Here is a 127,423-nt window from a genome sequence, read left to right on the forward strand (position 1 = left end):
ACAAATGCCCCCCCCAGAGCCGTGGAAAGCCGCAAATGTGCTTTAAATGGCTTTATTTGGCCGAATTTATTCGGGAATGCCGAATTTCATGCCGAATTCCACGAATCCGAATAGGGGGAGTTTGGACTTCAGCATTTCCTGAATAAAAACAGGCCGAATTTTACCGAATTTTTTTTCAACAGCCCTAATAAAAACGGAATAAATTGAAATTCAGAAAACATGAAACTATACTTAGATACTGACTGGATATTTCAGCAAACATGGAATATAACATACTACCTCTTAAGTATGGTTGGTCACCAGAAGCACATTATGCCAGTGTTCTCTTATATACCCTGACTTCCTATTTTATTCTGGGAGCAATTCAAGGCAATAGATTTAACCTATAAAACACTAAAAAAAGTGTTTTCCCATATTCAGCTCAGCTAAATGCCCAGTCCTGTTCATTTGTTAAGCTTTACACAGAGGTGAAGATCTGAAATTTAATTTCATTTAAGAGAGGTTTTCCACAGCTGTCCGGATGTTTTAATTACTTCTCAGAAACAGATGTGGAGAAGAATACTATAAAAACCTAATTGTGCAAGATGTCATTTGTTTTGTTGACTGTTAGATTCTCCAATTATATCTCTAGCAATATAGCATGAATCAATACAACAAAACATCCAGAACTTTATCCAAAATGTTTTATTTTTCTTTCAAATCCATTGATACTCATTTTTCCAGACAAACATATCACGTCAAATAAATCATGACAAATCACTGTGATGAAAGTGGATAGTAGAGCAACACATTTTAAATACCAGATATAAAATACTTTAGACTGTTAATACAATACGAAAAGGTGTTTGCAGTATAAACTACCTACATATGAGATAGAGACTAGATTAAAAATGCAGCTGGCATTCGTTTCAAAAGGAATGATAGCATGGCCAAACTGCAGTCCATCTATCTACACTATAGATCATTACAAGTATTGGACTAGCATAGTCTATACAGTCCACATAGCTTCAATACTTTTCTAATGGTGCAGAAAAAGTTATTTACACTGGGCAAATGCCTGCTTTGGTTTCTTCTCAGACTTCTTCTTTAGCCCACAATTACCATGATGTGCAGGCCGGTGTCACCTGGAAACTTCTTATTTTGTCCTTCCCTAATTTCAAGTAGTGTATCAGGAAGCTTCCAATCATCAAGAAGCAACATCTTACATTGGGCCATCTGTATTGCTCCAGTGCAGCAAAGGACATGTTCTTTCTACAGATTGTTTATTGTAGCAAACATTCAGAGAAAAGACTGCATTTCTCTGAACAGCCACCTCTGATGTCTACAATGAAAATACATGGACAATGTAAGGTCTATCATATTTAGTGTTAGCTTGCTAAGATTCAGGAGATGTACTCTTTATCCAGTATTACAGGTAAGTGCTGGATGTTTCTATAGTAGACACTTGCAGATATTCGAGAGCATCTTTGTAATAACTAGGCACGCGTGAAAGCTTTCGCATCTGGAATTCTTCTGTTTGTCTTTTCTGCAGAGAGTCTGAAATCATCTTAGCAAAATCAGCCTGCAAGCGCTGCTGATTCTCTCTGAAAATTACAGGAGATAAAAGGTTTCAATAACTCACTGAGATAGAACAACTATGAGTCTTACTAATAAACCCTTTACCTATTGTTCCATTTATCCATCCTTACTGTTATAAATTAACATTAGGGTACTGTATATTACTAGCATATAAAATTAGAATACTGTATGGTGAAATTGCAGATGGCAGATCTAAAGTTTTTTTTCTCACAAGCAGAATACTTTCATTTGTGCAAAGGATGAGAGCAATTTCACCAATCACCTCCTCTTACTGCAGACCCCCAGATTGCATTCCATTCTGTTTCTGGGATTCCCTCAACCCTCAGGAATATTTTAGGAGCACAGTGTGTTACAGTGGGAAGCGGGAGAAAAAAATCCATTGACTCCAACCCTGTCTTGATGATAGGAGTTATTTTCAATACACGGGAGATAACAGTTTTACTTCAGAATCTTTTTTATGCATAAAGCTTATGAATAAATTGGAATAATTCAATACCTGGATTCAATAATGAATGGAGTGAACTATAAATGAATCATGGTTTAATTCTAGAAACATAACAAAATCTAGACAATGTTGAGCAGTTTTAAATTCAATTGATTTCAATGAAAGAGAGCCCTGTTAAATCTCTACCATTGCCATTAACAGGACTTTCAACATGTACATGAAACTGCTGCATAAGGTTGTCTGGAGATTTGGAGTGAAATGCAATTGATATGCTGATGGCACCCAACTCTATTTCTCTTTTTAATCAGAATCAGGAGATAATCTGGACCAGTGTCTGGAGGCATAGGTAAGGTCTAATGAATGGGTAACCTAACCCTAAGAACCCACCACTGGCATATTACAGGCTCAGCTAGTTGATATCTTATGCTTGCTTAGCAAAGGACACAAAAGTATAGAAAAGCACTCATGCCAGGCTGCAGAGAGCATAGCAATTGCTGCACCAGTGTCCACAGTAATCCTGTAGACAGCCACCGATCACAGTACAGCATGTCCCTGATGATGCCCCTGTCCCAGGCTGCTACAGAAGCAGCTAACTAGTGTATGCTGATATGGTCATGCCCAAACATTAGCCCATCACTGTCCACATGCATAATTCTACAAAGGAGGGAACAAAGTGAACATGGGGACACTTCCCTGCAAGGAATGGGAGGTGCCCTGGAACAAACACATCATAGAGCCTCACGGATGTTCATTTGGGACCCCTCCTACAATGGTGGCAGGGGCTTCAACTTGGAGGGGCAAGAGGGATCATACCTTGTTGGGATATCCCAGCAGGGCAATGCCCCCTGGGCTGCCTGGCCTTCCAGTGTTTCCAGTGGGGACAATGCCCCACCAGGCTGCCAGGTAGCATCATGAAGCTGCTCAGGCTGTCAAGTTCTCAAGTTTAGTCAGTCCTATTTGTGTTCATAGCAACTTAGCAAGTTCATAGGAGGCACAGGACTGGTTTTATTTGTTTTTGTAAAGATAAGAGGGGGAACCTTTAGTGGATAATACTGCTGGGGGGGACATTGTAGGAGCCATGCTGTGAGTTCAAGGTTCTCCTTGGGCTATGCTAATGAGTGGCCAAAACCTTGGTTGGGAGACTGATTCACTGATGGGACATATGCATGCCTACCCATTGCCACAGGGACTTGCAAAGCCATGCACCAATGTAGTTTCATCAGCAAGTGCAAGTCTTCCTGAATGCAAAATCTAATTACTATCAAACAGCCAGGTGAGCCTAAATACCTTTCACTAGCCTTGCTATTTTAGGCCACAGAAATAGCATCAAAATCTTAACAAGAATATGCCAATAAATATGGAAAACAAAACAATGGCCCACAGACTGGAAGCACTCAATCTATGTTCAAATGAGAAAAAAGATGTCGAAGATTGCTGCAACTATTGGACCATCACGTTAATTTTTCATGTGAGTAAAGTGATGCTCACAGTCTTACAATAAACACTGTTACCATATATGGAAGAAGAAATGCCAGATATTCAAGTTGGGTTCCAAAAAGGAAGAGGCACTAGAGATCATATTGCAAATTTACATTGGTTACTGGACCCTATGAGATATTTTCAGAAGAAAATCAGTTTGTGTTTCATAGATTACAGCAAAACTTTGGACTGTATGGATCATGAAAAGTTATGGTTGGTTTTAAAAGAAATGGGTGTGCCAAAACATCTGATTGTTTTGATGCGCAACCTATCCTCTGAACAAGAGGCTATGGAGAAACAGAAGGGTTTCCAATTGGCAATGGTGTCAGACAAAGATGTATTTTATCTTCCTATCTCTTCAATCTGTATTGCGAACACATCGTAAGGAAAACTGGATTAGATTTAGATGAAGGTGTAAAGAAAATTGCTGGAAGGAACATTCACAATTTGAGATATGTAGATTATACCACATTACTGGCAGGACTTGTAAGGACTAAAAAGGTAAAGGTCCCCTGTGCAAGCACCGGGACATTCCTGACCTATGGGGTGATGTCACATCCTGACGTTTACGAGGCAGACTTTGTTTACATGGTGGTTTGCCAGTGCCTTCCCCAGTCATCTTCCCTTTACCCCCAGCGAGCTGGGTACTCATTTTACCGACCTCGGAAGGATGGAAGGCTGAGTCAACCTTGAGCCGGCTACCTGAAACCAACTTCCGTTGGGATAGAACTCAGGTTGTGAGCAGAGCTTGGACTGCAGTACTGCAGCTTTAACCACTACTACTGATGGTTAAAGCAGAAAGTACCAAAGCAGGATTACAGCTGACCATCAAGAAGAAAAAAGTAATGACTACTGAGGAATTACACAATGTTAAAGAGGGCAATGAAGACATTGAAATTGTTAAAGATTTTCTATTCCTTGGCTCAATCATAAACCAAAAATAAGACTGCAACCAAGAACTCAGAATTGAATCTGGGAAGGGCAGTTAGAAGGAGCTACAAAAGATCCTTAAGTGTAAGGATGTGTCGCAGGTGACCATGATCAAGATAATTCATACCATAGTATTCCCCATTACGATGTGTGAAAGTTGGACAATGAAGAAAGCTGGCAGGAAGAAAGTTGATTCATTGAAATGTGGTGTTGAAGGAGAGTTTTGCACATAACCGTCAAAAAGACAAATAAGTGAGTTCTAGATCAAATCAAGCCTGAACTCTCCCTAGAATATAACTGAATCTTGCATTAGCTTACTTGGAAAAGGCGTCCATATAGCAACTAGCAGGCATGGACTTGGATCCCACTAAGGGGAGAGTTGGCAAGAAGACAAAGTTTACCAGTCTGGACAGAGTCCCTGGGGCAGCTGAGGGATAATATATAGCAGAATAGTTCTTTCTTTCCTCACCCTTGCCACTGCAGCCTACTGATCTCCATGAAATGATGCTGCTAGGAGATAGGGGACCCAGAGGAATTATATGAGAGGGGTCTTCAGCAGGAAGGGGGACTCAGTGGAAATTGCCTGTTTAGTCTAGATCCAACCCATTGGCTGGTAAATTCCAACACATACACGGAACTCTTCTTGACACATGAGCAGCTTGTGGTGAGGCTTCACCATGATAAGCACAATAAAATAAAAGATACAATATTGAATAGTAGCAATAACCTTTGTAGAGAATATATGTAATTTTGTTTTTACCATGCTTAGGATTCATTAGGCCATATATATGAGTATGTATGCACTGATGCCGTCTTGACCTTTGCCAGGAGTATGCGTAAATGATATATTAACAGAAAGAGAATAGATAGGTAAGTACTATTACTATTACAAAGAATGTAACTCAAAGAACCACTTACACAGAAGGTGGAGTTGGAAGGTTATATTGTTTGTCCTTCACTCCTGTGAGCCAATAGGTAATCTCAGTTCCTTTGCCCTAATATAAAATGAGATTAAATCAGAGATTAGATTTCTATAGAATAGATTCATCTTCTATGTGATTTCTAAAAAATACCCTCCATGATAACTTATCAGAACTATTTGTCCTGGCATCACTATGCAACTGTGGGTAACTATTATTTTCCTTTTACTGAGGCTGAACTGTAATTTGTGTGAAAGTCGGTCAGCCTGTAAGCGAGCAAGGCTTGACTCATCCACGCCCATAATGAAGATAATCTAATATGGTCTGATTCAGTGGGGCTGCACTTAAGTTCTTTCTAGATGGCTTAAAGGGGAGGGTCAGTTTCATGGAGGAGAGGTCCATCAATGGCTACTAACTGTAGTGAGTAAAGGGAACCTCCATATTCAGAGGCAATAAACAACTGAAACCTAGTGCTAGGAGGCAACATCAGGTGAAGGCCTTGGCATTTGTGCCCTATTTGTTTGGTCTTCCAGGGAAACTGGTTGGCCACTGTGTGAAATAGGATGCGGGACTAGATAGACCACTGGTCTGATCCAGCAGGGCTCTTCTTATGTTCCTTATACATTGCAACATTGCTTTTACTTGATTTAATTTAAGCAATGGGCATATGCTGCATAGGATGCATACCTAGGATTTTTAAATTAATACATATATAAATGTATGTCTCAGAAATTAACATAAGCAAACTATGACTACCATCCAGTTCACAGTTATGCATAGGGAAGTCCTGATAAAATTAACAAGGTTTACCACTGAGATTAGATACGACAGCCAGTGCAATGCAGTGGTTAGGCTGTGTGGGTTTGATGAGGAAAACCCAAATCAAATCCCTCTTTATCTATGAAGCTTACAGGGCAGGTTCCTTTGTCCCCAACTAGTAATTTAAAATGTATAAACCTTTCAGGGATGTGATATCTATGGCCGACCTTTTTGACATTTTTGTTACCTTCAGATAAGTCTCTCCTCGCTCTTCGTACTGGAATGGGCAGTCTGTCCTCTTGAGGATAGCAATAGTGGAACCACTTACATGAATCCGTAGAGCTGTAAATATACAAAGAACAAACAGAATTTTCACAGATTCAAATTTAGTTTTTGGTTTTGAGTTGTGCTAGTTTAAAGCTAAGGAGTTTCGTTTAATGAAAAGATGAATTAAGGAAGATGTGATAGAGGTTTATAAAAGTCTGTATGGAGTGGAAAAGGTAGATAAGAGTAATGTTGTTCTCCCTCTTCCATAATGCTAGAACTTGTAGGCATCCAATGAAGTTAATGGCAGTAGAAGAAAGGTCCAAAGGCTATTACCCACATGTCAAGAGGCAGCAATCCTCTGAGTACCAATACTGGGGGGCTACAACAAGGATAGGTCTGCTTGTAGACCTTCTGGGGGCAACTGGTTGGCAACTATGTGAAACCAGTCACTGGATTTAATGGACGATCGGTCTGATCCAACAGAGATACTTTTATGTTCTTATCTTATTTTAGCTGATGTTTAACCAATGATATTCTGAGTTTGCACTAGTGGAAAGTATGAGATTAAAAACTGCAAGTAGGGGACTCACAAGAATTTAAGGGGAGGTATCTCATTTTTCCCTCCCCCATTATTTCCTCTTTCATTCCCTGAAAGCCCCCATAACCTTTTCCTTCTCTCCTTCTACCACCAGCCAATTTACGTTATCCACAAAAGCTTGTGGGGAGGGCACTTCACTTTCTCCAGTATTCCTCTCCCCACACTATTTTCTCTTTCTCTCCTCCGGGCAATCCCCATTTCCTCAGTTTCCCTGCTTCCTTCTCTCTTTCCCACCCACCAACCAATCTACCTTTTATCTGCCCCCCATCTTTGGCTACATTCATTCATTCATTCATTCATTTGTTTATTTGTTTATATCTTGCCTTCCTGCCAGTGGGGACCCAAAGCAGCTTACATCAGTCGCCTCCATTTTAATATCAAAACAACCCTGTGAGGTAGATTTGGCTGAGAATGTATAAATGGCCCAAGGTCACCCAGCTAGCTTCCACTGCAAAGTGGGGATTCTAGCCTAGGTCTCCCAGATCCTAGTCTGAAACTCTAACCACTACACCTAGGGTTGCTAGACCCCCACTGGGGGTGGAGGATCCCCTGCTTTGAACTTCCTCCCCCTGGAACCAGCCAGTTAGCCAATGGGGGACTTACCAGGCATAAAATGAGTCCTAGGCCTCAACGTCACAAGTGCAATGACGTTACTTCCAGAAGTGTTGTCATCACATTGCTGAAGACAAGGGAGATGCTCTGGTATTTGGGCAAAACTCTATGATAAAAACAGTTTATGTGTGTGTGTGTAAAGTGCCGTCAAGTCGCAGCCGACTTATGGCAACCCCTTTTTGGGGGGGTTTTCAAGGCAAGAGACTAACAGAGGTGGCTTGCCAGTGCCTTCCTCTGCACAGAATCCCTGGACTTCCTTGGTGGTCTCCCATCAAAATACTAACCAGGGCTGACCCTGCTTAGCTTCTGAGATCTGACGAGATCAGGCTAGCCTGGGCCATCCAGGTCAGGGCAAAAACAGCTTATACCATAGAGTTTTTTCCCAAATACCAGAGAGTCTACCTCATCATCTGACATGATGACGTCACTTTTGGAAGTGATGTCATCACACCAACGACATAGAAGCCGAGGCCTCATTTCATGCCTGGTAAGACCCCCACCCCATCCCCTGCCAGTTGCCAGGAAGTACCTGGCAACCCTAACTTCACCACACTTTCTTTCATGGGCCGGTTGCTGTTGACCAGAAGTAAGCAGCTGGCTCTGGGTCAGTGATACAAGTCGCGTGGTATCAAGTCACCCAGTGATTGCTGCCAGGCCTGGCCCTGATGCATCCTCCATCAAACGCCAAAACAGCCCTGGAAAGGGCCTGCCCTCTCCCTCTCCACTCCCCCTGCCTTTAATGGCAGAAACTAAGGCTTGAAGGCTGGAAACACTGTTTTGGTTTCCTAGCAACCCCCATAATGGCCACTAAGAGGACATTAATCTCTTAAAGATACAGGCACTGTTTCTGTTACTGGAGGGCAATCCTCAAAAGTCTCACCTCTCTAGCAGGGTTGCCAACCTCCAGGTACTAGCTGGAGATCTGCTGCTATTACAACTGATCTCCAGCTGATATAGATCAGTTCCCCTGGAGAAAACGGCCTCTTTGGCAATTGGACTCTATGGCATTGAAGTCCCTCCCCTCCCCAAACCCCACCCTCCTCAGGCTCTGCCCCAAAAACCTCCTGCCAGTTGCAAAAGAGGGACCTGGCAACCCTATCTTCTAGGGCTTTGAACCAATCCTTGTGTTTTAGGCTTCAAGCAAATTCCAGTGATTGTCATGGATGGGAGGGGATGAGCCAGTTTTAGCTTAAGAATGATGAAGAAAAAAACTTTTTCTTTTGGATAGGGATTTTGTGGTTCTAGAAAGGAACATCAGTGTAGCCAGGCTTTTATTTGGCTTTTAGTTAGGGTTTGGGAGTCGGCTTAGGAAAGAAAGCTTATATTTATGTGACAGTCATCCTGTTAAAGGCCTATCATTCCTATGCTGTGTGTGTTCTGTGGTAAGGTGCTCTGTGAGAGAAAAGAGCAGTCTTGACCCTACTGAGGTAACCTGTCAAGGGAAAGGGAGCTTAAATCTCCCCACAGGGGTAATTTACTTTATGTGAGAGCCAGCTTTACTTTATATATTTAAATTATTCATACATCATATTTACCTTATTCAATACTTTATTTTCTGTTAAAAAAAACCTTTGTTGTTTATCTCCACCAGTGTCTTGTCAAGTCAAAAATCTAAGAAACAGATTTACCTCATAGCCAGCATGGTGTAGTGGCTAGAGTGTTGAACTAGTATCTGGGAGACCCAGGTTAGAATTCCCACTCTGCTATGGAAGCTTGCTGGGTGAACTTGGGCCAACCACATGCTCTCAGCCTAACCTACATCACAGGGTTGTTGTGAGGATAAAATGGAGGAGAGTGATGGGTCACCATTGGGGACACATGAATTAAATAAACAAACGCATTAAGTACAGCCTTGGTCTAGCAGGTTTCCAGACAAGAGACCTTTAGGAGCACACAGCTTACATGCTACCATCTTTAATTAAAAGCTTGTCCCCCTTTTATTTGATTGTGTACAGTTGGGATATAAAGAATCTATAGGAGAGGCCAGAGTGGAGGATTGGATATTCTTCTGTCCAGAAGGCAGCTGCCTTATAGAAATGGGCTTCCCCCTCCCTCCTTTCCATTTGGTCTGGCTGCTAACAGGTCAGGCTAGATCCTTTGATATACATAAGGCTCTCACAGGCTTTTGATGTAAGGGCTCTGTGACACTTTCTCATCCGGCAGGACGTTGTCTCAAGTTTTATGGTTTGACCAAATGCAGATCAAATGCTAGGCGTAATTGCTTGATCTGTTAAATTGATTCATACAAGGATGTCAATCTCTTGACAGCTTGAGAACTGGATACATGGAAAGGATAACTTTTATTGCGGAGAATGATCAATATACTTGAGTAGACAAAATTTTATGAAGCAAACAAAATAGCATCAAATACTAGAATGTCTACATGGAGACAAGTATTCTAATAATCCACACAGTTGTGTGATGTGTGTCACTGACAAAGAGGATGTGGAGGTTAAAAAAAGAGAGCAGAAGAAGAAGAAGTTATTTATATGACCTATCCTGATAAGATCCTGCATGGGGATTTGTCCAGAATGATTCCAAGTATTTAGGCAGCCTATTGGAGTCTTTAGAAGCGTACAAAGCAGGAGAGTTTGGTTCCAATCATAGAGGTGCTGATTGTGGTCAGAGGCAGATGCTCAAGCAAACAAATTCAGATAGAGCAACAGAGAGAAAGAAGACAAGGAATCTGCAAGCAAGGCATGCAAGTATAGCAAGGGACTCAAAACTCAGGCTACTTTCTGTTCACATCCTGTTGCTGAACTAAATGAAAGATATTCAGATATATGTTACAAGCAGAGGCCATCTCTTTAACTAATGTGGAATCCAATTTGGATCAAAGGCAATCAGTTTAAATATAAAATGAATAACAAGATAGTCACAATAATTGACAAAGATATGCTATTTTCTCTTCGGGAATCTATCCTCTGGGGATTGGCTATTTTAAATAGTCGCTCACCCCCCTGCAGGCATTTGCTGCTGCAACACAATATCCATCTTAGAAAAGGAAATTAATGAGGCTGAGACAAGTGATTTACTGAATAAAAACTGAGAAAAAGGCAGAATGGTGTCTAATCACAAACACCAAATGCTTCCCAATCATTTTTCTTTCAATAATTGTAACTCCTGATCCAGTGCCATGGTATCCAAGCTCTAAACTGCTCCTCTCCCCATCCATCAGACTTCAAATGTTTGCAAGGACAAGAAACCCACAAAACATTAAGTCTTACACAGTAATACCGCACACACTATTTGTGTGCTCTAAAGGTATCCAGCCAGGCCAGACTCTCACAATCCAGACCTCTCCTCTGCTGTCCACCCCCAAAAAAACCCTAAGGAATTTTAAACAATGCAGTTCATGTGAATGCGTATCAAGCTTTACAAATTTGTTGCCCTTTTCCAAAGTGGCAGAAAGGTCTGCATGCTGGGTCCACTGAATAAGAAGCCACTATTGCAAGCTTCTTTAAAAGACAGGCTGCCATCATGTCCAACTTTCTGCTGCAGTGCTCAGATGCAGAAGAATTTTGGTTAGGTTTTGGACCATGTGCTCAGTTCCTATGAATCAACACTCATGATCAACAGCTATGGCCAGTGTCCTGTAGGAACTTTGTGCATGCTAGAATCCTTTGCGGGGATTCCATAACAGATACTCAGGGGTTTCACGGCAGAGAAATTACTGGAGAAAGGTGTCTCTGAAGCAGAATGGTGGAAAAACTATGTTATGAGAAAATAGTTATTTTGTGGAGAAGGCGCACCGTATGTAGTCATAACAAAGTATTGGGCAGTCTAGGACTGAATCACCATCCTTACGTAAGCCTGTAGATTCCATCCTTGAAGTCGTGTTCACTGTGTCTCCAAACAAACAGTAGCGAGGCATCTTGATCCCAACAACACCAGCAGCACAAGGACCTGAAGATGCAGAGTAAGTATTGAGTCCATGCTGTCTCAAGCACACTTTAAAAGCTGACCTCAAGAATTAAATAAAGTCATTAATTACTCATTTAATTTCATTGATTAAATTAATACCCTGCCCTCCCCCAGTAACTAGGCCTCAGGGTTGGAAGTCTGTCTTATTTTCCCGTGTGAAATTCTGTAGACCTGAGACTACTGAGAGAGCTGGAGTCCAACAGCAATTTTTATGGATATCAGATTTCCACCAATTGGAATAAACAACATAAGGAATAGAAAAAGGAAGTCAGTTTCTACAGGGAAAAACAACTAAGCAAACCGAATTAGGTAGGCATATGTGTGCTACCTCTTTCTACAAATGCTGTTTCCTTGTTTTATCCCCTCAAGCTTGTTTCCTGATTCTTCTTTAACTCTTCCCTTCCTGTTAGCCATGTAGCAAGAAGCTTAAAACTTCTCTCTCTTTATCCAGTAATGTTACTTTCTAAATAAATGTTTTCTGTTCTCTTTAACTGGACACACATCCCAATGTGGTTGTTTATGAACAAAAAACTCACTCTTCCAAAACCCACCAGCGTCTAAACTATAGCTTACTGTGCCTGATCAGAAAGGTTCTATTCTGATTAACAAGCAAGTAAGGACACAGATTGCATGAAAGTATATTTGGCCCCCTATGTTATCCCAGACCAAGCTTCATGCTCTTAACTCCCAAATGTTATAAATGAAAGTACTGAAGGAGTTTCCAGTAGAGTTTCCCTTCCAGTAGAGTTTCCAGACTTAGGCTGCCTTATCACTTGTGCCATCCCTGGTGCTCAGGTGCCTATTGCTTAGATTTCATTCCTGTACTTATTCCCTGTATTATGTACATCCTTCCATTCCAGTATTCAGACTGACCCATTTCTTGAGGGGTAGAGTGGTTGTAATGCCCTCACCCTTGCTGTCACTTACTCCAAAGCTAAAGTGTCACCATTATGAAAAACACATGGAGCTGCCTTATACTGAATCAGACCCTTAGTCTATCAAGGTTAGTATTGTCTACTCAAACTGGCAGCCATTCTCCAGGGTCTCAGACAGAGGTCTTTCACATCACCTTGTTGGAATAGGCAATGTCTGGTGTACAATGAGTAAGAGAAGAAGACCCTGCAGGGGGCAGCAAGAGGGCAGTTAGATAGGATAGGGAAGTCAGCACCTTCTCTCCTGTTAAGTGTCTTTCCTTGTCTGTCTCCAGATTGCTACTCTTAGGGCAATATCCTCCTTCTTCTTGGAAGTTCCAGTCTCACTCTTGCTCTCTTCCTCAGCCAGTCATGTAGTTAGGATACTATCTCTCTTTTTCCTCTTTACTATCAATTACTTTAGGTTCTGAATAAACCTTTATCTACACTTTAATCAGATTGTGCACCTTTGATGTCTTAATTACTGCCAAAATTATATTATACTACAGTCTGAAACTCCTGTATTTCTCCTCCCTATTAGCCATATTCATGGTCACCTTCTGGAGAGTGGTCTGAAGATAAAAAGTAGCACATAGGCAGAATTGTCACAGTGGAATAGGAGAGGTTTCCAGGTTTAAGAAGGGCTTTCAAGTACCACCATATATTTTGCCATTATATCAGACAAACAAGAGAAGCTTGGATCAACAACTAAATTACAAAAAGTAGAACATTAATAAGGCCTTAATTCTGGGATTTGAGAAAGGAGAACTGCATTTAGAGTTGCCAGGCCCCTAAGGGGGGCAAGGGATCCCCCGCTTTGGGCACCTTCCCTCCTGGTGCTGTACAGCGGGTCAGTGGGGGGTCTTACCAAGCCCAAATTGAGGCCTAGGTCTTGGCGCATTGATGTCACTTCCACAAGTGATGTAATCACATTGCTGATGACATGGGAGGCACTATGGAATTTGGACAAAATCCTATGGTAAAAATAACTTCTACCATAGAGTTTTTGCCCCAAAACTAGAGCATCTCCCACGTTGTTGGCGACGTGATGACATCACTTCCTTAAGTTATGTCGACATACTGACAACATTGAGGCCTAGGCCTCGATTTGGGCCTGGTAAAGCCCCCTCCACCACTCCCTCTGGTTGCCAAGAAGTACCTGGCAACCCTAGCTGCATTACAGACTTCCTACTCCTTAGGTGAACTGAGAATTATTATACTCCCTTTTGCACCAAACATATTACTGAAACAAGGAATAAATAAAAAAGCTAAACATTATTTAAGAGCTTCTCTTTTTGTTTTTGTATAAATACTATATTAATAATTAATTTAAAATATATTCTGTAATGGTCTTTCAAAAATCAGTTTATACCATAAATGTACAATTGTTATTTATTATATAAAAATAATTTTATTGTATGAAATCCAACTATCTTCCTTTGAGTTACATTCTATCATAGAACTATAATATTTTTTGACTGTGTATTTTGGTCTCTTTCAAATGCATTTCTGCCTCCATGTGATACATCCACCACTACTGACATTGGTGATTGGGACACAATTATGTGAGTGGCACATTGGATTTACCTGTTATGTGAAATATCAAGTAAAATAACTCCCCCCTCCCCATACTATTCTTCCTCCAATAATTACCACTGATGATTTTTTTAAAGTGATATCCAGCATGTGGAATGGCCTGCCTGAGGTGGTCAGGAAGGCTCCCATTCTCCTGTCATTCCCATTCAATGTCTTCCCATACAGATTGTATTGACCTACACTGCGCTTATTAGATATTTCTTCATATGGAGTGTTATCTATTTACACTGTGTAATCCACTTTGTGTCTCAGTTAGAAAGGCAGACTATAAATACATCAAATAAATAAACAAACAAATACAAAGATATGCATCATGGTACAATGGGCTGGATCTTGTGGATCTGTTCTATTGATGCTAGTGCCTTCCTTTGGCACAAGAAGACTTCTGCTGACACTGCAGGCACTTCTGCTGGTGGTTTTTCTGAGTCAGGGGAAGGTTTCTTTCACTGGGGAAAATACCACTGTTAACAGAACAAATCCACAGGATCCAACCCATTATGTCCAGCTTCTGTGATAAATTTATGAAAAATCAAACAGAATTGACAGTTCATCATTGTTTGTCTTTGTCATGTACTTGAGCTATCACTCCATACCAGAATGTATTCCTATTCGAATCCATATAGGAAGGCCTGGAAGATGCTGGAGTTCAAAGGAGCCCACGAAGCTGAGTATATCTAGTGCCATCATGCAAATATCCACTGCATGACGATTGCCATTCCTCTTTGGTAAACCGCTTACTACCATATATGCATCTCCAATAGTTTCCACCTGTTGAAATATGAGCTATAGTCACTATCTTAATCTGAGCAAAGAGCCACCTTGATCAGGTATGAGAAAGGCTTGATAGATGTTCCTGTTCTTCTCTGCATTGGGAAGAAGGAATCTTAACCACCTAGAATTAACTAACATTTATATAGACATTTTCGCATGTAAACAATATTCAGGATAGGCAGTCTGTGTGAGAGTGCTTTTCTCTGGGAGGAAGATCTGTCCTTATAACATCTAAAATAAAAGAAGGAAGCCTACTTTACTTCTCTATTTTACACGGTTTTAAAAGAGGATGTCTTAGAGAAAAATAATTCTCATTTTTTGTTTTATCTTCCCTAAAGAGTTGGAGGCAAAAATCTGCTTTCCTTTCACCTCAACAATTTGCCTAGCTTTCTGTGTTCTGTTCTCAGTTTTGCTCACCTTGTAAACGTCATGATGGTCTAGAATGCGATCAAAGTTCTTGTAGATCTCATTTAGCATGTCTACCACTTCCATAGGAGTGCTGTATTTACAGATGGTTGTGAAAGCCACAATGTCACTGAAGTAAATGGTAACTTCTTCAAACAGTTCTGGTTCTACTAGTCCAGTTTCCTTCAAGGATTTTACCACAGGCCTGTCAAAAATGGAAAGGATTTCAAAGTGTAACTTTAAAAGGCTACATCTACTGCTTGGTGATTGCTGCTTGATGGTCATAGTCTATTGATGCATAAAGTGAATTTCATTTCTGTTAATAATTATTTCAAAGCACGGCATTAGTATTAATTAATTAAACCTTAAAACGCTAATGATTTAGCAAGTCATCTCTTTTCACAACATTTTGAAAACTGCTGATTTGCAGTTGCGGATTGAACAGAAGGGGCTTTTGATCCATGCCCACTCTTTAATTTTAATACAGGGAGAACCTTGTATTTTCAGCTACATATAAAGCACAAACCGGGGATCTGTGAGAAACTTGAGTTGGAGCAGAAATCTCAGCCTCTGCTGGCCCCCGCTTCGTCACCTCCTTCCCACACTGCCACTGCTGCCTTCTTCTGTCCACAACCCCACCACTACAACTTCCTTGCTCCCTCCCACCTAGGGTTGCCAACCTCTGGGTGGGGGCTGGAGATCTCCTGGAATTACAACTGATTTCTAGTGGACAGATTAGTTCTCCTGGAGAAAATGGCAGCTTTGGTGGATGGACTCTATGGCATATCCTGTTAGGATTGCCAACCTCCAGGTGGTGGCTGGAGATCTCCTGTGAGTACAACTGATCTCCAGGAGAAAAAATCTGTTCACCTGGAGAAAATGGTTGCTTTGGAAGGTGGACTCTATGGAATTATACCCCACTGAAGTCCCTTCCCAAACTCTACCCTCCTTAGGCCCCACCCCCAAAATTTCCAGGTATTTCACAACCTGAACCTGGCAACTCAACTCCTCCCCCTACTCCATGGCCTGAATTCAAATTGTCATTCCCTTGAGGTCCCTCCCCTTCCCAAACCCTGCCCTCTCCAACCTCCACCCCCAAATCTCTTGGTATTTTCCAAGTGGGAGTTGGCAACCTTACTTCCACCCCTCTTTCCCCATTCATCACCACCTCCTCCCATTACCTCTTCCTTCCTTCCTTCCTTCCTCCCATTGCTGTCATTTTCTCCTCCCTCTGCTGTTCCCCTCTGCCTCCATCACTTGCTAGACAACTCCATAATGCCAATGGTGATCTCACAAGATCTTTGTCATATTGTGTTTGGAATCTTTTTTATTTTTTGAGAGGGGTACCTTGCCACATTTTTTGCTCCATACTCTGGAACCAGGTTCAGAATTAGATCCACAAATTAATTAGGTTAATATGATCACCTTTTCTCCTTGACTTAATCTGCTTGATAAGAACTAGAAATTTATGTTCACAATGCCTGTCTGCATATTCAGGTGCATAGTCACAAGCACAGTGTTCCTTTCTCTTAACAAGTATGTTTCCGTTCCAGTTTGGGTAATTATATTGTAGCATGTCCAACTTGGCCTGGCTTCACAGGAGTCCCTCTGCTGCTGGTATCCTTCATAGGTCTGCCTTGGAGGCTGTTTCCTCTCACCTCTGTTCCCACCATAAAGGACCCTAAACTTCCTGAAGCAAGTCCTGTGTTGCTAAAACCCGTGGTTCCTTAGCCACTCACTGGGATAGTGGGAAGAAGAAGCATCCCTAAGAGCTTGTCTGAGCTCTTCTCTGTCACAGAGGGGACTACTTCTTAGCTTGCAGGCCAAGCCCTGGCTGCCCTGTTGACATCCAGAGAGTTCTCTGTATACTCCCCGAAGCATCTTGACATTGCTCCATTGGACATGGATAATTGTCACTTCCAGTTTAGGCCAATCTGCTTTTGGTTGGTGTGATGGTCACATCATAGGCCCCACCAGCTCCTCCAACTCAGTGATCTTTTTTATTTTGTCTAACTTTTCATAGACTAGAGCCCATTTTCTCAGATGCATTCAGTGGATCCTCAGGGTAAATATGACATTATAAAATATGTATATGTTTGCCTAATAAAAACCCACTACCTGCATCTGATGAAACAGGCTCTAATCCACACACGTTATGTCAGAGTAGGATTTCTCAAACTGGGGTCTGCAGACCTCTCAGGATCCGTGAGGGTACTTCAGGGAGTCTATGTGTCATGTCCAATAACTTGTAGAATGAAGACTGTTCTTGCTTGTAGAAGTGGTGAGAGGAGACTCACTTACCTTTAGGACACTGTCTGCCATAGAAAGCAGCAGCGGTCAGGCAGGGGGAAATGCCCAGGATGACAGCAAAGGCAGTTGCTGTGGCCCCTGACCTTTAATGACAGACTGGAGATCTTCATGGAGCATGCGCAGCTTGTTGTGCACAAAAGGGCTGGGAGGAGGTGAAGGAGGACATGCTCGGCCTCCCATCCAGACAAGCAGCAGGTAGAGCAGACAGGAGGAGGAAGGAAACAGGTGTAGTTAACCCTTTCCCCTCCTCTTCTGGACAAAAAGGCTATCTGGCAGTGGCAGGCATCAGCGTGGGAAGAGTGAGGGCTTGGGGTAAAATATTGAAATCAAACTGGAGTCCTCAAGTTGCTAATGTTTGAGAAATGTTGTGCTAGAATAAACATGCATTAGTTTCTAAGGTGCTACAAGATTGTCTTTTTGTTTCGTGCAATAGACTGAAAGGACTGTCCCTCTGGAATTGTCCGTAATTAAGTTCTGCAGAGACAAACACTGTGAATGACAACACAATTAACATATAAATGAGTGCTATGCACTGCCAGTTACCATCTCCCTCACCAATTTCTCACATGGAAGCCCCACATTGGTAATTGCGCCACACAGACCCATGCATCACTCACCCTGGGAGAAGCATGAAGTTAAGCCTATCAGCTCTGTCCCTCTCCGCCTTGTACAGCTGTGTCCTCTCTTCTACTAAGTGTTCCAGGTTTCGTGAATACAGTTGCAGACGGCGGATTAAGGTGTCCATGTAGCTTTCATTGGTTTGGCTGTGGTAGTTGCTGGCAACATTGCAAGCATTGAGGTAGTGAAAGTGCATTTTAGGACAGATGGCAAAAAGAAGCTAATGATAATTACTCCATGTGTGAATGCCATATGACTAAAATTGGAAATCCCTGAACTTCTGCTTCTGATCACTTTTAGTTTGGCAGAAATGGCTTGCTTAAAAAAATTTTCTAGAAGTTACAGATGAGTATTCTAAGGAAAACATATGTAATTGCTTTATTTGGGATTTTACAATACTGTATTAGAGTTGAAAAAGTGCTAGAAATAAATACAAAAATGTAGTGAACAATCCTGAATAGCACATACTAAATGTTCAAACATGATTTATATTTCAATGACATCCACCTTCATTATCTCACCATTTTATTTACCTTATATGTACCACCAAAATCTATTTAATTTTTATAATTCCTCTGTCCTAAAGTGCTTAAGGTGACCACATGGTTCTTTCCTCACTCATTTTATCCTCCCAACAACCCTGTGAAACAAGTTAAGCTGAGGCTGGGCTCAATGGGCTTTGAATTTAGATCTCCCTTGTTCAAGTCCATCAGCATATCACACCAGCCCTCCTTACTAGGTTCAAGACATCTACAGTTTCTCGCCTCCTTAGCTCCAAGACTTTTTTTTACTATCAGAAAAATAAGTCATCATGACTATCTGGTAACTTGGATTCTCTGCCTCTCTAATTACTTGTGTGAATTGAGCTGCCTACTTACAAAGGCTGATGTACTCCTAGAAGAGACCGGGGAGATCCATTTTTGGAATTGCATATATCTTTAATTGTATTTAAAAGCATCCATGAGAATCCCACACTGGATTACAGCACTAGTAAATGGGAAGTGCCATCTTTCCCCCTCAAGCTGTTTTCCCAATCTAAATCATCCCACTATTTACTCCACTAGAATACCTGTGTGTTTTCCACAGCAGGGCAAAGAGGAACTGGGGGGGGCACCTGATCACAGAAGTCCCATGTCTTACCCAGTTGTGCTCTTTCTCACTTCATCTCATCTTTTTATTCAATTATAATAAAGTGCTCCAGTGTCAGCAAGATTTCATCTTTCCCTGTGTTGAACCACCTTGACATCATGTCACATAAATATTGCCAAAGTAATTCTTACCTAAATATCTTAGCAAGGGTACTTTCAATTTTCTTAAAATCAGGCCTCTTCTCTGGGTCTTCTTCCCAGCAGCTTTTCACAAGAAGATATACCTATGAACACACAATCCAGAGCATAGTTAGTCTATAGATATTGGCTTTATTTATTTATTTATTTGCTTATTTTTGTTTATGTTATTTCTTGTCTGCCTTTCTCACTGGAACTCAAGGCGGATTACAGAGTCGATACGATCAACAGGATGGACATTCAATAAACAAAATGAAATAAGTATCCACGATGAAATTTTAAAATAGCACTTCCCAGTCACATAATCCTCCTTTTTACCATCCAACATGACTCTATGGAATGTCAATCTGTAACAAAACCTCACTTTCCCACCATACTATCTATTGCAACAGTCATGTGCATGCTGGAACCCCTAGTTTCACTGTACTCAACTGCATTTCCCAGTCAAACATCATCCCCTCCCCGGTGATAACTGGTTACATATGTCATCTAGGGCTCAAATGAGACATGATGCTGTCAGACGCCTGTCCAAGAATTTATTTTTTTATTGAAATACATATCCCAGTTGCAACTGCAATTATGATTACAAGTTTTAAAATCTTGGAGATCAGATAATTATACAGATGGTGACGGAAGTAGTATAAAATGATTAATATTCAACGCTGTCCTGAACTGGAAATTAGAGTAGCTGCCGAATTCCCATAAAGTTTGGAGAGGATTCAAAGTGCAGAAGGGGCAGGCCAGAGGGATATGTATTTTATTTTCATTTACAAAATGTATATGCCACCTTTCTGCCTTTGCAAGGGCCACCAAGGTGGCTTACAACTTAAAACAAACTTGATAAAACCATATTTTAAAGCCATGAAAGTCCAACCCTCCTCAAAAAAACACATCATTAAAACAGAGTTAAAATGATATAAAAACATCAATTAAAACATGGCTTAGGAAGGAGGGATCACTGAGGGAATGCCAAACAAAACAAAGAAGTCTTCACCACTGGCAGAAGACAGCAACAGAAGGGGACAGAAGAATTTCTCTGGGGAGAGAGTTCCAGAGCTTTGGTGCCATCACTAAGAAGGTCCTCTCCTGGGTTGCTACTCACCAAATCTCAGAAGGCAGGGGTAACTGAAGCAGACCCTCTGAAGATTACTGTAGTGGTCAGACAGGTTCATTAAGGAGTAGGCAGCCCCTTCAGGTATGTTGGTCCCAGACCACATAGGGCTTTGAAGGTCAAGATCTTTTATGCCCAGGAGTCTCAAGCTGGCTAGCCAATTATGTTGGCAAAAGGCACTCCTAGCCACAGCTGCCACCTTATCCAGCAGTAGGTCTGGGTCCAAGTGGTCCCAAACTAAGGACCTATTCCTTCAAGGGGATTGTAACTAGGGCCTGCAATTTCAGGCAGGTGTAGCATGGATTTGTCCTGAACTGAATGGCTCTTCCCTTGAAAACCCACCAGGGGTTGCCATAAGTCAGCTGTGACTTGATGGCACACACACACAAACACAGCATGGCCTCAGGAAGAATTCAGTATTGTTTCTGCCTTCCCTTGAAGTTGCCTGGCCACCACCTGTTCAACAACCTTGCTCAAGAATGGAAATTTTGAGATTGGTCGATAATTATTGACATCTCCTGAGTCCAAGTGGGCTTTTTTTTTTTTTTAGAAGTGGACACACTACAGCCTGTTTCAAGGACTATCATAGTCGTGACACGGAGGCAGGCCATGGCAAACCACCTCCAAATGGAGAAGCCGGGCTTTAAACAGTGGGAAAGTTCGCCCCATGCCTCCATAGAGATACTGATTTTTTTTTTCAACAGCCCTAATTGCAACTGCCTATTGATTGCATTGATTTATACTGTGTAATCCACCTTGAGTCTTAGTGAGAAGGGTGGACTATACATAACGTAAATAAATAAACTTTTCCCTGTCAAACTTGCTGGTTTGGGTTTGTGCATAAGCGTTATTTCTCTATGCTGGAAATTGCTTTATTTCAACAGTGTCTTACTTCATGCTCTCTTTCCCCTGCTGAATCCAAGGAAAGATCTGGCCGGAATGGTCTTGGTCCTTTGCTGCTCTCTATTCTATAAAGTTTCTCTAAAGCGAAAGAGAAGAAGGTCAACATTCAACTAGTCACTATATGAACACAATAAAGCATGAGAAGCAGAGGCAAGCAGAACATTGGAAGACAGCTTTTTTAAATGAAAGAAAGAAATTAAAAAACAAAGCAATTTATTTGAACATTCTTGTTTGTTTGATAAAGATCTGTATTTTTAATTAGTAAGGCCAACACACAAGTGATGGACTGAGGAAGCTATTTGCATCTGTTGGGCCAGGTACAGTGAGCTAAGGCTTGAGGCAAATGTCATTGCCGCATTTCTTTTTAAAACGTGGGGTAAAAATAACGGGCTGGAAGATCACAGAACAGCCATTTCTTTCCATGAATTCTTAGATGAGGAAAGAGGAGATCATATACCTTTATGTCAAACTTTTTGATATAAGTTGATCATTGTTGGATCATTTCTGCAACTGAATGAATGTGATTTTTCATCCGGTACTCCACCTCCAAGCAGCCTCCTGCATTCACTGAAATGTCACTGCTGTGGTATAGAGGACCCTCCAGAATGGGATGCCATGAAAAAATGGAGGCAGCTGTGAGGAGGGGGACTTGGCAAGAATAACCCTCTCTCCCTTTTCTGTAAATGTTGTAATTTTCTATATCATGCGATTATCAACCATATTTGCCCAGTGAGGTACATAGTTGCTCCCCAGGGCTATCTCAGGCTGAAAAATCAGCGTACAGTGGAAAGTTTAAACCCTCCCTTCCCTCATGCCATTTTTCCATTTCATATCAGACCCGTGTGCACCTGATAACTAAGGTTGCCAGGTCCCTCTTCGCCACCAGCAGGAGGTTTTTTTGGGGGGAGCCAGAGGAGGGCAGGGTTTGGGGAGGGACTTCAATGCCATAGAGTCCAATTGCCACAGCGGCCATTTTCTTCTGGTGAACTGATCTCTATCGGCTGGAGACTAGTTGTAATAGCAGGAGATTTCCAGCTATTACCTGGAGGTTGGCATCCCTACTGATAACTGAGTTTTAAACATTTCTGCAACATCCATTTGAATCATCAATATTTTAAATAGGTACTTCTAGCTCATGTTTTAATTATTAAATGTTTATTAATTTATAATTATAATGTAATTTATAAATATAACTATAAATATAAGATATAAAGATAGAGGTACAAGTGTCATAGCCTTCACTGAGGATAGCACAGATGTTATATAAATACTTAATTAGTTATCCTGTTTCCTTCCCACTATTTCACCCAATTTAAAATGCTTCCACACAGGGATTTCCCCCCACATGGAATACAGGCAATGTCTACCTGACATTATGCTCAATCTGAGTATAAGTCTTAGTCTTCTCTGGGATTTCCCCTTTAAACCAAATCACCTCACCACATTTTGATCTGGTTCAAAGGAGGAATTGTGGGGCAGCAGTGGGTGGAATCTCTCTCTGGGCACTCTACCCACAGTCGATATTGGGGGGAAGCTAACCTCTCTTTTAAAAATGGTGTGGGGCAGGTCAAAGCCATGTCATCCCTCCCAACTTTTTAAAGGGCTTTGTTTCACTTTCCCAGGCAAGCTGCGCTGCAGCTAAAGCACAGCACTACATAGCACAGACACTATGGAGTACAGCAGCAGCAAGTAGCACAGGAGCAGGGCACTTGATGTCCTTCCCACCCACTCCTATGCTTCTTATCAATGCTGCCAAGGCAGGGGCTAATTTATATGCCCCCATCCTTACTCTGTCAGATAAACATGGCATAGTCTAAACTTTTTCAGTTCATGACCCCTTTTTGCCAGAGAAATTTTTACTCGACCCTAAGTATATAGGTATATAAAATAGGTATACAAATCAAATATTTACTGATAATAAATCATAAAGAAATTTATAAAAAAAGGTAAAGGTCCCCTGTGCAAGCACCAGGTCAATTCCTGACCCATGGGGTGACGTCACATCCTGACGTTTACTAGGCAGACTTTGTTTACAGGGTGGTTTGCCAGTGCCTTCCCCAGTCACCTTCCCATTACCCCCAGCAAGCTGGGTACTCATTTTACCGACCTCGGAAGGATGGAAGGCTATTTTGCTGGCATTAGACTGCTTATTCAAATAACCTAATAATTATTTTATTTTATTAAAATATGCTCGAAATTGTACAGCTCAAAGTTCAACCTGCAAGCAACAGTGGGTGAATCATTTAAAAGTACTTTTCCAACTGGTGCTACTTTGGGCTCCTTTTTCAAGAATGAAACAGAGGAACAGAACTTTTCAACTTTTTCCCTCTGCTGTTTTCCTGACATAACATGCCACTCCAAGGGACTTTCAATGCCTGATGGGGAAAGTTTACAAATACTCTCATTTACAGGCAAAATGTGGTTGTTAAATTTTATTTATTTATAACATTTCTATGCCGCCTTTCTACCCAATTCAAGGTCCTCAAGGTAGTGAACATAAAAATACTAAAACATTTCAAACTTTAAAAAGCATTGAAAAGACAAATATGTATAAAATATTTAAAACAAAATATACAAATACATAAAACACACGAACAGGAAAGAAGTCTAGTAAGTATTAGTGGGGGAACACCAAACCATACACAAAAATTTGTCATGTGCTGGAGGAAGACAGACGAATCTCCCTGTGGATAGAGTTCCAAAGTTTCTGCACCACAACTAAGACAGCCCTTCCTTTGGTTGCCGCCCAACTAGGATCAGATGGTGGGGGGAACCAAAACAGGGCCTCTAAAGATGACCAGAGTGGTCAGGTAGGTTCATATGGGTTAAGGAGGTTCTTCAGGTATGCTGGCCGCAAACTATATAGAGCTTTAAAGGTCAATATCAGCTCCTTGAATTGGGTCCAGAAACAAATTGCGGAGCAAGTGTAGCTGGAACAAGAGTAGAGTAATATGGTCTTTATGACCCACTCCAATCAGCAATTTGGCCACAGCATTCTATACCAGCTGTAGCTTCTGGACAGTCTTCAAGGGAAGCCCCCTATACAGCACACTGCAGTAGTGTAATCGAGATGTTACCAGGGCATGCACCACAGTGACAACATCTTTGCCACCCAGGAATAGCAGCAGTTGGGTCAAAAGCTGATACTGGTGAAAGGTGCCCCTGGCCATTGCATTTATAGCCCGCCTTTCTCACTGAGTCTCAAGATGGATTGGGGAGGGGCTCAGTGGTACAGCATCTGCTTGGCATGCAGAAGGTCCCGGTTTCAATCTCCGACATATTCAGCTAAAAGGATCAGGTGGTAGGTGATGAGAAAGATCTCCACCTGAGATGCTGGAGAGACCCTGCCAGTCTAAGTAGACAATACTGACCTTGATAGACCAATTACATGTGTGATTCATTATAAGGCAGCTTTATGAGTTCATGGATTTCAAAATTTAAAAACAATGCAATAAAAGATAACACAATAAAACGATGCAATAAAACTACCAAAAATATCACAGGCTTTAAAACTACATGCCGATTCCATTTGTAAAAATATCCTCTTGAACAATTCCATTTTGACATTTTTTTAAACAAATGAATGAAAACCCACACTTGGTGGCAAAGGCCTAAGCATGTATATGCTTCTCTGACAGTAAGATCCAAGTTTACCTTTATGGTCATGGCAATAATTAGTGTAGAAAGTCTCCCTACGGAGGATGATCTCTTGTGCTACAATTCCATAGCTGTACACATCACCTTTTTGAGATACATCACCATGACGAAGGTGTTCAGGAGCAGTCCAGAGATCTGAGAAGCAAGGCAGTAAACCATGTTTCTACATGTGTGTGAAGCTGCATAAACAAGGCAAGGATTTTTAAACCCTCAAAAAGTCCTATGGTGGTGCAGAAGAGAAAATGGTGACTGCAAAGAGCTGACAGAAGGCAAATGATGTTTATACGGGCAGGACCTATCTCATGTGGATCCTCATGTGGATGCTGCCTAAGTAGGGTTGCTAAGGTGGGGCCTGGAGAGCTTTTGTAATTATAACTGATCTCCAGACTACAGAGATCAGTTCCCCTGGCGAAAATGGCTGCTTTGTAGGGTTGCCAGGTCTCTCTTTGCCACCAGCGGGAGGTTTTTGGGGCAGAGCCTGAGAAGGGCAGGGTCTGGGGAGGGGAGGGACTTCAATAACATAGAGTCCAATTGCCAAAGTGGCCATTTTCTCCAGGTGAACTGATATCTATCTGCTGGAGATCATTTGTAATTGCAGGAGATCTCCACCTACTACCTGGAGGTTGGCAACCCTACTGCTTTGGATGGTGGACTTTATAGCATTATACCCTGCTGAGGTCCCTCCACTCCCCAAACCCTGCCCTTCCCAGGCTCCTAAGCCTGAGACAGAAGGCCAGGCAAACAGGGGGATAGCTTCTTCAGAACTGAATCCATTCCCACAGTACTTTGTAGGAATAGTATGTTCTGATCTTAAAACACCCAAGTCTACACTATGTCATAACTTTTGTAATTTAAGGATGTTGATAGATAACAAGTGGGTGATACAGCTATTGTTGTCCTAATAAATATATTCATTTCTTTTAACCTATTATCATGTCTGCTTAAACAAGTTTTGCATGTTTTTGAAGCAGTACCTATCTAATGAAAGCTGAACAAATGAAGGTGTACAACACAATGCTCTTTCTTGCCACTTTCAACTTTCTGGAGAAAAAACCCTACTACCAATCTTCAGCCATAGGAGCACATAGATGTATAGATCATGTATATCTCTATATATCTGTCCATCCATATACATGTAACAGGAATATGTCTCACTACACTACAGCCGTTCTCACAACTAAATGTCACAAGATTATAATATGGCGATACCTTCTCATGACATCTTAATGTATTTCATTATTTTCTGCTACTATAGCACTGGCTGAAGGTTGTGATGTTGTGTACTCAAGTGGAGGCAGCTGCCAAAATCATTTACAATTTTTAATCATGCCAGAAATATGGCACCATGTTCAAACAATCTAGGCTAAACAGAATGTTTTTTTCCACATTTATCATTCTTCTCTTGCAAGAATACATATATGCATTTGAGAATTCTAGAACTAGGAAGGAAAATATTTCTTACATACCTTTTTTAGGTTGCAGAATAGAATTGCATCCAAAATCAGTGATCTTTACCACCATACGGTTATCCACAACACAATTTGTAGATTTAAGGCGACCATGGACTTCTGTTTTGCTTGAATGCAGGTAGGACATTCCCTATGATTTGAAGAAAGCGAAAGAAGTTGTCTGACTGATTTCATCATTAACACTGAATACAACAGTAGTGTGGCTCAACACATGACAAACACATGCCAATTTTTATCTACCTGACTGACACATTACCTGAAAGTTATACTGGGAGCATGATTTCCAGTGGAAAGAAAAACTACATGGTCACCTATCCTCGCTGAAAGTCATGTATGTTAAGTAGCTCCTACAATTTTCCTCCAGGTCAGATTGGCCAGGGACCCTTGAGGATTTTTTTGGCCATCTTCTGGGCATGGAATAGCGGTCACTGGGGGCGTGGGGTAGGTGTGAATTTCATGCATTGTGGACTAGATGACCCTGGTGGTCCCTTCCAACTCTAGGATTCTATGTCTTGGGTTGATTTTAACCATGCCAACAAAATGCTTTTGGGGTGGCTTGTCTTTCACAATGGCAATCATGCTGCCAGCACAATGTTTTAATCAGGCTTGGGAGCCCTTCCTATATGAAAACAAAATCTGAGTCCAGTTGCACCTTAATGAGCAACAACATTTTCCAGGGTATACGTTTTTGTGAGTCAAAGCTCACTTTGTCAGCTTCTTTTATGACTTCCCTGTCTAAAAGTTAATATGAGTGCAGGTTTCCTAGAGGCCACATACAAAACCACATACAAAAGGAAATTTCTTACACTTCAGTGGACCAAAAAATGTTTCTAAAATATGTATTCTGTTATTGTTTGGATATTTTTAAAATTTTATACATTAGGGGTACAGAAAAGAAAAGGGAGGGGAAAGGGGGAAATAAGATAAAACATATTTTATCCTCCGAGCCTTAACATAGTTGATGCTTAAAAGTAAATATTACTAGATATTCAATCCTTAATTCTAAACCCTAAAATGCCTTAGAAATCATGATTTATCCTATTGTTTGGATATTTTTGATGAGTAAGCATATACAATTAATTTTGATGGAAAGCATAAAGTATGATTTCCTCATCTTTCATGCTAATTATCTGCTAAGCAGATGTACCCCCTTGACATCGGATAATCCAGATAAATTAAAAACCAGTACTACATTTAACATGATTGGCCCACAGCATGCTATCCTTCTCTGAAGCCTTTCCTGTCCTGCTATGTATGGGCTAGGTCCACTGGAGGAGTCAAACTGTTCCACAGTGTGTAAGTACATGTATACCAGAGGGGTGTGTGGTTACAGGAATGGCCTGCAGTGAGTGAGGTGAGGGTTCTTGCCGTCCTCCTGGTTCAGTGTTGTCCAGCTTGCTTCCAGCCAAAAGATGAGCTTGGCTGAATACCAGCTTCCTCTTGGATACGTTCAACTCCCTCACTCCTTTTTCTTACATGAGTACTCCTCAGGTGGTATTATGGTGCTCCTGCTATGTTTACCATGGTTCTTCGTACAGCACCGGGTGATGGGGTAGCTTGTTATTCTATTATTGTGTTTTGTTGATGGGTGGAGACAGAGTGATATTTGGGACAGGTACCAGCACTGGCATGTGTTGACTGGCTGCTTCCTTATATGGCTGATATGGGGGTGTCATCAGCAAACTTCTTTATGCCTTGAACTACTTCCCAGAATACCTGTGTGGTGCCACCTCTCGCACTTCCTTTAAAAGTCTCCTCAAAACCCATCTTCTCCATGAAGCCTTTGACACAAACCTAGTTTCTTACTGAAATTAAGCCCACTTACATAAAATGGGAATTAATGGATATTCTTCGTTTGCTTATTCTTACCTCTACTTCTGCCCGTTCCTTTGTATCTCCCTTATATCAAATGTTAAATTCATAGCTTTGGTAGCAATAGAAGATAGTCAAGATATGCCATCCCCGTCTTTTTTTCTTTACTCTCTTCCTCGGCTATGGGAGATCAGTTAATGTGTTGCCTAGTGATTTATTTTTTAAAGAAACATAGCTGAGTTGTACTGCCAGTTTTACTGGAACAACATTCTCTTGGGCTGTTTAACCCTTTCTTTCCCAAATAATTTCTCCAACTGCTTCCCAAACACCAGCTTGGATGCTTGTATATGATTTTGATCTGCACAATTGTTCTGTGTTTTATTTTTATTTTTTTTAACGATGCAACCACAGATTTCTTGCATGTTTGCCTGGCCCTTCCCCACCCCCGCAAACATATGGAAACTTTCTCTAGGCGCAAGTCTCTGCAATTTCAGACTTCTGAAGCTTCAGATGAAATACCTAGCATCTTTTTTTTTTGCATGGTACTGCATCATTTTTGGTCTACCTAATCAAAAGAGAAATGGCCACAAGAGAAATAAATGGCTCACCATTATGTTAAAAAACTTATAGCAGAGACTGATTAATGAGGGAATGAATAAACAGCTTAAAAAGCCACATTAAGTAGGGAGAGGGATACTGAAATGTACATAATAGCACTTCTGATCAGAGTTTTTTCCTTTTCAGTGTATGTCAAGGGCTCTTCTACTTCTATAATTTATTTATTTAGAGTATTTGTATATCCTGCCTTTCTCCTGACTCAGTAGGAGGGTTTACCCTCAGCTCTTTTACATTTTGGAAGAGTGGGAGGAACAGAACTGCCCTGTGCTGCTCTTCTCTTTCTGTACCCTTTTCTACCCAAAATTACTGGTTGTGCATTCTTCTAAACTTCCTTTCAATGTTTCCATAAAAAGAAAAAGGGACAGCTATTCTTTTGAGATTTATTTTCTTCTAAGAGACAGGGGGTGCGGTTACTTCACAAATTATTCATAATTACAAATTACTGATTGGATTTTCCCACCTCATTGCCCAAGCAGGAAGGTGCCAGTAATTTCAGATGCTAGAAGGAAGAACATTTGTTTCTCAGGAAAGAGGAAAGCTTTGTGATTTGGAAACTGGTGAGGGATTCTAGAAGCTTGGGTTCAATGCCAAGATCTGCCAAAGATATTCCAACTTGAATTTCAAAGAGTCATCAAGCATGATGCCAATTCTCTGTCAATGAATTGCAAATATTACTACAATGCAAGCTCACTATACATTTCCCATACTGCTGGGAAACGAACCCCACCCAATCATCTAATTATGTCCTTGAATCCTTCCTTTACCATAGAATCCTTCCTTTACCATAGAATATACAGCCTTTGCATCCAATCCTTTTCAATCCAATCCTCTCAACAGTCACTACTAGTTGTCTTGTTTGTGGGCCTCTTAGAGACACCTGATTGGCCACTGTGTGAACAGACTGCTGGACTTGATGGGCCTTGATCTGACCCAGCATGGCTTTTCTTATGTTCTTATGAGATTATTTTATCATTCAGGAGGGCAATCTATTCCATTAGCTCTGGAAGTCTGTAAGGCAAAAATTAAATCTGTTCTACTTTAGGGAGCCCCCGTTTGGTTTCCTGCACTTTCCTTCAAAATTGAATCTTTGCAATCAAAAATTTTAAATTCAATCTTTCAAGTGCCTAACTGTATTTAAAACTCTAACTTTTATTTAGAGGCTGGTCTTGGCTCCATCTCCCTGTTAGCATGGAAAGTTGTGGTAAAATTAAGATTTTTTCCTATTAAATCAGGATTTTCTTCCTGATCTTTTAAAATGGACTGAGCTTGAATCTTGTGACTTCTTGGACAAAGATAGTAGACAAAAGACTTTTAAGTTTACAGATTTCCTATCCATGTTTCCCTCAGACTTCTCTTCAGTAACGAGTATGATACTCACAGATTTAGAACAAAGGGGCCATTTTGAACTATGTGGTGATGCCAAAAGGAAATGTGCACCCTCTTTCTGGGGACAGAGCACCCAATCTTTTCCAGTGCTTCCAGATTATCTAGAATTCTTAACCCTTCTAACCTTTCAAATATTTTTCTTCTTGGCCAGACACAATGCCTTCCTCCCAACAAATTATTTGGCAGATTCTTAGATAGTCCAGTCAAACAGAGAGTCTGCCCATGTGGAAAGGCAAAGACAGAAACGCTCAAATTTTATTGTGATTTATATTCTTCTATAATCTTATTACTCCAGTGATTTCACCTGTATATTCTCACAACTATCATTTAATCTATCTGCTGTCTGGTAAAGATAAGGCTGTGACTCTATCCATAGTTTATTATTTAATGGCTGCTCTGAAGATAACCAGACGTTATAATTAAGTGACGCCTAAATGCTCATTTGCCTACAGGCACACATTTTGCACTGGAACTGGAACTTGCAAACTCTATGCTGTGGATTATTAGGAAAGGGATTGAAAATAAGAGAGCCAATATTAGAATACCCCTGTATCAATATACGTTGCGGCCAGGAGGCTAAAGTTTGTTACTTATTCCCAGTTCGTTCCCTATTCCCAGTTCCTTATTCCCATTTCCTAGTTCCTGAATGTTTTTGAGGACAATTCAAAAGCTCTGCACCCCAAAATATGGATTGGACCACCACATATCATACACCCCCACATTCAGGGGACTGTGCCCTTCGAGATGGCGCATACTGGGTCCTGGTCCAAAGTCTGGTTCTTGTGCCAGCAGCTCCAAAGTGAGGTGCCCCCACCAACAATACACATAAAGACACTGCACCCCAAAATAATTCTTGGATCACCCCAAATGACACATCACCACACTCCAGAGACTGTCCCCTCGAAGAAGACATACAGCGGTGCCCGGTCCAAACGTCTGTTCTGGCACCACTGGCTTCTTTTTGGGTCCCCCCCCCCCAAGAAACCCGTATTGCAAAGAGGTTTTGAATAAGGAACTGGAGCTCTGCACCTCAAAATATGGATTGGACCACCACATATCATACACCCCCCACATTTAGGAGACTGCCCTCCACGATGACGCATGCTGAGTTCTGGTCCAAAGTCCGGTTCTTGTGCCAGCTGCTCCCAAGGGGGGTGACCCAGGACAGATGCACATACAGACACTGGGGCTCAGCTGCACCCCAAAATAATCTTTGGACCACCCCAAATGACACATCCCCACACTCCAGAGACTGTCCCCTCCAAGAAGACATACAGCGGTGCCCAGTCCAAACACTGGTTCTGGCACCACTGGCTTCTTTTTGGGTCCCCCCCAGAAACCTGTATTGCAAAGAGGTTTTGAATAAGGAACTGGAGCTCTGCACCCCAAAATATGGATTGGACCACCACATGTCATTCACCTCCACATTCAGGAGACTAAGAAGTTCTGAATGAGGAACTGGAACAGTTGTGTGCCTTCTGCACCCCAAAAGAAAGTTTGGACCACCACATATCATACACCCCCACATTCAGGGGACTGTGCCTCACAAGGCAATGCCTTCAGGGTCCTGGTCCAAAGTCTGGTTCTTGTGACACCTGCTCCCAACTGGGGTGCCCCCAGGACCAATGCAGACGCTGGGGCCTAGCTGCACCCGAAAATAATCTTTGGACCACCCCAAATTAAGGAGGCTGAAGTTGGTTCATTATTCCTAGTTCATTCCACACATTCCTGAGACGGTCCCCTGCAGGAAGACATACAGCAATGCCCGGCACAAACACCGGTTCTGGCATCCGAGAGGGCATATGCTGTGTCCTGGTCCATAGCCATGGAAAAATTTTTCTTTTGATTGCTTTCCTTGAAGATGCCTATTGCAGCCACATGTAGTTTTCCCTGAATAGTATCTTTCATGATCTCAACAAATTCTGTTGGTCTGCGATGAAGCTTGGCATTCAGAACTTGATTCTTAACAATTCTGAACCAATTTTCAGCAGTAGAATTACTGTCTCTGGTTTGGGGGCACTGTTTGGCCTGCAGCATAATTCCACTCCATAATGGTAGTGTCTGAGTGTATTTAGAGAGCAGTTTCTTCAGTTCAGTATTGTAGTAGATGTTGGGCTGTAAAGCACTGTTCAGTACCTCATATTCAAAGTTGTCTTGTGGGATTAATTTTACAAATGGTGATGCCTGCTATATAGAGTCCAGCGGTGTTTCCATGATATCATCTTTCAAATGGAGGTCTTGATCACTTACTGATATTGTTGGGTTTTTCAAAGCCTCTTTTACAGTGCTGACTGCCACCCTACAAGCTTCCGTAAGATATTTAGTACCAAATATAATGGTGAGGCATTGAATAAGTTCACCACATTCTTGTATAGTTGTTCCATTTTGCAGCAGTGCAAATGAGTATAGGGAAACCGTCCTCACATCTCTTGAAAGTTTTAACTTACTGATATGGTTTTTGCTGGGCAACATTAATTATAGATTCATGGCTTCTGTTAATTGTAGGAAACCAGTCTTTGCATTTATCACACTGGAGAGAAGTGTGTGAAACTTCAAGCTTCTTAAAAACGAGATGTTTCTGCCTCTGGAATCTTTAGAATGGTTTTAGTTCTTAGTCCCCTTCTGTCTTCATGCTGAAAGAATACGGGCCGCCTAAACTCCCGGACTGGACCTGGCAACCCAATATGCAGACACACAACTACTGTTCCAGCCGTGCGCTCGCCCCAAACGCTACGGGACGGCCACTGCGCACTCCATTTAAACTGACACGGCCGCTCCTGCGAGTTCCGTGCAGCCAGCAGCTAGGAAACAGAAGCAAGGGCAACTTCCAGTGAACCTGAGAGACTCCATGTTCCTGTGCAAACTCTGTTCCAGCCGCAGCCATGTCGTGGAAAGCAGACAGTCACATAGTCAGTGCCAACACCCCCCTTTCCCCCTTTCCCATTGCAACATCAGCAGCTTAATGGACAATCAGCCGTGATCCTGATATCAGCGATGAGTCGTTCTTCCAGCTATGCAGCAGCGATCCCCAGACGTTTGCAGAGATCTCGCCTATTGTTCCAGAACGTTAATCACTTCAGCAGAGATCTCCCGGTTCCTCCCGGGTTGCAAAAGCCATTGGAATCAGAATAGATTTCCAAATTCTCACCATCCCCACCGCGGTAGCCACAGATTAATCCTTTTGTCACCTTTTGTCACCTGGGAACCTAGGAGGGGTAAACCCCCTCTCCCCACCCCCAGAAAAACAGTATATCTGGGGTGCCCCCAGCTCATTGAGCTACCTTAGGTTTTTCCTGGCATCTTTGCCGTTACTCTGTTGGTTTGGGTTTTGCGCAGCCTGACCACGCTCCCTCCCGCCTTGCTGGCCAAATCTACGGGAACCCCTTGCCCCCGCCTTTGCTATTAATTTCTTCTGTCTTAGTCTACGTGAACTTGGACAACACCTCTTCAAGAATGGTAAATATCTCCCCACCAATGATCCCTGCCACGTTGGCATCTGTGTTTGTACTACTCTCTTTGAATTTCTTAGATTTTTCTGTATGTGTGTATGCATCACTGATTTGAAAGGAAACAACGTAAACTCTCTTAATTCAGAATCCTTTGCTTCTGTCTTTATTTAAAGGTCACAGTTACCGGCTCTGGTATACCAAGGTTACTCTCGCTATATAAATATTGTAGTTTGCCATCTTGCTTGCTAATTCCCCAAGTTAAAGAGCAATTTGGCTAACAATGCCAAAAATTATACAGCCATTTCCTAAATTGTATAGTATTTGAATGTAACTTACTTGCTATCCTTCCCCAGATGGAAGTGTTCTTTCGATAGCCTTGTCTCTGTAGCAAAGGATACTCGTCCAAGAATGCATTTATGATTTTGTCCTCAAAGGCTGGATCATTGTGTCTGGATTTCCAAGGCATTTTAACAAACCACAGACAGGGTCAGTGTCACTGATTAAAGATAAAGTTGCCTTTACTGAGGGAACTACTTTTTAGGATAGGAAAGCTGAGAGACAGAGCTTTGCACACTAGACATTGCAACTCTTCTAACACAACCTTCACTGGCAACGAAACGTTGCCAGGGACAATGGACTGATTGCTCTTTGATTACCTTAGAACTTTTAGTTAGAAAGGACAGGTGATAGAAACAGAGAGGAACAATACCCAGATTATTCGGGAAAAGTACCGTTAAGTATTAGTTATACATTTCCAAATGAGTGAAATTGTTTTGGGAGAGTTTTCCCAGGAAGAAGGAGATGACTCAGAAGGGTGTGGCTATACCTATTTTGCAACTTGATGGTATTCACTAGGAATATACTTACGTAAAGGAATGATTCCAAGATCCCTGAATAGAATTGTAATTACTGAGTTAACTACTGTCAGTTACCAAGTGACCTGCAAGTAGAGCTTTAACACATATGCTAAGGGAGCTGATAACTTCTCATTTGTCCTGGAGCCACCACACTTAGGAGCAGCTGGCAGAAGAATTGGACTTTGGACCAGGACCCAGCACGTACCCCCTTGAAGTGCACAGTACCCTGAATGTATGATATGTGGTGTATGATATGTGGTGCTCCAAACTTAATTTTGGGGTGCAGAAGGCTCAGAACTGTCCCAAACATTTATTCACAATTCAGGATTTTCAGGGGCCACCACAAATAGAAACAGGTGATGCCAGAACCAGTGTCTGGACTGAGCACCACTGTATGTCCTCTTGCAGGGGACAGTAGTTCCCTATTCAAAACCTCTTTGCAATATGGGTTTCTGGGGGGGGGACCCAAAAAGAAGCCAGTGGTGCCAGAACCAGTGTTTGGACCGGGCACCGCTGTATGTCTTCTTGGAGGGGACACTCTCTGGAGTGTGGAGATGTGTCATTTGGGATGGTCCAAAGATTATTTTGGGGTGCAGTGTCTGTATGTGTATTGTTGTTGGGGCACCCCAATTGGGAGCCGCTGGCACAAGAACCGGACCAGGACCCAGTATGCACCATCTTGAAGGGCACAGTCCCCTGAATGTGGGGGTGTGTGATATGTGGTGGTCCAATCCATATTTTGGGGTGCAGAGCTTTTGAATTGTCCTCAAAAACATTCAGGAACTAGGAAATGTGAATAAGGAACTGGGAATAGGGAACAAACTGGGAATAAGTAACCAACTTCAGCCTCCTGTTGCGGCCTAGTTTGGAATACTGTGTGTAGTTCTGGTCACCATATTTCATAAAGGACACTGCAGATCTGGAAAAAGCGCATAAGAGAACCACCAAGATGATTAAAGGGTTGGAGCACCTTTCCTATGAGGAAAGGCTGAAGAGTCTGGGACTTTTCAGCTTGGAAAAAAAGATGACTCAGGGGGATTTGACAGAGGTTTATAAAATTATGTATTGGATAGAGAGAATGAACAGAGAGTGGTTTTTCTCCCTCACCCAAAATACTAGAATTTGGGGGCATCCAGTGAAGTTGCTGGGCATTAGATTCAGGATGTTCAAAAAGAAATACTTCTTTTCTCGGTGAGTGATTAAAATGTGGAATTCTCTACCAGAGGATGTAGTGATGCCCACATGCACAGATGGCTTTAAAAGGGGATTGTACAGATTTATGGATGATAGGTTTTTCAGTGGCTACTAGCTATGGTGATTAAAGGGAACTGAAGGCAGTAAACCTCTGTATACCAGTGCCAGGAGGCAACCTCAGGAAAAGGCCTCCGCCTCTATATTCCCATGTTGGCCCTCCTCAGTAACTAGTTGGCTTTTCTGTAATTGCAGGACTGGCACTGAAAAGGCCCTCACTTGTGTATGCACCAAACTTCTTTGGTCAATGGGACAGTCAGGAAGGCCTTTCCCAGTGATCTTCATTCCCAGGCAGGAACATATGGGAGAAGATGGTCCTTCAGATATCCTGATCCCAAGCCAAGTAGGGCTTTAAAGGACAAAACCAACATCTTGAATTATGTTCTTAAGGAAAAGTAGAAAAAGGCTGCCTGGACATTTTCACGGGTACACTCGCTTCCCATCTAAAGAAGGGGGAAGGGGAAGGAACCACAGCAGCCAGCCAGCCATTATTCCTTGCAAGTGACTGTAATTTATTTTTTCTCTTTTAAAAATATTTTTGCTTCTTTTTTCCAAATTCTCTGAAAGCTCTGGGGAAGGACCTTGATGAAAAGGAAGTGAAGGCTGTTAAGAAAACTGTATGTGAGTAGGTCAGAAAACAGGAACAGCAGGGAAACCACCACACATTTATATGGAAACTACAGAAGCAGTGGGATACTTGAACTTGTACTTACTTGTAGCACCCTCTTTTTTTCTGACACACCCTCTCTGTTGTTGAGCAGGCTAAATTAGCATCAATTACACCAACAACCCACACACAAATAAATCTGAAACAGGAGCTGGTTTGAGACAAACATGTCTTCTAGATTAAGAAGGAATCTCTGTTTTTCTGATAAACTTAGAGCAAACAGTAAAACAATTTGAACACACAGTTCTGGAAATGGACAAGCACACTATCAGAGTTTCCGCATGTGAAGCTTAAGGCACTTTGCAATGCAAATGATCAGAATGCTGTTTAAACTATAAAATTATCTTTTCTCTGCAAGGAAGGTTCAAAGGCAATCTAAACCTTTGAACTGTGCAAAAATATCTCTTTGCCTTGATCACCTTGCTTTAAGTGCTTGATAGTGTTTCCTAGCAACACTACTTGGCACTGATGCAAGTGTGGGACAATCAGGTAGTTGACCCCAGGCTGAACTGGCAAACATCTGCATTGGAAAAGACATTGGGGAAAAAAAGGGAAAAGACTGAAGTATACACAATGCCTGCAGTGCCTGCAGAAATTGCATGCCACCTCCTGGTTCCACCTTTGCCTTACATCCTGGCACTTAATGGAAAGACTGACTTTTGGCAACAGGTGCTATTTTGTGCTACTGGAAACATGCAGAAAATCCCAGGACTTCTTCTTGGAAGACTTTTTCTTCTGCCCTATACATACAACAAACATTTGTGATGTGTCGGAAATAGAAACGAGATGATCAGTAATCACCATATCCTACCTTGCAACACTAATATGATAAATCTTACCAGCTACAAGCTTGTAGCTATAGCTTCATTTAGACATGTCGGTGTCCTCATTAAGAACTTTTGTAAACCATCTTCCACAAATAAAATGAACAGTATACTACTAATAAGAAAAAGAAATACAACTGTCCGATGCATGCAAGATATTAAATTTGATAGACCTCAGTGTTCATGAAATATATTAAACTTGAACAGGCTGCTACACAGAAATGACCCTGAGAAACTTTAGTTCAATTTTGGTGGTGGAAAGTATTGTCAGGTTGCAGCAGACTTATGGCAACCCCATAAGATTTTCAAGGCAAGAGACATTCAGAGGTGCTTTGCCATTGCCTGCCTCTGCATAGCAACCCTAAATTTCCCTAGTGGTTTCCCATCCAAGTACTAACCAGGGCCGAACCTGCTTAGCTTCCAAGATCTGATGAGATCAGGCTAGCCTGGCCCATCCAGGTCAGGGCAGCTAAATTTTACAAGACTCTATGTTGAGAGAGAATAACAGAAACCATGATGTTGCCAACTCCTTCAACACCTTAGGATGCAATTCATAGAATCACAGAAGCATAGAGTTGGAAGGGACCACCAGGGTCATCTAGTCCAACCCCCTGCACAATGCAGGACACTCACAACTATCTCCCCCACACACCCCAGTGACCCCTAGAAGATGGCCAAGATGCCCTCCCTCCCATGAACTGTCCAAGGTCATAGAATCAGCATTGCTGACAGATGGCCATCTAGCCTCTGCTTAAAAACCTCCAGGGAAGGAGCACTTACCACCTCTTGAGGAAGTCTGTTCCACTGAGGAACCGCTCTAACTGTTAGAAAATTCTTGCTAATGTCAAGACGGAAACTCTTTTGATTTAATTTCAACCTGTTGGTTCTGATCCAACTTTCTGGGGCAACAGAAAACAACTCTGCACCATCCTCCATATGACAGCCCTTCTTAAATTGTGGTGCCCAAAACTGAACACAATACTCTAGGTGAGGTCTAACCAGAGCAGAGAAAAGCGATACCATTACTTTGTGCGATCTGGACACTATACTTCTGTTGATGCAGCCCAAGATCACATTTGCCTTTTTAGCTACTGCATCACACTGCTGACTCATGTTCAGTGTTTGGTCTACTAAGACCCCAAGATCCTTTTCGCACACACTACTGCTCAAACAAGTCTCCCCCATCCTATAATTATGCTTTTGATTTTTCCTACCTAAATGCAGAACTCTACATTTATCTCTGTTGAAATGCATTTTATTGGTTTTAGCCCAATTCTCCAGCTTGTCAAGATCATCCTGTGTCCTGGTTCTGTCTTCTACCATATTTGCTACCCCTCCAATTTAGTATCATCTGCAAATTTAATAAGCATCCCCTCTATTCCTTCATCCAAATCATTTATAAAGATATTGAACAACACAGGGCCCTGGACAGATCCCTGAGGCACTCCACTAGTCACTCCTCTCCAAGTGGAAGAGGAACCATTAACAAGCACTCTTTGGGTGTGATCTGTCAACCAATTACCGATCCACCTAACAGTAACAGGATCTAAATCACATTTTCCCAATTTGTCAATAAGAATATTATGGGGAACCTTATCAAAAGCCTTACTGAAATCTAGATAAACTATGTCTACTGCATTCCCCTGATCCAGCAAGGTAGTAACTTTCTCAAAGAAGGAGATAAGATTCATCATGTCATGAGTCAGCCTGCAGAGACTTCCTCTGATGAAGAAGAAATAGAAGTCGGAACAGAGAGACATCCTCAGGCAGAAGTCACACAGGAACAACCACAGTGTCTAAAGCCTGCCAGAATAGAGGATCAGCCAAAGTCAGGAGATGACTCACCATGCCTGCAGCCTGCCAGTTCAAGGACTCCAGTTGGACCTGACACCTTGCAACATGCAGTGTCCCCAGAGGCCTCGCCAAGGCCACTGGATCAGAGAAGAAGACAGGTTCATCTGGCAATGCAGCAGAGACAGCAGAGTGCAAGACTGAAGGTTTAACAGAGGAGCCAGCAGTGATGAGGAAGAGGGGGCTGAAGCACCACCTGTGAACTCACCCTAATCAGCATCAGCTGGCTCTGCTACAGCAGCAGGAGAAGGGATTTAAGCTTTCAGTTTGGCTTGGCTGTTGTGCAAGCAACTTGTCACCAACCTCCTTGTGTACTGGCCTTGTTTCCCTGCTATACATTGAATTCCTGGTATCCTGACTTCTTGGACTGACTGACTAACGCCTTGGACTGCCCTTGCCTGTACTGAGATCTTGGACTCTGCCTGAACTGTGAATGACCTTGGACTGTTCTGCAGACTACGCTTCCAGCTTCCAGCACTTGCTCCTTGCCTGCAACATGACACAACAGGTATGGATTTAAAACAACCAGGTGTTCCCAGACCATATCCCTACTACATCGAAATCCCTCTACTTTATTATCCCCAGCCCACCCCCTCCCCTTTGATGGGAGCTTGGGAACTTTCTCCAGGAATAGCTGTAGTTAGTATACCAGCCTCACATGGTAAAAGGCATTCCTAGCCATAGCTTTCCAGTCATCCAGGAGCAAACCCAGTTCCAGAAATTCCCCCAGACTGTGAACCTGATTCTTCAGGGAGAGTACAAACCCATCTAGCCCCGGACAAACCTAACTTTGCAGATCAGCAGAACAACTTGTCCGGATTAAGCTTCTATTCACCCTCATTCAGCTAATAATTGATTCCGGGCACTCATTAAGCAAGTCCACAGCCTACTTATGATCCTACTAATAGGAGGAAGAACTACCACATCCACAGATCTCCCAAGCACTCCCCAGCAATTTCATGTAGACATTGAATAACATAGGAGAAAGCACACAGCCTTGTGGGATCTCACAGGCCAACAGCCCCAGACAAGAGCAGCAGTCCCTCGTGCCACATTTTGTACCCTGCAGGAAAGGTATAGTAATACTTCCCACTTTCATCTGGAGAATCAATCCAGAAGGACAGTAAGGTCAATGGTATTGAAATCCACTGAGAGGTCCAGATCAACCAACAGGAAAGCATTCTCACACCCATCCCTGCTGTAAGTCATGACAATCAATGTTGTTTCATTGCTAAAACCAAACTTAAAGGGGTCTTGATAATCTTTTATTTTAACCTTCATCTACAAAATAAAGTTAGCACCTGCCATGAATTTCCATTGTTGGTATTTTTGTGCTGGAGCAGTCTGTACTCCGGGGAAAGTGCTTCCTAACACTTACAGGAGAATCCTCATACTTTTGTCAACCCCTATGGAAGAAGCTTCCCACCGATTCCCAAACCAGCACTGTCTAGAAACCACATGACAAGTCACTGGCATCACTCTCAGCAGAATGTGGTGATCCTGTGATATAATTCTAGGTTTTCCTCCTCCCTTCATCTTTCCTTTCTACTCTAGTGATTCCCCAAAGCCTATGGGAAGTCTTGCTTGGCTTGCTCTGACAGATCAGCCTGTCTGTCTGATGCCCAAGGGTCTTTCTAGTGCATCTTCATTCCCACCCCACCCCATCCATACTCTTGGCGGTAGGGAGAATAACAGGGATCCACTGTGGAGCCTAACTAGACCAGCTTTAGCTGGAGGCACAATCCTGTCTGTCTCAGCCAGCATGATAATGTGGCATTAAAGCAGCCATCGCAGCAACAGCAATTGCAACACCATAGCTGCACGTGCAGGCTTTACTGTGAAATGGTACATCCAAGATGACAGCCTAGGAGAATGGGAGAAATGGTCTACTGGGAATTAAGAAATGGAGATCAGAAGAATCTAATGTAACACAGGCTACATGTGTGTACAAGGAAAATGCATATGAGGCAAGACCTGCCTACCATGCCCACTAGCCCCATCTCAGCCCTTCAGCATGATATTAGAAACAGACTGGTGGTGGAACGCATGAACTGAATCAGACCCTTGGTCCATCAAAGTCAGTATTGTCTACTCAGACCAGCAGTGGCTCTCCAGGGTCTCAGATAGAGGTCTTTCACATCATCTGCTTGCCTAGTCCCTTTAATTGGAGATGCCGGGGATTGAATTTGGGATCTTCTGCATGCCAAGCAGAGCCACAGCCCCTCCCCAAGTCACAGCTGACTTATGGCGACTTGGTAGGGTTTTCAAGGTAAGAGGGGTTTGCCATTGCCTGCCTCTGTGTTGTGACCTTGGACCAGCCCTGCTTAGCTTACAAGATCTGATGACTGAATTTTGGCCCATTTTAGTCATATAACTTCTCATGAAAAGGGGTTCATTTTTAATCTCCATTTGTAAAATAGAGCTCATTCTGTCAATTTGGCACAGGACTGTGTTATTTTGCCACTTTGACAAAAATATATTGAAATAGCCCAGCTCTCCCCAGAATTCCAGAATTCCTATTAAATACTGATGGGCAGAGAAGGCACTCATGCAACTTTGTTGCTGGATAATTTAACAAAGTGTTATAAAACTCACCTCTTATTCAGACAGTACTGAAAATGCAAGTTTATATTCTTCATTAATTCATCACTGCTATTATTCTTCTTACCTTGGCAATATCATACATGACAGAAATTTTGAATTCCCAGTCCATGAAGGTGACATCAGGGTAGGAGATTTTGTCATTTAAGACATCCTGCGATAGAAAGAAGATAAAGAAATTGCAGTAACAATCTTGGCTAAAGATAACAGACCAGTTTAATAACCAAAAAGTGCACCTCTTACTTTTATCAATGCAATAAATTTAGGGAGATTCTAGGAATAGAAAAGAGAAAATCATCAGGCAACAGCTGCAAGGCAACTGGTGCTTATCCATATGAGCAAGGTTGCCATCATCCAAAGGTTGCCAACCTCCAGGTGAGGCCTTGATATCTCCTGGAATTACAACTTATTTCCTGGTGACAGGGATCAGTTCCCCTGGAGCAAATGGCTGCTTTGTAGGATGGACTCCATGTAATCATGCCCTGCTGAGGTCCCTCCCCTCCCCGAACTCTGCCCTCCCCATGCTCCACCCCCAAAACTCCAGGAATTTCCCAACCTGGAATTGGCAACCAAACTCCTTGCTGAGTAGTTAGTCCAGCTTTGCTGCTGATGGGAAGTATTTTTCCCTGCTTCCACACAGCATTGGGGTGCTCTCATCTACCTTCCAGATTTTCTCCAGCTTTCCTGCAACCTGTCGAAAACCTGCTTTACTATGATCTGTTAGGAATGATTGTAGCAAACCAGGGTGGCTTCCATATGTATGCAAAAGTCTGGATCTTTTCTGGTTCCACCCACATTGGCACCATTTCCCCTGTCTCAGTCCACTATAGCAGTTACTTTCTCTCCCCTGCACCACAGGAGGGTTTTTTGTTTTTTAATTGCCAAATCATTATAGCATTATAAAATTATAATCTATCAAGACCTGTAAATTCTCAGTTTTCATTTTTTTAAGTAAGCCTCTAGCCAGGAGCTCCGTGGCGCAGAGTGGTAAGATGCAGTACTGCAGTCCAAGCTCTGCTCACGACCTGAGTTCGATCCCAACGGAAGTTGGTTTCAGGTAGCCGGATCAAGGTTGACTCAGCCTTCCATCCTTCCGAGGTCGGTAAAATGAGTACCCAGCTTGCTGGGGGTAAAGGGAAGGTGACTGTGGAAGGCACTGGCAAACCACTCCGTAAACAAAGTCTGCCTAGTAAATGTCAGGATGTGACGTCACCCCATGGGTCAGGAATGACCTGGTGCTTGCACAGGGGACCTTTACCTTTAAGCCTCTAGCAATTTTTGTTGCAGAGATGTCTTTCTCCTTATATCTCTACAATGAAAGCAGCTGAAACATACTTCTAAAAAATGGAAATTGGAAATTCAAGGGACCTATTATAATGCTATAATGATATATCAATTGCTAATTTTTACGAAGTCTGAAAAAGCCCCCTGGAGGTGTGTGAGAGGTGGTATATGGCCACTATAGGAAATGGGGTAACTCAGTATGTGGAAGCCCTTATTGCCACTGCACTGAAAAGGCAGGTGCAATAGCAAAGATAAAAACACATGGTATCATCGCCATGAGGAAGGCACTTTTAAGCCTTCCCTATTAAGAACAACTCCAGGAGAGTGGTATTTGCATAGTTGTGAAAATGCATGTCTCCTGACACCAGTACACATTCATTTTCACAATGGGCAGATAGCGCTCTCCCAAGGCTATTTAAGCACCCTTCCCTCACAGTGCAGTTCCTATCCAAACTGGGCCTCCATATACAAACAAACATGGGGAGATCTGTGCATGAAATTGCCAACATATTGTGTAATTGGGCCTAGAGCTGTGTATTCTCGGAATGCACTGTGTGTTTTACAGGAACCGTATCAGTTAACCTGAATATTCCCTACTCTCCCAAGTCAATCTGTGCCTCATATGAAGCAAGCGTAAGTGAACCCAGAAAAGGACATGTACATTTAATATTAAATTGAAATTAGAAAAAAATATTTCAATTTACTTTCAGTGAGGTTGCATTTATCAGTGGGAGAAGTGTGCCCAGAATAAAATAATATAGATTATTGGCTTCAATTAAGCCATGCCTGATAATACTGAAATCTGACGTCTTTTTCTGGCTTCAGGTCAAATTGGTTGCCCTTCTTCCCTACCATCTCCAGGCCTCATCAAAAGCTTGTCTCCATATAAACTGATTGGTGGGTTTTAAAGATAATTACCCGCAGTGATCCTCTCTCACAATACTCAATCACTCCATAGATCATAGTATCCATCTTGACTGTTCCGTAGAACTTCGTCAGGTTGTAATAGTCAATCTGAAGAAGCTATAACAAAAATAACATATACATTAGAAGCAGAAATATGACTTTAAAGCTAAGTGTGAGAGAAACAAATGGGGCTGGCTATACCATGAAGCTGAGACATTTGCCTTAGGCAGTGAATGGAGTGGAGACAGCAATCTCCCTTCCCCTGCCTGTTAGTCTCCTCCTCTCTACCACCTCACTGCCTGTCACCTCCACCCCCCTCCATTTGGGAGCTTGAGCATCTGATCCTCCTTGCCCTTTCTTACCGCTCTTGAAAAAGATTGCAGCAAGCCACTTTTGTGAGCTTTCTTCCTCTCATGATAGTTACACCATCATTCTACTACTGGACTCTTGCTCTTTTCTACTGCCATCATTCTGGTTGCCTAAGCGACCACAGTAATTGGCAGAATTGTCATGGAAACTGAAATTATGGCTATCTCGAAAGCTAAGCAGGGTTGGTACTTGGAAGGGAGACCACCAACAAAGACTCTACAGAGGAAGGCAATGGCAAACCACCTCTGCTTAATCACTTGCCTTGAAAACCCCTTGCTGGGGTTGCCATAAGTCATTTGCAACTCGATAGCACTTGACACATGCACACACACAGGGTAGCTAAAAGACAAGGAAGATTAGCTGATGCAGCTCCTGTGTGAAAACAGAGACAGGGGCAGCTGATGCAGGTTGAGGTTGAGGAGGTGATAAGGCTAGCCTCAGGCAGCACTATGAATTGAGATAATGGTTCCATTTGAACCATTGAAAAATCTCCATGTGGAAGCAGCCCTAATGTCTACTATTTCAAGTAAGTCAAAACTGAATTCAATGACTACAAAGATGTGTCATTATTTGCCACGTTATTGCATTTATAGTGCAACTTGGCAGGTTCTAAAAGCTCAAGAGAAAGGGAAATGGGATTTTGCAAAATAATGTTTGAACAATATATATATATACACACACACACACACACACACGGGGAAAAGATTGTGTATTTTATGCATTAGCTGCTACTGTTTACATTAATTAGCTGCTAGCTCAAGGTCCAACACTAACCTTGTTGAGTTCTATTTTCTGTCTCTCTGAAAAATTTCCATCATTGTGTTTGAAATCCTTCAAGATTATCACCTAAAAGTAATCAGAAGGAAACAACAATGAAACTAATGGTAAACAACATAGAACATCATGATTTATATTTTAAAAGATACAAGCAGAGGACCCCCAAGAACCTGTGGAGGGCATCTCATTTAACCCTGTCTCACGATTTCCTCTTTGTTTTCCCTGGCAACCCCCATAGCCTCTCCCCTGTTCCTACTTCCCTGTCTCTTTTCCACTCATGAGCCAACCTACCTTTTTCTGACCCCGTCTTCAGCTTTCCCTTCTTCCATCCTCCAGGCAGCCTCTACTCATAAAAACTCTAGCCAAGTTGCATGATGCCAGTTGAGCCAGGCCCAGTTATGTGAAGGGAAAACTGCAACAACTTGCAGGGGGTACCTCACTTTCCCCAGCCAAATTCTCATCAGATCAGCATTTCTGTGCTGATATGATGGCAGGTAGAGGGGGTGGCGCCAGAAGGGAGTGGCACAGGGACAGCAGCATATGAATGCTGCCCCTGCCTGTCACTAAACTTGCTTCCACTGAGAGGTTGGAATTTCACACCCCTGTGTGGAACCAGCAAAGGTTCCACCCCACTATTAATCTACTCAGCTTTGCAACTTACTAGAGATTGGTGTGAAATGGCATCTTGACATTTGCCTCGCAGAAGATCCCTTCTAGAGAGAACAAGGAAAGCTGATGCTGGGGTAGACATACCTTCTTGTCATATTTGCCTTGTCGCAGCCTCTGGGTGGTGTCACGCCTTTTGTCTTCATCGATCTGAGAAACAAAGAAGGCTCATTACATGCTGTGTGGGCCAGAAAGCAAAACACAATGCCCAACATGAGTGCTAGTGCGACGTTTTGTGCATGAGGAATCCAGCCACATGTTTCTCATTATTCTCAATATTAATGTATATATTTTCCTAAACAGGCTAATTTTCTACTTTTAAAGTGTCCCTAAAGTGACTCACAAGAGCCACTTAAGTAACAGTTAAGGAGTCTGACTACGACTTGGGAAACCCAGGTTCAAATCCCCACTCGCACCATGGAAGCTTGCTGGGTGACCTTGGGCCAGTCACACATTCTCAGCCCTGACCCTGGATAGTATTTGGATGGGAGACCTCCAGGAATATCAGGGTAGTGACACGGAGGCAGGCAATGGCAAACCACCCCCAAAGGTCTCTTGTCTTGAAAACCCTACAGGGTTGCCATAAGTCAGCTGTGACTTGATGGCAAAAAAAGTGACTCAGAGTCCAAAAATTTAACTCAAGACAGCACTTTTGTTGAGAGAGAGGTGGTGGGAGTAGATTTATCGTATTTCCCAAGTACTTAAAGCACAATATTTCATATCTGGGAAAGCTGATACTTTCTCCAAGTGTTATTGCATTCATTGCTGCTATGATTGTACGACACTGGTGAAGGAATACAGTATAACCATCTGTCCTCTTCCAGTCTATGACGTGCAGATGTAACATTGTGCTGCTATCATGGAAAGTAATTTGTGAGAGTATCAAGCTATGGCTAAAACGTGTTTGTGGCATGCATTCACAGATTATGTGAAAAGGGTATGAACTTCACTGGAAAGTGCATCACCCACATAATGTAATGACTTGCACTTTGATTAGTAATACTGTCGTGCAAAGACATGGTACAGAAGGCCAGTGAAACAGAACTAAAAGTAATCCATTGCTTGATTCACTGTCACCGTTATGATGAAAAGACTGTTAATGGAGTTATATTAAACTGGATAATTTTTGTCCTTACAGAGCAGGATAAATTAGGAGATCACAGAGCAGTCTTACAAGTAAGCATCTGTAGTATCACTGTAACTATATAGTGTAGAGAGGACAAGCAGTACTGTATGTATTAAGCAAAGGGAAACTGCTGCCTTGAATGGCTGCTGCCTCGTACCTTCAGACTGACATGGTTTGTCTCATTGGTCTCCAAAGGCAGGATCTTGTCAGGTGGTATGTGCGACCATTTCTTCTGCCGCATTTCATTGTCTCTTCTGTATTTTCTTTACATATATGTTGCATGTGTAAGAAAGAGTGAGAGAAAGGGAGGGAGAAAGAGAATATTGAGTAAAGGAACCCTTAATGCGAGATAGGTAGAACATAAAAGACACTAGGATTAGACAATGAATCTTCCATAGGAGACTTAATTGGCAGAGCTGGGAGTGTCACAGTAAATGTCATTTACACTGAAAAGCCTGTGAAGAGGAAATGCGAATTTCAGAAATAGTTTGGGGGCCCACACCCAAGAAGGCAGAGGAAGAGGAACAGAGGATTGTACCTCAGCACCAGCAGAGCGATGATCAGAACCAGCACCACTGTCCCAGTAAGTGTGAAAATAGCTATAACCAGAATGTGTGGACCTGTGAAAGTGAAATGGGCAATCAGACAATCTCAAGTAGAATATTAAAACAGCCACTGAATGAGCATAGAATAATCTAGTGCACACACTAAAAAATGAAAGCCATTAAGCTGCAGGCAATTTTAGGCTCAACAAATAAGTGGGTTCTAGATCAAATCAAGCCTGAACTCTCCCGAGAAGCTAAAATGACTAAACTGAGGTTATTGTATTTTGGTCACATTATGAGAAAACAAGAATCACTAGAAAAGACAATAATGCTAGGAAAGGTAGAAGGCAGCAGGAAAAGAGGAAGACCCAACCTGAGATGGATTAACTCAATCAAGGAAGTCATGGCCTTCAGTTTGCAAGACCTGAGCAAGACTGTTAATGATTGGACGTTTTGGAGGACATTAATTCATAGGGTCACATAGGTCAGAAGCTACTTGACGGCACTTAACACACACACACAATTTAAGCTCAACAGTTAGTGGAGAATACAGTTCAGTCTTAGGCAAGTTACTGTTTGCATCCTCTTATAGTTCCCAAGCCTGAGAAATATTTAATAACAGCCAAATCAAAGGATTTTAGGCTATCTGAGGATTTTGAACTCAGTAAACAAGAGGATGGGATGTGTTTATATGCAATGTGTATATATACCCTTCCTCTTTAATTGTTCTAGAACAAGCTGGTTCTGGAATCACACTTGTCAGAACACCTCTTCTGAAAGATTATGTGCCAATGAATCAGTTTAGATCCTTTGTGTTTTTGCTGTACAAGATGAATACAGCTACTCCTTTAGAACTGAAGGCACTGTATATTTTTTGGTCTCATATTGGGTTAGAAGATTAGCTTGAGCTGTTGCTAGAATGACTTCCTGCCAGCCACTCCTCACATTACGATGAGACTACTTATAGGGAGTAGTATAAAACGGCTAAAATACAGCTTTAACTGTTTTTTTTAAAGGTTTAAGAATTATATAGTTGCTATTTAATGCAGTAGTGTAGACAAAAGCTGAGAGAGTTACATAAAGATAAGGTGAACTTTCTTGCCTTGTTCCTCTTGTCTCTGTTTTCACAATACCACAAAGTATGAGGAGATGAAGTAGAGGACTGACCTCTGTTGACAATCAAGCCCTAATGAGCTGCACAAAATTCTTTTGGCAGTTTTGCATGAGCTATTTTTCAAACATTTGCCCTTTATTTTGTTTAGCATATGTTATGCTCTCCATCTACTCATTCAAGGGACAGTCTTATGTTCCCAACGTCATCCTTGTTAAAACATTTGCACTCTCTGATCCTGATTGGAAGGCAGGGCAGTGGGTCACCAATAAGTAAATAAGTTAGTGAGCAAATGTGTTTGGCAAATTACAGAGTGCTTCCCTGCCCTGCATCTTGGACTGGATGACAGAAGGCTAAATACCTCCAAGCATACTTCAGACAACTCAAGGAATTAAAAAGTATAAAGACATATTTAGATTTCTGACTGTCTGCTGCCCTCTAGCGGTTATCATGCAAGAGCCCTCATTTGCACACATGCTCTTCCCCACCCAACATTCTTTCTCTTCAATTTAAAGTAAAGCCTTCAGCTTCATGGGTAGCATATTCTTATTGTGGCATATGTAGTAGCAGTTATAATGACACTGTGTTGCTGAATTTAGATTGTGCGGGTGAAAGGATGCTTAATAACTACTGAACCAAACAAGTGCTGAGAAATTGAAACACTGATCTTTAAAACACATTCAAGGGGGGACTGAACTGATGAGTTTTATGTTTTGTTTTAATTGAACATCTAGTTTGAGAAGAAATGTAATAACTTCTGCAGCCAGAAACAGAGCAACCACCCCAAGAGCCAAAGTATTTCATTCTGAGCAGATCAAATTGCACAGACAGAAACTTGTCTAGAGAAATTGAGGAGACATTTTGGAATCTGAAAAAGAAATGTAATTTAAAAGGAAAATATTTTTAAATTGCCAAACTGAAACTCTGTTGAAAGTACAGTTTCCAGGTCTGGGATTGTGCTCTCTATTCGGCACATATTCATTGCTTGAACACATTCTATATTCCTGACTTTGTTAACTGAGTCTTTTCTGTTTCAAAATCACAATATTGTTGATATGTATGTGTGTGTGAAGTGCTGTCAAGTCACAGGGCCACCAAGTCACAGCTGACTTATGGTGACCTCTGAGGTTGACCTCCGCATGGGCTGAGAGTTCTGAGAGAACTGTGACTGACCCAAGTCACCCAGGAGGCTTCATGTGGAGGAGTAGGGAATTGAATCCGGTTCTCCAGATTAGAGTCCATCGCTCTTAACCACTACAAAATGCTGGCTCTCTATATACCACCAGCATAATTCATTCCTGCCACTAATGCTACATATCAACAAACCAAATGAAAATTAAGTTCTACAGCTTTCATCTCTCCAGCAATAAAAGCTGGTGTGTAGCATGATTAAACTTTTCTACAATTATATAATTAATGAAATGGTCATGGGGGTAACATAGTTCAACCTAAGTATGGCAATTAAGTGTGTTCCTTTGACTCAAACTTTATGATTTCATGAGAGGGAAGCAGTAGAATTCCCATTCTTTCATGCATTAGGTGTTTTCCACATGAGGACAGGCTTGTGTAGTTTGCCCGTAACAGCATTGGGACTTCTACATGGCAGGCTTTTTTGTTGTTTCCCCGCCCCAGTCCCCAAGCAGTGACCATTCTCCCTGTGCCATGAGGGCTTTTTCAATGGTTTAAAAAACAAAACAAAAACCTGCAACTGAATATCCTTATATTTGTTATAATAATATGTGTATATCAGGTACTCTGAATTCCCAGCATTCTTTTTTAAAAGTAAGTCTCTGGCCCCTTTCTGTTATAGAAATATGACTTTCCTCTTATGTCTCTGTAATGAAAGGGGCTAGACACTTTAAAAAATGAAAGCTGGGAATTCAGAGAAAATGATAAACAGATTATTATATTGCTATAATGATAGTCAATTCTGTTTTGTTTTTTTAAAAAAAACAGGTGGCAGGGGGAGGAAATAATTGTTTTGGAGATGGGGCAGGGAAAATGGCTGTCATGTGAAAGGGCCAGGAAAATCCAAACTTTTTCCATACGGCAGCCATCCAGGCTTTGCTATCTTTCCTAAAACTTTGCAGCATAGCAGGTTTGGTAAAGACTGAGAAAACCTGGGGAAACCTCAGGAGGTGCATAAATGTACTGCAATTTTGTGGGGAAGCGGGGGGGGGGGGCACTTCTCAACAGAATCAAACCTGGGGTACATAAGCCATGTGGAAACTGCCTTAGTCATGGAGACAGTCAGGGGACAGTAATAGATTTTCCTTGACCTCAGGGTTCCAGCAGCTGCCCAGTCATGCCAACCGCTGCCAGCCCGGGGCTAAGCTATGAATCAGGAATTTGGCCTCAGACATGAACCCTCTACAAGGACCTTAGAGCACCTTGCCTTTCTCACTCTTACCCTTCCATTCCTTACATGAGGATAATAATACTGATGTACTTGGTAGAGTTGTTGAAAAGATACTTTGAGATAATTTATGTGAAGTACTTCCAAGATGCCATGGTGCTATATAAATATTCCTCCTCCTCTTCTGTCTTCAAAGGCTTCTGAGTTCACAGATAACAAAGATAGTGCCTCTTAGCCTTCCTCCTAGAGAAACCAGTGCCCTGCTCTCCGCATTCCATGTTTCTCTCCTAGGACTAGACGGTTGTCTGAGGGCTCTCCCTTCTACCAAGGTTATGCTCTACAACTTCCCTTGCATTAAGAAAAGGGGCATACCACATGGTGCACTCGCAGTCATATAATTTCTCATTTTAACACAGGGGAAGAAGAAAATAGCTAATTTTACCCAAGTGAGGGGCAAGCTATGCACACACTTATCCTGTATGCAGACCATTATTTCTGTGGAACAATAGGAACAGCTCCCCTACCTTTCACTTCTGTTTTGATGCTGGCCCTAATTTAGTGGCTGGCACTAATTTAGTGTCAGAAGCTTGATGTGCATGGAGTGGGGAGTTGGTCACTCCTTTTAAAAAAGTGCTGGATAATAGGACTACACACTGTTGGAGTAAAAAAGGATTTGTTAAATGTTTCTGGAATGACAGGGCATTGGTATAGGAAAGCAAATAACTTGTTACTTTTTTGAAAGGGCTGTATCATCCACCGTGGTATTTAATACTGTGGTATTAAAATTTTTTTAAAAACCAGCACTGATTCAGGCATGGTGAAAGGAAAGTATGTTAGTCCCCATAGGTGCTATCCTATAGCTGTCCAGGGCAGACACATTAAAACATACACATATCTAACGGGGGGCTGCAGATCTTTTTCCTCCCAGTTTCTTTTAACATTCATTTGGAATTTGATTGCTGCTTTTACTCTGTTACAAGTGGGAACCTGCAAGGACTTGTGAGAGGCATCTCATTTGCCCCTTCCCCTCTATTTCCAATCTTCCTTTCCTGAAAGCCCCCATAGCCTCTCCCCTTTTTCTGCTTCCTTGTTTCCTTCCCACCCAACAGCCAACCTACATATATTTGCTCCTTTGTCTTCAGGTTTCCGTTTCCCCCCAGCAGCCTCTACCTAGGCAAACTATGTGCCAGTTGTGTGGTGCTGGCTGCTAGGTCATGCTCACTTGCGCTCACCCATATCGTCTGCCTCATTCTCTTCTTCTCAGCAATCTTTTATCTGCCTACAATCTTTAGCTATATTTATTATTTATTTACTCCATTTATACCCCGCCTTTCTCCACAATGGGGATCAAAGCAGCTTACATTATTCTCCTCCGTTTTATCCACACCACAACCCTTTGATGTAGGTAAGGCTGAAAGTATTTGACTGGCCCAACATCACCCAGGAGGATTTGAACCTGGGTCTTCTGGACACTACTCTGAAGCTCTAATTGCTACACCACACTGGCTTTCATGTGGCGGCGGCTGCTGAACAGTACCAAGTAGCCAGGCATAGCTGAGTAATGCAAGTCAGGTGGTATCAAGTCACCCAGAGGTTTCTGCCAGGCCTAGGGTTGCAATCTCCAGGTGGGACCTGGAGATCTCCCAGAATTTCAACTGAACTCCAAACAACAATCTGTCCCCCTAGAGACAATAAATGATCTGGAGAGTAGACTTTGTGGCATTATATTCAGTTGAGGCCTCTCCCTTCCTCAAACCAGCCCTCCTCAGACTCCACCACAAAATACCCAGGAATTTCCCAACCTGGAGCTGGCAACCCTAGTCAGGCCTGGCCCGAAGTTGCCCTCCCTTTTTTATTTTAGACCTGGGTCCCTTTTAAGATTTGTAGAAACATCTGTCTTGCCCGTTCACAGCTCCAGTCACCAGATGTAAGCATCCAAAGATTTGGCCGACTTTACTTTTAGAATATAAGATATATATATATTTATGCCATCAAGTCACAGCTGACTTATGGTGATCTTGTAAGGTTTTCAAGGCAAGAGAGATTTGGAGATGGTTTGCCATTGCCTGCCTCTGCATCATGACCCCAGTATTCTTTGGAGGTTGCCCATCCAAATACTAAACAGGGCTGACCCTGCTTAGCTTCTGAGGTCTGATGAGATTAGGGTTGCTAGGTCCCTCTTCGCCACCGGCGGGAGGTTTTTGGGGCAGAGCCTGAGGAGGGCGGGGTTTGATGAGACTTCAGTGCCATAGAGTACCACAGAGTCCAATTGCCAAAGTGGTCATTTTCTCCAGGCTGGAGATCAGTTGTAATAGCAGGAGATCTCCAGCTAGTACTTGGAAGTTGGCAACCATAGATGAGATCAGGCTAGCCTGGGGCTATACAGGTCAGGACATTAGCATATAGATGACTGATTTTATTTCATTTTGACGCTTAACAATATTTAAAGTCCTATAGTAAGCAATGTTGAAAGGCAGGGGTATAAATACCATTAATGAATAAATAAAACATTGCTGCAACAATGATCATCCTATCGTGGGCTAGTTTGGGCTTTTCAAGAAAGTGCTACAAAACTGGTTTGACCAGAGCGCATGGTAGGACACATAGCAGGTACCTATACTTATAAAACAGGCATCGGAAACCTTATTAAAAATAAATAGAGTGAGAACCCAAGGCATACCCAAGTAGTTTGTGAACTGAACTGCCAGGTATTGTGTGGCTCCGACACTGGTAGAATCAGGACATCTTATCTTGAGAATCTCAGCATTCATTCAAAGCCTAAATAGTTGCTTCTAGTCCTGTTGCTAGAGGTGAATATTTGCTCATGTAATCATTCTAAAATCCAAAGATTTTATCAAGTACAACCACTGTTGCTTCATAATACAACCACAGAGAGTTTCCATATTAACAACCATTCATTCAGTTTTCTCAGCCCAGGAGGATGGTAATACCATCCTAAACAATGACATCCTACATCCTTCTAAGCCCATTGACTTCAGTGGACTTAGAAGGGTGCAACTCTGCTTAGGACTGCACTGTAAGGAATAACTTGGTATAAATTAGTACATCATTATACCATGCAATAATAGCAAGCAAACTGCACAAAGTTATTGATAATGGTGGATAGAAGCACTTGTGAAATTATTTATGAAGGAAAAACATGGCACCTCATAACCAACTTCATTGTTATTATATTTGGTTAGAAATATTACAGCAGCATATCCAAATCTAATACATGAAAATAAAAATATGCTTGTAAAAGCCTGTTTTCATATTAAGGCTCACCTCATAATCCCCACTGGCTAATACTCTACTAAAGGCTCGGTCTTCTATATGTGAAATACCTATATGCATTAGCTAGTCTTTAAACACTCATCTAAAGACTGTTTGTTCTTTAGATTAAATGTGCACTGATGTACTGAAAAGTTGCACCAGCTGTCCATTTGTTTCCAGGCACAATTCAGAGTGCTGATTCTTAAGGCCTAAACGGTTTGGGACCAGGATACCTAAGAACCACAGTGATTTACCAGGGACAGGTAGCAGAAAATAGGGACTGTACTTGGTAAATGGGAACAGCTGGAGGGTATGTAGTAGCACTTTCAACCTTCTGCATATTTTTCAACACTGTGACCTCAGGAAACAGTCCCTGTATGAGTAGTGCTTCCCACTGAGTGGCCAAACTGATTTGAAGTTGGGCTAATTTTTTTAAAAATAGAATTCAAAAGGACTAATGAAAGGTTGAGTTACCAGTTATTACTACCCTCTCAGTGGGACGCAGAGTTCAAACTTATTGTCTCACCACGGCTAGGAAGATCATCAGGCAGAGTGTTTTTGCTCCAGCGGAAAGATGGCTTGTCTGTCTTCGCCGTTGTCTCATTCAGTTGAGTGTCAAACTGAAGGAGGGTCTTATACTAGAATGAGAAAGCAGCGGAAAGTTGAATTTGTTCCATGTTCTTTTTCCCTGGATACACTACAGTGTGTGACAATGAAGTGAAGACTTATCACCTTGGCCTCTTTCCCTATACTTTTCATAGCTTAATCCTGCATCCCCTTTCTCTACCATATTGTCTCCAACTTTGCTATCTTTGCCAAAAGAGAGGGTATAGACCCTCCGGCACTAACATTGTAAACTTTATCTTTGTATTAAGTCATGAGTAGGGTTGCCAGACCCCTCTTCACCACTGGTGGGAGGTTTTGGTGGTGGAGCCTGAGGAGGGCGGGGTTTGGGGAGGGGAGGGACTTCAATGCCATTGAGTCCAATTGCCAAAGCGGCCATTTTCTCCAGGTGAACTGATCTTTATCGGCTGGAGATCAATTGTAATAGGAGGAGGAGGAGGTGAGTGAGGCTGAGACAGTGTGACTTGCCCAAGGCCACCCATCTGGCTTCATGTGTAGGAGTGGAGAAACAAATCCAGTTCACCAGATTAGCCTCCGCCGCTCATGTGGAGGAGTGGGGATTCAAACCTGGTTCTCCAGATCAGACTCCACCACTCTTAACCACTACACCACACTGGCTCTAGTGGTCGCCGGCCCAAGAAATATCCGGCTGTCCTCAGCCAGGGCTTTTTGGACCCTGGCCCCAGCCTCTGTCAAGTTAGACCAGGACCCTGTGGGACTTGGCTCAGTTTCGCAAAGCCTATAAGACAGAGATGTTCCACCAGGCCTATGGCTGATGGCAACAACGATCTATATCAGCTGACCTCCCTTCTCCCTCCCTTCTTTTCCCCTCTCTTCCCTTCCTTTCCCTTTCCTCCCCCTTTTCTTTCTTTCCCTTGCCTTATTGTCCCATAGGTCTCCCTACTGTTGCTCCCTGGGGCTAACCTCAACCACACTAAGAATCCGTTTAAATTATATATGGTATTAAAATTGTATATAATGAGGGAAGCATTGCTAGGGCACCATAGAAAGCAACTTAGAGTTTTAATGCTTATCTCTTGAAGGATTTATGTCAAAATTAATGTGTGATGTAAATTACATATGTTGTTAGCTGCCCTGAGCCCAGCTTGGGCTGGGGAAGGGTGGGGTATAAATGGAATAAATAAATAAATAAATAAATAAAATGGCAGGGACAGGATTAGCCTTGCTGCAGCAGGGATAGTTGATTTTTAAAAATAAATATAAATACTTCCTATGGATGGAAGGAGCACACAGCTCCAAAAGATTTTTTTTTTTTTGTAAAAAATGTGAGGAAAGCTTTTTGGAATGCCATGTGTGTTACCAAATGGTGTGGGTAGGCAGAAAAAGGCCTTCTTCTATGACACCAGGGGCACCTCCTAATTGCTGCCCTTGACACCATTGAGCCACCTTTCCCACATCAAAAGACTTGGAACAGTCCTTTGGGGCATAAACCATTGGTGACTTGCATCTTCAACAAGAGGTACAATTGCTGTTAAAACAACTTCTCCCCACAACACAATCGTCAGACAATGTTGTTTGACTGCTCCACTAACCACATGGTCCCCTTGGCAGAAAACAGTATCTACTGAAGATACTTTGAGCCTGGCTTTGCTGGGGAGGGCGGGATATAAGATTAACAAATAATTTTTTAAAAATAAAATATTGTTAACAAATCCCTTTTGTCCTTTAATTTTCTTGCTGCATTTCAGCACTGATATTTTGTCTCATGTATTAATTTAAATGCTGCTTCCCCTTCCCTTCTCTGACATGTCTCCTCATGGAACAACTTCCTTATGCTTACTTCATACTTATCCACAGATGTATACATAAGGGTGAAATTGACATCGATGTCCCCCCAGTCATCCAGTATTACAGGACCCAGTATACCTGAAGAAAAAAAAAGACTGCTACTGATAACAGCCTGGTCATTTCCCCTGAAAATAACATTCAGTAAGAAGGACAAAATAATGAGGAAAGGCACCATTTCTTGGGGGCTACATTCCATCCCACCTTCTATTCAAGATGTAAATATACACCATGCTTATTCTTTTGCATCCTGACCAATCAAGAATACATAAAAAGCTCCAACTGTGCCTTTTGCTTGGGGCAGAGAAGGCAAGATTGCAAGATCATCCAAGAATTACCCTGTTGATTCTCCTGGATATCTTTGATCCCAATGATCAGGGGATTATTCTGGACAACCTTTTGGGTTGGGATTGGGAGGCACTGTTCTGCAGTGGTTTCAGCCCTACATCAAATGTAGGTTTCAGAGTGTTGTGCAAGGGCTGCAGCTCCACCCCTTGAGCTCTGGCCTACAGGGTCCACCAAGGTTCCGTCTTGTCCCCCATGCTTTTCAGAATCAACATGAAGCCACTGGGAGAGGTCATCTGGAGCTCTGAGCTGAGTTGCTACCATTATGTGGATGACACTCAGCTCTATGATGCGCTTCCTCCAGACCCCAGGGAGGCTGTGGAAACTGAACTGAACTGAAATTGCCTGGATGTAATTTCAGGATGGATAAGGACTAACAAACTGAAACTTAATCCCAACCAAATGGAGGTGCTACAGCTGGGTGGAAGGTCTTGCCCAGGAACTGGAATGTTTCCTGTTCTAGATGGGGTTGCTCTCCCTCTAAAGAAGCAGTTTTGTAGCTTGGGGTTACTGCTGAACCTGGGTGATCTGTTTGATAAGTAGGTGGTAGCTGTGGCCAGGAGTGCCTTTTACAACCTTCAGCTGGTGAGCCAGATGTGGCCCTTTCCGGGAGGAAGAGATTTTGCTACTGTGGTGCATACCCTGGTAACATCTAGATTACACTACTGCAATGCGCTCTACATGGGGCTGTCCTTGAAGAGTGTCCAGAACCTACAGTTGGTACAGAATGCTGAAACCAGAATGTTGATTGGAGTGAGTGATAGGGATCATATAACTCCAGTCTTGTTTCCCCTACACTGGCTCTAAATTTGGTTCCCAGACCAATTCAAGGTAATGGTATTGACCTTTAAAACCCTATACTGCTTGGGGCCAGCATACCTTAAAGACCGCCTATGCCCATATGAACCTACTTGTCTGCTCTGGTCATCTTCAGAGGCACTGTATTTGTAAACAATAGAGACCCTAAGTTGACAAGGTGGCATACAATATTTTAAAATAAATATTTTAAGGATAATCCATATTTTAACATACTGTAAGTTTGAATGTTTCATTCTAATATGGTGAAAAGCCTTTAGAAAATGATCTTTTGATGGATAATAGAAAAGAACTACATTTGATTACCTGGAAATGTGACACTCCGGAAGTGTTTAATGAAATCTGCAGCAGCAAAATTATTTTGTTTCTTGAGAAGAATTTTCTTTAAGGTATCTCCAAAGAGCAAAACAGCATCCACATAACCAACAAGGTAGTCATCATTCAGCTGGAAGAGATGGAGAAAGCAGGTAATTCACTTGAAGACATGGAGAATTTGCATTCCTTTCAGTGAACTTCCTGAGGGCCGTCTGAAATCCTTACCTCCACAAAAGACAGCATAATATTGCACTTCATATTTTCCCTGGTGGAGGGCAATTAGAAATTGTAAATAAGGCTCTTGATTAAATAGATGCTCACATATCCGCTTCTACCATCTGCATTCTGCAGCAGGCAACTGTGCTTAAGACGGCCTCCCAAGAATCTGAATTCTGAGCACCATCAACAATCTATGTTCAGTTGAACTGCCTCATCTAAATCAGTGTGTGTGTGTGGGGGGGGGGGCTTTTGAATGACACATATTAGAGGTGCAGAATAGTTGAGCAGAAAGAGACATTGTGACACTTCCTGCCTATGAATATGAAAATTACCTCCCAACACTCATGCCTGTTTGACATGAGTCAACACTCTAGCAAATGAAATGTTTAAATGAACTCCACAATGCCAATCTCTTTCCTTGCAAAAAATCATACCCACCTCCACTTAAACCTCACAGGACAAAGAAATTGAGAATATTAGACGGGGACCACTGAGAACTCACAGGGGAGGGAAAATCCCATTCCCCTCTGCCAGCTCCCACTTTCCTGACAGTTCTTGCTTCATTTTCTCTCCCAATAACTCCCTTACTCCCCCCACAGAAGTTTTCCCCTGCTCACACTTACCTTCCCCCCACCCACCTGATCGGGCTTCCCCTCCCCCAGCTAACCCACCCACCCAGTTCCCCTACCTGCTTGCCTGGCCACTCTTCTGTCACCCACCCACTCTTTCTCCCCCACCCCACCTGCTTGTCAGCTCATCTCTCCAGTCCGACCAGCACAGTGAAAGAGGGGTGGGGGAGAGAGCAGGCACGTAAAGGAAGCAAGATAAACCCAACTCTAGCATCCTCACCTCACCTGCTCCTGGTGGCCTCTGCTGCCGTGTTTTCAAGGGACATTTTTGGCTGCTACAGCAACCCAGTGTGCCACCTGAACTTGGGGGGGGGGGCGCTGGTAACTTTTTAGGGGGGGTTACACCCTCCTTTAAAAAAATCAGATTTCTGTGCAAACTTGAGGTTTTTCCTAGATTTGTAGAAATCTATATCCTAATCGTGGCTGGCCCTGTTTTATGGATTTTGTCTGTCTGTACAAGGACCACCCATGGCTATTAGATATAATTCAATTCCAATTTCCAATTCCAATTTATTACGGTCATTTGACCAGCACCTTAAAAATACAGAAATGCATACTATTAGATATAAGGATATGACGTAGGGCTATTCTGTCACCAGATCATACCTCTAACATTCAGGCCCGGTGCTACCATTAGGACGCAGACCTCAGTGGGGTGCAGAATTGGCCTGAGTGGCACAGTTTTAAACCAATAAGTTTCTCGGAAAAAAGGCAACTGACAATTTATAATTTTTATTTTAAGATAAGTACCACAACAGTGCTATGGAATATAATTAATTATAATGTCTTACAAAAGGTTTTGTGCTTTTATTTTTCTACAAGACATGTTTTTGAAAATTGGTTAGCAATGGGGGGGCACAAATAGTTAGCCTTGCCTAGGGCGCAAAAATGACTGGCACCCACCCTGCTAACATTACAACTTGTTGGGGTGAAGAAATATCTGTTTTGCAGCATATCAATTGGAATGTGTTTATTTCACAGAAGAGCTAGCTCACGGGTAGGGTGTGCATACTGTCTTGTACAGCATGTGAAAGTTGAATAGGAACACCTACAGAATCATAATGTGTCAGAGTGAGAGCCCTGGGGGAGGGAGTGGTTGGGGGAGAGAAGTTGGGGGTGGGTGGAGAGCAGCAGGAGGGGGAAGGGTTCAGCGCCACCAACCACCTTGTCACTTCTCCACTGGAAATTGTTCTGATTCCAACCTCCCTAAACTGTTGGCTGATTGCAATTGACACTTGTAGAGGGTCACCATTTTAAAATGCTGCTAAAGATCATGCTAGGTGGGAAAATTTGATTGGAGCACCTGGATACTCCATGGACAGAGGCTGGAGTGGCAGTTGGATTTTGACAGTTGAAAGTGATTGGCAGCGAGAAAAAGAGCAGAGGAGAATTAGAGGACTGTAGCTGCTCAGACATTTTAGTTGCCTCTGAAAAATATTTACTGACTACTTTAAACTGAGGCATGACAACACCAATATACTTACAACATTGATTGGTATTACACACAGATTTTATTTCCACTTTGTGTCTGTAACTCTGTTAATTTAAAAGCAGTGGTTTGCTTATAAAATTAAATTTTAAGTGGTTTTACCAATTAGTAGCTGAAATATTAATTTATTGGGAGATCTGTCAGTTTCACGCCTACTCAGCTATAACCACTATGGCTATGTAAGTAAGGGGCATGGCGGTTATTAGCCCCCACTGTACAATATCTAACACTAAATATATTTGTATAAATATTGCAGTCTGGGAAAATCACAACACATTCAGATAGATCACATTTCAAAGAGATGGGTTTGCCACAGAAATTTTATTTTGCTTCTGTTGCATATAGGTCCACCTTCTAAAATAAGTACAATCTGAAAGTACTCTTGTATCTATGGCAGTATTGTGAGAACAATGCAGACATGAGTGAAGGAGTAACTATAAAATTAAGTTACCAAGTAGGAATCTTCTGAATTCTCAGAAACCAAGGCAGTGTTCAGTGGTTTCAGTGTCAGGACAAGGACATTCTGCATCGCAAAGGATGAAGAGCCATTTTCAAAGTACTTATTACTGTGAAGGAAAGCACAAATGCCCCACAGGGGAATGAGCAAGGGCAACAGAAACAACAAGTTATACAGCCTAGAGAGTGATAACTTCCTAACTGTTGATTAGCAGATGTGGTAGTACAATCGGAACATGCTCTTCTGATTTTTTCTGTGGTGGGTCTCTTTTCATTGGGCTTCCTTGGCTTCCTAGAGCTCACATCTTCCTTATAGAAGCAACAGTTCTTAGCTTAATAGAAATGTAACAGGGATGGATTATATGAATTGCTGAGATGATGCCTGAGGCTGCAAAGCCCTCATAGGGCAATAATTTGGGCATGGTGACAATTTCTGACAGTGTTCTGAAATTACGGTCACGTCATAAGACAGCTCTCTTCAATAGGGTTGCCAGGTCCCTCTTCGCCTCCAGCAGGAGGTTTTGGGGGTGGGGCCGGAGGAGGGGAGCGTTTGGGGAGGGGAGGGACTCCAATGCCATAGAGTCCAATGGCCAAAGTGGCCATTTTCTCTAGGTGAACTGATTGGCAACCCTACTATTCAAACAGGAGTTGGTGACCTATAGTCTTGCTACTGACAGGTGACTGAAGTAGCATAGACTAGGGAAAGCTTTACCACTTGATACCGTTGGTTGTAGAAGCTGGAACAGACATTCATTTTTAAAAAATCTATTGTGCTAATTTCATTACCTCAGTTCTTTGTTTGAATCCATCCTTCAGCCATGAAATAACTAAACAAAGTATTATGTCTCCCTTAACCCCTATTTCTAATACTGTCGACTTGCAGGTTTGTTGTAAAGATTACTTCAAAATATATCTGAAACTTCTTGAGATCTTCATAAATATTATTATAATCTGATCTCAAACATCTGTCTCCACATCACTTTTTACCATAAAGATCATGAAAAACCTTTGTAAACAGAAGCTGGCAAGACTCCTGTATGGTGCAGAGAACAGAACAATATACAATTCAAAAGGCTTCACCAACTATGAGTTCCCTAATTCTGACATTCCATTACAAATTAAGATTGCATTTTGTTGATAATCAGCAAAATAGAAAAAGACTTTGAAAAACCAAATGCTTCCCAAAATATTTACAAAAAGATTATGAGGATTATGAAAAGGACATTAAGACATACCAGTGTGTGTAGTCTACATGCACTGTGCTGATTCTACAAATCTCAATTTTCATTTTTCCTCTAAAATGCAACAACCTGGCCCTCATGGCCACAAACATAGACATGAAAGTGTGTGGCAAAATCTCAGCAGCTAATAAAGTATGGATTGGGGTGAGCAAGTGTAAAGCTTCAGTTATCTGCATTGCTGTCTGTCCCTCTCTATATCTAGATGAAAGGAATCAATTACTAAAATTCAAATATATGCAAATTGTCTGGCCTTGCATAATTTATACAGGTCACATAATTAACATTTTTGGTACAGAATTTTGGTTGTCTTGGCATGGTAGTTTAATGGATGTTTAAAAATTTAAAAAATATACTTAACTCTGGATATAGCTATTGGGAAAATCATTCCAGGGATATGAATTCCTCTTTTTACTATTTTGATTTGCTTCCATTTTGTTTTACCTGTGAAGATCTATCAGGATAATAACTATGTCCTCATCCACCTCTCCATTCTCTAAGGTTGTCTCAATGTCCTCTAGGGTGCCACACATGATGATCACTGTAATTTAGAACAGCAGAGAATGTATTAAAGCAAATCCACACTGGTAAAGGCATTTGTGATTCCAGAAAAATCTAGCAGAAGATATAACTCAAGATCACAAGTTGGATCACATGGGCTGCATGTACAGAGGTGCAAAAGGTAAGAGAGAGGTAAGTCCTGGGAAGTCCACAAGTCATGCTCAGAATAACCGTGGCCTTGTGTAGACATTCCTTTTTAAATTAATGGGTTTCCTGGTGTCCATGTAAGGAAAAATCCCTGTGGGGATGCTCCAAAGCTCCAGACTACAAGCTGCTCTGTGGCCTTTACGATGTTGAGTCTCGTTCCACTACAGTTCTCACAGAATGCACCTTCTCTGTGCAAGCTTAGCTTGTTCCAAAACGTTTTCCATATTTTCTAACCTTGAGTTGTAGGGGCTGTTAGCAGGGATGCACTGGGAAGCAAAATCAGCTCTGGAAAGCACCCCCCCCCAGCCCTGCCCCCCCATGGAGGGGGGAAAGGAGTAAAAGATAGCTCTCTCACCACTGTGGTGGGCATGCCAGCTGCCATGGCTCATTGTGGGGCGGGAGAGCCACTGTAAGCAATCCAGCTGGACAGGCCCCATGTGGGGTGGGCGAGCTGCTGCCTCGGCAGCTCATCTGCCCAGCATGGGGCACTCATGGTGGCGGCTTGTCCACCCCGCACAAAGCCAGGACAGATGGCTCACTCACCACTGCTGCAGCTTACCCACCTCACACCGGGCTGGCACAGGTGGCTTGCTTGCAGCAGCTGCAAAGGCCGCCAGTTTGCGACACCGGTAGCTATGAGGGCTGCCCCTTGCTTGGAGCCAGGGTTTTCCTGGGTGGCCTTAATGGCCAATCCGCCCCTGGCTTTTCAGTTTAAAAAGCAAGGCAGGGTTCTGTGAAAATAATCCATACAAGAAGAGAGCTCTTGACTTCTTCTAGAAGATGCCCAGAGTGTTAATGCCAATTTATCAAGGGGCAAGCAAGAGCTCGGTTATTACTTCTCACCCTTAAATTAAGATAATAATCAGTATATTTCTCTCTCTTCACCTTTTCCTCTCCTAAGAATAACATTCACCTGTTGAGATCCAGAAAAAATGTAATACACAGAAAATGTAACCTATGGACAAAAGAATTCCCCATCTTTCCTTACCATTGCTTTTTCGAGATGGATTTGTCAGTGTTTTCTTTAGCAGCTCTGGGGTCCTTATGATCTCCCTGTCTTTTATTTTTTCAGAGAAGTATGTAACTCCAGCTTCGAGAGCATTCATATACCTGAAGTTAGGATAGGAGGTGAATGTGTATATCATCTTTTGCACAGCAGCAAATGCCTGTTTGAATAAACATCTTTAAAAGGAGTTTAACAGAAACTGGATTTCTTCTTAAAGAGAGGCCCAGAGAATTCAGACTGACAGTGTCCTTAAAAATATACATTAGCTCAGAGCTGTAACTAGACATTTCTGTACCCTGACTAAATCTCAACACTTGCTTTGGTTGCTAAGCAAAAAGTTACAATTACAGCTTTAGAAAACTAAATGTTGGTTCTGTCCCTGTATGAACTTACAGAAGTTTTCTAAATCTTATTATTTCAAACAACATGAAAGTAGGAAAACAGACACTGCCAAGCATGTTTACCTTACAATCAGTCAAAAGCACAAATGCTTATTCATTCTCTGATATGCTCTCTTCTCCCTGAGAGTCACACCCTGGGCAGCTTCCCCGGTTGTTTTGTTAGTGTCAAATTAAACAAGACCTGATACCCAAAACATATTTTGTGCTAAATAGCAGGAACTGAGGGAAACGACAATTTGGATTAAGGCCATAGAATAGGGGAAGGAGTAGGGTTGCTAGCTCCAGGTTGAAAAACACCTAGAGATTTTGGGGGTGGAACCTGTAAAGGGTATGGTTTGGGGAAGGGGTGTAATGCCATAGAGTCAATGGGGTATAATGCCGTAGAATCCACCTTCCAACACGGCCATTTTCTCCAGGTGAACTCTGTCACCTGGAGATTGGTTGTAATAGCAAGAGACCTCCAGCCACCTCCTGGAGGTTGGCAACCCTAGGGAAGAGGGTTTAACACTTTCCCACCTCATATGGTTCCCTGACTTGATATGGTTTCCTCAACATGGTTGCCCCATTGAGGGAAACATATAGGCAACCTGTACTTTTCTGAAGTGGGCAAGCAGTATTTCCAAAGAACCACTTGAGGCTGGGAATCCAAAGAGCTATTTAGGAACAAATATGTGCTGAAGATCCACTCATACATCTTTCAACCTCTAGTCTGGTTGAACCTCTCTTGCTGTGAACCTGCACCAGAGGAAAATAAATGCTAGAGAACAAGCGCTCAATAAATTGGTAATTTCTCTTTCAGGAATTCCATTAAAAATGAATTGTGTTCACGAAAGATTTAAGCAAAGCTTTTACACAGATATTGCTCTCATGATATAAGTCTCATATGCAAAAATACTCTGTTTTAAAAATAATGGACGCTTTGCAGAGACCGGGCATATAAGAAGAATTCCCTACCAGAAGCAGTCTTCAGTGATTATATTCGTCTTATAGATATAAGCAGATTCCCAAGAGACAGCTTTGAATGGCAATCTGGAATTTTGCCAGAAATCAACCAAGAAGTAGCTCACTTTCCTGGCAGGTGTCATCATCCGTGTTAGGTTTACTTTGTAGTCACAAGTCAGCCCAAAGCTCCCTACAGAGATCAGAGGGAGGCCCATTACTGTCTCCACTCTAAGAAAAATGAGAAGAAAATTATTCCAGTGTGGGTGCTATATCTACAGACGTCGCATCAAAGTAAAGCTACTGGATCAGATTTGCAACACTCTTTGGCCAATTATTCACGGACAAGTTTGCTGCTCTCTTGCAGCGGGGTGAAAAAAAAGCGAATGTAAAATGCTTATTCAAGGAAGCGAATAATCTCTGTTAAACCCAATGTTGGTTTGGTTATTAATGAAACAAAGCCCGCAGTATTCAACAACCGTTGGGTCAGTCCCCTGTTGTTGCAGCCCTAACGTCATTGGTGATGCCCGCCCCCACCTCCACCCCAACTTCGCCCATCTCTGTGCGGGGGGAGGGGATGTACTAAAACGAATGACAGGCTAGCTAGCCCATTAGAAACAACGGGAGCGGCTGCACAGCCCGTTTGAAATAATAGAAGCCTGGATTGCCCATAGACTTGTATTGGCTACATTAAAATACATTATAGCACAAAAAGAGTTGCAAAGAAAATGTGGAATGGATTTTCCAGCAAGGTCTCTAAACCCAGATACAATACTCTGGGACTGGACTGACAGCCCCCCCAAGTGGATTGACAGCCCCTGGGGCTAGCACAAATGTCCCAGAGCTGGATTGACAGCTCGCCAAGTGGATTGACAGCCCCTGGGACTAGCACAAGTGTCCCAGGGCTGGAATGACAGCCCCCCAAGTGGTTTGACAGCCCCTGGGACTAGCAGAAGTGTTTTAGGGATGGATTGACAAGTGTCCCAGGCCTAGATTGACAGCTCCCCAAGTGGATTGGGGGGCTGTCAATCTAGCCCTGGGACAATTGTGCTAGTCCCAGGTACTGTCAATCCACTTGGGGGGCTGGGTTTAGAGACCCTGCTGGAAAATCCATTCCACATTTTCTTTGCAACTCTTTTTGTGCTTTAATGTATTTCAATGTAGCCAATGCAAGTCTATGGGCAATCCAGGCTCCTATTATTTCAAACGGCCTGTGCAGCCACTCCCGTCGTTTCTAATGGGCTGGCCTGTCATTCGTTTTAGTTCATCCCTTTTCAGACTACTGGAATGGCGATCGAGCAAAAACAAATTGTGAGGGCAAGTCTCCTCATTGGCGCTTTTAAGAAAAAATTGAGGAGCATAGCGTGCAAAGGAATGGGCAAAGGGCACCTCATAAAATGTCGAACTCGGGGGGGGGATAGGGGTGAAACACAAAGGGCAGGAAAGGGGGCGGGCTTCTTGTCGGAGCGCAGAACTCCCCTTGTCCAATCACCATTCGCCTGGGAGGGAGTCGCGGGAGAGGGAGCAGTAATTTGCCAGCATGGGCGGGGAGAACTGATCTGAATCCAGGGAGTTTTTCATGGAACTCAGCAACAGAAAGGTCGGAGCAAAATCCAAAATCGCTGCAAAACAGGTTTCTGATGATGTGGGTATAAAGCGAATCTTGTGCTCAAACCGAAACAGTCATGAATAATTCAAAATTAGCCACGTGGCAACACAGCATGGAAAGTGCAGCAAACCACCATGAATAAACGACCTTTGTGTTTTTTTCAGTGCTCATTCCTATGCTAGAGAACAGGTTTTTGAGTTTTTTAGGTCCACAAAGCCCCTTCTCATGTCTTTTTACAAAGATGCAAAGCTTTTCTTTTTCAGCAGTATTTTAAAATAACTTAGGATTTATCCATTTGAACTTTTTATTTGATTATTCATTTATTCTGCCCTTCTTTAAAGCAGCTCAGGGTGGCATACTTGGGTGGGATTGTTCAATTTCCCCCCTCACAATATTGCAAAGTGCACTGTGTTGAAAGGGAATGACTGACCCAAAGTAATTCAGTAACCTAGATTATCTGATTTGAACCCTTGTCCTTCCATTATTTTAATGATGTACTGGGGGAAAAACCCATCCACTAAGAAAAAATAATCTATGAACCCCAAATAATCATTTGGTTTATATAGACAGAGGTGTGTGACAAAGCACTCACAAAATCTCCTGACTTTAAGATTCCAGGAGTGTGGGATTTGAGCCCAAAAACATATGGCCATAAGATGTTAGGTGCGAGAAAATACATCTCTTTTCACAGAAAAGGAAGGTTTCTTGATGAAAGCAAGGAATTTATAAGGGGTTCTCCCAGCATGGAAACAGCCTACCACCCTTGATACACCAGAAATGCATTGATCAAAGTCCATTTGATTCTTCAGCGCTCCTCACACCTTTGGGGCCATAAATAACTACTCAGGTTTACAGGATAATAAACACAGCTCTTGATTTTTCTTCTATAAACAGTTTCCAGATATAAATACAGGAAAGCCAATTTGCTTATCTCCAGCCACTATTGGCAGATATGTGTCAGGGATGTTACCCTCTGTCTGTATTTTTTAAAATAAAAACTTTAAACTGGAGCCAGAAAGACAACTCAGTTGAGACCAGGTGAACAGTTATGGAATGGCACTCTGCAAACAAGGCACTAACAGAAATGTTTGACCCTTGTGACCACCCACCTCATCCCTTAAGGCAGAAGGACATGGAGCAGTGTCTTTCATGCACAGTTCTCATACAGGCTCACACCAAAACTAGGAAGACCTTTAAATACTCCGGTCTCAAACTGCTTACAGCCACTGCCTTAAAATGTGCCCAGAAATTAAGTGTTTACCAATGAGGTTCTTTCAACACTGGTGAGATTTGTTCTCTTTAATCCGTTCTTTCTAGCAATCTTGCATTTTAAAGCAACTGAAGTTTCTGAACAGCCTTTAAAGGCAGCCTCATGTAGAGGGCATTGCCGTAATCTAACCTGGATGCTGTCAGAGCTTCAATATCCATGCACAAAACTTAGTTCTCAAGAAAAAATTGCAACTGGAACACTAGCTTAAGTTGGTTGAAGGTGCTACATGCTACCACTGAGGTCTGAACATACGGATCATTCTAACAGCACCTCCAAACTGCAAAGCTTCTTTAGCAGGAGAGCAACTCCAACTAAATACTGCTCTGCCTTACTCTGCTTTGAAATGTCTACAACACAATGGCCAGAAAATAGTGAAGAGATGCATTACTGCAATGCAAGAGATATCATGGTGTGATTATCAGATGCTCCAATTTAGGAGGAGATCTAAAGCATTCATAACATTTAACCTTTCCAGCTTTACAAGGTATTTTCCTACATACATTTAAAAAACTAGAGATGGGAAATGTAGGTCCTTGAAGCATTATGCTGAATACATGCCTCTGCTAGACTTATAAGTAAGTATGGACTTTATTCAATATTTTAACCTCAAATACAGTATGTTTACCAAATACTTACGAGACCATCTGATATGTGGCATAGGTACATGCGGGACCCAGGACAGCACACCCAAGATTACCATCATTCTGTAATTTTAAAAAGACCACCATCAGTGGAGGATGGAAAATCCAGGGAGAAAAAACACTATCCAGATGCAAAGTGCTTCTGTGGCAAACGAACAAGTGACAAGAAAGTGTGAAAAATGGCAATAGCAATAGGAAGAAAAATATTGGTTACGAGAGTAGATCCCAGACATGGAGATCATTAAATAAGATGAAGCCTCATGTATGTTCTATTTAGTGGCATAAATAGAAGCTATATAGGTACATGGTTGAGGAACAGTTGGAGCTTTAAAGGGAGAGAATGGTATTATTGTCAGGGCTATACATACACACACACACACATATATATACACACACACACACACACACACATATATATATATATATATATATATATATATATATATATATATATATATATATATATATACACATATATACACACACACACAGAGAGAGAGAGAGAGAACGAAAACACAGAACTGTAATTTGTAAATGGTACATTATCATAAGAACCGTTTACACTTTTCCATTGGTTGCTACATTTGGTTCTGACCAGAATGTGTACCGTATTTTTCGCTCCATAAGACACACTTTTTTCCTCCTCAAAAGTGAGGGGAAATGTCTGTGTGTCTTATGGAGTGAATGTGTGTCCTGAGACGGACCCTAGCCCAGTCCATCCGGGGCAGGAGCTGAGCAGCCCGGACGGCCAGCTGGGAGGCGGGCGGGGCCACACAGAGCTGGCTGGGTGCGCCGGAACAACGCGAGCAGGCGTTCCCCGCCCCAACGGCCAGCTGGGAGGCGGGTGGGGCTGCACAGAGCTGGCTGGGAACACCGGAATGACACGAGCAGGGGTTTCCCGCCTCGATGGCCAGCTGGGAGGTGGGCGGGGCCGCACAGAGCCGGCTGGGCGCGCCGGAACGACGCAAGCAGGTGTTCCCCGCCTCGATGGCCAGCTGGGAGGTGGGCGAGGCCGCACAGAGCCGGCTGGGCACGCTGGAACAACAGAGCGGAGGCCGAGGAGGAGAGCGGTCAGGAGTCCTCTAGCTGACGTCAGTCAGAGTGAGAGACCCTGGCTTCCATGGAGGAGGAGAGCGACTCAGATTTTTTCTTGTTTTCCTCCTCTAAAAACTAGGTGCGTCTTATGGTCAGGTGCGTGTTATGGAGTGAAAAATACGGTATGTGTAAGAACATAAGAAAAGCCATGCTGGATCAGACCAAGGTTCACCAAGTCCAGCAGTCTGTTCACATAGTGGCCAACCAGGTGCCTCTAGGAAGCCCACAAACAAGTTGACTGCAGCCGCATCCTGCCTGTGTTCCACAGCACCTAATATAATAGGCATGCTGCTCTGATACTGTAGAGAATAGGTATGCATCATGACTAGTATTCATTATGACTAAAAGCCATGGATAGCCCTATCCTCCATGAACATGTTCACTCCCCTCTTAAAGCCTTCCAGGTTGGCAGCCATCACCACATCCTGAGACAGTGAGTTCCACAATTTAACTATGTGTTGTGTGAAGAAATACTTCCTTTTATCTGTTTTGAATCTCTCACACTCCAGCTTCAGCAGATGACCCCGCATTCTAGTATTATGAAAGAGGGAGAAAAGTTTCTCCCTGTCTACTCTCTCCATACCATGCATAATTTTACAGACCTCTATCATGTCACCCCTTAACTGCCTTCTTTCTAAGCTAAACAGCCCTAACCATTTTAACCGCTCCTCATAGGACAGTTGCTCTAGCTCCCTGATCTTTTGGTTGTTCTTTTCTGCACCTTCTCAAGCTCTGAAATATCCTTTTTTAGGTGTGGTGACCAGAACTGTACACAGTATTCCAAGTGTGGTCTCACCATAGATTTGTACAAGGGCAGTATGATAGCAACAGTTGTATTCTCTATTCCTTGTCTAACTATGGCCAGCATGGAATTTGCCTTTTTCACATGGAATTTTGCCTTCATCGAGCTATCCACTACCTTCCCAAGATCCCTTTCTTGGTCTGTCACCGCCAACACAGATCCCATCAGTGTATATGTGAAGTTGGGATTTTTTGCCCCAACATGCATCACTTTCCACTTGCTCACATTGAATCTCATTTGCCATTTAAATGCCCATTCCTCCAGTTTGGAGAGATTGTTTTGGAGCTCTTCACTGTCCGTTTTTGTTTTAACCACCCTAAATAATTTGATGTCATCTGCAAACTTGGCTACCTCGCTTCCCCCACCCCCCAGCTCCAGGTCATTGATGAACAAGTTGAAAAGCACTGATCCCAACACAGATCCTTGAGAGACCCCAATAGCTCACATCCCCCACTGTGAGAACTGACCATTTATTCCTACTCTCTGCTTTCTATTTTTCAGCCAGCTCTCAATCCATAAAAGGACTTATTCTCTTATCCCATGATTATGAAGTTTGCCTAGCAGTCTTTGGTGGGGGACTTTGTCAAAAGCCTTTTGGAAATCCAAATACACAATGTCCACAGGCTCATCCTTGTCCATATGCTTACTGACAGGACCTACCTTTGCAGAAGCCATGATGGTTTTTGCTCAGCTTGACCTTCTGTGTGCTTGATATTCTATCTTTAAGACTGCTTTCCATCAATTTACCTGGATCAGACGTTAAGCTAACTGGCCTGTAATTTTCTGTACACCCCCCGGGAACCCTTTTTATAAATGGGTATTATATTGGCCATTCTCCAGTCCTCTGGTACAGAGGCTGTTCTAAGGGACATGTTACATTTACATGTCATCATTAGAAGTTCAGCAATTTCACATTTGAGTTTTTAAAGAAGTCTAGGATGAATACCATCTGGGGCCCACAACTTGTTAGTTCGCAATTTGTCTATAGGTTCTAGAACTTCCTGCCTTGTTACCATTATTTGTCTCAACTCCTCATTCTCCCCTCCCCAAAACATCTGTTCAGGAAAAGGTATCTGCCCTATATCTTTAACAGGACTGAAGACAGATGAGAATAATTAATTTAGTTTCTCAGCAATTGCTTTATCGTCCCTTAGTGTTCCTTTACTCCCATTGACTTCCAATGGTCCAACAGCTTCCTCAGCTGGTTTCCTGCTCCTAATGTACTTTAAAAATCTCTTATTGTTGGTCTTGATGTGTTTAGCAATATATCCTCAAAATCCTTTTTCGCATCTCTAATTGTTTGCTTGCATTTCCTTTGTGCAAGTTTTTTTTTGCTTTTGTTTGCCTCGTTTGGGCAAGCCTTCCAGTTTCTGAAGGAAGCCTTTTTTTCTATAATAGCTTCCTTCACCTTACCCATTAGCCATGGTGGTGACCTCTTGGACTTTATACTACCTTTCCTGACCTGCAATCTAGCTGAGCCTCTATTAAGGACTTGAGTAACTCACAAGACCTTTCCAGAGATTTAACCCTCCTCACTGTTCCTTTCAACTTCCTTTTTACCAAGTTTCTCACTTTAGAAAAGTTCCTTCTTTTAAAGGCAAATGTAATTGTGTGAGATTTCCCAGGCACTTTCCCCCTTACATATAAATTAAATTTGATGCCATTGTGGTCACTGTTGCCAACTGGCTCAACCACATCCACATCCCACACTGTCACTGGCAGCACTACCGAATATTAAATTCAGGAATACCTCCCCTCTGGTTGGGTCCATGACCAATTGTTTGAGGGCACAGTTACTGAGGATGTCTAGAAATTTTTATCTATTTGGCTTGACCGGAGCATACATTTATCCAGTCAATATTAACGTTGAAGTTAAAGTCTCCTATTATTACTACTTTATTACCTTTAGATGCTTCCCTGATTTCATTTTCCATCTCTAGATCACACTGAGCCTTTTGGTCAAGGGGCCAATAGAATGTCCCCAGTACTAAATTACCTTTGGGGCCTGGTATTGTCACCCATAAGTATTCTATGGATGAGTGTAAAATGCTATCAAATCACAGCTGACTTATGGCAACTGCAGCAAAGGGCTTTCAAAGCAAGTGAGAAGCAGTGGTTGTTTGCCATTGCCTTCAACTGCAGAGTGTTCCTTGGTGGTCTCCCATCTAAGTACCAACCTTGCTTAGCTTCTGAGATCTGATGGGATACCATTCCACATCCCAGTCAATGCTTACGTGAATCAAAAAGATGATAAAAAGGTATTGATACTCACAAATAGCTGCCTGATGATTTCCACACCTTCACAAGTGCTAGTGCGGCAGCCTTGTGAGACATAGAGAGATGAATTGAAGTCGTTAAATGTTGCGTTGAGATTGACACTCAAATTGCTCTCTACAACAAAAAAGCAGGAGAATTAGGTATTTAATTGTAAAACAAACATTTCATATAATTGTTTGAATTGATGGCATTTTTGGTTGATCAAGTACTTGCCTGATTTGTCTTTAAAAGGAATAGTAATGGAATATCCTTATAGAAGAAGAAGAGTTGGTTTTTATATGCCAATTTTCTCTAACTTTTAAGGAGAATTAAACTGGCTTGCAATCTTTTTCCCTTCCTCTCCCAGCAACAGACACCTTGTGAGGTAGGTGAGGCTGAGAAAGCTCTAGGAGAACTGACTAGCCCAAGGTCATCCAGCTGGCTTCATGTGTAGGAGTGGGGAAACCAACCCAGTTCTCCAGATTAGAGCCTGCTGCTCTTAACCACTACACCACGCTGTTTCTCTATTATATCTAATAGCCAAGGGCTGACCCCCTCACCCATACAGATATCTGTACTACGAGTTAGTCTCAGCTATAGTTCAGGGTTCTGGAAACCCAGGGGAGACCCTTGCTTTACAGAAAACTGATTTAAATAATAATAATGTGGGGGTCCAAAACACAAACAGGTTAAAAGCAGTGTCTGTGTATATGCAGATATTGTAGCAACCTGAAATGGTGTCTGACTTACAGGAGCAGCTGCTACCACCAGAAGGAAAAAGTGGGGAAGAAGTAGAGCTGGAGCTGGGAGTGGGAGAGGAGGTGGAAACAGAAGAGGGAAGCAAACCAATACTCCTGGGTCCCCCCATTATGGAATTACAATCGTCATCAATTTTCCTATGAATTTTTACACATAAGTCTTGTTGTGGTGTGAGTATATGTTTCCTGTTTGCTCTGGTAAGTAGACAAGTACCCTTCAGTGGTTGACAGAGGAAGTGTATAAATCCCATATAAATATACTGCATTGAGAAGCTAAACACTCATGGAGTATTTTTTCCTGGGAGTGGAACAACCTTGCTCTAGTTTACCTCATTTTAAAAGGATACATGTATCACCTAAAGAAGACAACTCTCAGCTTCTAGAAATTAACATTCCAGTTAACTAGTATTATCTAATACAATCCAATATTCAGTCTAAATAACCACAAAAGTCCTTCTTTCTGGTCAGGCCCAGCAGGCTTGAAAGGTAAGAGCAATCTTGGTTATTGGTTGGCTCACATAGCTAGGAGATACACTGTTACCATCCTAAGGGGTGTTACAGCCTTTTAAGTCCATTGATGTCAGAAGGTGTAACTCTGCTTAGGACAGTATCCCAAAGACAACCACCCCCCACACACAAGGTACTGGAGTGCTATGGCATTGTGCTCTTACCTTTCAGGACTTCTTCCACCTTACTCAATCCCAATCGCACAGCTATTTTTATGTTCTCTGTGGTCACTGGGAATCCGTAGTCATTCACCATCATTACATTGATCAGACAGTCATTTTTCAAACATTTGCCCTCACCAGTCTGCCAAAGCAGCTGGGTGGAGAGCAGCAGTGTCCAAAAGGTCTGGCCCAGCTTTTGTTGTCTCATTATGCCTTTGTTGTCTCCAGTGCTACATGACTGTTGTTTTAGGCTGAAGGAAAGACATTTGTCATAAGCCTACTAACTCAGTCAAATTTTACTTCTCTGAAGGGTCTTTCTGTTCCCTTCCTAGGCTCCCCTTCCTCCCAATCTGCTGCAGCTGGTACTTCTGCTTGTGAACAATTAACATCAGCAGAACTCATGAAATGAGAAAGGACCAAAGGTTGTTTTACATGTTTGCTGTTGAGGCCTATAAAACCAAGGGAATAACCGCACCTTGCTAGATAAGAATATAATGTGATGTGTGTGTTAAATGCCGTCAAGTCACTTCCGACTCATGGCGACCCTATGAATCAATGTCCTCCAAAATGTCCCTTTTGGATGCACACCTTAATGTCACCCCCTTTTGGATGCACACCTTAATGTGGTGAGAGGGTTTGTGTGTGTCAGGGAAGCTGAGAGCAATGCTGTTAAGTCTAGACTCTATCAAGAGACTAAACTCCTAGAAGAGTCACTAAAGATGGAATGGTCACAGCTGAGACACCAGACGAAGACACCACCCCCTTAAGGGATCGATGGCCACATCCGCAGAAGAGAACCGGCAGTTCCAATGGTGATGGGGGCAGAGGAATCCTTGAAGGTTAGCTACTGGGCAGCAGCAGTAGTGGAAGGTGACACTGGTGGAGGATCTTTCGTAGACAAGGGCAGTGCCACTAAAGCTAACCCTGGTTAGTACTGGTAAACCACTTCTGACCAACCTTTACCTTGAAAACCCTATGATGAGACAATGTGATAGGTTGGGAAAAGAAAAGAGAAGGGCCCTTTGACCATTCATAAAGTGGGGGGATTATGCAAATATGCCCCCTCAGACTAATTATATATTTCCCCCAGATCCTTTGTGTGTGTTTTTTACACAAAGCTTTTGGAGTTGGATGCAGAGTAGGGTTGCCAGCTCCAGGTTGGTAAACACCTGGAAATTTGGGAGGTGGAGCCTAAGGAGGGTGGGGTTTGGGAAGGGGAAGAACTTGCCGGCCACAGCTGCTGGCGAAACATCAGGAAAGAAAATACCAAGACCACGGTCACACAGCCCGGATAACCTACAAGAACCAATGGTGGTTTTATTTACCAAAGCCTTTAGATAAACCCTCTTCCTCTGTTGATTAGTTCTTGTAGGTTATCTGGGCTGTGTGACCGTGGTCTTGGTATTTTCTTTCCTGATGTTTCTCCCGCAGCTGTGGCAGGCATCTTCAGAGGAGTAACACTGAAGGACAGTGTCTGTCAGTGTCAAGTGTGTAGGAAGAGTAATATATAGTCAGAAGGGGGTTGGGTTTGAGCTGAGTCATTGTCCTGCAAAGTATTAAAGGTAATGTGCAAATCATTGTCCTGTAAGTATCAAGATAATATGCTAATGAGGGTGTGGTATGTTAATGTGGACCCATTGTATCCTGAAGTGATCTGTTAACATGTGGAATCCAAGGCTAATCCGCATGGCTATTGTGGACTGTAGTCTTTTCCTCTTCCTCTGTGTTTTACTAGTTATCTTGTTTTTATGCCATTGTCGTTTTAGCCGCTCTCCTTCTCTGTTTTTCTTTATTTCTCTACCTGAGACCCTAGAGAACCGCTACCAGTCTGAGTAGACAATACTGACTTTGATGGACCGAAGGTCTGATTCAATATAAGGCAGCTTCATGATTTCATGTGATCCATGTCAGTTTGGGTCCTGATTTCCAGGTAGTAACTATTGTATCTCTCTCTCCAGTGGTGGGGGACTTTCTTCCATTCATTGCATATAGTGCCTAGGCCTTGGCTGCACGCCCCAGGCCAAGAGCCTTCTTTTGAAATGCATCTCAGATTTCATTTACCTGTTAAAGACAAGCAGAAGCCATGGAGTAGGCAAGGTTGGGCATCTCTCAGCATCTATGCCAGTTAATGCTGATTTTGTAAGCTGCCTTGGATCACAGTTGATAGTGAGAAAGGCAATACATAAGCAGTTTAATAATAATTTTAAAAAATCACAAACCAACAATCAAAGCAACATTAAAAAAACCTTTCCTCCAACCAAATTTGTTTTAATTACAAACAAGAATTAATTCCAAATTAGTCATAGTTATTTTAGACCTGTTTTAGTATACAGATGGTTACCGTATACTTTTTTGATCCAGCTTGGTTAGGCTTTTTTGCATCACTTTATATCTCATCTGTATGTTATCTTTCTTGACAAAAATTGCCGGTAACAATTTATTTTATTTACTTCATTCATACCCTGCCTTTCTTCCCATTGGGCCCCAAAGTGATGTACATCTTTCTCCTCTCCTCCATTTTATCCTCACAACAACTCTATGAAGGAGGTTAAGTGTGTGGCTGGCCCGGGGTCACCCAGCAAGCTTCCATGGGAGAAGGGGTATTTGAACCCCTAACCACTATACCATACTAGCTTACATGGTAAATTGCAGTCAGTCATGTTGCTCCATTAGAAAAAGCCCCAAAACTACAGTTGGCTCAAGCAAAGTACTGCTGTTGCTTTTAAATCTTATTGTGAAACAACTCTAAATCAAAAACATTTCATCCAGTCATCTATCCCAGCTTAAAATTATTGATGTTGAAAATTTGAAGTGCTGTATGCCCTACTAAAGTGTTGTACACATCTCACCCTGGTTTTCTTTTCTAGGAGAGGCTGTACTTACCTCAAACATTAACTTCCACAATAACCCGATTCATTGTGGCATTAAATTGCCTTTAAAAATAGGTAGCTGAGTTCTAGAATGGCTCTCAGTTCACTTGAACAAACAACATTAACTCTTTTTTATCTTCTAGAGATGATTTTTGAACAAACACAGGAAATCAGACACCAAATGCACAGACAACTCAAGCATTCAATGTACAGCAAGGCAGAGTGACTTTCCATGATGTAGCAATAAAGGAACTTTGGTTAAATATTGTTTACGTATATTCCATGTCACATGAGTCTTTTCCAAAGCCAAATTACGAACATTTCAATATCCTTAATGCTTGGAGAATGTAAGATAGCTCATATTTAGTTCAAACGAAACCTGTTTACATTTACTAGCATGTAATAACTAGCCTAAATGTACACCACTGGCTTATGCCTTACAGTATATTGACCAGAGGCACTGAGTACGTAGTTATGAAGTTTGACAGTCCCAGAGTCAGTTTCTAGAGGGATAGCCATGTTAGTCTATGGTGGCAACACCAAAAAGGAATCTTGTGCCACCATAACAAATAATATCACCATCTAGGAACTTGGCTCACATGCCTCCTCTTCATGGAGAACACAATCAATGTTTCCCATCTCACCAATTTTCCTTCTCCATCAAACTTATTTATTTACGTTATTGCTTTTTTAATTTGGCTTCGTAGAAAATTTTTAAAGGTTTTTTTTCAGTTGAGTGCGTTTTGAGGTAAAGTGTTCTATTAAGTCTCTGCATTATGTCTAGTTTGTCCAAAACCATATCCAGGTTTTTGGCGCTTTCGCTAAGGTTATATGTTGAAGACCCCCACCTAGTCATAGTTGTGACACTGATAGAGAGTGCAATTAAGCAGACAGCATCTGTCCCCATTGGTTTTGCTTGCCATCTGGGCAAATGAGCAGCTGCAGTCACCACTAGGAACATCAGCTGCTTACTTTTTCTTTGGGTGACCACTGCTGCTGCCTTTAGCAGCCATCCCTGTTCATTTGAGTCGTCAGGCGAGAAAATAGTGCAGTGGAATGCAGCAGCAACCACTGCAGCCAGCTCTCAGACTATCTGAAAGCAGGTGAGGTAAGGAAGAATAAGGTGACTGGTATGCCAAGGGAGGGAGGAAGATATGCAGTTCTGAGGGGTATCCAATACCATTAATGCCACCATCAAGAGAGAAAGGGCAGGTTACTATTGCTGCTGCTGTGCACTTATGGGCCCTCCCATGGTGTTAAGGTCTTGGCAGCTGGGTCATGATTCTGATCCCTGACAACAGCCCTAGTTTAGTCCTTAAGGCATTCTGCCAACTCAAGCCCAAATAAAATGAACTAAATTGGTACCAGAATCAGCTACAGTCTCCTACCACAGTCGTCTAATGGAAAAACAACAGTTCATTTGTCTAACATGATGTGTTCTTAATAGGGCTGCCAGCTCTGGGTTAGGAAATTCCTGGACATTTGGGGATGGAACCTCAGCAAGGGGTCTACCCTCCAAACCGTCCATTTTCTCAGGGGCACTAGTCTAAGTTATCTGGAGATGAGTTGTAATTCTGGAAGATCTCTGGGCCCTACCTGGAAGATGGCAACCCTACTATAGTCTTAGAGGTTACTCACTTTTCATCTAGATATTTGCAAATGTATTGTTTAATCATTCTAGATTGCATCAAAATGATAGACAGAAAATTAACCATTTTCATTATTTTTTCTTGTTTGTCCTGTTGTCCTGTTGATGACCAAGGAGAAAAAGAAGACTAACAAAGACTACAGTCCACAATAGCCATGCAGATTAGCCTTGGATTTCACACATTAACAGATCATTTCAGGATACAATGGTTCCATATTAACATACCACACTCTCATTAGCACATTATCTTGTTACTTACAGGACAATGATTAGCACATTACCTTTGATACTTTTTGCAGGACAATGATTCAGCTCAAACCCAACCCCTTTCTGACTATATATTACTCTTCCTACACACTTGACACTGAGAGACACTGTCCTTCAGTGTTACTCCTCTGAAGATGCCTGCCACAGCTGCTGGCGAAACGTCAGGAAAGAAAATACTAAGACCACGGTCACACAGCCCGGATAACCTACAAGAACCAATGAACTCTGACCGTGAAAGCCTTCGACAATATTTAGAAAAAGAAGAGTTAGGTTTTATACCCCGATTTTCCTCACCTATAAGGAGTCTCAAACCAGCTTGCAATCATCTTCCCTTCCTCTCCCCACAACAGACACAACAGAGGTAGGTGAGGCTGAGAGAGTTCAGAGAGAACTGTGAGTACCCCCAAGGTCACCCAGCAGGCTTCATGTGTAGGAGTGGGGGGAAAAACCCGGTTCACCAGATTAGAGTCCGCCACTCTTAACTACTAGAACATGCTGGCTCTTAATCACTACACCACACTTGCTCTCCATGCAGCATTGGGTACTCTACATTTCTATGACCAGAGGCAATCGGGCTAGGGTTGCCAAATCCAGGATGGGAAATTCTTGGAGATTTGGGAGTGAAGCCAGGGGAGTACAGAGTTTGGGTAGGGGAGGAAGCTCAAAAAGAATGTGATGCCATAGATTCCACCATCTGATGCTGCCATTTTCTCCAAGGGAACTGATCTTTGTAGTGTGTAGATAAGTCATAATTCCAGGAGAACTCCAGGCCTCACCTGGAGGTTGGCAACCATAATTTGAGCATATTATGTTCTCACTAGTGCAAGAAAGATTTTCTCATTATATGGGATTGACTTCTTAATTATTTATACCTACACTACAGGAAGCTTGGATGGGAGACCACCAAGGAATAGCAGGGTTGTTATGCAGAGGAAGGCAAACCACCTCTTAGTCTCTTGCCTTGAAATCCCTACTGGGTTGCCATAGGTCAGCTGTGACTTGATGCACTTTGCACACATTCACCATGGGAGGTGCTTTGTCTCAGTGGCAGAGCATCTGTTTAGCATGCAGAAGGTCCCAGGTTCAATCCCTGGCATCTCCAGTTAAATGGACTAGGTAACAGGTGATGTGGAAGACCTCTGTCTGAGAGCTGCTGCCAATATGAATAGACAATACTGACCTTGATGAACGAAGGGTCTCATTCAGTATAAGGCATTGTTTAACTCTTTGCCATACTGAACATTTAATAGACCCAGTGTGTTTGAGCAGCACTTTGCCTTTTGTAACATAAATTCTTCCTGAACTCTTATGCTTATCTATCTCTCTACTTGATCCGGACAGGACTTCCCCTTTTTGCTGCTCTCAACATGTTCATGAAGCTCTGAAAAAATACTGCATGTGCTGTAAACAAGTTCATTAATCACTCTAAGTACACAATGTGGAGACAACGCAACCAGCTAATAAACTGGTACTAGTAGGGACTGTGGCATAATGCCAGCATTCTGTCTCTTCTTCACCTCCTTTCTTTACTACAGCGATGGAATTATTAACAGCTGTTCTGTTTATCAGTCTGGTACAAATTTAGAAAATACAGTTCTAGAATCCAGTCTGGGAAACACTTCAATGCATTTCTTGGTGTTCCAGATTTGCAATATAGTTTCTGTATCTGCTCTGAAAACTAGTAGCTGCTAAGAATCGGTGTTGGGAACCAGGGATTTTCTTGTTCAAATCTTACCTTTGCCGTGCACTCACTAGATAACCTTGGGCAAGCCATTATCCTTCCATCACAGCCACCTATCTGCAATATGGGAATGACAGAAACATAGAGCTGGAAGGTTCCCAAAGGGTTATCTAGTCTACCCAATGCAAGAAATTAACAGCTACCTCCCCACTCCCCCAGTGACCCAGCCTTTCTGCCCAGAGGAAGGCAAAAATCTCTGGGATCTGTGGGCCAATCTGGTCTGGAAAAAAATTCCTTTCTGACCCCAAAGTGGTGATCGTCATTACCCTGGACAAACAAGAAAGGGCCACAAGAGCTAAACACTTGGCTCAACCCTTCCTGCCCTCTCTCTCACAATCTGCCTAAATTCATAGTGAGACTGAATTAGGGGAGGGAAGGTGGCATGGTATAGCCTGATCTTGGCAGATCTCGGAAACTAAGCAGGGTTGGTAATTGGAAGGGAGACCACCAAGGAAGGCACTGCAGAGGAAGGCAATGGCAAAATGGTGAGGGGCCATAGCTCAGTGGTAGAGCATCTGCTTGGCTTGAAGAAGGTCCTGGGTTCAATTCCCAGCATCTCTAGGTAAAAACAGCCAGGCAGTAGGTGAGGTGAAAGAACTCTGCCTGAGACCCTGGAGATCTTCTGTCAGCTGAGCAGACAATACTGACTTTGATGGACCAATGATCTGATTCAGTATAAGGCAGCTTCATATGTCCGAACCACCTCTGCTTCTCACTTGCCTTGAAAGCTCCTTGCTGGGGGTCGCCATAAGTTGGCTGCAACTTGACAGCACTTTACACACACAAATAGAATCAGCATTGCTGTCGGATGGCCATCTAGCCTCTGCTTAAAAACCTCCAAAGAAGGAACGCCTATTACCTCCTGAGAAAGCCTGTTCCACTGAGGAAACACTCTATCAGAAAGTTCATAATATTTAGCTGAAAACTCTTGATTTAATTACAATCCATTGATTCTGGGCTGACCTTCTGGGGCAACAGAAAACAACTCTGCTCCATCCCTTATAAGACAGCCCTTCAAATACTTGAAGATGGTAATAGTGGTTGTTGTAAAATTTATTAAGATGTTATATGTGAGCCCTTGGAACACAGAGAAGTACTCTGCAATCACAACATCAAACTGGATTATGTACAGGTTGCCAGATTAAGTATCTTGTAAAACAAAGAGACCCGTGACACAGAGTGGTAAGCTACAGTACTGCAGACCAAGCTCTGCTCACGACCTGAGTTCGATCCCAACGGAAGTTGGTTTCAGGTAGCTGGCTCAAGGTTGACTCAGCCTTCCATCCTTCCGAGGTCGGTAAAAGGAGTATCCAGCTTGCTGGGGGTAAAGGGAAGATGACTGGGGAAGACGCTGGCAACCCACCCCGTAAAACAAAGTCTGCCTAGTAAACGTCGGGATGTGACGTCACCCCATGGGTCAGGAATGACCCAGTGCTTGCACAGGGGACCTTTACCTTTTTAAAACAAAGAACTAATTGTGCCTTAATCCACGTATAAATATATGCAGCTGCTGTATGAGTCAGGCCTTTGGTTACCGTAACACAGTACTATCTACTCTGATTGGCAGAAGTTCTTTCTGATATCTGAAATCCTTTTAATTACCAATGCCAGGGTTGAACCTGGGACTTCCTGTATGAAAAGGATGTGCTGTACCACTTAGCTATGGTCACTCCTGTTATGTAGAGCCAAAATTCACTGAATTGAGAGTAAACTAGATCCGGATGAGTTTTTTCAGGTACATCATTTTCACAGCTTCAGATTGCCTCCCCAGAGTTATTTAGGAAAACATGTGGCAACATATAGGTCAGAATTCCCCAACGTGATGCCCTTGGATGCCATGGCACTTATAGACACATTTCCTGGTACCCGCCAAGTGTTTTTAGAAAGTAAGTGGGGACAGGTGGTCCTTTTGCCCAACAAGAGCTTTTGAATGGCTATTGGAGATCTGATTGGCTGTACAGATTTTCAAGAAGTTGCTTTGGCAGCAGCTCTCACCAAAGCGCAGGAATCTTTACTGTATGTTTGAAGACAAGTTGATTGTATGCAATTAAATATTTGTATAAATATGCTCATTTTTAAAAAAAACATCTCGTTAACCAGAGCTTCTGCCTGACATGTTGAAGAGTTAGAGTTATGCATGACCTCACTCCCTGAGATTTTGTGGCTGGCTCTGCCTCTTGTGGCAGCCATTTTGTGGTTGTGTCCACAACCATCCAGTGTCAGAATTCCAAAGGTGCCCACAGGCTCAAAAAGATATAGACTATCTGAATGTTTCCCCATGGGGCAAATAGCAGCTTCAGTAAGCCAGCTGAAGTCAGGAAAAAGGTGCAGGGATAAAGGTTTAACCCCCCACCCACCCACCCCAGTATTGTGGCCCCAGTCCAATCTGTGAGCTTCTGTGACTTCAATTTAACAATTAAAAATCACTGGGGAGATCTATTCTCCTGACACTTTGTCTATTTTGGCCCACAAAAAGTATATGTTAATGTTTAATCAACCTATTTTTGCACAGAGAGTTTAGCTTAATAACATCAGGAATACTAACAAACCTTAGATTTATGCCTTAGCTTTGAAATGGCAACCTCATCTAAGGGAATAACAGTTATTGTTTTGTAGTATGTACTATAGGTCCTGACCTGGACGGCCCAGTGTTGGGTATTAAGTGGCGAGCTTTGTTACATGTCAGACAGTCAATGGTTAATGTTAATTAATCAAGTGGTCAGCAGAGTATCCATTGCAGACTTGTTTGCTTGTCACGTACACAAACAGTCTGCATTTTACTGCTTTCGTACTTTATTTGTTTAGAAGTGAAAGCAGCATCAGTTGGAGTTTCGATGCCAGCCTAGAAGGATGGAGAGACAATCTTGTCCTTTAAGAATGCCTACTCATGTGTAAGCTTAGCACCTGCCAGAGGCTTCTGGCAAGACTAGGAAACTTAGCAATGTAGAAAGGATTATTTGTTTTACTCCCAGTGAACCCTACCTTTGAGTTTAGCTAGTAAAGATTGTTTTTACTAAGACAAACGACTCTGCCTTTTTGTGCGTGTGTGTGACTGCACTTTACTTTCAATAAGCCATAAACACGATCCCATCCCTCTGTATGGTAACAGAATTAATTAATAATCCCTCAGAACCCTAACACCCAGGCTAGCCAGATCTCAGAAGCTAAGCAGGGTCGGCCCTGGTTAGTATTTGGATGGGAGACCACCAAGGAATACCAGGGTTGGTGTGCAGAGGAAGGCACTGGCAAACCACCTCTGTTACTCTCTTGCCATGAAAACCCCAAAAAGGGGTCGCCATAAGTCGGCTGCGACTTGACTGCACTTTACACACACACATGTACCATACCATGCCATACCATACGCTTCACCTTTACATCGAAAAATTAATTTACCGTACATGGAAAAATTAATTTATTCATAGTATTCTGAAACTGTTCCTCTAACTCTTAAAATCCCTCTGAAGATTGTTCAAAATATATAATTAAATAATTATTTAGCAGTCCTAACCTGTGATTTTAAGTTTTGTTTTTATGGATTTTATGTATTTAATAAATTTTATTTATTTAATAAATAAAAGAATGAGCAACAGTACAAAAGCCAATACCAAAATAATAAACATATTAAATAATAAAATAAATTATTATTATTATCATTATTAAAAAGAACAAGAACAACAATAAGCTATGATGGCAGTCTTTTTGATTTAGGTAATTGAACACTAATATAATCTTCTGGAAATAATGTCCTTGAGAGCTGGCATGAGCCTTGGTCTGATCCAGCATGGCTTTTCTTATGTTCTTATATTCTTAAATCCCTGGTGTCCTGGAACCAAAGCAGCCATCTGGCTCCCTAAAACTGATATAAATGGTCCTCACTCTTGTGTTTACCTGGTCATCAGAAATTTGATGTGTGAAGAGGCCCTCTCTCTCAGTCTGCTGTGGGATAGTCTATCAGTTATCTTCTAAGACTTGTTGTTTGCCTCCACTTACGCTTTGCTTGTACATTTGTAGTTTCTAGTTGTCTTTCATTCAAAGGAAACTAAACCAATAACTCCACCTCTCTGTTTAGGTACGTGTGAAATAATATACTGATAAAGCTAAACAGACTTATCAAAAAACAAACAGACTTATCAAAAGACTTTCTCTACAATGTATTTCTTTTAAATTTGTTTGAAGAGCTAAAAATGGTTTATCAACATTTTAAAAATCAACCATGACAGTGACAAGGACAAATGCACTGTAAGATGCCTTTTATCCTTTAGATGAAATCTCTAAGGATCATCCATTTATCTTGTAGGAAAGCTGTCACTACAAAACACTTGCAAGTAATTACAGAAATATAATTTTCATTGTTGGTCTGAAGTAACTCACTGTCTGGGAAGTAGGGTTGCCAACCTCCAGGTAGTAGCAGGAGATCTCCCGATATTACAACTGATCTCCAGCCGATAGAGATCAGTTCACCTGGAGAAAGTGGCTTCTTTGGCAATTGGACTCTATAGCATTGCAGTCCCTCCCCACCCCAATCCCCGCCCTCCTCAGGCTCTACCCCCAAAATCTCCAGGTATTTCCCAACCCGGAGCTGGCAACCCTACAGGGGAGAGAGAATTTTAAAAAAATATATTCAGGCCATTTCCCCCATAAACTGGTTGTAAAATAGGCAGAGCTCCTGCAACTGCTGAAATTGACAGATGCAACAAGAGGGGAGGGGCTGTGGCTCAGTGGTAGAGCCTCTGCTTGGCATTCAGAAGGTCCCGGGTTCAATCTCCAGTTAAAGGGACTAGGCGAGTAGGTGATGTGAAAGACGTCTAACTGAGACCATGGAGAGCTGCAGCCAGTCTGAGTAGACGATACTGAATTTGATGGACCAGTATAAGGCAGCTTCATGTGTTCAAACTGCATTAATTTTAGTGAAAGTAACCTGTCATATAAAGTATCCTCTTTCCTCCCTGAATCTTGCATTACACACGCATTATTCTTCAAACATAAAAACAAAACTTGAATTCTTCCAATAATATCTGAAGAGCAAAATACCCTGATAGCCCCAGCTCCAGCCTAGGATTATTAATGGGTTAATACAGTACTAAGAGCGTAAAGGAGCTAAGGAGAAACTAATTGCAGAGAATTTATTTTTATTAATTCCTAATGCTATAGCCTTACTCCAAGTTAACTGAGTGCGGAAACTGACCAGACCAAAATGGGCAAAGCAATGTTGTGTCTAACCTCATGCCCAATGGAATCTATAAGAACAAAGATTTATAAAATAAAATAAAGTGTGCTTGAATGGGCAGGTCATTCTGGACAACTTTATTTCTGGCTGGCGGGGGGGGAGTAATATTAAATATATATATTTAATAGGCCAGGCCTCCTATTATATGCTCAATTTTCAGCACTTTAGAAGCAATCCCAAAGCTGCCCCAGGCATGCTTGCCAGGTTACAAGGCACCCTCTTTTTACATCTTGTCCAGGGCCGGATTTGGGTTTGATGAAGCCCTAAGCTATTGAAGGTAATGGGACCCTTGATATGCCCACCTATCCTTTGTCAACAACAAATTGTCGCTGTTTTTTGTGTTGAATATCTGCTATATGGTAATTTATGAAACTAATAGGTATCTAAAGCCATTTGCACATAACAAAATACGCAGGCGGGGCCCATTACTTACATCATGTAGGTTTTATTTTATGTAGGTTTTACTTTGTTTTTTATCTTATATTTTGGAAATGTACATCCAGATTTTTTTTTCCCTTTAAATTTTTTTGGGGGCCCCCAAGGGAGCGGGGCCCTAAGCTATAGCTGGTATCTGAAGAAGTGAGCTGTGGCTCACGAAAGCTCACACCCTGCCAGAAAATATTCTTGTTAGTCTTTAAGGTGCTTCTGGACTCTTGCCCTTTTCTACTACTGCAGACAGACTAACAAGGCGACCCACTGGGAATTAAGCTATAGCTTGTTTAGTTTATACGTCAATCCGGCCCTGATCTTGTCCCAGTCCTTTAACCTATTGAAAAACGTGCCCTGGAGGGAGCCAAGCGTTCTCGGCCGAACTAGGCCTCTGCTTTCTCCACGCTGCCAAAACGACGCGGCGTCCCCGCCCCTAACCGCATCGTCCACGTGATCGCATTCCTTGCTTGCTTCGGGGCTCTGGGGTGGAATCGGCAACGGAACTGTGAGTATGGGTGGCTGTTTCTGCCCGGTCGTTATTCGACGCCTCGCTGTCCCGATTCCCTCTCCTTAACTACCCCCCCCGCCTGCGCGGTTGCTAAGGCAACAGAGTCCTTGGTGCGGCGGCGAGGCGGCGGCGTGGCTCGGGCCTGTGGGCAAGATGGTGAGGGGCTGTGAAGGCAGAAGGAGGGCTGAGTGGGGAAGAGGTGTTTCTCCCGAGGCGAGGAGCGACCCGGGGGGGAGTCCCCGGTGCCTCACCTAACCGTGCTGCCTCTGATCGCTTACAGATGCTTTCGAGGCTCAAACCCGCCGTAGGGGGCGGCCCGCAGCTTGGGGACAAGCGCAGGAAGAAAGGCAAGCGGATCCCACAGCTGGAGGAGCTGCTGAGCCAGCGAGATTTCACCGGAGCCATCGCCCTGCTGGAGGTGACGGGAGATATGCGAATTTCAATGTCTCAATGAGGCCCCCCCCTTTCGATGATGCCTGGTTTTGTGTGTGTGTCTGTGTGCTGGGAATAGATGGATACGTTTACACTGAGCAGATGACCAAAGGGGTTGTAAATGGCCTGCAATTAAGATGACCTACACTGATGATTCTCCATAAATCATCTGCCCTTTTCGTTCTGATTTTAGTTCCTTCAGATTAGACTGTCAACTGGTAGCTGATTCTTAGCATGTTAGTCTGTGTATATTGTGTATAATGGGGTTAACTGAATAGTTTATAGTTAGACCACTTAAGCTGTGTTCGGTGGCAGACTTGATACCTGCACCCCAAAGATTGCTTGTTTTCTTCAGTATTTTTATCTGGTCCTTCTTCCAAGGAACTTGGAGTGGCTCTCTCTGTGCATTTCCCGCCACCTAGGTGCCGCACCGTTCGCTCTAAGTCCATCCAGCAGGTAGTTGCCAGACAGCATCCTTTGCTGTGCACCCTACCTTCTAAGGTGTGGTGTGTCCTGCCAGTGGTTTTTGAATGTCATGGGGGGGGGGTGCCATTGGTTCTTGGGGAGGGGGCATGGCCAACGCTGGGGAACTTCTCCATTGGTCAGCCACTTAGTCGGCATCCTAGGCTCTTTTGGGCCATGTGGGTAGGGATGTGCTGGAGGGGGGGCTCAGGGAAATAGCTACAATGGAGCCTTATGGGCTACACCATTTTTTTTGCTGGTACAACTTTGCACCACAAAAGGGGGAGTTCCCAGCCCTAAACGGCTCAGGCAGTGGATGAAACCAGTCTCCGCCCCCTTTTCTGCCCCCTATTACATCAGCGCACAGCCCTGTGCTGAAAATACACTGGTACGCAGAAGTTGCACAGCTGTGCCAGTGCACAGTGGCAGTGCACCTATGCTGGTGCTGCACCAGCTTATAAAGACATTACGCTGGCATATCTGCCAGTTATGCCAGTTTAGGGGTCACTCTCCCCCTATGGTCCTTCGGTCCCCCCTTAGGATTGCGCTGTAAATTTGTGAATTTCTATTATAAAAGGTTGTCCTCATAAAATTAATCGTATAAGTTTTTTCTTATGAGAGTGCCCATAACAGAATCATTTTAATTTTTTTTTTGCAAGTTTAAACGTCATGTTGGGGAACAAGAGGAAGATGCAGATCTCTGGATTGGATATTGTGCTTTCCATTTGGGCGACTACAAGAGAGCATTGGAGGTGAGGTGAGGAAATTCTACTTCCTTTTGAAAGGAAGCAGGATGCTGCCTTAAAATGAGACCACTGGGAGAAAGGGAAAGAGAGAATGTTACAGAGTAGATTGAAAGGCGGACATCGGACTGATTTGCTATATATCTTGTAATAAATACTTAAGCCAGACTGAATTCAAGAAATGCAGAGTTTCACATCAGAGTAACATGTTTGGAAAAGAGCAGCATCAGAAATATTCCAGAAATACCAGTAGGTGCTCCTTCGCTTTCATCTGTCTTGAAACATGCTGAAAGAGAGTGAGAGGAATTAATTTGGGACTTTTCTCACTAACTTTGAGGAGTGAACTATTGCTTAACGTCACTGCAGTAAAGCATTGAATACCAACCTTTTGCTCATGATAACTTTCAAAATTAATTGTGATATTTCAAATAGCCTTGCATTCATTCGTTTGAAAGATTTTGAGGGTACAATGTGTTCCCTTTTATTTATTAATACTGATCATGAAAACAATTATGGTGGAAACTAATTGATGTCAAAGATATTTTCAGATTGCATATATTAAGAAATTATATATATATATATATATATATATATATATATATATATATATATATATATATATATGTATGTACGTATGTACATATATACATACATATACACACACAGATAGACAGACAGATATAAAAGTGATAGCAAAATATCATAGTGGAGCTTGTAAAAGGAACAGTACAGCTTATGGAAGATATCAAAGTAATCCAGTTAGTTTTTTACCACAATGTTGCATGGTTCATTTAGGTTTTTTAAACCCAGATCTTTTTATTAACTTTCATTGGAAGCAGCAGTTTGTGTTGAAGATACGCTCATCCATGTATAGATAAGATGTAACCATCAGTAAGGGTTAAGGAGCAGGCTGTGAGATTGTGAACTTCCTCACCCAGCCCTTCTCGCATGCAACTTCCCTATCTTCTCCATTTTGCTCTTATACATGGCCTCTTGTTATATCCCCTCTGATATTGACCGGTACAGTTAGGACTTTGTAACCATGAGTTTTGCATTAATTATGCAGTTGGACTTATACCTGTTTTTAAAAGACTTCTGTGATTAATCCTTTTTAAACTTTCTGAATCAAAATTTACTGCACAAATCAAGCATTTAATATCTTTGTGTCTTGGGATCCTGATTAGTCAAAACTGCTTTCGTGGATGGGGAATTGTAAATTAATGTAATTCAGCAGAGATGAGCATAAGCTATGAGTAAGAAAGTCTCCCCCTTTGAAATCACAACTCAGCCATTAATGCCCTATGTAATCTTGGGAAAGCTGCTCACTGCTTCAGTTTTTTTACAGTTTTTGAGCTGTAACTATACTGATCTGCAGGCTTATTCTAATTATTCTTCAGAAAATTTATCTGGAGCATTTAGTAATTACATGCCCTGCTTCTGGGAGTTATTACTTCAATGGAAGCAAAGAGCAATATTTCCTGTGCTTATTTGTATTTGGTGGTTACACAATGAACATTTCAAGAAGGCTTCTTTGTTTCAGGAGTATGAGGTTTTGACCAAACGACCTGTCTGCAACCCTGATGTTTGGGTGAATCTAGCATGCACTTACTTCTTCCTGGGGATGTATGCACAAGCTGAACAGGCAGCCTTGAAAGGTAAGTTGGATAATGCACATAATTTCGGAGGGTAGCTGTGTTGGTCTGCAGGAGAACAGCTAGATTCGAGTCCAGTACCACCTTGGAGACCAACAAGATTGGATGGGTAATGCATAAGTACAGGAGGTATTCCTGATAATATTAACACCATGCGATCATAAATATTTGTAAACCCTGAATATTGGTATAAGGTTTGTTTTATATTCTTCTGGGCTTGTTTTCAGCTCCCAAAAGTAGACTTCAGAATCGTCTGCTGTTCCATTTAGCACACAAGGTATGTATGCTTTAAGAAGAAAAGAATGTTTACAAACATAGGGAAGTAAGCAGCGTGTACCTGAAGTATATTGAAACCTTTCTTTAGCACCAGGAACCCCTCCCCAAATGCTTCTACATCATCTTAAATTCTTAAAGGTCCACTGGCTGAGGTGGGAAAAAACTCTCGTTTGAGTGCAGGAAGAACTGTATATTTATTAAATATTTACCCCACCATTCCTCCATAGATTTCAGAGCAGTATTCATGGTTCTTTCCTCCCATTTGATCAGTCTTGCCAGGTTGGTTAGACAGAGAGAATGACTGGCCCCAGGACACCCAAGAGGATTTGTGTGGGGAGGGGGGATTTTAACCCAGACCTCTCCAGCTCTAGCACAACACTTTAAATACTATCCCATGCTGGCTTTCAAATATATTGTTGGAAGCAGAAGACAGGCTAGGGTTGCTGGGCAGGCACAGGGGCTGGGGTAGGGGGAAAACCCTAAGGGACAAGTTATACCTGTGTAGCTGCTGAAGTTGGTGAGCAGAGAAGTGGGATTTTAGGAAAACAGAGGAAAATGTTAATGGAGAATGACTGCAGAATATGATTGCATTTACTTTGTGTGTCAAGTATCTGTATCTTCTTTCTGAATTATATAGTTTGGTGATGAGAAGAAACTGATGAACTTCCACCAGAATCTGCAGGACATAACGGAAGATCAGCTTAGCCTAGCATCTATCCACTATATGCGATCTCACTACCAAGAGGCCATTGATATCTACAAACGCATACTTCTTGATAACCGGTTTGGTCAGCTTTTCCTTCCCCCCTCTCTATCTGCTTAATACTTTATTGGTGGTAATATTTTACTGGAGAAGAACTCTCCCAATTTTGCCAGTTTTGTTAATAATTTCTTGCTAGTAGCCTAGTGTGTAGCCCTCTGGCCGTTGTTGCACTGAAATATGCTTGTTCATTATAAAACAATGCAGTGCAGCTCATAATTTTTTTTTACCTATATGATCCTGCACCGAGACTTAAATTTTCTTGTGGTATTGCAGATAACTTGCATGATGTGCACTTTTCCTTGGTTGTTTACAATACATCAGGGATGCTATCCTAGAATGTATGTCCCTATCCTAGAATGTATGTCCCATTGAACTTATTGGAACTTGCTGCAGAGTGGACTCTAATCTGTTGGACTCTTAATCTGGAGAATGGGGTTTGATTCCCCACTCCACCACAGAGCGGCAGATGCTAATCTGGTGAACCAGGTTGGTTTCCCCACTTCTCCACATGAAGCCAGCTGGGTGACGTTGGGCTAGTCACAATTCTATTAGAGCTCTCTCAGCCACACCTATCTCACAAGGCGTCTGTTGTGGGGAGGGGAAGGTGATTGTAAGCCAGTTTGATTCTTCCTTACAAGGTAGAAAAAGTTGGCATATAAAAACCAACTCTTCTTTTAAACTTGCATGGGATTGGGTTGTAATATTATTTGAGGTACCCCTTTCTTTGCTAGATGTTGGTTGCCCAAAGGTACTGCGTTAATTCCAACACAGAACTGCAGTCTTCTGTCATCTAAGTTCTTTGATCTACTAGTCTGTAACTTCCCTTAAATTAATTTTGTGCTTCATTAAAAAGAAATATATATGCAGTGAGAAGCACTGAGAGGCAGTATACAATGGAACACTAGGGCTGTTGAAAAAAAAATTCGGTATAGTTCAGCTTCGGCAAAATTCGGCCCGTTTTTATTCGGGCCGTGCCAAAGTCCGAACTCCCCCGCTTTGGATCCCTGAAATTCGGGGGGGATCCGGTGTTCGGGGAAAAATTTGGCCCCCGCGCGCCTTCAGGGGGATTCCCTGAAGGCGCGCGGGGGGGCCTTTAAACAGATCTGCGCCTCCCAGCTGGGAGATCTATTTAAAGGCCCCCACGCTCCCTGGAGGCGCGCGGGGGGGTCTTCAAACAGATCTGCGCAGAGGGTTTTCAGACCCCCCCCAGCCCTGCCGGGACTCTGGAAGGCCTTTTCTAATCCTTTTCTAAGGCCTTTTCTAATCCTTTTCTAAGGAAGGCCTTTTCTAATCCTTCCTTGCTATCCTATTTTTGTGGCATTTATTAATGCCTTATACTATAGTGTTGGGACAAACCATTCTACTTCTGATAGAACATGCGGCGACATGACTTATATGCAATGCTACTTAGGCAGCAACATTAGGAACCTTCTGCTTTAATGCTGTAACTTAACTGACTTTTCTGCCATTAAAATTAACACAAGCTTTTAGAAGTACAATTATTTGAACAGCTTAACTAGTTTCATGTTTCATTCTGTAGGGAATATCTAGCCCTCAATGTGTATGTGGCCTTGTGCTATTACAAGCTGGATTACTATGATGTCTCCCAAGAAGTGCTAGCTGTTTACCTTCAGCAAGTTCCTGATAGCACCATTGCTCTTAACTTAAAGGCTTGTAACCATTTTCGACTCTATAATGGGAAGGCTGCTGAGGTATGTTGTTTTTCTCTTTGACATCCTTTATTCCATTATTCTGTTCCATATGCTCGCAGACCAACAGGACATGAGCAAAACAAATCAATAAATTTAGTTCTCTTTGACATCAGTCTCTCTTGATATAAGCTTCTTCCACTCCCAAAAGTTGTCTGTGATTTTACTTAGCACTGTTGTTTCGGTATCTACTGTACTAGCTATATGCACTTCTTAATTCTGTGAGCTTTCCAACTGTCCTGGCATATATAACTTAGAATATGTTAGTCAATTAATGTTTAGGATACAAAAATAATCGATATTTTGCTTCCCTCTGCATCTGCCTGTTGCACTGACACTGTTTGGTTTTTTAATTTTTTTAAACTATAAGGCAGAGCTCAAGAGTCTGATGGACAGTGCCTCAACATCATTTGAGTTTGCTAAGGAACTCATTAAACACAATCTGGTGAGTAGGTCTTGTGAACGTTTCAAACTCATGTAATGTAGTTTGTAGAGCTCTCAGTTGCATAGGCTGGAGATCATGTTCTTCCATTCATTCATTGAGACTTCGTTTTTTTCTTCAACTATTAAGAGCAGTGGTTTGGAGCAGCGGGCTCTGATCTGGAGAACTGGGTTTGAGTCCCCCCTCCTCCACATTAGCGGCAGATGCTAATCTGGTGAAAAGGATTGGTTTTCCCACTCTTACGCACAAAGCCAGCTGGGTAACCTTGGGCTAGTCACACTCTCAGCCTCACCTACCTCACAGGATGTCTGTTGTGGGGAGGAGAAGGGAAGGTGATTGTAAGCCGGTTTAATTCTTCCTTAAGTGGTAGAGAAAGTCGACATATAAAAACCAACTCTTCTTCTCTCTTCTGCCTTTTGATACAGTTGCTGTTGATTCCCCTTGTGACTTATGTTTTCATGACTCTGATCTCAGCCAGTTCAGAGGACACATTCAGTGTTTCCACAGGGGGAACTTCCTTTCTGCTCTGTTAAAGACCCTGAGAGGTTCTGTTCTTGTGTGTGTAAAGTGCTGTCAAGTCGCAGCCGACTTATGGCAACCCCTTATGGGGTTTTCAAGGCAAGAGAATGCATAGCAACCCTGGCATTTCTTGGAGGTCTCCCATCCAAGTATTAACCAGGACTGATCCTGCTTAGCTTCCGAGATCTGATGAGATCAGGCTAGCCTGGGCCATCCGTTCTTGGTCTTGTGCAATTCTTTCTCTGTATTCTCTCCTGGAGGGATGTGATTAAGTCCCATGGCCTACAGTGCCATGTAGATCCTGATGTCAGCCAGCTATGCCACTTTATCTCAGATCTCTCCTCCCTTGTCCAGGGCCACATTTCCACCTGTGTGTCTCATCTATCCACTTGGAGGTCTCATTACCATCTCAAACTCGACATGGCCAAGATTGAATTATATATCTCAATTTTCCTCTCCTTGATTCATTAGTCAATAACTTATCATTTGCTCCCCTCCATTCCATCTGTCTTCAGCAAATGTTGTTATTTTATTTCACCCATCTTCACCCCCACCATATGCAGGAATGTAAATAATTTACTTAATTCCCCTAGCACTTCTTCCTGTACCACTGCAGAAATCCATACATTCCTCTCCTGTCATATCCAGCCTTGACCACTGTAACCTTCTTTACGACTTTTCCCTATCATATTTCTGTCCAATACTTTGAAAATAACTCATTGTTTCCAGTGTTCAAACTATGTGTAGCTCCTCCTTCATCCCTTGTGGGGTGGCACCTCACTTTTCCCTCTATCCCCCTCCCCATAATGTTTCCTCTTTCCCTCCCTCTGGCACTCCGATATCCTCTCCCCTTCCTCTGCCCCATTCTCTCCTTGTCAGCCATTCACCAGCCTACTTTTATCTATCTCCCATCTTCAGCTATATTTATTATTTATTTACTTCATTTTTACCCCACTTTTCTCCACAGTGGGGACCAAAGCATCTTACATTATACTCATATCCTCCTTTTTATCCACACAACAATCCTGTGAGGTAGGCTAGGCCGAAAGTATGTGACTGCTCCAAAATCACACCGAGCTTTCACAACAAGAAGGGAATTCGAATCTGAGTCTCCTGGACCCTACTCTGAAGTCCTAACCGCTGTACCACACTGGCTTTCATAATGAGGCTGTTGTTGAAGAGTAGCAAGCAGCCAGAACTAGTTGAGTCGTGCAAGTCAGGTTGTATCAAGTCACCTAGAGGTTGCTGCCAAGCCTAGGGTTGCCAACCTCCAGGAGGAGGGACCTGGAGACCTCCCAGAATTACAGTTTAACTCCAGATGACAGAGAGCTGTCCCCCTGGAGAAAATGACTGCTTTGGAGGGTGAACTCTATGATATTATATTTGGCTGAGGCCCCGCCTCAAACCCTGCTCTTCCCAAACTCCATGACAAAATCTCCAGGAATTTTCCAGTCTGGAGCTGGCAACCCTAGACAGGCCTGGCCCCAATGAGTCTTTCCTCAAAGGCCAAAAGAGGTCCAGAAAGGACTCTGCCCCTTCCTCCTGCCTTTTTACTCACTGAAACCTAGCCTGGAATACTGTGGTTGGCTAACAGCAGCCACTGAGTGAATCTGTTCCTTAAAGTACAGGTGCTCCATCCCCCGATATATATTTTTTAGATTTCATATTTTTCTGCAAATCTGGGGCTCTTTTCAGGTTTGTAGAAAGATCTGTTTTCCCTGTTCACACCTCCAGTTGCCGGATTTAAGTGTTCTCATATTCGTCCGACTTAGCTATTCGTATATAGATATTCCAATCTTTACAGACTGGAATATACATATGTAAATGTTGCCACTTTTCATTTTTGTTTCCTGTACATATACCTCCCTACAAATGCCACTCTTGAGATCTACCTTTCTCAATCACACAATGGTCTTTTGTTCTCTGTCACAGCTCCACCCGTACTCTTTGACTATTGCCTATGGCTGGAACTCTCTGCTTGAATATGTTCCTTCCTCAAAATCTACTTTTTTCCATTCCCAGCTGTAACAAACATTTAAGTACATTTATTTGCATTTCCACCCATTCAGCCCTTGCTGTTCTCTATCAGTCCTTTCAATTCCGCTGATGGTGTTTCCCACCTTCAGTTATTACTTTGGATTATGAGCTCCTTGGAAGTACAGACCTATCGGTTTATTTGCCTATGAAACATAGTAAGGTGCTATATACACTACAAGGAATAATATTGTTGCTTTGAGTTCTGAAGGAATTGTGGTTTTCAAGATGCAGGGATAACTGAAACTTACTAGTGGGGTTTTCATATGTAAAACGCAGAAGAACTGTGAAAACAGGCCACATTCCTAATCATAAACTTGCCACCTCCTACTTCAATAAATATTTTCCAAGCGTGTGCAGGATTACATAATGCAACTTGCTGCTGTACTAACGCAGGGCTTTCCTCTGCAGGTGGTATTCCGAGGAGGGGAAGGGGCTCTTCAAGTACTACCTTCCCTGATTGATGTTATTCCTGAAGTCAGATTGAATTTAGTTATTTACTACCTCCGACAAGGTAAACAAATCTCTGGCTTTCTTCTTAGATGTAGTGAAGGTGATGAACTTTTAATTTCCCAGGACTTTCTATAAATCTATTATTTGTATACCTCAAAGTAGAATACAGGTGATTTTGTTTTGCTTTTTTGATGGGGGGAGTATAGAAGCTGGGAGCTTTTTGCTGCTTTTTGTTTGTGGTGCTAGGGGAATTAAGTAAATGATTTACATTCCTGCATATGGTGGGGTGAAGATGGGTGAAATAAAACAACAACATTTGCTGAAGATACTTTACATCTTGTTTTGATTAAGCCTGCTGTGAAATCGGGCAGAGGGATGGTAGTTGGGATTCCCATGCATGCTGTGCAGAATAGTTTTGCAACCTTGAACAGGAAAGAAAAGGTTGTGTGGCAAAGTGATGAGAACTAATGTTGCAAACTTTAAACTTGTCAACAAATTAAAGATGCACGTATTTATAAATGAACATATTGAACAATAGGATTAGATTCCTTTAGCAGTAGGAAATAGCTGTGTCAGAACTGTAGTAATTATTTTATTATTCATGGTATTTTCTTACCTCTGATAGGGAAATGTTCTTTAAAAGTAGACTAAATTATACGTGGCCTCTGCAGTTCAGTCCGACACTATCTCACAATATATCATAGAAGGCTGTGTTAACCAAACTAATTTCAGCTAATGATTTGGCATTCTGTAATGTTCTGAAGGGTTTGTGTTTGGATAAAACATCTTGAATCTAAAAAGATCACACCTATAGTTCATCACTAGCTCAAAAAGTTCATTCAAACTTTGTCTGATAAAATAAAATGTTAACATGTTCACTTTCTTAAAGAGTCAGGTCACATTTACAGTTATGGCTGAAAGTTCTGCCTAGGAATTCATGTAGTCCACTTATTATTGCTCCCACCAGAGCTACAGACACAGCAGCAATGGCAGGGGCAGAAGTTGAACGGCAGTATAATTATGTTAATGGCTGTTACAGTACCAAGGGACCAGGAATACCACTGGTACATCAGTCTGATGCTATAAGCTTATGGACATGCCCAGTGTCATATGAAATTGTATTGTTTAATATGATGGTTCAAACATGGTGGTTTGTCACTTTCTCCATAGCCAATCTGGCCTGTAACAATGTTTTTAGTATATATACAGTGAGGGGAAAAAGTATTTGATCCCCTGCTAAATTTGCCCGTTTGCCCTCTGACGAAGAAATGACCAGTCCATAATTTTAATGGTAGGTTTGTTGTAGCTGTGAGAGACAGAATAACAACAGGAAAACCCCCAGAAACCCAGAAGACAAAAGTAAGAGATTGATGTGCATTATAGTGAGGGAAATAAGTATTTGATCCCCCATCAACCAGCCAGATCCTAACCCTAACCCTCAACCTCCCTCGGTCTGGGGCTCCATGCAAGATCTCATCTCGTGGAGTTGCAATGATCATGAGAACGGTGATGAAGCAGCCCAGAACTACACGGGGAGAACTTGTCAATGATCTCAGGGCAGCTGGGACCATAGTCACCATGAAAACAGTTGGTAACACACCACGCCGTGAAGGACTGAGATCTTGCAGAGCCCGCAAGGTCCCCTTGCTCAAGACAGCACATGTACAGGCCCGTCTGCAGTTTGCCAATGCACATCTGAATCACCCAGTTCTCCTCTGGGTCATTCAGATGTGTGGATTATAAGGTTTATGCCTCGGTCTTATCGAATAGGATAAGAAAATTTATTAAAGACCTTATACACGAAGATCAGGCGGGCTTTGTTCCAGGAAGGCAAATTAAAGACAATATAAGAATCTTATTGGACTCATTAGAATATTATGATCAAAATATACAACGATCAGCCGCCTTTGTATTTTTGGATGCAGAAAAAGCCTTTGATATGGTCTCATGGGACTTTATGGAAAAAACATTGGTAAAATTAAATTTTGGAGACCGTTTTTTGAAAGGTATATCAGCTATTTACACATCCCAACATGCGAAAATTTTTAATATTTTATTAACTCTTATGAACAAAGTATTTTGCTTGGGTGAAGCTCTGTTGCCTAATTGTTCCTTGTGTCCTATCCTCAAAGGATGGATAACTGTGGGAAAAGAATGGGAAAGATGTTTTTACCTTGAAGTTAAGACAAAAAGTTGGCTAGAATATAAACAAGAGCCTTTGAATTAGAACAGTGATGCATATCTTTATAATAAATGTAATAAAGTAACAGATTCTATACTGTATCACCAACAAGGTACAAATTTGCTCCATTGTATAAGTTTTTACCCCTTGCTACTAAATGCTTCTGTAGAAGGTAGGGTGATGATGGTGAATATAGTTTTCAGAAGTGTGTGTCTTGTGTCGCTTCAGATGATGCCCAAGAGGCTTACAACTTGATCAAAGACTTGGAACCTACAACTCCTCAGGTACTGGAAACCCTGTGGCAATATTATACAAAAGAAGAATTTATAATTCTGAATAGGAATGTCTCATAACTGCTGACCAGGAGTCAAGCCCTTGTGCATGATAGACCATCAGTTCACTTTTCGGATACGGGATAGTCTCATATTGAACCTACATGAGCAGAGAAATGGAAAACTCCTCCTAAAGTAAGGTATCAGTCTAGGAATTTGGTTTATCGTTCCAAAAACAGTAGGCCTGTTGCATGTGGAACTCTTTTTTTGCCTTATTATGCAAGGTATTCCAAGCTCATTGTTAATTTTAGAACTCTGCTTCTTTAAATGGAAGGCATTCTGTTTGTTCATGTAATATATTGGTTTATTAACTCCAAGATATAACAAGTAGGTTTAAGATACAATAAACTGAAATCCTGTCCTGGTCCTGCAGCTATATCCTGTAAAAGGAAATCGGCATTATATGGGGAGAGAAGAATTTCTTGGACATGCTTTTTAATTACTGTCCAGAACTAGTGAACCCTGGAATTTGGAATGAAAATAAATCTCTTATCATTGTCTGATGTGTAATTGCTTTCCTGGCCCTAAGATCTTTTAGCTCACAGCATTCACTGATATTGTATAGTATGTTTATTTGAGTTTATTAGCGGAGTAAAAGGGGTAATCAATCTCTCAGCTACTTGGGGCTCTTAAAGTTCACGCTCATTGTTGTAATGGGTTTCATAATAAGGTTGTCTGAGTTAGTCTCTTCTGATTTCATGCAAGTCAGTGGTTCATGTATCGTGTAATTGATTTTGGTTTGCACGCTTAGTGTATCCTAACTTTGATTGTCAGAAACCACGGAGGTAGGCAATTCAGAAATCTGTGTATTTGTTATTAATTTGAATAGTGTAATTTACAGGTCACCTAAAATGCCATAAACCTTTTGCTGCATTTAACAAATTGTCTTTGAATCTAATCTTTTTCCAGGAATATATCCTCAAGGGAGTAGTGAATGCAGTTCTTGGGCAGGAAATGGTTTCAGTGAGTATAACTTTTGGTTCATGGAAGCTAGACATGTGGGCGGTGGAATTCAGCTGAAAGGTTGATTGAGACCAGTTTTCTCCTTGCTCATTCTACCCTTGTATTTTCTTCAGTTCTATGTAGTAAAAGAATAGAATAAGAAAACATTAGTTATTGAGTTATTGAAGAATCTTTTGAAAAAGAACCTACAGTTTTAGAAAGTGAAGTGAAAGCTGCACTGAGAGCAATCGGGACAAACAAATCACCAGGAGCAGATGGGATATCAATAGAGCTATTCCAAGCCACAGAAACGGAGTCCATCAAAATCTTGACAAGAATATGCCAACAGATATGGAAAACAAAACAATGGCCCACAGACTGGAAACGATCCATTTACATGCCAATTCCCAAGAAAGGAGACATCAAAGATTGCAGCAACTATCGGACCATTGCATTAATTTCTCACGCAAGTAAAGTGATGCTCAAAATCTTACAGCAAAGGCTGTTACCATATATGGAATGAGAAATGCCTGATGTTCAAGCTGGTTTCAGAAAAGGAAGAGGCACTAGAGATCATATTTCAAATATACTCTGGTTACTGGAGCATACGAGAGAATTTCAGAAGAAAATCAGCTTGTGTTTCATAGATTACAGCAAAGCTTTTGACTGTGTGGATCATGAAAAGCTATGGCTGCTTTTAAAGGAAATGGGTGTGCCTCTACATCTGATCATTTTGATGGGCAACCTGTACTCTGGACAAGAGGCCACAGTTAGCACAGAATATGGAGAAACGGAATGGTTTCCAGTTGGCAAAGGAGTCAGACAAGGATGTATTTTATCTCCCTATCTCTTCAATCTATATGCAGAATATATAATTAGGAAAGCTGGATTAGATTTAGATAAAGGGGGAGTGAAAATTGGAGGGAGGAACATTAATAATTTGAAATATGCCGATGACACTACATTATTGGCAGGAAATAGTGAAGATTTGAAACGACTACTGCTGAAAGTTAAAAGAGAAAGTGCCAAGGCACGACTACAGCTGAACGTCAATAAAACAAAAGTAATGACTACAGGAGAATTACACAACTTTAAGGCTGACAATGAGGAAATTGAAATTGTTCAAGACTTTCTATTCCTTGGCTCCACCATCAACCAAAAGGGAGACTGCAGCCAAGAAATCAGAAGGAGATTGAGACTAGGAAGGGCAGCCATGAAGGAGCTAGAAAAGATTTTGAAGTGTAAGGATGTGTCACTGGCCACCAAGACTAGATTAATTCATGCCGTCGTATTCCCTATTACTATGTATGGGTGTGAAAGCTGGACAGTGAAGAAAGGAAGAAAATAGATTCCTTTGAAATGTGGTGTTGGAGGAGAGTGTTACGGATTCCGTGGACTGCCAAAAAAACAAATCAGTGGGTTATAGATCAAATCAAGCCTGAACTGACCCTAGAAGCTAAAATGACTAAACTGAGGCTATCGTATTTTGGTCACGTCATGAGACGACAAGGGTCACTGGAAAAGATAGTCATGCTAGGAAAGGTTGAGGGCAGCAGGAAAAGAGGAAGACCCAACAAGAGATGGACTGACTCAATAAAGGAAGCCACAGCCTTCAATTTGCAAGATCTGAGCAAGGCTGTCAAAGATGGGACATTTTGGAGGAGTTTCATTCATAGGGTCGCTATGAGTCGGAAGCAACTTGACGGCACTTAACACACACACACACACAGTTATTGAGCTTATCTTGTCTGTCTGGCTTACAAAATACTTGCCTTGTTTTTGTAAGAACAGTCTATTTGAAACCATCAAATTATTTTCTGTTTTTCTCAATAAGTATCCATTCCCTCTATGTTCTCAGAGCCATATTAAGCATTACTAACCATCGATGTATCGATTTTTACCTTGCACTTCTTCCAGGGAGCTCAAGGCGGCATACATATTTCTCTACTTTTCTGTGTTATCCTCCTGCAAACCTAAGAGGTGGGTGAGGTTGAGAGAGAGTGATTGGGCCAAAGTCACCCAGTGAGTTTCTTGACAGAGTGGGGATATGAACGTGGATCCGATAGTATAAGCCCTACACCATACTGGCTCATGCTGTTTGTTACCTGCAAATATCTGTAACTGCAACGTTATCCTGGGGGCTCATTTTCAACCAGAAAAGGTACCCTTGAAGGGTCAATGATAAATATGAGAAGTTTAAAGGGAGAAAAAGTTTGGACCATAGAAAGGGCTAAATATCCCCTACTCTAGCTACTTTACCTCATCCTGATCACCTCTCTGGAAGTGGCTTTTCTGCTTAAAATCATATGTGCTATACTGTTGCCCTGTCCCATTGCTTAGTTTCTCACATTGGATATCATACCTTTTTGTTTCTTTCCAGAGAGACCATTTAAAAATTGCTCAGCAGTTCTTCCAGCTGGTGGGAGGCTCAGCCAGTGAATGTGGTATATCAACTTTTATGATTTTCTTCAAATGCTACTTGACAGTATTACCATTGAATACAACCTTTTACCCACATTGTGTCACTACTGTATAGATTCTTCAGACAGCTTCATCATCTTTCTTCATCTATGTGGCTAGTATTATATTAAATTATACATGCCGCTGCCACCAGAAGTTACGTTGTTCCTCTCTGACATATCTAATACTACATGCCCATATCGTGACATAACATTGTATTTCCTTCCCATAGATATTGGACAGGGAGAACCCACACACGGCAGCCATTCTGTGTGTATCTAGTTGCAGTTCAGATATGTTTATTCCAATCCTTACAGTGCAATCCTGTGCACAGTTATCCCAGTCTAAACCCATTGAAATCAGTGAAGTGAGATTGGAGTAACACTGCATAGAATGTCATTGTTAGATTCTTGCCTACGAAAGCTTATGCCATATTAACATATTCAAGGTGTTGTAGTAGATAGTTGTCAGTACTTCTCTGGAATATTTTCTATATATAATACACAGAGAGACACTCTTAAGTAGGAGTGTTTCCTTTTGTAACAGAAGTAAACCAGGGCATACCTTGGATACACATAGGAAGGCTGAGGTAATTTACACTGCCTCAAGACTGTGGAACCCTCTTACAGATCAGGTGAGACAGAGAAAATGGTGGTAGTGCTCCAGATAGCTCTATACATATAATACCTTTTATTCAAAGCACTTTTATTTCTCAGTATTCACAGTTAACTCTGAATGTGGTATTTGAGTTTCTTTGGCACGATGTACATAGTGCTCTGGACATTAGAAATTATAACAGTATCCCTAAAAATTAGTCAGGGTTTGCAGATTTCTTGGTTCTAATGTAATGTATGGAGCAACATTGTGTCTGTGTGAGAAATTTTACTCTTAGATTTTCATTTCTTATAGTCCTTTGCTATAATGTTATAACCAATATAATCATCATCTGTGCTTCAATGTTGTAAAGATAGATTATATGCATTCATTGTATTGCAGTACCTGTGGGCTGTTATACAGAAGTTAGAAACTGATCTAAGATAATTCAGAAAACCTGTTCTTTTATTATTTTCAAAATATTTGTTCTCTGTTCTTCAGATACAATCCCTGGGAGACAGTGCATGGCATCCTGCTTCTTTTTGCTCAGACAGTTTGATGATGTCCTAATTTATCTCAATTCAGTGAAGGTCAGTATGTTTTACCAGGATTACTAGTCTTTTGTACATTGTTTTGTATCGACATGGCAGAATCTAACAGGTATGCAGCCATTAATTCTCCAGTTTACCAGATCCTGGAGAAAAACAACAGGGATTGCTATCTTCATGTCTCTGAGAAAGTTCATAAGCTGGGCATCTTCTTATTCTGTCAGAGTATGCTGACCTTTTCAATAGATTTGCAAATTCTCCCCTGCCATATTTCTTCCTTGATTTTGGTGTTCAGATTACCAGATTTTTTTTTACCAAGGTAGTACTGATTCTCTCTCTCTTTTTTTAATTTCAAGAGTAGATGATCTCCTTTCAGAAAACTAACATAAAAAATAATAGAAATGGGCAAGAGTCCAGTAGCATCTTAAAGACTAACAAAAATATTTTCTGGTAGGTTATGAGCTTTTGTGAGCCATGGCTAAGGTGCTACTGGACTCTTGCCCTTTTCTACTACTGCAGAAAGACTAACACGGCTACCCACTGTGAATAAAAAATAACAACGTGCATGAACAAACTAGAGGGTTTTTTCTTCCAAAGAAATAACGTCTCTTTCCTGATTCCTGCTAGTGTGTACTGGCATTCAAGTAAGGTAATTTAAAAACAAGCAAACAAATGTTTGGGCCAATTCTGTAATGAATTATAGTGGGATAATGGCCTGGATTGGAGGATGGGGGGGAGGGGAACTTCCATTATTACTGCTTCCCCATGTTGCTGTCATCCCCTCTCCCCTCTTTCATTTAGGAGCTGATGCGTTTAGTTTTCCTTTCCTCCTCAGCCACTTTAAACAGAGCTCCACAAGCCATACGTGCCCAATAAGGCTTTACAAATGCTTGTAAAATTTCTCTTACACAAAATCAGCCTGGGGTGGGGGGAGTGACACAGTGGGCTGAGACAGTGAGAGGCATTAGTGAGGTGAGCAGAGGTAGAAAGGGGTATCGGTCTCGGTTAATATCCCTTGTTGAGTTGCCACTGGAAATATGTTGCCTTACTGAAGGAGCACAGTACTTAGCCAGCATGGAGTAGACCGCAGTTGCTCAAAGCATTGTCTTCATTCTTTTTTGCATTGTCTGTGTTTCTGATATCCAAAGGAATAAGCAATGTTTTCTTCTGAGGAAGCAGGGCAGTTTTATTTTTATTCCTACTGGAAGGGTGGTATGTTCCTGCAGAAAGACAGCATCTAAAAAACAATCTTCAAAGGGCTTCATAAGAACATAAGAAAGGCCCTGCTGGATCAAACCAAGGCCCATCAAGTCCAGCAGTCTGTTCACGCAGTGGCCAACCAGGTGCCTCTAGGAAGCCCACAAACAAGATGACTGCAGCAGCATTATCCTGCCTGTGTTCCACAGCACCCAATATAATAGGCATGCTCCTCTGATACTAGAGAGAATAGGTATGCAGCAAGGCTAGTATCCATTTTAACTAATAGCCATGAATACCCCTTTTCCTCCATGAATATGTCTACTCCCCTCTTAAAGCCTTCCAAGTAGGCAGCCATCACCACATCCTGGGGTAGGGAGTTCCACAATTTAACTATGCGTTGTGTGAAAAAATACTTCCTTTTATCTGTTTTGAATCTGTCACCCTCCAGCCAACAGACGACCTCACGTTCTAGTATTATGGGAGAGGGAGAAAAACTTCTCCCTGTCCACTCTCTCCAAACCATGCATAATTTTATAGACTTCTATCATGTCACCCCTTAGCCGCCTTCTTTCCAAGCTAAACAGCCGTGTCTTAACCGCTCCCCATGGGACAGTTGCTCTAGTCCCTAATCATTTTGGTTGCTCTTTTCTGCACCTTCTCAAGCTCTGTAATTTCCTTTTTTAGGTGCGGTGACCAGAACTGTACACAGTATTCCAAGTGTGGTACAAGGGCAGTATGATATCAGCAGTTTTATTCTCTATTCCTCGTCTAATTATGGCCAGCATGGAATTTGCCTTTTTTACAGCAGCCGCACACTGGGTTGACATCTTCATTGAGCTATCCACTACCACCCCAAGATCCCTTTCTTGGTCTGTCGCTGCCAGCACAGATCCCATCAGTGTATATGTGAAGTTGGGATTTTTGGCCCCAATATGCATCACTTTACACTTACTCACATTGAATCTCATTTGCCATTTTAATGCCCATTCTTCCAGTATGTAGAGATCCTTCTGGAGCTCTTCACAGTCCGATTTTGTTTTAACCACCCTAAATAATTTGGTGTCATCTGGAAACTTGGCTACTTCCCTGTTTAACTCCAACTCCAGGTCATTGATGAACAGGTTGAAAAGCACCGGTCCCAACACAGATCCCTGAGGCACCCCACTGCTCACATCCCGCCATTGTGAGAACTGACCATTGATTCCTACTCTCTGCTTCCTATTTTTCAGCCAGCTTTCAATCCATAAGAAGACTTGTCCTCTTATCCCATGACTATGAAGTTTGCTTAGCAGTCTTTGGTGGGGGACTTTTTCACTTTCTTCTTCTTCTAGGGAAGCATGATCTTCTGTGTGTGCATGCACGTCAACTGTAATCAGCATTCCAAAATTCTCCTTTCTTGCTGGAAGATCATCAAAAAATCTAAGGCATAATAGGTCCCGTATTAAAATAGGCTAGCACTTGTGGTGCCTGCTATTGTCCTAAGCTGTCTTTTTCCTAAGTATTTAATGCTAATTTGGGGTCCATCAGTATCTGAAGTTAGGAATTTTGGTCCCCATGTGTTACTTTGCACTCATCTGCCACTTTATTGGGCAGTCACTAAGCTTGGAAAAAACGTTATGAACCCTTTTTCATTTTGTCAGAGACTTTATTGTTCTGAATAATGTACTGTTCTGTAGTGGTCTAGGATGAGGCAGTTGCAACCAATGGGAAAATGCTGCTCCCTGGAGTCAGTCAGGGTTGTTAACCTTTCTGATGACTCCTAGTGGGTGGGTCTTCTCTGCATTGACACTATTTTACTTTTAATAGCAAAAATCTCATGAGTTCTCTTAACTTTGCATATTTGTGAAAGAGATGGAAAGAGCCCCTAGCTGCACTTTTTGACAGTCTTAAGCTAGAGTGGAAGAAGCATTTTTGAAATTAATTAGGTTAGATGGTGCTAGAATGCAAAGCTGGTTTCAGGTAGCACCAAAGGCTGCAGAGTTTGGGAGGAAGGATCAGAGAGGTGAAGACAAAGGGAATTCTTTCACTGACCTTTCTTTACTGAGTTGCCCCTGTTGGGAGGAGAAACAACAGGTAATTAATAAATCTAAGAAAAAGATTGCAAGCACCAGTAACACCTATTAGAGCTACAAACCAGGGACCTTAACTTTAACGGCTATAGGATTTATCTGCTGAGATCCTTCCCAGCTCCACTAACAACACTGACATGTTCTTTGCACGGAAGACCCATAATCTCACTCAATTGGATTATCCAACTACTAATACAGAACCACCTACAGCTCCTGGAAGAGTGATTTGTTGTTGAGCAGAAGGCCTTTCATAAACCACTCAGCAGAGGGCAGAAGGGTTTTCATATAAATGTGTCCATACTTCTGCTTCAGAGTACTCACTTGGGGTTATATGTGACAAGCTGATTTAATAATATATTTTCTAAGTAGAATTTTTGGAGTAATTGTAGACAGTGAGAGCAATGAAAACTGAAGGCACCCTAAGACAATCCTTAAAATAAAGCTTTGAGTAGGATATAGAACTGATCAGGATAAAGTGTTGAAAGAAATGCAGGGCGAGGCATAACTGATGATTGATGGCAGTGTACAAAGCCTGTTTCATAATCTAATAATGCAATTCGTGTACTGCTGAAACATTCCTGTCTGAGGCTTAATGTCACTTGGCATCCTGCCACTCTCTCTGTTCCAAACCTGTGTGTCTGGGTAATTCTTTGTACCTCCTACACAACCAAAAGATTTCAGTACAAAGGAGCTATGGCTTTCCCACAACTGGAGGGGGAGAGGTGCTTCTTTCCCTGGGCAAAGACTCGGTATGAATGAGAGCAAAAAAAGTTCCGCCCACATCTGTACAAAGAGGCTGTTGTTTAGGCAAATGCAGTTAGTAAAAACACTCTGGTTTAATACATCACAGTCCCAAAGCTCAGAAACCAGCTTGCTCAAATTAGGCCATCTTCTATACTTTGGATACTTTATATACATAATTTTGTAGTATTAAAATGCTTTACAATGCTGTTAATTGTTAATATGATCTACTTTGAAGACTATATAGTAATGTAGACTATAAATGTGATTAAATAATATACAAAGTTGCATAATTTGCCTTTTAGGTTCAAAATTAGGTTATCAAGCCAGATATCTTTTAAGTACAGTGTATGCACATACATGAATATAATGGGGTGGGTGGGATGGAATACTGCAAATGAGCAGAATTAACCACACGAAGCACAGTGCACTCTGGACTGCCCAAAAAGACCTTGCCAAATAGAGTATACAATGTAGCCTATGTCATATTGCAGACGTTTCTACTAAAGAAATCTCATGTTCAATGAATAGTTCTTTCCTGTTACACACATAAGGAATCTCAGGTGTATCCTGCTTGAGATTCAAGTGGTCACTTCTTATGCTACTACTGGCTTTCAGGTACATGTAGCTAAGTACAAAGCATATATGGATTACATCATATTTAAATAGTACATGATTATATTTGCCGCAGTTGAAAGTTAGGTGTAAAATTAGTTTCACTCTGACCAGGGCTATCTTGCTAGGGGCTCTTGACAATTTACCAGAACTCTTTATGAACTGTTAGTACAGTATATTTTGAAGGGTAGGTACATAGACATAAAACTTATTCTCTAATAGGTCAACAAGTACTGAAGAACTAAGCATGAATGTTTTGAGATGGGTGAAACTGTGGTGAAAGAGGAAGTTGCATCACAGTAGAATTTAATAATCCCAAAAAGAAAGACAAACCTCAGAATGTTGCCACCCTGCAATTTCTGGCTTGGAACTCTTCCCAAAATGCCATGGAAAGTTTCAGTTATGTCTGTAATCACAAACTCTAGCCCTTGTTTGTTTAAAAGCTTGATTTCTACCCTCCTTACCCAGTTAAAGCTGACTCAGATTTTGAGTCTTAATTCTTATAAGTGTTTGTTGATTATTATATGCACTTTCTTTTCCAGAGTTACTTCTACAATGATGACACTTTTAACTTTAATTATGCCCAAGCCAAAGCTGCAACTGGCAACACTAGTGAGGCTGAAGAGGTATGTCTCTGCTTTCTTAAAATATTGCAGGCAAGCAATATTTTCTATCTGTTGGATCATGGCTTGGCTCCCTATAGGAATGAGGCTGGAAGAATAATCAGCCTTCCATGTGCAATATGTATTCTTCCACTACCAGCATGGTGTAGTGGTTAAAACGGTGGTTTGGAGCAGCGGATGCTAATCTGGTGAACCAGGTTGGTTTCCTCACTCCTGCACATGAAGCCAGCTGGGTAATCTTGGGCTAGTCACAGCTCTCTTAGAGCTCTCTCGGCCTACCTACCTCACAGGGTGTCTGTTGTTGGGAGGGGAAGGGAAAGTGACTGTAAGCTGGTTTGATTCTTAAGTGGTAGAGAAAGTCGGCATATAAAAACCAACTCTTCTCCTCCTCCTCCTCTTTTGCATGCAGCAAGATTGTTTGTTATTTCTCAGCTTCTGGCTATCAGAATCAGCAAACTATGCGTCGTCCTTGTATTGCAAACCAGGATTCCAAGCTGTTTGCATGCAAGGGTGGGGGTAGAGCGGGCAAAAGGAGTTAGGAACTGGGATCACATGAGCAAACCTGAAGTTCCTTCAAGTCTTATTCAGTGGCAAAGCAGGTTTTGCTATAGAAAGGATACCAAGCCTATCTGAATCTTCTGATTATTTTCAGATCTGAGCTTTGTACTTCCTCTTGCTACAATTTAGGATGATCACTGATGGGTTTTGCAGTACTAATGTTGCCACCTATGCACTGTGGTTGATTTCTTTGTCCAAATATGATGAATTTCCACTAGGTTCAGACGGGCTTACCCAAATTAGTATTCAGAGTTGCAAGCTTAAGTGCAGTTTTATGCATACTTTTGAAAGTAAATTGCATAGAACACAGCAGGGCTTTATTTAGAAATGAATAGATCAGATCATATAATTTGATTATTATTGCCAAGATATTAGAAGCTTTTTCAGGGGACAACTAAAAACTTAAATGGAGTTGAAAATTTGATTTTTCCAACCCTTCCTGTACTGCAGAAATAGGAGGTTCAGCTTTTCGTTAAATGCAGTGGAAAGGATCATAATTTGCTGTCATGGTGTCCCTACTGACTACATGTCCACTGTCTATTGCTCGATTATAGTATTTTTTAAACCTCATTCCCTGATAATTTAATAGGAAGGAACTATGTTTGTGGCTAGTCACAGAATCTATCTTTATGTATAATATATGAAAAAGACAAGAGGTTATGGAAGATGCTCCTTGCTGTTCTAATTAGTATCATGTATATATTAAGGATCGTCGCACATGATCACAGAAAACATGACACAAATAAACCTCTTCTGTGGCTCTTCTGTGACAGTAGCTTGCTCCCATTCACATATTCAGAAGCGGAGGCAAATAGCCTTGCTGCTTAGGCACAGATTGACATTGCTAATTCCCCCACAAATATGACAAGATACATGTTTCTAAATATTGTCGAAGGCTTTCACGGTCAGAGTTCATTGGTTCTTGTAGGTTATCCGGGCTGTGTAACCGTGGTCTTGGAATTTTCTTTCCTGACGTTTCGCCAGCAACTGTGGCAGGCATCTTCAGAGTAGTAACACTGAAGGACAGTGTCTCTCAGTGTCAAGGGTGTAGGAAGAGTAATATATAGTCAGAAAGGGGTTGGGTTTGAGCTGAGTATTGTCCTGCAGAAGTATTGTCCTGTAAGTATCAAGATAATGTGCTAATGAGGGTATGGTATGTTAATATGGAACCATTGTATCCTGAAGTGATCTGTTAATGTGTGTAATCCAAAACTAATCTGTATGGCTATTGTTGAATGTTGTCTTTGTCTGGAGGTTTTTCAGGGCAGGAAGCCAAGCCTTATTCATTCTTAAACTCTCCTCTTTTCTGTTAAAGTTGTGCTGATGTTTATGAATTTCAATGGCTTCTCTGTGCAATCTGACAAAATAGTTGGTAGAATTGTCCAGTCTTTCAGTGTCTTGGAATAAGACCCTGTGTCCTGTTTGTGTCAGTCCATGTTCAGCCACTGCTGATTTCTCAGGTTGGCCAAGTCTGCAGTATCTTTCATGTTCTTTTATCCTTGTTTGTATGCTGCGTTTTGTGGTCCCGATGTAAACTTCTCCACAGCTGCAAGAAACCTGAGAAATCAGCAGTGGCTGAACATGGACTGACACAAACAGGACACAGGGTCTTATTCCAAGACACTGAAAGACTGGACAATTCTACCAACTATTTTGTCAGATTGCACAGAGAAGCCATTGAAATTCATAAACATCAGCACAACTTTAACAGAAAAGAGGAGAGTTTAAGAATGAATAAGGCTTGGCTTCCTGCCCTGAAAAACCTCCAGACAAAGACAACATTCAACAATAGCCATACAGATTAGTTTTGGATTACACACATTAACAGATCACTTCAGGATACAATGGTTCCATATTAACATACCATACCCTCATTAGCACATTATCTTGATACTTACAGGACAATACTTCTGCAGGACAATACTCAGCTCAAACCCAACCCCTTTCTGACTATATATTACTCTTCCTACACCCTTGACACTGAGAGACACTGTCCTTCAGTGTTACTACTCTGAAGATGCCTGCCACAGTTGCTGGCGAAACGTCAGGAAAGAAAATTCCAAGACCACGGTTACACAGCCCGGATAACCTACAAGAACCAATACATGTTTCTGCTCAACAATTGCATTCTAACAGAATGTGGCTTTCAAAGGGTTTTTTTAAGCTTGTTAAAAGTATATATGCGATGAAATGAGCCCTCCCATGATCACAAAAAACTATTATTTGAGGAAAGATTAAACTTTTGAAAGGCTTGCAACGGTGTAGTAACGGAGAGGGTGTTTTGCTCTTCTAGTCACAAACAATATCCAGTAGCTGCCTGTAATGCTTGGACGAGCTCATTGTTCACAGCAGTTACAAAAGCATAGCAAGTGCTAGGTAGAAAAATATTGTGCTTTAAGTTATTGGAAAATGCAGTATCCCAGCAACAATAATATCACATTGAATGAAGCTAAGTAGTTTTTGCATAGTAGAGATGCGTGTACATTTATGGCTTCCCAAAATGGTTCTTGAAAGACCAGTAGAGGGTCAGTGTTTCACTACTTCCTTCGCATTCTAGAAACAAATGCATTCTTTCTCTGCCTATGCATTCTAGTCTTTACCTCACCCCATCTTCCTTCACGCTTGCATGTTATGCATCAATACCTGCTGGTAGCTGTGCATAAGGGCACTCCCCAACCATCCTTTAGCATTTCAAAACTAGAGATCACTTGATAACACAACTTGGAAGGATAATTTATGCATTATTGTACATTGAATTTGCCTGCATGTCACACTCTCCCACACTAAACACAAGTTACCCGTAAATCTTGGCTTATATGAAATCTGGCTGTAGGTTGGAGTGAGAATATGTTTATTGTATGTGCTGCAGAGCAGATATTTACTGCAGTTTTTTCCCTGCCTTCCCTCCCCAGGTGTTCCTTCTGATTCAAAGTGAGAAAATAAAGAATGATTTTGTATACATCAGCTGGCTGGCTCGCTGCTGTGAGTTACTTTACTTTTCTGTCACGGATAAATCCTTCTCTATTGTATCATCCTTTGCAATTTCTTTCCCTAATTTTATTTAACTTTGTGAGTTAATTTTAATGTATATGAATGTAAGTTTCAAATATGTAGCCTATATAATAGGCAAGTGTCACACAAGAAGCTAATCTTGCCCAAACACCAGTTTGTGAAAATAGACAAGTTCCTGGGAGTGCCAAGACTGGGGGCCTGATTCTGATGTGACCATAGCATAGACAGGAAGGGGAGCTTATGCCTTATGCACTGTTTTCCATACCTGAAATATCCCTGGAGAACCACTGTTTGCCCTGAAGAAACAATTAACAGTACAGATGGGTACCTGTGCATTTGCCACAGTGGAGCAAATAACAGTTTCCTCAATTGGGAAAATTGTGTTAGAGAGAAGGCTTAAATTCCCTTTCATACTACAGTCCTGATAGAATTGGAGGTGGATACTTGTTTGTGGCTTCCTAGAGGCACCTGGTTGGCCACTGTGTGAACAGACTGCTGGACTAGATGGACCTTGGTCTGATCCAGCAGGGCCTTTCTTAGGTTCTTATGAAACATACATGATAAATGCACTTAAAAAAAAACCCTGGGAGATCTGATCTTAGAGTTTCAACTGTCTTTGGCCCTGAGGCAGCAAGAGATGCTTGAAGTTTCTGCTTGCAGAGTAAGTGGTGTCTTTGTCACCTGCAAATATTTCAACTGACCAACAAATGGTAAAATGTCCTATTGGGATGAATTGCTGTTGAAGCAAATATTTCTTAACTTTCTTGCATTCTGGCTTTTCGCTGTATAAAATCCATACTGCAATCTCATTTCAAAATATGTGTGTGTGTATTCACTCTCAATATTAGCTGTGTCTTTATGGGATTTGAGACACAGTCTGCAGACCTCAAAGATTTCTACATAGGTTTCTACTTTGAGTACTGATACAATGCAGTAGCAACAGGGCTTCCATATGACAAGTTTCACCAGTTTCTTGGAACCAGTCCTTTGGAAGCAGCTGCTCCCCCAGGCCACCAGGGCTTTTTTGGTTGTTGTTTTTAATTGACAATTTAATCAATATAACAATGTGTGGATCTCATTTCCCACCCACAGGGCAGCTATCCAGGCTTTACTGTGATCTCTCCCTAAACTTTGCAGCAAAGTGGTTTGGAGAAAAATAAATGCTAGAGAAACCTTGGGAGGTGCACAAATGCATCATACCCAGGGATTTTATGTTGGTATAGCTGTGGGATTCATAGTGATACAGATAAGTGGAACAGTAGATTAAGGGAACCTAGACTTTTTTCTCTGCTGGAAGTTGCTTCCATGGACTTCCATAACAAAGGGCAGGAAAGTAACAGCCCATCCTGACATTTCAGTCACCAAAGAATGAAGGGTAGCACAAGGAGTGCATCTAGGTATCCCCATTCAGAACATAGGAAGAAACATGCCTGGACTGCCAAGCAGGAAGAGAGATGTTTCAGATGATTCACGGGGATCTAGAGGTGTTAGGGAACAGCAGGTAGGGCAAAAAACATTATAATTTGGTCCCTTGGTTATGAAAAGATCATATATAATCCAGACTACAATCTTACATTCATGTTGTTATTTGAAATAGGTGTTGGGTTGCTTTCACAAGGGGTGGATAACCCAACTGCATATAAGAATATCTAAGGAAAGTAGTGTAAAACTATGAAATGTGCTATATTTGAATTCTATATGGGGTGGGATTGACATATTCCTCAGTAATCAAAACAAGCTGCTGTGAACAAGATCAGGTTAATCAAATAGAATGCTGCTTATTGCATAGGAGGACCAAAAGAAATCAAGTTTGAGATCTTCTCTTTTAGAGTCTGAACAAAGATTAGGTAAGAATCAGTACATAAGTTATAGCTACCTGGCTCATCTGCAACAAACTGCTTACCAAAGTAGTCTGCTCTACTCTACATAATGTCACATAAGTATGCTCACAGAAGTTGCAGTGGCAGCATCCATTGCTCAGGAACATTAGGGTTGCAGAACTCTCTACTCACAAAAGTTCCCAGAGCAGCTTGGTGAGCATGCTTCCACATCCTTTTTGTTTATTTAAATATTTCTATTCCTCCTTTCTTTATGTTTCAAGGAGGCTTACAAATTACTCTTAAAATAGCACAATTTAAAACTTGCATAATAAAACCCCAAATAGCCCCCCTCCACTATTGAAGGTATTTGTATCAATGTGAAAAATACATAATTTAACTACTATTCTCCACCACAGCAGCTCTAGTCATCTGAGCAAAACCTTCTGAATGTTCCTCCATGCAAATTGGTAAGATCAGCAACTGCCTACTCACATGCATTCACTGTGATGGCTTCCACCTTGTGGAACGGCTTGGCTGTGGAGGTCAGGAAGGCTCCCATAGTACTATCATTTCACAAAATATGCAGAACAGAAATGTTCAGGAGGGCATTCTTGTAATGAAATTAGAGATGTAGACGGATAGAACAGTCCAGAAGGTTACCTTCATATGAGGATGGGGAGTGGGTACTGCATTGCCTTGTACCACATTCTGCATTACTTGCACTGTGTTGGCCTGGGTGGTCTGCTGTTCATATTGTCATTTAATTTTTTGTTCCTAGTTGTAGTGCATGGTTCACTGGATGTCCTATACTGTATGAGTACATTTTTTTTCTCTTTCTGTACTCTGTAATCTGCCTTGAGTCTTAGGTAGAAAGGCGGGCTATAAATAAATTAATAAAAATAATCACAAGATTTACAAAATAGCCATAATAAAAACCCAGCATAAAATAGAGTATACTTGAACAACATTAGCCAATAAAAGCAGCACAAGATGATAAATACATACATAGCACTAGCAGCACCATGTAACAGAAGCAATATAAAGAAGCACAAAAATCATAACAAATGAAGCTAGTCCAGTAAAGCTAAAAACAGTAATTGGGCAGGGAAAATCTAAAAAATAAAGATCAGCAAAGAGGATAGGATAAAAACTCAGACAAATGCCTAGGCAATAAAATGTAACATACGAACTGATTTTAAATTCTGCTTGTATGTACTTATTGTTGGCTGCACTTGATAAGTGAATCATGAGCTTGCATATCTTCTTTTACCTGATAACTTAGCAGTAGTAAGTGGACTTTTGTTTCTGAGTGCTCTTAATAATGGGTAGTTAACCAATTTTATTCCACAGGGTCTCCAAAAAGAAACCAAACTGGCAGTTGCTGTACCTGAGCCTTCCCTCATCTTCCCTTTCCCACTGCAGTGTTTTGCTCTTGCAATACGATAGTGCTTAGAAAAGTAGTATCAGGTTGAGTTACTGCTATCCCCTGAGGTAGATGTATGCTCTTTCCCTTAGTTTCTTTTTCCCTAAACTTGACTCATCTTGGTAGAATAAAGGAGCTGGTGTTAACTGGGACAAGTTTAGAAGTAAAGTATTTCATCCCCCTTCTTGACCCAAATCATCCTTGGGTTCCTAAGTAAAAGTGGATGTAATTGACCTTAGTTCTGTGACTGTGGTGTAGCCAGGAACATAGAACTCTGGAAGAATGATCAAACTGGTTACACAAGTACCACTGGAGAATATTGTCAACATAACAAAATGAATGTTGAATTGGTGCCAACATCTGCCATTGGCAAAAGTGTAGTGCGGTTAGCTGCTATAGCTTATAAACAACCAACTATGCTTCCAAGTTGGCTGCAAATTTGCAATGCAATCCAAAAAACTCTGAATATACCTGTGTACAGTTCTGAGTAGATCTGTTTAAGATTTCTCGCGGTGGCTGTAATCTCTGGCAAGGCCATTCTCTATAAAAGTTATAAATATATTGTAACTTTTTTTTTGCCATCAAATCACATCTGACTTGTGGTGATCCCTGGTGGGGTTTTCAAGGCAAGAGATATCCAGAGATAGTTTGCCGTTGCCTGCCTCTGCGTCACTACCCTGATATTCCTTGGAGGGCTCCCATCCAAATACTTGCCAGGGTCAATCCTGCTTAGCTTCAGAGATCTGATGAGATCAAGCTAGCCTGGGCTAGTCAAGTCTAACCATTACATGGACATATTATTCATAAATACACCAATGATTGGCTTCCTTTTCAAAAAAATACCATTACATTATGGCATGAACCAATACTTTTAGGACCCTCATAAACAAGATATTAAATAAAGCTAAAAGCAGACATATGATATTATTGCTAAGCTGCATATATACAACTAAAATGCTTTTGTAGCTGAACATCTCTTATATTTTACAGTCAGTGTATGTACATGACCATACAACTATCATTAAACTATCACCAGTGTTCAAAACCCAATTGTTAATTCCTGTACAGGTATTTTAGGCATAATAAAGAGAAAAGGGAAAGATAACTATGAGGAGATGGTGAAGGAGAAAAAGTATCTAAAATTCTTATGTCCCACTTGTACAGTAATTCAAGTATTGCACAGATTGAAACTGGGCATCATCTTATAGAACCTGTATCTTCTGGTTGCAGAACCGTAGACCTACTAGTCCTTATATGCAAACTATTGTTTGTTTATTTAAAACATTTTTATGCCACCTTTCCACCCAGATCAGGATCACCAACATGGTCAGATAAAAACATTAAAACATTTGAACAATTAAAATTTAAAATTATAAAACAATTAAATGAAAACACACAAACAATTACCAGAACCAGGGAGGAATGCCAATAACAGTTATTGGCGGTATGCCAAATGAAACAAAAAAAGTCTTAATCTGCTAGGTCTCCCACCAATAGAGGAAGAGAGACACATCTCCCTGGAGAAGGCATTCCAAAATTTTGGTGCTAACTAAGATGGTGCAAAGTAAGGACAGTAGTATGAAGACTTGCTTAGAAGATTTTAAATTCTTTTGTCAGAACCCTCTTTCTACAATGTTTTTTCCCCCACACTAGCACTATGCTGTTACTGAGGCAGAATGGACAGATCAGCAGAGTAACCTGTATTTCTGGGTGGGAGCTCAGTTTAAATGGACTACTGCTCTGTTCAAACATGTTGTTTCCTAAGACTGTTTCGCGTTTTTTTATTCTATAGCTGATATTAGACTTTTTCTCTTTGTACTGCGGCTGATGATGGGTGTGGTTACTCTGTTTGTTATCCAAACGGCAGAAAGAACTAGACTCCCGATTAGAGTGCTTCTCTAGCGTTTAGCTAGTGCTATGTATCAACATGTCTCCACTAGCTTTCTGTTCCTTTGCAGACATTATGAATAAGAAGCCACGACAAGCTTGGGAGCTATACCAGAAGATGGACACTTCAGGAGAGTCTTTTAGCCTTCTGCAGCTTATTGCAAATGACTGCTACAAAGTGAGCCTCACTCCCTTTCCCTCCCATCTTTTAGTAATATTAATTTATCCACAAGAAACCTGACGTATAACTTAATTTTTAAAACACAAGTTTCCACCCATTTCTGCTACTTATGTAGTTATGTGGATGATGGCAATTAAGAACATACACTGTCAGTAAGCCAACCAAGATCTATTAGCATTTTTCTAATATTATATAAGACAAACATTAAACATTAGTGTGTTAATCCTGTATAATAGTGCTTTATAGATTCCCCCCCCCCTCAAATTAATTGACTTCAGTGAACTTAGAACAGTGTAACATGGCTTTGGATGATACTGTTATTCACCATATTTAATATTAACTGAAGAATAATTCTTTCAGGCTCTTATAACCTAAGTCTAAATATCTGATCTCCCTTCTGACTATGTTTCAGTCAGTTCCCAATGATAAAATTTCCCCATTTATTCCTGCCTCTAATCAAGGAAGAAACTGAGGTAAATGCAGATATGTGGCTGAAAACATGTGTTTCAAATGTGTTCTTCTGAAACATATGCTTTTAATTTCCACTTTAGAATTAATATTTTTGTTCAGTTATGTATTTATTGTATTTCACACTGCTTTTCAATCAAAGATTGGCTCTCAAAGCAGCTTATAGCAATTTTGAACATGACCATAAATAAATATGGTAAAAGGTATGTAAAAGGAAACCAGCTCAGGCATTATAGAGCAGTATCTAGCTGCTTCCTTCTCTTCCTCTGGCCCTAGGAATGGCCTTTGGTATCTGTATGAGAGGGCTCAGGTAGAGCTGAATCTAAATAGATCTGAATATAGCCATCCATAATTGTGCCCATTGAGAAGCAACCATTATTCAACAGATTTTTTTTTGCTAGAAATGGTAAGAAAGCATCTTAGGCTGCTTCATGATGGGGGCAAGAAAACATATCCCTACCGTGGCAGTAGCAAGCAGTGCAGGAATAGCACCCACAAATCCCTGTTTCCACACTGCTTGCAGCTGCCCTCTTCCCCCCCCATTCATCCCCCCTTTTCCCTGATGCACCTGCACAACAGCAATGAGGCTAGGACCCCTTAGGCCTGGAGCCCCCTTTCCCCCTCACTTGCCCTTTCCCTATGGAGCAGCAGTGTAACACTACAGCATGGTTCAGCATGAAGGGGGATAAAGGCCCTTTAAATGACTACGGGGGGATAATGCATGCCATTTTGAGATGGAGCTTAGCTCTGTCCCCCTTGCTACAGTGGCAATGAAAGGCATGGCCACTCCCTCACAGCCACTCCTTTGAGCCAGATTAAAACATGTTTTTTCCCCTCCTGCTTAAAGGGGAAACCCATGCGGACTGCATGAAATGTGCTCAGAGTGCATACAGTATGTATGCATTTCCCTTTAATGCAGGGGTTTCCTTCTTTCCATGTGGGAAAAAATCACCATGTCATGTTAAAAAGGTAAAGATCCCCTGTGCAAGCACTGGGTCATTCCTGACCCGTGGGGTGACGTCACATCCCGACGTTTCCAAGGCAGACTTTGTTTGTAGGGTGGTTTGCCAGTGCCTTCCCCAGTCATCTACCCTTTACCTCCAGCAAGCTGGGTACTCATTTTACCGACCTTGGAAGGATGGAAGGCTGAGTCAACTTTGAGTCGGCTACCTGAAACCGACTTCTGTTGGGATCGAACTCAGATCGTGAGCAGAGCTTTTGACTGCAGTACTGCAGCTTAGCACTCTGTGCCACTCTGCAGCCTAATTGAGACTTTTTTTAAAGTTAGGTTTTCTTGAGTTGTAAACAGATTCATTATTAACATATTCGTGTAATTAAACAGGATTTACAACTCAAAAATCTTTAGAGACAGTTTTATCCTTTCAACAGATGATACAAGTCCTACTTCAAAGTACTATTTTAAAACCAAACTCTATTCTAAATTTTCCACGTGTTTGGGTAATTGGAGTGTGCTTACTTCGTACTTGACTAGGAAGATCAGAAAACTTCTATTAGTTCCATGACAGCTGTTAAGTATAACTTGCTGTAGTTTTTTACTTTTACTATGCAGTATTGCTGTCCTTTTTCTCCTTCACAGATGGGACAGTTTTACTACTCTGCCAAAGCTTTTGATGTCCTCGAAAGACTGGATCCTAATCCTGAATACTGGGAAGGCAAACGGGGAGCATGTGTAGGCATCTTCCAAATGATCTTAGCTTGCAGAGAACCCAAGTATGTACATTCAGTTGCTTCCTGTTTTTAGACCTCTTTGGCAATGGCATCAACATCTTGACCACTTATGGGGTTGTGGAATCATTCTGGTCACTAATGTCAAATGCCTTTAGGGAAAGGAAGAAAACCCCTTTCAGTTCAAATACCCTGATAACTGACAGGATGTGAACGGAATGCTGATCTATTAGTTTTGGTGCTTCAAAAGTAAGTAAGGTAAAGGTCCCCTGTGCATGCACTGGGTCATTCCTGACCCGTGGGGTGACGTCATATCCTGACGTTTCAAAGGCAAACTTTGTTTGCGGGGTGGTTTGCCAGTGCCTTCCGCAGTCATCTTCCCTTTACCCCCAGCAAGCTGGGTACGCATTTTACCGACCTCGGAAGGATGGAAGGCTGAGTCAACCTTGAGCCGGCTACCTGAAACCGTCTTCGCTCGGGATTGAACTCAGGTCGTGAGCAGAGCTTTTGACTGCAGTACTGCAGCTTAACACTCTGCGCCACGGGGCTCTTATGCTTCAAAAGTAGTACAGCTCAAATAAAAAGAAGAATTAACAAAATGAAATTAGATCTTGTAAGTAGTGGATAGAAAAACATAGGTTGTACCTGCAAAGTCTCTTTCTGGGTGCATACAATGCATGGGGCTTAATGTGGCCAAAACCCTTTTAAAAGCCATAGTAAATTATTACAGATGAAGACTCTCTTGCATTGTCTTACTGCTGAGACATCTTTAAACTGACCTTTAAATAGTTCTCCCAAATTACTTGCATGCCAATTTTGCCAGTGACAAGACCAGAATTTTTGTCTTCTTTTATTTGTTTATTTGTTGAATACCTGGCTGAGTAATTTCACAATCTTAGAACATCCCTTATTTTCAGAGATCCAAAAGTGTTACAATGTTAGTGATTCTTACTGTTGTATTGTTTAAAAACTTTCACATGATATTCACTTACATTTTTGCAGACTACTACTAGCATTTCTCTTTTTTTCAGTCTTGAGACTGGAAATACCTTCCTCACCCCTTTGATAGTGCAATCGTAAGAACACTTTCCTGGGAGTGAGCCCTCTGAATAGACCTAAGTAGAATTCTGAGACTGGGAAGGGCAGCCATGAAGGAACTAGAAAATATTTTGAAGTGTAAGGATGTGTCACTGGCCACCAAGACTAGATTAATTCATGCCATCGTATTCCCTATTACTATGTATGGGTGTGAAAGCTGGACAGTGAAGAAAGCTGATAGGAAGAAAATAGATTCCTTTGAAATGTGGTGTTGGAGGAGAGTGTTACAGATTCCGTGGACTGCCAAAAAACCAAATCAGTGGGTTATAGATCAAATCAAGCCTGAACTGACCCTAGAAGCTAAAATGACTAAACTGAGGCTATCGTATTTTGGTCATGTCATGAGACGACAGGAGTCACTGGAAAAGACAGTCATGCTAGGAAAAGTTGAGGGCAGCTGGAAAAGAGGAAGACCCAACAAGAGATGGATTTACTCAATAAAGGAAGCCACGGCCTTCAATTTGCAAGATCTGAGCAAGGCTGTCAGAGACAGGACATTTTGGAGGACTTTCATTCAAAGGGTCGCCATGAGTCGGAAGCGACTTGACAGCACTTAACACACACACACACAGAATTCTGAGTAGACCAGCTTAGGATTTGTCATGCCCAGGGCATGACAAATCCTAAGCTGGTCTACTCAGAATTCTGTGTGTGTGTGTTAAGTGCCGTCAAGTCGCTTCCGACTCATGGCGACCCTATGAATGAAAGTGCCTACCACCCTCTACACCTCTGTCTCTCAGGTTCAGGGTTATAAGTAGATCAGGCCATCTCTCTTAAAATTTCTAGAGAGCCATCTCCGTTTCACCTCTCAGGTCCTCTCTCTCACTCACAGAGACATCAGCAGACAGGGTAATCCAGCCCCCTAAAATAACAGGCCCTCACTCAACCATTTCACAGAGTTATTGGGATTGGGGACTCATCCACTGTTCTATTAATACGTTGCCACCATTTATTCATATCCTAAAACATACATAGGCTGAGATCTTTGTGTGTGAGAGTGTGTTTCTTTCCCTGAGACACACAGCCCACTGGGTTAAACAAAACAAGAAAACTTTTATTTGTGGTTTGAACATAACACTGAAGAAAATAAGGTAGGGGTTACAACTTTTCACTTCCATTGAACTTTTGAACTGATCCCCTATTCCAGCATCTCTGATGGTGGACTCTTTTTAGTCAGCCAGCTTTAAGCGGATCTTCACCTCAGCTACACTCAGTCAGACATACTCTTTTTCCCCTCAGCTCCCCACCTGCCAACTCCCAACTGCTCTCTAACTGCCATCTCAGCTGCTGTTTTCCAACTACCTCTCCTAACATTCCATCAGCTCCCAGTAGCCGCTCTTAGGGAGAGGTGGAAACTAATACAGGATTGCTTTCTAAATCGCTTGTCCTTTTCCCTTCAGAGACACCCTAAGGGAAGTGCTGCACCTCTTAAGGAGTACAGGTAACCCACAGGTAGAGTACATTGTCCGGATCATGAAGAAGTGGGCCAAGGAAAACAGAGTCCCCATCTAAACTAGCATTACCCAAGAGGATGGAATTGGCTGCCAACTTCTACCAGAATGTGAAAATGGCTATATTTTATACGTGGTTGGAATAATTCATTTTTCACCCTAATGCCAGCACTGTAGAATATAATAATACAAAATCCTAAGAACAGATCTATATTTTTTATATTAATGAAAACTGTCTGAATGTTATGCAGTTGTGATGAGTATCTTTTTGTTACTTGTGTTATGTAGCATCTCTAGGGTTTTATTTTATTTTATACTGCAGTTCCCAGCATTTAGCTATTTATTTGGTCTTCAGTCCTCAGGTTTTCCAGCTATCTGCATTTCTGCAATTCTTCTAGTAGTGAAGCAGTTTGAGAACTGGGTTATTCAAGTTGTACAGATGCATACTAGACTCTTTGGTATCACTTTCCATATATGAACTCAAAGACTATATTCAGCATGTTACAGTAAAACTCTTGGCTGTTAGGAAGCACATGTTTCTAAATTATTTAAAAAAACCACCTCTCCACCAACCTCTGGAAATGGTACAAAACTTTTTTTTCACATGTGACTTTAGTATCTAAGGCACAGACCATGATGGAAGTAAACTTATACAGCAAATTGTCTACATCTAGGTGCATCATAATGTCTATTTCTCCAGCAAGATTTTGCATTCTGTTCAGTCATTAAGGCTGCAATTCAAAATGCACAGAATTGGGAGAAAGCCCCTTAGAAGTTAATGGAAATCACTTCCCAGTAACGATTTGTTGGAGTGGGCTGCAAATGGCTGCAGGGTCATGTTCTTTACAATTACTGTACTAGGCTGAACAGAGTCTTCTGTACTGCTTTACTTTGTCCTTAGAAGTGCTTGTTAGTAGCTTGAGGAACGAGAGTTTAATTCAGAGACAAAATCACTTAACTCCTAAAGGATGTGAAGAGGCCCCAAAGAACTCAACTGAAACACACTGTATAATATGCTGTAAGCACTGGGAATTTGTATGCTTTGAAATTTGTAGTGCTTGTAATTTGTACCAAGCTTTCATGCTGGGGTGACATAAAAACCCAAAGAAATAAACAATATATAAAAGTAAACAGATCAATATACAGTATTTTGTGCTTTATGAAAGCACAGCAAATTCATAATTCAAATTCCTTATGTGATTAGTAGCATTAACATGTACTGTGAGTTCTTGCTTATGTTCATCCTCAAGGTCAAACTAGATATGATGCATGAGATTCACAATCAGGATCTCTCCCTCCCCCTCTCCCTTTACTTTTAAATTTCAAAGCCGCTGTATGTGTCCCTTCTCCCCCATGCAACTAATTCAGATGGGGGGAGAGAGTGGCATAGAAGGAAGAATTAAACATGCCTTTCCCCACCATCACTTTCCTAATCAAATTAGTAGCCTTATAGAGCACCAATGTTTTAAAAAAGGGAGGTCTGCATAATAAAACTTAACACTTACATATAGCTTTGGGTGTACAAAACACTTCAAACACATTATCCTGTAACTTTTGCAACAGCCTTATAACATAACCCAATATTGTCCCAATTGTGTCTTTTATATTGTGTGTTTGCACTTGTCCTAAAGCTAAGTCAATAGCTTGATTAAAGCTAGCAAATTTGTAGCAGAGGCAACATTTGAAGAGGGACTTCTGGATCACAGCCCATTCTCTTCACCGCAACATACACCTTCATCACATCTAGTTATGCCTTACTGTGACGAAATACTATCTGTGTTTAAGTATTCAATTGACAATGTATGGTTAATGAAAAAGTACACTGGCAAGCTAGTTTTATAAATTAATCTTTGCCATTAGAAACCAACATGAGAAGGGGATTGCAAAGTACATTCCTAAATAGCTGGTGCTTTTATCTTACAATTTCTAAATGGCTTTTAGTTTAAGATCCGCCATACCCATCCAAGGGACAGAAGGGCAGCAACCTCCTTTACTGAACTGCACTTAATTCAATTTTTTAAACAAAGACACCCCCCAAACCCCTTAAATATTCCCAAGTCTTCTGAACTGCATTTTAATTTTAATGATTAACTGCCAATAATTTGACAATAGCTACAACAAGTTTGAGTTCTCAAGGCCTTTCCAGACAATGTTTAAGTTTACCTAGCAAAACAAGTAGCACTTGCTCATTTTTGTGGGAATCCAAATATCTTTTTTGAATTAATGCTTTTATTGCAGTTATAATGCAGCATCATGGAACAAAAATTACCAATTTTGTATATGAAGCGAATAACTGTATGTGACACTGTAGATAACATAGGATACTCTATGAGACATCATTACTGAGAAGCAGCAAGCTTCCCTGCTTTCCCCCTTTCTTTATGTGGGTGAAGAGATGTTATAGAACTGATGCCGGATTAAACCTAGCATAATGAAACATGTTATTTCTGGGAAAGAATACTAGACACTCAGTGTTTTGATACAGCCAAACACACTGCTGACCTCTGTACTTTTGAAACCTACTCTCATTCTTTCCAAAACAGAAAGCCATCTGTAATCCAGTTTAAATACGATCATATAGCAATTCTGATTTCCTTGTATGCTGAATTTTCATGGAGGTTGTGTTATTTGGAGTAACAAAAATATTTAATATACACAATACACATTATGTACATACAATTGGATAATAAACTGTTTTTACTTCTGCTTTTGTAGAATAAGAAGCTGTATTATGAACCCTTAATCCTCAAACTGTGATTTAAACTGGCCTTTAGGTGTATGAGGGACAAGTCTCTTACCATTTGCTCCTCTGACACTGTCTGAGATTAAAAAATATTTCATAGCTGTAATTCGGAGATTGCTCATTGTACAGCAGTAGAGGGCTGCGAAGTATAACATACTAATTCATCTACGATTAGCTTGTGTTTCATAGATTACAGCAAAGCTTTTGACTGTGTGTATCATGAAAAGCTGTGGTTGGTTTTAAAAGAAATGTGTGTGCCACACCATCTGATAGTTTTAATGCGCAACCAGTCCTTTGGACAAGAGGCTACTGACCTCGGGCAGGCCACTCCAAAAGGCAGGAGCCACAACGGAGAAAGGACATGTATGGGCAGTTGATTTTGCCCATTTGCAGGTTGGCACCTACAGAAACTCCAGCTGACATGAGCCCAACCAGCATTACCTCTGTCTTTTCAAGGGTTAGTTTCTATTTTTCACTTTTAGCCAGTTAACCACCGCAGCCAGGCAGTGACTCGACCTCTACTGCATCACCAAGAGATCTGGATTTCATCAGCATATTTCATCAGCAGATTGATGATAACCAGCCACAAAATTACAAATTATTTGAACTAAGGGATTTACATAGAGATCAGAAAACATGGAGATAGAATTGCGCCCTGTGGAACACCACAAAATAAGTCCCACACTAACATCAACTGGTTTCCAATAGCAACCCTTTGAGTCAGATCCTTGAAGAATGTTTAACCAGTTCTTTCCACATCCCCTGATGCCTCTAGGCACCTCACCAAGAATGCATGATCTACAGGCTGCAGATAAATCCAATAAGAGTAACCGAGAGGCTTGGCCTTTGTCTACACTCAGAGGTCATCAACTAAAGCTAGATGAGCAACTTCTGTCCCTTAGTCTGGCCTGAAACCAGACTGAAAGGGGTCTAGAAGAGATGAGTTATCCAAGAAGGCTTGGAGTTGGCTCGCAACTGCTCCCTCAATCCCTTTCTTTGCGACCAGGATCAAGTTAATTCATACCGTGTGTGTGCGTGTGTTAAGTGCTGTCAAGTCGCTTCCGACTCATGGCGACCCTATGAATGAAAATCCTCCAAAATGTCCTATCTTTGACAGCCTTGCTCAGATCTTGCAAATTGAGGGCTGTGGCTTCCTTTATTGAGTCAGTCCATCTCTTGTTGGGCCCTCCTCTTTTCCTGCTGCCCTCAACTTTTCCTAGCATGACTGTCTTTTCCAGTGACTCTTGTTGTCTCATGATGTGACCAAAATACAATAGCCTCAGTTTAGTCATTTTAGCTTCTAGGGTCAGTTGAGGCTTGATTTGATCTATAACCCACTGATTTGTTTTTTTGGCAGTCCACGGTATCTGTAATTCATACCATAGTATTTGCTATTACTATATATGGGTATGAAAATTGGACAATGAAGAAAGCTGACAGGAAGAAAGTAGATTCCTTTGAAATGTGATGTTGGATGAAAGTTACAGATACCTTGGACTGCCAAAAAGACAAATACGTGGGCTTTAGATCAAATCACGCCTGAACTGTCCTAGAAGCTAAAATGACTAAGCTGACTTTGTCACATTATGAGAAGGCAAGAGTCACTGGAAAAGACAATAATGTTAAGAAAAGTTGAAGGTTGCAGGAAAAGAGGAAGACCCAACGTAAGATCAAGGAAGGTATGGCCCTCAGTCTGCAAGACCTTAGCAAGGCTGCTAAGGATAGGACATTTTCAAGGACATTAATTCATAGGTTTGCCATAAGTCTGAAGCAACTTGAGGGCACTTTACAAACATACAGATTTCGTCTACTTAAACTAAAGTAGCAAAATCAAATGTCACCTTTGAATTATTTACCTGACCCTCCAACATTTTATCAATTTTTTTCATTTGTTTATACTTTCCCACTGTTATTGACTTTACATAGCCTACATTGTTCTTAGGTGTGATAACTCATACTTAATACTAGTCACAACTTCAATTAACTGCAAATTAGAAGTCTGCTGTGTCGCCCAGCGGCTGCTACTGATTTTGAGGCTCGCATCTCCCACTCCAGTGGGGTTTCCGAAGAAGCCTACTTGCTGTTCCGCGTGGGCCCTTTCCCTGTCCCTTTAACACCACCACCGTAGATCAGCGTGCATATTTCCAAGGCAACTGTAGGCGGAGCTTCGGCGTCTTCAGCGTGCGATCGCGAGGGCCGTGGTGACGTTGTGAGAATATGTGCAATAACAACAGTGACGTGGGGCGG

At 41.8% G+C, this 127,423-nt stretch overlaps 2 protein-coding genes across 3 annotated transcripts; one reads left to right on the forward strand and one right to left on the reverse strand.

Moving 5' to 3' along the window:
• Positions 1–1,408: 1,408 nt before the first annotated feature.
• On the reverse strand, positions 1,409–74,576 carry GUCY2C (guanylate cyclase 2C). The gene is made up of 27 exons (XM_056847180.1): positions 74,372–74,576; positions 72,959–73,077; positions 68,785–68,852; positions 65,285–65,500; positions 63,912–64,033; positions 62,660–62,756; positions 60,973–61,087; positions 58,176–58,314; positions 56,704–56,789; positions 54,805–54,916; positions 47,532–47,613; positions 47,151–47,256; positions 45,955–46,017; positions 45,199–45,270; positions 44,068–44,172; positions 41,933–42,019; positions 26,547–26,679; positions 25,078–25,215; positions 21,413–21,501; positions 19,404–19,495; positions 18,123–18,281; positions 15,208–15,400; positions 14,613–14,787; positions 11,396–11,494; positions 6,359–6,453; positions 5,351–5,427; positions 1,409–1,583 (listed from the first exon to the last, which is right to left on the reverse strand). The coding sequence occupies exons 1-27, from the start codon at positions 74,574–74,576 to the stop codon at positions 1,409–1,411; spliced, it is 3,219 nt and encodes a 1,072-aa protein (XP_056703158.1).
• A 12,762-nt stretch (positions 74,577–87,338) lies between these two features.
• Positions 87,339–122,679, forward strand: IFT56 (intraflagellar transport 56). Of its 2 annotated transcripts, XM_056846182.1 has the most exons (17): positions 87,339–87,476; positions 88,612–88,704; positions 90,236–90,350; positions 90,575–90,624; positions 91,261–91,406; positions 92,927–93,098; positions 93,466–93,540; positions 96,502–96,604; positions 98,954–99,009; positions 99,967–100,020; positions 102,380–102,443; positions 103,555–103,643; positions 108,769–108,852; positions 112,320–112,389; positions 117,621–117,727; positions 119,796–119,929; positions 122,383–122,679. In XM_056846182.1, exons 1-17 carry the CDS (start codon positions 87,339–87,341, stop codon positions 122,492–122,494), a joined length of 1,662 nt encoding a protein of 553 aa, XP_056702160.1. In that variant the 3' UTR covers positions 122,495–122,679. The 2 variants fall into 2 exon arrangements, with proteins under 2 accessions (XP_056702160.1, XP_056702161.1); XM_056846183.1 differs by lacking the exon at positions 87,339–87,476 and having other exon boundaries at positions 88,619–88,709.
• Positions 122,680–127,423: the final 4,744 nt, after the last annotated feature.

Source organism: Euleptes europaea, chromosome 3 (genome assembly GCF_029931775.1).
Source record: "Euleptes europaea isolate rEulEur1 chromosome 3, rEulEur1.hap1, whole genome shotgun sequence".
Taxonomy (NCBI): Eukaryota; Metazoa; Chordata; class Lepidosauria; order Squamata; family Sphaerodactylidae; genus Euleptes; species Euleptes europaea.

Excerpts from the sequence above, each read along its gene's own strand:
- GUCY2C (XM_056847180.1), bottom strand. The coding sequence starts at position 74,576 with ATGAGACAACAAAAGCTGGGCCAGACCTTTTGGACACTGCTGCTCTCC. Across the intron at positions 62,757-63,911 it reads TCCATCTCGAAAAAGCAATG|TGATCATCATGTGTGGCACC; the intron begins GTAAGGAAAGAT and ends TCTAAATTACAG. Across the intron at positions 6,454-11,395 it reads GATGGAATCTACAGGCTTAC|CTCTACGGATTCATGTAAGT; the intron begins GTAAGGATGGTG and ends GTATATTTACAG.
- IFT56 (XM_056846182.1), top strand. The coding sequence starts at position 87,339 with ATGCTTTCGAGGCTCAAACCCGCCGTAGGGGGCGGCCCGCAGCTTGGG. Across the intron at positions 102,444-103,554 it reads AGGCTCAGCCAGTGAATGTG|ATACAATCCCTGGGAGACAG; the intron begins GTATATCAACTT and ends TCTGTTCTTCAG. Across the intron at positions 119,930-122,382 it reads TTAGCTTGCAGAGAACCCAA|AGACACCCTAAGGGAAGTGC; the intron begins GTATGTACATTC and ends TTTTCCCTTCAG.